At 51.0% G+C, this 144,179-nt stretch overlaps 1 protein-coding gene across 1 annotated transcript; it reads left to right on the top strand.

Moving 5' to 3' along the window:
• Positions 1-67,129: 67,129 nt before the first annotated feature.
• LOC148442632 (leucine-rich glioma-inactivated protein 1-like) lies at positions 67,130-131,250 on the top strand. The gene is made up of 9 exons (XM_088463693.1): positions 67,130-67,374; positions 75,942-76,463; positions 79,494-79,565; positions 82,627-82,698; positions 114,696-114,767; positions 114,977-115,048; positions 118,915-119,093; positions 125,938-126,102; positions 129,074-131,250. Exons 2-9 carry the CDS (start codon positions 76,276-76,278, stop codon positions 129,934-129,936), a joined length of 1,683 nt encoding a protein of 560 aa, XP_088319819.1. The 5' UTR covers positions 67,130-67,374; positions 75,942-76,275; the 3' UTR covers positions 129,937-131,250.
• Positions 131,251-144,179: the final 12,929 nt, after the last annotated feature.

The following is a 144,179-nucleotide window of genomic DNA, read 5'->3' as shown; positions in this document are numbered from 1 at the left end:
CCAAGAGTGACTGGCCCACGCACAACCAGAAGGACTGGCCCACGCACAACCATAGGGACTGGCCCACGCACACCTAGAGGGACTGTCCCACGCACAACTAGAGGGACTGTCCCACGCACACGTAGAGGGACTGTCCCACCCACACCTAGAGGGACTGGCCCACGCACACCTAGAGGGACTGGCTCACGCACAACTAGAGGGACTGGCCCACGCACAACTAGAGGGACTCTGGCCCACGCACACCTAGAGGGACTGTCCCTCGCACACCTAGAGGGACTGGGCCACGCACACATAGAGGGAATGTCCCATGCACACCAAGAGGGACTGTCCCACGTACAACTAGAAGGACTGGCCCATGTAAACCTAGAGGGACTGTCCCACCCACACCTAGAGGGAATGTCCCACCCACACCTAGAGGGACTGTCCCACGCATACCTAGAGGGAATGGCCCACGCACACCTAGAGGGACTGTCCCACGTACAAATAGAAAGACTGGCCCACGCACACCTAGAGGGACTGTCCCACGCACACCTAGAGGGACCGTCCCACGTACAACTAGAGGGACTGGCCCACTCACATCTAGAGGGACTGGCCCACGCATACCTAGAGGGACTGGCCCACGCACACCTAGAAGGACTGGCCCATGCACACCTAGAGGGAATGTCCCACGCACACCTAGAGGGACTGTCCCACGCACAACTAGAGGGACTTGCCCACGCACAACTAGAGGGACTGGCCCACGTAAACCAAGAGGGACTGTCCCACCCACACCTAGAGGGACTGTCCCACCCACACCTAGAGGGACCATCCCACGAACAACTAGAGGGACCGTCCCACCCACACCTAGAGGGACCGTCCCACCCACACCTAGACAGACCTGCCCACCTACACCTAGAGGGACTGTCCCACGTACAACTAGAAATACTGGCCCACGCACACCTAGAGGGACTGGCCCATGCACACCTAGAGGGACTTGCCCACGCACAACTAGAGGGACCGGCCCACGCACAACTAGAGGGACCGGCTCACGAACACCTATAGGGACCGACCCACGCACACATAGATGGACCGGCCCACGCACACCTAGAGGGACCGGCCCACCCACACCTAGAGGGACCTGCCCACGCACAACTAGAGGGACCGGCCAATGCAAACCTAGAGGGACTGGCCCATGCACACCTAGAGGGACTGGCCCACACACACCTAGAGGGACTGACCCACGTACAAATAGAAAGACTGGCCAACGCACAACTAGAGGGACTGGCCCACGCACACTTAGAGGGACTGGCCCACGTACAACTAGAGGGATTGGCCCACGCACATCTAGAGGGACTGTCCCACGCATACCTAGAGGGACCAGGCCTCGCACACCTAGAGGGACCATCCCACGCACACCTAGAGGGACCGTCACACCCACACCTAGAGGGACTGTCCCACCCACACCTAGAGGGACCGAACCACTCACAACTAGAGGGACCGGCCCATGCACAACTAGAGGGACTGGCCCACGCACACCTAGAGCGACTGTCCCACGTACAACCAGAGGGCCTGGCCCACGCACACCTAGAGGGACTGGCCCACGCACACCTAGAGGGACTGTCCCACGCACACCTAGAGGGACCGGCCCACCCACACCTAGAGGGACCGTCCCACCCACACCTAGAGGGAGCATCCCACGCACAACTAGAGGGACCGTCCCACCCACACCTAGAGTGACCGGCCCACCCACACTTAGAGGGACCGAACCACTCACAACTAGAGGGACCGGCCCACGCACAACTAGAGGGACTGGCCCACGCACACCTAGAGCGACTGTCCCACGTACAACCAGAGGGCCTGGCCCACGCACACCTAGAGGGACTGGCCCATGCACACCTAGAGGGACAGTCCCACGCACACCTAGAGGGACCGGCCCACCCACACCTAGAAGGACCGGACCATGCACAACTAGAGGGACCGGCCCACACACACCTAGAGGGACTGGCCCACGCACACCTAGAGGGACTAGCCCACGCACACCTAGAGGGACTGACCCACATACAAATAGAAAGACTGGCCCACGCATACCTAGAGGGACTGGCCCACGCACACCTAGAGGGACTGTCCCACGTACAACTAGAGGGACTGGCCCACACACATCTAGAGGGACTGGCCCACGCAAACCTAGAGGGACTGGCCAACGCACACCTAGTGGGACCGTCCCACGCACACCTAGAGGGACCGTCCCACCCACACCTAGAGGGACCGTCCCACGCACAACTAGAGGGGCCGTCCCACCCACACCTAGAGTGACCGGCCCACCCACACCTAGAGGGACCGAAACACTCACAACTAGAGGGACCGGCCCACGCACAACTAGAAGGACTGGCCCACGCACACCTAGAGTGACTGTCCCACGTACAACTAGTGGGCCTGGACCACGCACTCCTAGAGGGACTGGCACACGCACAACTAGAGGGACTGGCCCACGCACACCTAGAGGGACTGGCCCACGCACATCTAGAGGGACTGTCCCAAGCACACCTAGAGGGACTGGCCCACCCACAGCTAGAGGAACTGTTCCACGCACACCTAGATGGACTGTCCCACTCACAACTAGAAGTACTATCCCTTGTACAACTAGAGGGACTGTCCCACGCACAACTAGAGGGACTGGCCCATGCACAAGTAGAGGGACTTACCCACGCACAACTAGAGAGACTGGCCCACGTACAACTAGAGGGACTGGCCTACGTAAACCTAGAGGGACTGTCCCACCCACTTCTAGAGGGACTGTCCCACCCACACCTAGAGGGACTGTCCCACGCATACCTAGAGGGAATGGCCCACGCACACCTAGAGGGACTGTCCCACGTACAAATAGAAAGACTGGCCCAAGCACACCTAGAGGGACTGTCCCACGTACAACTAGATGGACTGGCCCACTCACATCTAGAGGGACTGGCCCACGCATATCTAGAGAGACTGGCCCACGCACACCTATTAGGACTGGCCCACGCACACCTAGAGGGAATGTCCCACGCACACCTAGAGGGACTGTCCCACGTACAACTAGAGGGACCGGCCCACCCACACCTAGACGGACCGGCCCATGCACAACTAGAGGGACCAGCCCACGCACACCTAGAGGGACTGGCCCACGCAAACCTAGAGGGACTGGCCCACGCACACCTAGAGGGACTGTCCCACGTACAACTAGAAAGACTGGCCCTCGCATACCTAGAGGGACTGGCCCACGCACACCTAGAGGGACTGTCCCACGTACAACTAGAGGGACTGGCCCACACACATCTAGAGGGACTGTCCCACGCATACCTAGAGGGACTGGCCAACGCACACCTAGAGGGACCGTCCCACGCACACCTAGAGGGACCGTCCCTCCCACACCTAGAGTGAACGTCCCACGCACAACTAGAGGGACCGTCCCACCCACACCTAGAGTGACCGGCCCACCCACACCTAGAGGGACCGACCCACTCACAACTAGAGGGACTGGCCCACGCACACCTAGAGCGACTGTCCCACGTACAACTAGAGGGCCTGGCCCACGCACACCTAGAGGTACTGGCCCACGCACAACTAGAGGGACTGGCCCACGCACACCTAGAGGGACTGGCCCACCCACACCTAGAGAGACTTACCCACCCACACCTAGAGGGACTGGCCCACGCACAACTAGAGGTACTGGCCCACGCACACCTAGAGGGACTGGCCCACGCACACCTAGAGGGACTGTCCCACACACACCTAGAGGGACTGTCCCACGCACAACTAGAGGTACTGTCCCACGCACAACTAGAGGGACTGTCCCACGCACAACTAGAGGGACTTGCCCACGCACAAGTAGAGGGACTTTCCCACGCACAACTAGAGAGACTGGCCCACATACACCTAGAGGGACTGCTCCGCGCACACCAAGAGGGACTGTCCCACGCTCACCTAGAGGGACTGTCCCACGCACAACTAGAGGGACTGGCCCATACAAACCTAGAGGGACTGGCCCACGCACACCTAGAGGGACTGTCCCACGTACAACTAGAGGGACTGGTCCACCAATACCTAGAAGGACTGGCCCACGCACACCTAGAGGGACTGGCCCACCAATACCTAGAGGGACTGGCCCATGCACACCTAGAGGGACTGGCCCACGCACATCTAGAGGGACTGGCCCACGTACACCTAGAGGGACTGGCCCACGCACAACTAGATGGACTGGCCCACGCACAACTAGAGGGACTGGCCCACGCACAACTAGAGGGACTGGCACTCGCACACCAAGAGGGACTGTCCCACGCACACCTAGAGGGACTGTCCCACGTACAACTAGAGGGACTGGCCCATGCACACCTAGAGGGACTGGCCCACCCACACCTAGAGGGACTGGCCCACGCACAACGAGGGACTGGCCCACACACAACTTGAGGGACTGGCCCACCCACACCTAGAGGGACAGGCCCACCCACACATAGAGGGATCGGCCCACGCACACCTAGAGGGACTGACCCACGTTCAACTAGAGGGACTGGCCCACGCACACCTAGAGGGACTGTCCCACGTTCAACTAGAGGGACTGGCCCATGTACACCTAGAGGGACTGTCCCACGTTCAACTAGAGGGACTGGCCCACGCACACCTAGAGGGACTGGCCCACCCACACATAGAGGGACTGGCCCACGCACACCAAGAGGGACTGTCCCACGTTCAACTAGAGGGACTGGCCCACGCACACCTAGAGGGACTGTCCCACGTTCAACTAGAGGGACTGGCCCACGCACACCTAGAGGGACTGTCCCACGTTCAACTAGAGGGACTGGCCCACGCACACCTAGAGGGACAGGCCAACGCACACTTAGAGGGACTGGCCCACGTACAACTAGAGGGACTGGCCCACGCACAACTAGAGGGACTGGCCCACCCATACCTAGAGGGACTGGCCCACCCACACCTAGAGGGACTGGTCCAAGCACACCAAGAGTGACTGGCCCACGCACAACCAGAAGGACTGGCCCACGCACAACCATAGGGACTGGCCCACGCACACCTAGAGGGACTGTCCCACGCACAACTAGAGGGACTGTCCCACGCACACGTAGAGGGACTGTCCCACCCACACCTAGAGGGACTGGCCCACGCACACCTAGAGGGACTGGCTCACGCACAACTAGAGGGACTGGCCCACGCACAACTAGAGGGACTCTGGCCCACGCACACCTAGAGGGACTGTCCCTCGCACACCTAGAGGGACTGGGCCACGCACACATAGAGGGAATGTCCCATGCACACCAAGAGGGACTGTCCCACGTACAACTAGAAGGACTGGCCCATGTAAACCTAGAGGGACTGTCCCACCCACACCTAGAGGGAATGTCCCACCCACACCTAGAGGGACTGTCCCACGCATACCTAGAGGGAATGGCCCACGCACACCTAGAGGGACTGTCCCACGTACAAATAGAAAGACTGGCCCACGCACACCTAGAGGGACTGTCCCACGCACACCTAGAGGGACCGTCCCACGTACAACTAGAGGGACTGGCCCACTCACATCTAGAGGGACTGGCCCACGCATACCTAGAGGGACTGGCCCACGCACACCTAGAAGGACTGGCCCATGCACACCTAGAGGGAATGTCCCACGCACACCTAGAGGGACTGTCCCACGTACAACTAGAGGGACTTGCCCACGCACAACTAGAGGGACTGGCCCACGTAAACCAAGAGGGACTGTCCCACCCACACCTAGAGGGACTGTCCCACCCACACCTAGAGGGACCATCCCACGAACAACTAGAGGGACCGTCCCACCCACACCTAGAGGGACCGTCCCACCCACACCTAGACGGACCTGCCCACCTACACCTAGAGGGACTGTCCCACGTACAACTAGAAATACTGGCCCACGCACACCTAGAGGGACTGGCCCATGCACACCTAGAGGGACTTGCCCACGCACAACTAGAGGGACCGGCCCACGCACAACTAGAGGGACCGGCTCACGAACACCTATAGGGACCGACCCACGCACACATAGATGGACCGGCCCACGCACACCTAGAGGGACCGGCCCACCCACACCTAGAGGGACCTGCCCACGCACAACTAGAGGGACCGGCCAATGCAAACCTAGAGGGACTGGCCCATGCACACCTAGAGGGACTGGCCCACACACACCTAGAGGGACTGACCCACGTACAAATAGAAAGACTGGCCAACGCACAACTAGAGGGACTGGCCCACGCACACTTAGAGGGACTGGCCCACGTACAACTAGAGGGATTGGCCCACGCACATCTAGAGGGACTGTCCCACGCATACCTAGAGGGACCAGGCCTCGCACACCTAGAGGGACCATCCCACGCACACCTAGAGGGACCGTCACACCCACACCTAGAGGGACTGTCCCACCCACACCTAGAGGGACCGAACCACTCACAACTAGAGGGACCGGCCCATGCACAACTAGAGGGACTGGCCCACGCACACCTAGAGCGACTGTCCCACGTACAACCAGAGGGCCTGGCCCACGCACACCTAGAGGGACTGGCCCACGCACACCTAGAGGGACTGTCCCACGCACACCTAGAGGGACCGGCCCACCCACACCTAGAGGGACCGTCCCACCCACACCTAGAGGGAGCATCCCACGCACAACTAGAGGGACCGTCCCACCCACACCTAGAGTGACCGGCCCACCCACACTTAGAGGGACCGAACCACTCACAACTAGAGGGACCGGCCCACGCACAACTAGAGGGACTGGCCCACGCACACCTAGAGCGACTGTCCCACGTACAACCAGAGGGCCTGGCCCACGCACACCTAGAGGGACTGGCCCATGCACACCTAGAGGGACAGTCCCACGCACACCTAGAGGGACCGGCCCACCCACACCTAGAAGGACCGGACCATGCACAACTAGAGGGACCGGCCCACGCACACCTAGAGGGACTGGCCCACGCACACCTAGAGGGACTAGCCCACGCACACCTAGAGGGACTGACCCACATACAAATAGAAAGACTGGCCCACGCATACCTAGAGGGACTGGCCCACGCACACCTAGAGGGACTGTCCCACGTACAACTAGAGGGACTGGCCCACACACATCTAGAGGGACTGGCCCACGCATACCTAGAGGGACTGGCCAACGCACACCTAGTGGGACCGTCCCACGCACACCTAGAGGGACCGTCCCACCCACACCTAGAGGGACCGTCCCACGCACAACTAGAGGGGCCGTCCCACCCACACCTAGAGTGACCGGCCCACCCACACCTAGAGGGACCGAAACACTCACAACTAGAGGGACCGGCCCACGCACAACTAGAAGGACTGGCCCACGCACACCTAGAGTGACTGTCCCACGTACAACTAGTGGGCCTGGACCACGCACTCCTAGAGGGACTGGCACACGCACAACTAGAGGGACTGGCCCACGCACACCTAGAGGGACTGGCCCACGCACATCTAGAGGGACTGTCCCAAGCACACCTAGAGGGACTGGCCCACCCACAGCTAGAGGAACTGTTCCACGCACACCTAGATGGACTGTCCCACTCACAACTAGAAGTACTATCCCTTGTACAACTAGAGGGACTGTCCCACGCACAACTAGAGGGACTGGCCCATGCACAAGTAGAGGGACTTACCCACGCACAACTAGAGAGACTGGCCCACGTACAACTAGAGGGACTGGCCTACGTAAACCTAGAGGGACTGTCCCACCCACTTCTAGAGGGACTGTCCCACCCACACCTAGAGGGACTGTCCCACGCATACCTAGAGGGAATGGCCCACGCACACCTAGAGGGACTGTCCCACGTACAAATAGAAAGACTGGCCCAAGCACACCTAGAGGGACTGTCCCACGTACAACTAGATGGACTGGCCCACTCACATCTAGAGGGACTGGCCCACGCATATCTAGAGAGACTGGCCCACGCACACCTATTAGGACTGGCCCACGCACACCTAGAGGGAATGTCCCACGCACACCTAGAGGGACTGTCCCACGTACAACTAGAGGGACTGGCCCACGTAAACCTAGAGGGACTGTCCCACCCACACGTAGAGGGACTGTCCCACCCACACCTAGAGGGACCGTCCCACGCACAACTAGAGGGACCGTCCCACCCACACCTAGAGGAACCGTCCCACCCACACCTAGAGGGACCGGCCCACCCACACCTAGAGGGACTGTCCCACGTACAACTAGAAAGACTGGCCCACGCACACCTAAAGGGACTGGCCCACGCACACCTAGATGGACTTGCCCACGTACAACTAGAGGGACCGGCCCACGCACAACTAGACGGACCAGCTCACGAACACCTATAGGGACCGGCCCACGCACACCTAGAGGGACCGGCCCACGCACACCTAGAGGGACCGGCCCACCCACACCTAGAGGGACCGGCCCACGCACAACTAGAGGGACCGGCCCACGCAAACTTAGAGAGACTGGCCCACGCACACCTAGAGGGACTGGCCCACGCACACCTAGAGGGACTGTCCCACGTACAGCTAGAAAGACTAGCCCACGCACACCTAGAGGGACTGGCCAACGCACACCTAGAGGGACTGTCCCACGTACAACTAGAGGGACTGGCCCACGTACATCTAGAGGGACTGGCCCACGCATACCTAGAGGGACTGGCCAACGCACACCTAGAGGGACCGTCCCACGCACACCTAGAGGGGCCGTCCCACCCACACCTAGAGGGACCGTCCCACGCACAACTAGAGGGACCATCCCACCCACACCTAGAGTGACCGGCCCACCCACACCTAGAGGGACCGACCCACTCACAACTACAGGGACTGGCCCATGCACACCTAGAGCGACTGTCCCAAGTACAACTAGAGGGCCTGGCCCACGCACACCTAGAGGGACTGGCCCACGCACAACTAGAGGGACTGTCCCACGCACACCTAGAGGGACCGGCCCACCCACACCTAGAGGGACCGGACCATGCACAACTAGAGGGACCGGCCCACGCACACCTAGAGGGACTGGCCCACGCACACCTAGAGGGACTGGCCCACGCACACCTAGAGGGACTGACCCACATACAAATAGAAAGACTGGCCCACGCACACCTAGAGGGACTGGCCCACGCACACCTAGAGGGACTGTCCCACGTACAACTAGAGGGACTGGCCCACGCACATCTAGAGGGACTGGCCCACGCATACCTAGAGGGACTGGCCAACGCACACCTAGTGGGACCGTCCCACGCACACCTAGAGGGACCGTCCCACCCACACCTAGAGGGACCGTCCCACGCACACCTAGAGGGACCGTCCCACCCACACCTAGAGGGACCGTCCCACGCACAACTAGAGGGACCGTCCCACCCACACCTAGAGTGACCGGCCCACCCACACCTAGAGGGACCGAACCACTCACAACTAGAGGGACCGGCCCACGCACAACTAGAAGGACTGGCCCACGCACACCTAGAGTGACTGTCCCACGTACAACTAGAGGGCCTGGACCACGCACACCTAGAGGGACTGGCCCACGCACAACTAGAGGGACTGGCCCACGCACACCTAGAGGGACTGGCCCACGCACATCTAGAGGGACTGTCCCACGCACACCTAGAGGGACTGGCCCACCCACAGCTAGAGGGACTGTTCCACGCACACCTAGATGGACTGTCCCACTCACAACTAGAGGTACTGTCCCTTGTACAACTAGAGGGACTGTCCCACGCACAACTAGAGAGACTGGCCCACGTACAACTAGAGGGACTGGCCTACGTAAACCTAGAGGGACTGTCCCACCCACTTCTAGAGGGACTGTCCCACCCACACCTAGAGGGACTGTCCCACGCATACCTAGAGGGAATGGCCCACGCACACCTAGAGGGACTGTCCCAAGTACAAATAGAAAGACTGGCCCACGCACACCTAGAGGGACTGTCCCACGTACAACTAGATGGACTGGCCCACTCACATCTAGAGGGACTGGCCCACGCATATCTAGAGGGACTGGCCCACGCACACCTATTAGGACTGGCCCACGCACACCTAGAGGGAATGTCCCACGCACACCTAGAGGGACTGTCCCACGTACAACTAGAGGGACTGGCCCACGTAAACCTAGAGGTACTGTCCCACCCACACCTAGAGGGACTGTCCCACCCACGCCTAGAGGGACTGTCCCACGCACAACTAGAGGGACCGTCCCACCCACACCTAGAGGAACCGTCCCACCCACACCTAGAGGGACCGGCCCACCCACACCTAGAGGGACTGTCCCACGTACAACTAGAAAGACTGGCCCACGCACACCTAAAGGGACTGGCCCACGCACACCTAGAGGGACTTGCCCACGCACAACTAGAGGGACCGGCCCATGCACAACTAGACGGACCGGCTCACGAACACCTATAGGGACCGGCCCACGCACACCTAGAGGGACCGGCCCACGCACACCTAGAGGGACCGGGCCACGCACAACTAGAGGGACCGGCCCACGCACACCTAGAGAGACTGGCCCACGCACACCCAGAGGGACTAGCCCACGCACACCTAGAGGGACTGTCCCACGTACAACTAGAAAGACTGGCCCACGCACACCTAGAGGGACTGGCCAATGCACACCTAGAGGGACTGTCCCACGTACAACTAGAGGGACTGGACCACGTACATCTAGAGGGACTGTCCCACGCATACCTAGAGGGACTGGCCAACGCACACCTAGAGGGACCGTCCCACGCACACCTAGAGGGACCGTCCCACCCACACCTAGAGGGACCTTCCCACGCACAACTAGAGGGACCGTCCCACCCACACCTAGAGGAACCGTCCCACCCACACCTAGAGGGACCGGCCCACCCACACCTAGAGGGACTGTCCCACGTACAACTAGAAAGACTGGCCCACGCACACCTAAAGGGACTGGCCCACGCACACCTAGAGGGACTTGCCCACGCACAACTAGAGGGACCGGCCCATGCACAACTAGACGGACCGGCTCACGAACACCTATAGGGACCGGCCCACGCACACCTAGAGGGACCGGCCCACGCACACCTAGAGGGACCGGCCCACGCACAACTAGAGGGACCGGCCCACGCACACCTAGAGAGACTGGCCCACGCACACCCAGAGGGACTGGCCCACGCACACCTAGAGGGACTGTCCCACGTACAACTAGAAAGACTGGCCCACGCACACCTAGAGGGACTGGCCAACGCACACCTAGAGGGACTGTCCCACGTACAACTAGAGGGACTGGCCCACGTACATCTAGAGGGACTGTCCCACGCACACCTAGAGGGACAGGCCAACGCACACCTAGAGGGACTGTCCCATGCACACCTAGAGGGACCATCCCACCCACACCTAGAGGGACCTTCCCACGCACAACTAGAGGGACCATCCCACCCACACCTAGAGTGACCGGCCCACCCACACCTAGAGGGACCGACCCTCTCACAACTAGAGGGACCGGCCCACGCACAACTACAGGGACTGGCCCACGCACACCTAGAGCGACTGACCCACGTACAACTAGAGGGCCTGGCCCATGCACACCTAGAGGGACTGGCCCACGCACAACTAGAGGGACTGTCCCACGCACACCTAGAGGGACTGGACCACCCACACCTAGAGGGACTGGCCCATGCACACCTAGAGGGACTGTTCCACGCACACCTAGAGGGACTGTCCCATGCACAACTAGAGGTACTGTCCCATGTACAACTAGAGGGACTGTCCTACGCACAACTAGAGGGACTGGCCCATGCACAAGTAGAGGGACTGGCCCACGCACAACTAGAGGGACTGGCCCACGTACAACTAGAGGGACTGGCTCAAGCACACCTAGAGGGACTGGCCCACGCACACCTAGAGGGACTGTTCCACGCACACCTAGAGGGACTGTCCCATGCACAACTAGATGTACTGTCCCATGTACAACTAGAGGTACTGTCCTACGCACAACTAGAGGGACTGGCCCATGCACAAGTAGAGGGACTGGCCCACGCACAACTAAAGGGACCGGCCCACGCACAACTAGACGGACCGGCTCACGAACACCTATAGGGACTGGCCCACGCACACCTAGAGGGACCGGCCCACGCACACCTAGAGGGACCGGCCCACGCACAACTAGAGGGACCGGCCCATGCACACCTAGAGAGACTGGCCCACGCACACCTAGAGGGACAGGCCCACGCACACCTAGAGGGACTGTCCCACGTACAACTAGAAAGACTGGCCCACGCACACCTAGAGGGACTGGCCAACGCACACCTAGAGGGACTGTCCCACGTACAACTAGAGGGACTGGCCCACGTACATCTAGAGGGACTGTCCCACGCATACCTAGAGGGACTGGCCAACGCACACCTAGATGGACTGTCCCACGCACACCTAGAGGGACCGTCCCACCCACACCTAGAGGGACCTTCCCACGCACAACTAGAGGGACCATCCCACCCACACCTAGAGTGACCGGCCCACCCACACCTAGAGGGACCGACCCACTCACAACTAGAGGGACCGGCCCACGCACAACTACAGGGACTGGCCCACGCACACCTAGAGCGACTGACCCACGTACAACTAGAGGGCCTGGCCCACGCACACCTAGAGGGACTGGCCCACGCACAACTAGAGGGACTGGCCCACCCACACCTAGAGGGACTGGCCCACGCACAACTAGAGGTACTGGCCCATGCACACCTATAGGGACTGGCCCATGCACACCTAGAGGGACTGTTCCACGCACACCTAGAGGGACTGTCCCATGCACAACTAGAGGTACTGTCCCATGTACAACTAGAGGGACTGTCCTACGCACAACTAGAGAGACTGGCCTACGTACAACTAGAGGGACTGGCCCAAGCACACCTAGAGGGACTGGCCCACGCACACCTAGAGGGACTGTTCCACGCACACCTGGAGGGACTGTCCCTCGCACAACTAGAGGTACTGTCCCATGTACAACTAGAGGGACTGTCCCACCCACACCTAGAGGGACTGTCCCACGCATACCTAGAGGGAATGGCCCACGCACACCTAGAGGGACTGTCCCACGTACAAATAGAAAGACTGGCCCAAGCACACCTAGAGGGACTGTCCCACGTACAACTAGATGGACTGGCCCACTCACATCTAGAGGGACTGGCCCACGCATATCTAGAGAGACTGGCCCACGCACACCTATTAGGACTGGCCCACGCACACCTAGAGGGAATGTCCCACGCAAACCTAGAGGGACTGTCCCACGTACAACTAGAGGGACTGGCCCACGTAAACCTAGAGGGACTGTCCCACCCACACGTAGAGGGACTGTCCCACCCACACCTAGAGGGACCGTCCCACGCACAACTAGAGGGACCGTCCCACCCACACCTAGAGGAACCGTCCCACCCACACCTAGAGGGACCGGCCCACCCACACCTAGAGGGACTGTCCCACGTACAACTAGAAAGACTGGCCCACGCACACCTAAAGGGACTGGCCCACGCACACCTAGATGGACTTGCCCACGTACAACTAGAGGGACCGGCCCACGCACAACTAGACGGACCGGCTCACGAACACCTATAGGGACCGGCCCACGCACACCTAGAGGGACCGGCCCACGCACACCTAGAGGGACCGGCCCACCCACACCTAGAGGGACCGGCCCACGCACAACTAGAGGGACCGGCCCACGCAAACTTAGAGAGACTGGCCCACGCACACCTAGAGGGACTGGCCCACGCACACCTAGAGGGACTGTCCCACGTACAGCTAGAAAGACTGGCCCACGCACACCTAGAGGGACTGGCCAACGCACACCTAGAGGGACTGTCCCACGTACAACTAGAGGGACTGGCCCACGTACATCTAGAGGGACTGGCCCACGCATACCTAGAGGGACTGGCCAACGCACACCTAGAGGGACCGTCCCACGCACACCTAGAGGGGCCGTCCCACCCACACCTAGAGGGACCGTCCCACGCACAACTAGAGGGACCATCCCACCCACACCTAGAGTGACCGGCCCACCCACACCTAGAGGGACCGACCCACTCACAACTAGAGGGACCGGCCCACGCACAACTACAGGGACTGGCCCATGCACACCTAGAGCGACTGTCCCAAGTACAACTAGAGGGCCTGGCCCACGCACACCTAGAGGGACTGGCCCACGCACAACTAGAGGGACTGGCCCACGCACACCTAGAGGGACCGGCCCACCCACACCTAGAGGGACCAGACCATGCACAACTAGAGGGACCGGCCCACGCACACCTAGAGGGACTGGCCCACACACACCTAGAGGGACTGGCCCACGCACACCTAGAGGGACTGACCCACATACAAATAGAAAGACTGGCCCACGCACACCTAGAGGGACTGGCCCACGCACACCTAGAGGGACTGTCCCACGTACAACTAGAGGGACTGGCCCACGCACATCTAGAGGGACTGGCCCACGCATACCTAGAGGGACTGGCCAACGCACACCTAGTGGGACCGTCCCACGCACACCTAGAGGGACCGTCCCACCCACACCTAGAGGGACCGTCCCACGCACACCTAGAGGGACCGTCCCACCCACACCTAGAGGGACCGTCCCACGCACAACTAGAGGGACCGTCCCACCCACACCTAGAGTGACCGGCCCACCCACACCTAGAGGGACCGAACCACTCACAACTAGAGGGACTGGCCCACGCACAACTAGAAGGACTGGCCCACGCACACCTAGAGTGACTGTCCCACGTACAACTAGAGGGCCTGGACCACGCACACCTAGAGGGACTGGCCCACGCACAACTAGAGGGACTGGCCCACGCACACCTAGAGGGACTGGCCCACGCACATCTAGAGGGACTGTCCCACGCACACCTAGAGGGACTGGCCCACCCACAGCTAGAGGGACTGTTCCACGCACACCTAGATGGACTGTCCCACTCACAACTAGAGGTACTGTCCCTTGTACAACTAGAGGGACTGTCCCACGCACAACTAGAGAGACTGGCCCACGTACAACTAGAGGGACTGGCCTACGTAAACCTAGAGGGACTGTCCCACCCACTTCTAGAGGGACTGTCCCACCCACACCTAGAGGGACTGTCCCACGCATACCTAGAGGGAATGGCCCACGCACACCTAGAGGGACTGTCCCAAGTACAAATAGAAAGACTGGCCCACGCACACCTAGAGGGACTGTCCCACGTACAACTAGATGGACTGGCCCACTCACATCTAGAGGGACTGGCCCACGCATATCTAGAGGGACTGGCCCACGCACACCTATTACGACTGGCCCACGCACACCTAGAGGGAATGTCCCACGCACACCTAGATGGACTGTCCCACGTACAACTAGAGGGACTGGCCCACGTAAACCTAGAGGTACTGTCCCACCCACACCTAGAGGGACTGTCCCACCCACGCCTAGAGGGACTGTCCCACGCACAACTAGAGGGACCGTCCCACCCACACCTAGAGGAACCGTCCCACCCACACCTAGAGGGACCGGCCCACCCACACCTAGAGGGACTGTCCCACGTACAACTAGAAAGACTGGCCCACGCACACCTAAAGGGACTGGCCCACGCACACCTAGAGGGACTTGCCCACGCACAACTAGAGGGACCGGCCCATGCACAACTAGACGGACCGGCTCACGAACACCTATAGGGACCGGCCCACGCACACCTAGAGGGACCGGCCCACGCACACCTAGAGGGACCAGCCCACGCACAACTAGAGGGACCGGCCCACGCACACCTAGAGAGACTGGCCCACGCACACCCAGAGGGACTAGCCCACGCACACCTAGAGGGACTGTCCCACGTACAACTAGAAAGACTGGCCCACGCACACCTAGAGGGACTGGCCAATGCACACCTAGAGGGACTGTCCCACGTACAACTAGAGGGACTGGACCACGTACATCTAGAGGGACTGTCCCACGCATACCTAGAGGGACTGGCCAACGCACACCTAGAGGGACCGTCCCACGCACACCTAGAGGGACCGTCCCACCCACACCTAGAGGGACCTTCCCACGCACAACTAGAGGGACCATCCCACCCATACCTAGAGTGACCGGCCCACCCACACCTAGAGGGACCGACCCTCTCACAACTAGAGGGACCGGCCCACGCACAACTAGAGGGACTGACCCACGTACAACTAGAGCGACTGACCCACGTACACCTAGAGGGACTGGCCCACGCACAACTAGAGGGACTGTCCCACGCACACCTAGAGGGACTGTCCCACATACAACTAGAGGGACTGGCCCACGTAAACCTAGAGGGACTGTCCCACCCACACCTAGAGGGACTGTCCCACCCACACCTAGAGGGACTGTCCCGCGCACAACTAGAGGGACCGTCCCACCCACACCTAGAGGAACCGTCCCACCCACACCTAGAGGGACCGGCCCACCCACACCTAGAGGGACTGTCCCACGTACAACTAGAAAGACTGGCCCACGCACACCTAAAGGGACTGGCCCACGCACACCTAGAGGGACTTGCCCACGCACAACTAGAGGGACCGGCCCATGCACAACTAGACGGACCGGCTCACGAACACCTATAGGGACCGGCCCACGCACACCTAGAGGGACCGGCCCACGCACACCTAGAGGGACCGGCCCACGCACAACTAGAGGGACCGGCCCACGCACACCTAGAGAGACTGGCCCACGCACACCCAGAGGGACTGGCCCATGCACACCTAGAGGGACTGTCCCACGTACAACTAGAAAGACTGGCCCACGCACACCTAGAGGGACTGGCCAACGCACACCTAGAGGGACTGTCCCACGTACAACTAGAGGGACTGGCCCACGTACATCTAGAGGGACTGTCCCACGCACACCTAGAGGGACAGGCCAACGCACACCTAGAGGGACCGTCCCACGCACACCTAGAGGGACCATCCCACCCACACCTAGAGGGACCTTCCCACGCACAACTAGAGGGACCATCCCACCCACACCTAGAGTGACCGGCCCACCCACACCTAGAGGGACCGACCCTCTCACAACTAGAGGGACCGGCCCACGCACAACTACAGGGACTGGCCCACGCACACCTAGAGCGACTGACCCACGTACAACTAGAGGGCCTGGCCCATGCACACCTAGAGGGACTGGCCCACGCACAACTAGAGGGACTGTCCCATGCACACCTAGAGGGACTGGACCACCCACACCTAGAGGGACTGGCCCATGCACACCTAGAGGGACTGTTCCACGCACACCTAGAGGGACTGTCCCATGCACAACTAGAGGTACTGTCCCATGTACAACTAGAGGGACTGTCCTACGCACAACTAGAGGGACTGGCCCATGCACAAGTAGAGGGACTGGCTCACGCACAACTAGAGGGACTGGCCCACGTACAACTAGAGGGACTGGCTCAAGCACACCTAGAGGGACTGGCCCACGCACACCTAGAGGGACTGTTCCACGCACACCTAGAGGGACTGTCCCATGCACAACTAGATGTACTGTCCCATGTACAACTAGAGGTACTGTCCTACGCACAACTAGAGGGACTGGCCCATGCACAAGTAGAGGGACTGGCCCACGCACAACTAAAGGGACCGGCCCACGCACAACTAGACGGACTGGCTCACGAACACCTATAGGGACTGGCCCACGCACACCTAGAGGGACCGGCCCACGCACACCTAGAGGGACCGGCCCACGCACAACTAGAGGGACCGGCCCATGCACACCTAGAGAGACTGGCCCACGCACACCTAGAGGGACAGGCCCACGCACACCTAGAGGGACTGTCCCACGTACAACTAGAAAGACTGGCCCACGCACACCTAGAGGGACTGGCCAACGCACACCTAGAGGGACTGTCCCACGTACAACTAGAGGGACTGGCCCACGTACATCTAGAGGGACTGTCCCACGCATACCTAGAGGGACTGGCCAACGCACACCTAGATGGACTGTCCCACGCACACCTAGAGGGACCGTCCCACCCACACCTAGAGGGACCTTCCCACGCACAACTAGAGGGACCATCCCACCCACACCTAGAGTGACCGGCCCACCCACACCTAGAGGGACCGACCCACTCACAACTAGAGGGACCGGCCCACGCACAACTACAGGGACTGGCCCACGCACACCTAGAGCGACTGACCCACGTACAACTAGAGGGCCTGGCCCACGCACACCTAGAGGGACTGGCCCACGCACAACTAGAGGGACTGGCCCACCCACACCTAGAGGGACTGGCCCATGCACAACTAGAGGTACTGGCCCATGCACACCTATAGGGACTGGCCCATGCACACCTAGAGGGACTGTTCCACGCACACCTAGAGGGACTGTCCCATGCACAACTAGAGGTACTGTCCCATGTACAACTAGAGGGACTGTCCTACGCACAACTAGAGAGACTGGCCCACGTACAACTAGAGGGACTGGCCCAAGCACACCTAGAGGGACTGGCCCACGCACACCTAGAGGGACTGTTCCACGCACACCTGGAGGGACTGTCCCTCGCACAACTAGAGGTACTGTCCCATGTACAACTAGAGGGACTGTCCCACGCACAACTAGAGGGACTGGCCCACGCACAAGTAGAGGGACTGGCCCACGCACAACTAGAGGGACTGGCCCACGCACAACTAGAGGGACTGTCCCTCGCACAACTAGAGGTACTGTCCCATGTACAACTAGAGGGACTGTCCCATGCACAAATAGAGGGACTGGCCCACGCACAAGTAGAGGGACTGGCCCACGCACAACTAGAGGGACTGGCCCACGCACAACTAGGGGGACTGGCCCACGCACACCTAGAGGGACTGCCCCACGCACACCTAAAGGGACTGGCCCTCGCACACCTAGAGGGACCGGCCCACGCACAACTAGAGGGACCGGCCCATGCACACCTAGAGAGACTGGCCCACGCACACCTAGAGGGACAGGCCCACGCACACCTAGAGGGACTGTCCCACGTACAACTAGAAAGACTGGCCCACGCACACCTAGAGGGACTGGCCAACGCACACCTAGAGGGACTGTCCCACGTACAACTAGAGGGACTGGCCCACGTACATCTAGAGGGACTGTCCCACGCATACCTAGAGGGACTGGCCAACGCACACCTAGATGGACTGTCCCACGCACACCTAGAGGGACCGTCCCACCCACACCTAGAGGGACCTTCCCACGCACAACTAGAGGGACCATCCCACCCACACCTAGAGTGACCGGCCCACCCACACCTAGAGGGACCGACCCACTCACAACTAGAGGGACCGGCCCACGCACAACTACAGGGACTGGCCCACGCACACCTAGAGCGACTGACCCACGTACAACTAGAGGGCCTGGCCCACGCACACCTAGAGGGACTGGCCCACGCACAACTAGAGGGACTGGCCCACCCACACCTAGAGGGACTGGCCCACGCACAACTAGAGGTACTGGCCCATGCACACCTATAGGGACTGGCCCATGCACACCTAGAGGGACTGTTCCACGCACACCTAGAGGGACTGTCCCATGCACAACTAGAGGTACTGTCCCATGTACAACTAGAGGGACTGTCCTACGCACAACTAGAGAGACTGGCCCACGTACAACTAGAGGGACTGGCCCAAGCACACCTAGAGGGACTGGCCCACGCACACCTAGAGGGACTGTTCCACGCACACCTGGAGGGACTGTCCCTCGCACAACTAGAGGTACTGTCCCATGTACAACTAGAGGGACTGTCCCACGCACAACTAGAGGGACTGGCCCACGCACAAGTAGAGGGACTGGCCCACGCACAACTAGAGGGACTGGCCCACGCACAACTAGAGGGACTGTCCCTCGCACAACTAGAGGTACTGTCCCATGTACAACTAGAGGGACTGTCCCATGCACAACTAGAGGGACTGGCCCATGCACAAGTAGAGGGACTGGCCCACGCACAACTAGAGGGACTGGCCCACGCACAACTAGGGGGACTGGCCCACGCACACCTAGAGGGACTGCCCCACGCACACCTAAAGGGACTGGCCCTCGCACACCTAGAGGGACTGGCCCACGCACACCTAGAGGGACTGGCCCACCCGCAACTAGAGGGACTGGCCCACACATGCCTACAGGGACTGGCCCACCCACACCTAGAGAGACTGTCCCTCGTACAACTACAGGGGACTGGCCCACGCACACCTAGAGGGACTGGCCCATGCACTCCTAGAGGAACTGGCCCACGCACAGCTAGAGGGACTGTCCCACCCACACCTAGAGGGACTGTCCCACCCACACCTAGAGGGACTGTCCCACCCACACCTATAGGGACTGGTACACGCACACCTAGAGGGACTGGCCCACACACAAGTAGAGGGACTGGCCCACACACAAATAGAGGGTCTGGCCCATATAGTGGAATAGTGTAAGGAAGAGAGGACAGAGGAGGAGGGACCTGCACGTAAGGGCTTAAAGTTCAAAGGAAGGGGCATAACCAAGAGGATAAATTGGGAATGGTAGGTGGGAGGTCAGAGATGTAGAGTAATGAGTTATGAGAGGGGGCTGATCGTTTTTTATGAAGAGATATGTTTTAAGGGCCGTTAGAAGGTGTGGATGTTGGAAGAGAGTCTGATAGACAGAAGAAGTGAGTTCCAGAGCATCCGGGCAGCACGGGAGAAGTCTTAGATACGGGAGTGAGAGGAGGGATTAGAGCTGAGGAGAGGCAGTGGTCAGTGGAAGAGAGGTTTGAATTGTGAGGAGTTTGAATTGTACTCTCAGGTGGATAGGGAGCCAGTGAAGTACTGTAGTTGGCAAAGGACCCAGATCCCGGCATCAAAATAGAAACCTCCATCAACAGCAAAGCAAGCAGGCTGGCATCCCATTTCAGAGAGCGCACATATATACTCTTACAGGGATAGGCAATACAATAGAATAGTTTGGCATGATTCCATTGGTTCTTCTTCCTGGTTCTTCTGTTACAGTATAGTTCATAGGTCAGTTCGTATGGACACAAACCAGCCTCCAACAGCCCTTTGTGTCCTTTTTCCCCCTGCATAATAAATCTAAGCTGATAACATTACAGAGTACATTTTAATGTTTAACTTTCTATAGTCCATAGTTTTCAGGCACATGTTGCGATCTTCTCACCGATGATACCGGAAATCTGCAAAGATGCAGAGGATCAGTACAACACCAAACACGGTCTTCTTACCATGTACTAAACCTTAGATATCAAATAACATTTATTTCACAACATTACTAATACTGAATAAACCTTGAATATTACACTTTAATGCTAGGGAACCTTTTATGTAAGTGTGCAGTGTGTAAGTATTGGGGTATAGAGAAAAGACGCTAGGTAGCGTTGTGCGACTACGTGTTTGTGGAGTACACCATGGTACGTGTTTTGCAGGGTTGATCATTTTATATGTTTTAGTGACGGCCTGTATTTGTTTATTGAGGACATTTACCATCTTTCTAGTGCATGGGAATCGCACAACGCTAAATAATAGCATCACCATATGTACTTATTGGCGCTGGGCGGCCAGTCGCAAAATGGCGTCTTGATGCCATTTGCAAAATGGCGTCGTGCAGATCTAATTTTAAAACGATTCTGTCTCAGCCAATTATCCGGCTTCGAAAGGGGTCAAATACATCCAGTGCAAGCACAGTAATACTGTTATGTTGCTGGGCCTTACCACAGGGCAATGAGATTTTTACCATCATATTACTTTCACTAAAGGTAATTTTACATTTTAAGCTAATATCATGGTAAAATTGTAAGATGATCTGTGTTTTAGGTTATAGTTGAAGGGATGCTCTTGGGGACACTTAGCATACTGATGATGAGGCTGTTTACTAAGCTGATGCATCCGGATAACATTCTAATATGCGATTAGGCAAAAGTCATTTTGCCTTTTTAATATTTTTGGAGCATATTTTGTAAGGGTACAGAGAGAGGGGACGGGTGTAAAGCAGTGGTGGGGTGACTTATGGGGCCTATCCACGGTCCCATCTTATCCTGATTACAGGCGTGAGACAGTGACAGCGTCGACTTATTGTGCGATCGCACCCCTCAGCCCAGGAGATGTCTGTCCAGTCTCACCAAGAAGCAGCCACAGTAGGGTCTGTGATTTGTCTCTGAGGCCATGATTTTACCCAAAAACTTTTGGGGGTCATCAATGTCCCCATGAAACATAAACTCTTTTTTATTAATGAAGGTGTCTCATCTGTTCCTACGCCACAAAAGGGCACTGGGAGAAGCTTTTATAGACCTTGATTGACAGGACTAAGAATTGTAATGGTTGCTCCCCTCTGTACCTTTAAGGGTACACCTTGCCCCCTTTTTCTCAAGTTTGATTATCCACCAACTCAGTTTTACAGCTCCTTATAATTCCCTAAGTAAATGTATTTCTTAGTATCTATTCTCATTAAACCATACTTGGGGCGTTCCTGCATAAAGCAAACACTCACTTATATACTCAAATCTCCCAAAATTCATTAAAGCAACGTTATCTCTCTCCCATGTTATAATTGCAGCATTATGTGGTAAGGGGGAAAATCAGGGACACCCAAAGCTCAAGACTCCTATCATAAGACACCACTTCAATAACTCTTTGTTACTGTTTGAAACTATTTGTGATATGTTCAATTTGTAGCAAAAGTCAATATATTGTATTGCTGAGAGCAGTCTACCCAGTTCCATGATGCATAACTCATTAACACATTTCTAAAAAGCTTAAATACTAATCCTTTTATTCTGGTCGGATTAAGGTTACAAAAGTAATAAACTCCCTTTTGTGTCCAAGTAAATCTGCTGCTGTGCGGGGACCTTCTGTTACCAGTGTGAGCTCAAGCAGCTGCTGTATGGGGACCTCCTGTTACCAGAGCGACCGCAGGCAGCTGCTGTGTTAGGACCTTCTGTTACCAGTGCGAGCTCAGGCCGCTGCTGTGTGGGGACCTCCTGTTACCAGTGTGAGCTCAGGCAGCTGCTGTATGGGGACCTCCTGTTACCAGAACGACCTCAGGCAGCTGCTGTGTTAGGACCTTCTGTTACCAGTGCGAGCTCAGGCCGCTGCTGTGTGGGGACCTCCTGTTACCAGTGTGAGCTCAGGCAGCTGCTGTATGGGGACCTCCTATTACCAGAGCGACCGCAGGCAGCTGCTGTGTTAGGACCTTCTGTTACCAGTGCGAGCTCAGGCCGCTGCTGTGTGGGGACCTCCTGTTACCAGTGTGAGCTCAGGCAGCTGCTGTATGGGGACCTCCTATTACCAGAACGACCTCAGGCAGCTGCTGTCTTAGGACCTTCTGTTACCAGTGCGAGCTCAGGCCGCTGCTGTGTGGGGACCTCCTGTTACCAGTGTGAGCTCAGGCTGCTGTGTGGGGACCTCCTGTTACCAGTGTGAGCTCAGGCAGCTGCTATGCGGGGACCTCCTGTTACCAGTGTGAGCTCAGGCAGCTGCTATGCGGGGACCTCCTGTTACCAGTGCGAGCTCAGGCAGCTGCTGTGTGGGGACGTCCTGTTGCCAGTGTGAGCTCAGGCCGATGCAGTGTGGGGACCTTCTGTTACCAGTGTGAGCTCAAGCAGCTGCTGTATGGGGACCTCCTGTTACCAGAGCGACCGCAGGCAGCTGCTGTGTTAGGACCTTCTGTTACCAGTGCGAGCTCAGGCCGCTGCTGTGTGGGGACCTCCTGTTACCAGTGTGAGCTCAGGCAGCTGCTGTATGGGGACCTCCTTTTACCAGAACGACCTCAGGCAGCTGCTGTGTTAGGACCTTCTGTTACCAGTGCGAGCTCAGGCCGCTGCTGTGTGGGGACCTCCTGTTACCAGTGTGAGCTCAGGCAGCTGCTGTATGGGGACCTCCTATTACCAGAACGACCTCAGGCAGCTGCTGTCTTAGGACCTTCTGTTACCAGTGCGAGCTCAGGCCGCTGCTGTGTGGGGACCTCCTGTTACCAGTGTGAGCTCAGGCAGCTGCTGTATGGGGACCTCCTGTTACCAGAACGACCTCAGGCAGCTGCTGTGTTAGGATCTTCTGTTACCAGTGCGAGCTCAGGCCGCTGCTGTGTGGGGACCTCCTGTTACCAGTGTGAGCTCAGGCAGCTGCTGTATGGGGACCTCCTATTACCAGAACGACCTCAGGCAGCTGCTGTCTTAGGACCTTCTGTTACCAGTGCGAGCTCAGGCCGCTGCTGTGTGGGGACCTCCTGTTACCAGTGTGAGCTCAGGCTGCTGTGTGGGGACCTCCTGTTACCAGTGTGAGCTCAGGCAGCTGCTATGCGGGGACCTCCTGTTACCAGTGTGAGCTCAGGCAGCTGCTATGCGGGGACCTCCTGTTACCAGTGCGAGCTCAGGCAGCTGCTGTGTGGGGACCTCCTGTTACCAGTGTGAGCTCAGGCCGATGCAGTGTGGGGACCTTCTGTTACCAGTGTGAGCTCAAGCAGCTGCTGTATGGGGACCTCCTGTTACCAGAGCGACCGCAGGCAGCTGCTGTGTTAGGACCTTCTGTTACCAGTGCGAGCTCAGGCCGCTGCTGTGTGGGGACCTCCTGTTACCAGTGTGAGCTCAGGCAGCTGCTGTATGGGGACCTCCTGTTACCAGAACGACCTCAGGCAGCTGCTGTGTTAGGACCTTCTGTTACCAGTGCGAGCTCAGGCCGCTGCTGTGTGGGGACCTCCTGTTACCAGTGTGAGCTCAGGCAGCTGCTGTATGGGGACCTCCTATTACCAGAACGACCTCAGGCAGCTGCTGTCTTAGGACCTTCTGTTACCAGTGCGAGCTCAGGCCGCTGCTGTGTGGGGACCTCCTGTTACCAGTGTGAGCTCAGGCTGCTGTGTGGGGACCTCCTGTTACCAGTGTGAGCTCAGGCAGCTGCTATGCGGGGACCTCCTGTTACCAGTGTGAGCTCAGGCAGCTGCTATGCGGGGACCTCCTGTTACCAGTGCGAGCTCAGGCAGCTGCTGTGTGGGGACCTCCTGTTACCAGTGTGAGCTCAGGCCGATGCAGTGTGGGGACCTTCTGTTACCAGTGTGAGCTCAAGCAGCTGCTGTATGGGGACCTCCTGTTACCAGAGCGACCGCAGGCAGCTGCTGTGTTAGGACCTTCTGTTACCAGTGCGAGCTCAGGCCGCTGCTGTGTGGGGACCTCCTGTTACCAGTGTGAGCTCAGGCAGCTGCTGTATGGGGACCTCCTGTTACCAGAACGACCTCAGGCAGCTGCTGTGTTAGGACCTTCTGTTACCAGTGCGAGCTCAGGCCGCTGCTGTGTGGGGACCTCCTGTTACCAGTGTGAGCTCAGGCAGCTGCTGTATGGGGACCTCCTATTACCAGAACGACCTCAGGCAGCTGCTGTCTTAGGACCTTCTGTTACCAGTGCGAGCTCAGGCCGCTGCTGTGTGGGGACCTCCTGTTACCAGTGTGAGCTCAGGCTGCTGTGTGGGGACCTACTGTTACCAGTGTGAGCTCAGGCAGCTGCTATGCGGGGACCTCCTGTTACCAGTGCGAGCTCAGGCAGCTGCTGTGTGGGGACCTCCTGTTACCAGTGTGAGCTCAGGCAGCTGCTGTGTGGGGACCTCCTGTTACCAGTGTTAACTCAGGCAGCTGCTGTATGGGGACCTCCTGTTACCAGTGTGAGCTCAGGCAGTTGCTGTGCGGGGACCTCCTGTTACCAGTGTGAGCTCAGGCTGCTGTGTGGGGACCTCCTGTTACCAGTGTGAGCTCAGGCAGCTGCTATGCGGGGACCTCCTGTTACCAGTGCGAGCTCAGGCAGCTGCTGTGTGGGGACCTCCTGTTACCAATGCGAGCTCAGGCCGCTGCTGTGTGGGGACCTCCTGTTACCAGTGTGAGCTCAGGATGCTGCTGTTCAGGGACCTCCTGTTACCAGAGTGAGCTCAGGCTGCTGCTGTGCGGGGACCTCCTGTTACCAGTGTGAGCTCAGGCAGCTGCTGTGTGGGGACCTCCTATTACCAGTGTGAGCTCAGGCAGCTGCTGTGTGGGGACCTCCTGTTACAGTGGAACTCAGACAGTTGCTGTGCAGGGACCTCCTGTTACCAGTGTGAGCTCAGGCCGCTGCTGTGTGGGGACCTCCTATTACCAGTGTGAGCTCAGGCAGCTGCTGTGCGGGGACCTCCTGTTACCAGTGTGAGCTCAGGCTGCTGCTGTGTGGGGACCTCCTGTTACCAGAGCAACCTCAGGCAGCTGCTGTCTTAGGACCTTCTGTTACCAGTGTTAGCTCAGGCTGCACTGTGCAGGGACCTCCTGTTACCAGTGTGAGCTCAGGCTGCTGCTGTGCAGGGACCTCCTGTTACCAGTGTGAGCTCAGGCTGCTGCTGTGCGGGGACCTCTTGTTACCAGTGTGAGCTCAGGCAGTTGCTGTGTGGGGATCTCCTGTTACCAGTGTTAGCTCAGGCCGCTGCTGTATGGGGACCTCCTGTTACCAGAGCGACCGCAGGCAGCTGCTGTGTTAGGACCTTCTGTTACCAGTGCGAGCTCAGGCCGCTGCTGTGTGGGGACCTCTTGTTACCAGTATGAGCTCAGGCAGCTGCTGTATGGGGACCTCCTGTTACCAGAACGACCTCAGGCAGCTGCTGTGCTAGGACCTTCTGTTACCAGTGCGAGCTCAGGCCGCTGCAGTGTGGGGACCTCCTGTTACCAGTGTGAGCTCAGGCAGCTGCTGTATGGGGACCTCCTGTTACCAGAATGACCTCAGGCAGCTGCTGTCTTAGGACCTTCTGTTACCAGTGTGAGCTCAGGCCGCTGCTGTGTGGGGACTTCCTGTTACCAGTGTGAGCTCAGGCAGTTGCTGTGCGGGGACCTCCTGTTACCAGTCTGAGCTCAGGCTGCTGTGTGGGGACCTCCTGTTACCAGTGTGAGCTCTGGCAGCTGCTATACGGGGACCTCCTGTTACCAGTGCGAGATCAGGCAGCTGCTGTGTGGGGACCTCCTGTTACCAGTGTGAGCTCAGGCAACTGCTGTGTGGGGACCTCCTGTTACCAGTGTTAGCTCAGGCAGCTGCTGTTTGGGGACCTCCTGTTACCAGAGCGACCTCAGGCAGCTGCTGTGTGGGGACCTCCTGTTACCAGTGCGAGCTCAGGCCGCTGCTGTGTGGGGACCTCCTGTTACCAGTGTGAGCTCAGGCTGCTGCTGTGCAGGGACCTCCTGTTACCAGTGTGAGCTCAGGCTGCTGCTGTGCGGGGACCTCCTGTTACCAGTGTGAGCTCAGGCAGCTGCTGTGTGGGGACCACCTATTACCAGTGTGAGCTCAGGCAGCTGCTGTGTGGGGACCTCCTGTTACCAGTGTGAGCTCAGGCAGTTGCTGTGCAGGGACCTCCTGTTACCAGTGTGAGCTCAGGCAGTTGCTGTGCGGGGACCTCCTGTTACCAGTGCAAGCTCAGGCTGCTGCTGTGTGGGGACCTCCTGTTACCAGTGCGAGCTCAGGCAGCTGCTGTATGGGGACCTCCAGTTACCAGAGCGACCTCAGGCAGCTGCTGTCTTAGGACCTTCTCTTACCAGTGCGAGCTCAGGCTGCTGCTCTGCAGGGACCTCCTGTTACCAGTGTGAGCTCAGGCTGCTGCTGTGCAGGGACCTCCTGTTACCAGTGTGAGCTCAGGCTGCTGCTGTGTGGGGACGTCCTGTTACCAGTGTGAGCTCAGGCAGTTGCTGTGCGGGGATCTCCTGTTACCAGTGTTAGCTCAGGCCGCTGCTATGCTGGGACCTCCTGTTACCAGTGTGAGCTCAGGCAGTTGCTGTGCGGGGATCTCCTGTTACCAGTGTGAGCTCAGGCCGCTGCTGTGCGGGGACCTCCTGTTACCAGTGTTAGCTCAGGCAGTTGCTGTGCAGGGACCTCCTGTTACCAGTGTGAGCTCAGGCTGCTGCTGTGCGGGGACCTCCTGTTACCAGTGTTAGCTCAGGCAGTTGCTGTGCGGGGATCTCCTGTTACCAGTGTGAGCTCAGGCAGTTGCTGTGCAGGGACCTCCTGTTACCAGTGTGAGCTCAGGCAGTTGCTGTGCGGGGACCTCCTGTTACCAGTGTTAGCTCAGGCAGCTGCTGTATGGGGACCTCCTGTTACCAGAGCGACCTCAGGCAGCTGCTGTCTTAGGACCTCCTGTTACCAGTGTGAGCTCAGGCAGCTGTTGTGCGGGGACCTCCAGTTACCAGTGTGATCTCAGGCAGCTGCTATGTAGGGACCTACTGTTACCAGTGTGAGCTCAGGCCACTGCTGTGTGGGAACCTCCTGTTACCAGTGTGAACTCAGGCAGTTGCTGTGCGGGAACCTCCTGTTACCAGTGTGAGCTCAGACAGTTGTTGTGCGGGGACCTTCTGTTACCAGTGTGAGCTCAGGCCGCTACTGTGTGGGGACCTTCTGTTACCAGTGTGAGCTCAGGCAGTTGCTATGCAGGGACCTCCTGTTACCAGTGTGAGCTCAGGCTGCTGTGTGGGGACCTCCTGTTACCAGTGAGAGCTCAGGCCGCTGCTGTCTTAGGACCTCCTGTTACCAGTGTGAGCTCAGGCTGCTGTGTGGGGACCTCCTGTTACCAGTGTGAGCTCAGGCCGCTGCTATGCGGGGACCTCCTATTACCAGTGTGAGCTCAGGCTGCTGCTGTGCGAGGACCTCCTGTTACCAGTGCGAGCTCAGGCTGCTGCTGTGCGGGGACCTCCTGTTACCAGTGCGAGGTCAGGCAGTTGCTGTGTGGGGACCTCCTATTACCAGTGCGACCTCAGGACGCTTCTGTGTGGGGACCTCCTGTTACCAGTGCGAGCTCGGGCCGCTTCTGTGTGGGGACCTTCTGTTACCAGTGCGAGCTCAGGCAGCTGCTATCTAGGGACCTCCTATTACCAGTGTGAGCTCAGGCAACTGCAATACGGGGAAATCCTGTTACCAGTGCGAGCTCAGGCAACTGCTGTGTGGGGACCTCATGTAACCAGTGGAGCTCAGGCAGCTCCTGTTCGGGGACCTCCTGTTACCAGTGCGAGCTCAGGCCACTGCTGTGTGGGGACCTCCTATTACCAGTGCGAGCTCAGGCCGCTTCTGTGTGGGGACCTCCTGTTACCAGTGCAAGCTCAGGCAGCTGCTATGTAGGGACCTCCTGTTACCAGTGTGAGCTCAGGCAACTGCTATGCGGGGACCTCCTGTTACCAGTGCGAGCTCAGGCAGCTGCTGTGCAGGGACCTCCTATTACCAGTGCGAGCTCAGGCAGCTGCTATGTAGGGACCTCCTGTTATCAGTGCGACTTCAGGCCGCTGCTGTGCGGGGACCTCCTGTTACCAGTGCGAGCTCAGTCAGCTGCTATGTAGGGACCTCCTGTTACCAGTGCGAGCTCAGTCAGCTGCTATGTAGGGACCTCCTGTTACCAGTGTGAGCTCAGGCAGCTGCTGTGCGGGGACCTACTGTTACCAGTGCGAGCTCAGGCCGCAGCTGTGTGGGGACCTCCTGTTACCAGTGCGAGCTCAGGCCGCTGCTGTGTGGGGACTTCCTATTACCAGTGCGAGCTCAGGCAGCTGCTGTGTGGGAACCTCCTGTTACCAGTGCGAGCTCAGGCAGCTGCTATGTGGGGACCTCCTGGTACCAGTGTGAGCTCAGGCAGCTGCTGTGCGGGGACCTCCTGTTACCAGTACAAGCTCAGGCTGCTGTGCGGAGACCTCCTGTTACCAGTGTGAGCTCAGGCAGTTGCTATGCAGGGACCTCCTGTTACCAGTGTGAGCTCAGGCAGCTGCTGTGTTAGGACCTCCTGTTACCAGTGTGAGCTCAGGCCGCTGCTGTGTTAGGACCTCCTGTTACCAGTGTGAGCTCAGGCTTCTGCTGTGTGGGGACCTCCTGTTACCAGAGTGACCTCAGGCAGCTGCTGTGTTAGGACCTCCTGTTACCAGTGTGAGCTCAGGCCGCTGCTGTGTGGGGACCTCCTGTTACCAGTAGAGCTCAGGCAGCTGCTGTGTGGGGACCTCCTGTTACCAGTGTGAGCTCAGGCAGCTGCTGTGTGGGGAACTCCTGTTATCAGTGTGAGCTCAGGCTGCTGCTGTGTGGGGACCTCCTATTACCAGTGTGAGCTCAGGCTGCTGCTGTGCGGGGACCTCCTGTTACCAGTGTGAGCTCAGGCAGTTGCTGTGCGGGGACCTCCTGTTACCAGTGCGAGCTCAGGCCGCTGCTGTCTTAGGACCTCCTGTTACCAGTGCAAGCTCAGGCCGCTGCTGTGTGGGGACCTCCTGTTACCAGTGTGAGCTCGGTCAGCTGCTGTGCGGGGACCTCCTGTTACCAGTGCGAGCTCAGGCCGCTGCTATGCGGGGACCTCCTGTTACCAGTGTGAGCTCAGGCTGCTGCTGTGTGGGGACCTCCTGTTACCAGTACAAGCTCAGGCAGCTGCTGTGTGGGGACCTCCTGTTACCAGTGTGAGCTTAGGCTGCTTCTGTGTGGGGACCTCCTGTTACCAGTGTGAGCTCAGGCTGCTGCTGTGCGGGGATCTCCTGTTACCAGTGTGAGCTCAGGCTGCTGTGTGGGGACCTCCTTTTACCAGTGTGAGCTCAGGCCACTCCTATGCGGGGACCTCCTGTTACCAGTGTGAGCTCAGGCTGCTGCTGTGCGAGGACCTCCTTTCACCAGTGCGAGCTCAGGCTGCTGCTGTGCGGGGACCTCCTGTTACCAGTGCGAGGTCAGGCAGTTGCTGTGTGGGGACCTCCTATTACCAGTGCGACCTCAGGACGCTTCTGTGTAGGGACCTCCTGTTACCAGTGCGAGCTCGGGCCGCTTCTGTGTGGGGACCTTCTGTTACCAGTGTGAGCTCAGGCAGCTGCTATGTAGGGACCTCCTATTACCAGTGTGAGCTCAGGCAACTGCAATGCGGGGACCTCCTGTTACCAGTGCGAGCTCAGGCAACTGCTGTGCGGGGACCTCCTGTAACCAGTGGAGCTCAGGCAGCTGCTGTGCGGGGACCTCCTGTTACCAGTGCGAGCTCAGGCAGCTGCTGTGTGGGGACCTCCTATTACCAGTGCGAGCTCAGGCTGCTTCTGTGTGGGGACCTCCTGTTATCAGTGCAAGCTCAGGCAGCTGCTATGTAGGGACCTCCTGTTACCAGTTTGAGCTCAGGCAACTGCTATGCGGGGATCTCCTGTTACCAGTGCGAGCTCAGGCAGCTGCTGTGCAGGGACCTCCTGTTACCAGTGTGAGCTCAGGCAGCTGCTGTGTGGGGACCTCCTGTTACCAGTGTGAGCTCAGGCAGCTGCTGTGTGGGGAACTCCTGTTATCAGTGTGAGCTCAGGCTGCTGCTGTGTGGGGACCTCCTATTACCAGTGTGAGCTCAGGCTGCTGCTGTGCGGGGACCTCCTGTTACCAGTGTGAGCTCAGGCAGTTGCTGTGCGGGGACCTCCTGTTACCAGTGCGAGCTCAGGCCGCTGCTGTCTTAGGACCTCCTGTTACCAGTGCAAGCTCAGGCCGCTGCTGTGTGGGGACCTCCTGTTACCAGTGTGAGCTCGGTCAGCTGCTGTGCGGGGACCTCCTGTTACCAGTGCGAGCTCAGGCCGCTGCTATGCGGGGACCTCCTGTTACCAGTGTGAGCTCAGGCTGCTGCTGTGTGGGGACCTCCTGTTACCAGTACAAGCTCAGGCAGCTGCTGTGTGGGGACCTCCTGTTACCAGTGCGAGCTTAGGCTGCTTCTGTGTGGGGACCTCCTGTTACCAGTGTGAGCTCAGGCTGCTGCTGTGCGGGGATCTCCTGTTACCAGTGTGAGCTCAGGCTGCTGTGTGGGGACCTCCTTTTACCAGTGTGAGCTCAGGCCACTCCTATGCGGGGACCTCCTGTTACCAGTGTGAGCTCAGGCTGCTGCTGTGCGAGGACCTCCTTTCACCAGTGCAAGCTCAGGCTGCTGCTGTGCGGGGACCTCCTGTTACCAGTGCGAGGTCAGGCAGTTGCTGTGTGGGGACCTCCTATTACCAGTGCGACCTCAGGACGCTTCTGTGTAGGGACCTCCTGTTACCAGTGCGAGCTCGGGCCGCTTCTGTGTGGGGACCTTCTGTTACCAGTGTGAGCTCAGGCAGCTGCTATGTAGGGACCTCCTATTACCAGTGTGAGCTCAGGCAACTGCAATGCGGGGACTTCCTGTTACCAGTGCGAGCTCAGGCAACTGCTGTGCGGGGACCTCCTGTAACCAGAGGAGCTCAGGCAGCTGCTGTGCGGGGACCTCCTGTTACCAGTGCGAGCTCAGGCAGCTGCTGTGTGGGGACCTCCTATTACCAGTGCGAGCTCAGGCTGCTTCTGTGTGGGGACCTCCTGTTATCAGTGCAAGCTCAGGCAGCTGCTATGTAGGGACCTCCTGTTACCAGTTTGAGCTCAGGCAACTGCTATGCGGGGATCTCCTGTTACCAGTGCGAGCTCAGGCAGCTGCTGTGCAGGGACCTCCTGTTACCAGTGCGACCTCAGGCCGCTGCTGTGCAGGGACCTCCTATTACCAGTGCAAGCTCAGGCAGCTGCTATGTAGGGACCTCCTGTTACCAGTGTGAGCTCAGGCTGCTGTGTGGGGACCTCCTGTTACCAGTGCGAGTTCAGGCCGCTGCTGTGCGGGGACTTCCTGTTACCAGTGCGAGCTCAGGCTGCTGCTGTGCAGGGACCTCCTGTTACTAGTGCGTGCTCAGTCAGCTGCTATGTAGGGACCTCCTGTTACCAGTGTGAGCTCAGGCAGCTGCTGTGCGGGGACCTACTGTTACCAGTGCGAGCTCAGGCCGCAGCTGTGTGGGGACCTCCTGTTACCAGTGCGAGCTCAGGCCGCTGCTGTGTGGGGACTTCCTATTACCAGTGCGAGCTCAGGCAGCTGCTATGTGGGGACCTCCTGGTACCAGTGTGAGCTCAGGCAGCTGCTGTGCTGGGACCTCCTGTTACCTGTGCGAGCTCAGGCAGCTGCTGTGTGGGGACCTCCTGTTACCAGTACAAGCTCAGGCTGCTGCTGTGCGGGGACCTCCTGTTACCAGTGTAAACTCAGGCAGCTTCTATGTAGGGACCTCCTGTTACCAGTGTGAGCTCAGGCTGCTGTGTGGGGACCTCCTGTTACCAGTGCGAGCTCAGGCAGCTGCTGTGTGGGGACCTCCTGTTACCAGTGTGAGCTCAGGCAGCTGCTGTGTGGGGACCTCCTGTTACCAGTGCGAGCTCAGTCAGCTGCTATGTAGGGACCTCCTGTTACCAGTGTGAGCTCAGGCAGCTGCTGTGCGTGGACCTCCTGTTACCAGTGTGAGCTCAGGCAGCTGTTGTGCGGGGACCTCCAGTTACCAGTGTGATCTCAGGCAGCTGCTATGTAGGGACCTACTGTTACCAGTGTGAGCTCAGGCCACTGCTGTGCGGGGATCTCCTGTTACCAGTGTGAGCTCAGGCAGTTGCTGTGCAGGGACCTCCTGTTACCAGTGTGAGCTCAGGCAGTTGCTGTGCGGGGACCTCCTGTTACCAGTGTTAGCTCAGGCAGCTGCTGTATGGGGACCTCCTGTTACCAGAGCGACCTCAGGCAGCTGCTGTCTTAGGACCTCCTGTTACCAGTGTGAGCTCAGGCTGCTGCTGTGCGTGGACCTCCTGTTACCAGTGTGAGCTCAGGCAGCTGTTGTGCGGGGACCTCTAGTTACCAGTGTGATCTCAGGCAGCTGCTATGTAGGGACCTACTGTTACCAGTGTGAGCTCAGGCCACTGCTGTGTGGGAACCTCCTGTTACCAGTGTTAGTTCAGGCAGTTGCTGTGCGGGAACCTCCTGTTACCAGTGTGAGCTCAGACAGTTGTTGTGCGGGGACCTTCTGTTACCAGTGTGAGCTCAGGCCGCTACTGTGTGGGGACCTTCTGTTACCAGTGTGAGCTCAGGCAGTTGCTATGCAGGGACCTCCTGTTACCAGTGTGAGCTCAGGCTGCTGTGTGGGGACCTCCTGTTACCAGTGAGAGCTCAGGCCGCTGCTGTCTTAGGACCTCCTGTTACCAGTGTGAGCTCAGGCTGCTGTGTGGGGACCTCCTGTTACCAGTGTGAGCTCAGGCCGCTGCTATGCGGGGACCTCCTATTACCAGTGTGAGCTCAGGCTGCTGCTGTGCGAGGACCTCCTGTTACCAGTGCGAGCTCAGGCTGCTGCTGTGCGGGGACCTCCTGTTACCAGTGCGAGGTCAGGCAGTTGCTGTGTGGGGACCTCCTATTACCAGTGCGACCTCAGGACGCTTCTGTGTGGGGACCTCCTGTTACCAGTGCGAGCTCGGGCCGCTTCTGTGTGGGGACCTTCTGTTACCAGTGCGAGCTCAGGCAGCTGCTATCTAGGGACCTCCTATTACCAGTGTGAGCTCAGGCAACTGCAATACGGGGAAATCCTGTTACCAGTGCGAGCTCAGGCAACTGCTGTGTGGGGACCTCATGTAACCAGTGGAGCTCAGGCAGCTCCTGTTCGGGGACCTCCTGTTACCAGTGCGAGCTCAGGCCACTGCTGTGTGGGGACCTCCTATTACCAGTGCGAGCTCAGGCCGCTTCTGTGTGGGGACCTCCTGTTACCAGTGCAAGCTCAGGCAGCTGCTATGTAGGGACCTCCTGTTACCAGTGTGAGCTCAGGCAACTGCTGTGCGGGGACCTCCTGTTACCAGTGCGAGCTCAGGCAGCTGCTGTGCAGGGACCTCCTATTACCAGTGCGAGCTCAGGCAGCTGCTATGTAGGGACCTCCTGTTATCAGTGCGACTTCAGGCCGCTGCTGTGCGGGGACCTCCTGTTACCAGTGCGAGCTCAGTCAGCTGCTATGTAGGGACCTCCTGTTACCAGTGCGAGCTCAGTCAGCTGCTATGTAGGGACCTCCTGTTACCAGTGTGAGCTCAGGCAGCTGCTGTGCGGGGACCTACTGTTACCAGTGCGAGCTCAGGCCGCAGCTGTGTGGGGACCTCCTGTTACCAGTGCGAGCTCAGGCCGCTGCTGTGTGGGGACTTCCTATTACCAGTGCGAGCTCAGGCAGCTGCTGTGTGGGAACCTCCTGTTACCAGTGCGAGCTCAGGCAGCTGCTATGTGGGGACCTCCTGGTACCAGTGTGAGCTCAGGCAGCTGCTGTGCGGGGACCTCCTGTTACCAGTACAAGCTCAGGCTGCTGTGCGGAGACCTCCTGTTACCAGTGTGAGCTCAGGCAGCTTCTATGTAGGGACCTCCTGTTACCAGTGTGAGCTCAGGCTGCAGTGTGGGGACCTCCTGTTACCAGTGTGAGCTCAGGCAGCTGCTGTGTGGGGACCTCCTGTTACCAGAGTGAGCTCAGGCAGTTGCTGTGCGGGGACCTCCTGTTACCAGTGTGAGCTCAGGCAGTTGCTGTGCGGGGTCCTCCTGTTACCAGTGTGAGCTCAGGCTGCTGCTGTGCGGGGACCTCCTTTTACCAGTGTGAGCTCAGGCAGCTGTTGTGCGGGGACCTCCTGTTACCAGTGTGATCTCAGGCAGCTGCTATGTAGGGACCTCCTGATACCAGTGTGAGCTCAGGCAGCTGCTGTGTGGCGACATCCTGTTACCAGTGTGAGCTCAGGCCACTGCTGTGCGGGAACCTCCTGTTACCAGTGTGAGCTCAGGCAGTTGCTGTGCGGGGACCTTCTGTTACCAGTGCGAGCTCAGGCCGCTGCTGTGTGGGGACCTCCTGTTACCAGTGTGAGCTCAGGCAGTTGCTATGCAGGGACCTCCTGTTACCAGTGTGAGCTCAGGCAGCTGCTGTGTTAGGACCTCCTGTTACCAGTGTGAGCTCAGGCCGCTGCTGTGTTAGGACCTCCTGTTACCAGTGTGAGCTCAGGCTTCTGCTGTGTGGGGACCTCCTGTTACCAGAGTGACCTCAGGCAGCTGCTGTGTTAGGACCTCCTGTTACCAGTGTGAGCTCAGGCCGCTGCTGTGTGGGGACCTCCTGTTACCAGTAGAGCTCAGGCAGCTGCTGTGTGGGGACCTCCTGTTACCAGTGTGAGCTCAGGCAGCTGCTGTGTGGGGAACTCCTGTTATCAGTGTGAGCTCAGGCTGCTGCTGTGTGGGGACCTCCTATTACCAGTGTGAGCTCAGGCTGCTGCTGTGCGGGGACCTCCTGTTACCAGTGTGAGCTCAGGCAGTTGCTGTGCGGGGACCTCCTGTTACCAGTGCGAGCTCAGGCCGCTGCTGTCTTAGGACCTCCTGTTACCAGTGCAAGCTCAGGCCGCTGCTGTGTGGGGACCTCCTGTTACCAGTGTGAGCTCGGTCAGCTGCTGTGCGGGGACCTCCTGTTACCAGTGCGAGCTCAGGCCGCTGCTATGCGGGGACCTCCTGTTACCAGTGTGAGCTCAGGCTGCTGCTGTGTGGGGACCTCCTGTTACCAGTACAAGCTCAGGCAGCTGCTGTGTGGGGACCTCCTGTTACCAGTGCGAGCTTAGGCTGCTTCTGTGTGGGGACCTCCTGTTACCAGTGTGAGCTCAGGCTGCTGCTGTGCGGGGATCTCCTGTTACCAGTGTGAGCTCAGGCTGCTGTGTGGGGACCTCCTTTTACCAGTGTGAGCTCAGGCCACTCCTATGCGGGGACCTCCTGTTACCAGTGTGAGCTCAGGCTGCTGCTGTGCGAGGACCTCCTTTCACCAGTGCGAGCTCAGGCTGCTGCTGTGCGGGGACCTCCTGTTACCAGTGCGAGGTCAGGCAGTTGCTGTGTGGGGACCTCCTATTACCAGTGCGACCTCAGGACGCTTCTGTGTAGGGACCTCCTGTTACCAGTGCGAGCTCGGGCCGCTTCTGTGTGGGGACCTTCTGTTACCAGTGTGAGCTCAGGCAGCTGCTATGTAGGGACCTCCTATTACCAGTGTGAGCTCAGGCAACTGCAATGCGGGGACCTCCTGTTACCAGTGCGAGCTCAGGCAACTGCTGTGCGGGGACCTCCTGTAACCAGTGGAGCTCAGGCAGCTGCTGTGCGGGGACCTCCTGTTACCAGTGCGAGCTCAGGCAGCTGCTGTGTGGGGACCTCCTATTACCAGTGCGAGCTCAGGCTGCTTCTGTGTGGGGACCTCCTGTTATCAGTGCAAGCTCAGGCAGCTGCTATGTAGGGACCTCCTGTTACCAGTTTGAGCTCAGGCAACTGCTATGCGGGGATCTCCTGTTACCAGTGCGAGCTCAGGCAGCTGCTGTGCAGGGACCTCCTGTTACCAGTGTGAGCTCAGGCAGCTGCTGTGTGGGGACCTCCTGTTACCAGTGTGAGCTCAGGCAGCTGCTGTGTGGGGAACTCCTGTTATCAGTGTGAGCTCAGGCTGCTGCTGTGTGGGGACCTCCTATTACCAGTGTGAGCTCAGGCTGCTGCTGTGCGGGGACCTCCTGTTACCAGTGTGAGCTCAGGCAGTTGCTGTGCGGGGACCTCCTGTTACCAGTGCGAGCTCAGGCCGCTGCTGTCTTAGGACCTCCTGTTACCAGTGCAAGCTCAGGCCGCTGCTGTGTGGGGACCTCCTGTTACCAGTGTGAGCTCGGTCAGCTGCTGTGCGGGGACCTCCTGTTACCAGTGCGAGCTCAGGCCGCTGCTATGCGGGGACCTCCTGTTACCAGTGTGAGCTCAGGCTGCTGCTGTGTGGGGACCTCCTGTTACCAGTACAAGCTCAGGCAGCTGCTGTGTGGGGACCTCCTGTTACCAGTGCGAGCTTAGGCTGCTTCTGTGTGGGGACCTCCTGTTACCAGTGTGAGCTCAGGCTGCTGCTGTGCGGGGATCTCCTGTTACCAGTGTGAGCTCAGGCTGCTGTGTGGGGACCTCCTTTTACCAGTGTGAGCTCAGGTCACTCCTATGCGGGGACCTCCTGTTACCAGTGTGAGCTCAGGCTGCTGCTGTGCGAGGACCTCCTTTCACCAGTGCAAGCTCAGGCTGCTGCTGTGCGGGGACCTCCTGTTACCAGTGCGAGGTCAGGCAGTTGCTGTGTGGGGACCTCCTATTACCAGTGCGACCTCAGGACGCTTCTGTGTAGGGACCTCCTGTTACCAGTGCGAGCTCGGGCCGCTTCTGTGTGGGGACCTTCTGTTACCAGTGTGAGCTCAGGCAGCTGCTATGTAGGGACCTCCTATTACCAGTGTGAGCTCAGGCAACTGCAATGCGGGGACTTCCTGTTACCAGTGCTAGCTCAGGCAACTGCTGTGCGGGGACCTCCTGTAACCAGAGGAGCTCAGGCAGCTGCTGTGCGGGGACCTCCTGTTACCAGTGCGAGCTCAGGCAGCTGCTGTGTGGGGACCTCCTATTACCAGTGCGAGCTCAGGCTGCTTCTGTGTGGGGACCTCCTGTTATCAGTGCAAGCTCAGGCAGCTGCTATGTAGGGACCTCCTGTTACCAGTTTGAGCTCAGGCAACTGCTATGCGGGGATCTCCTGTTACCAGTGCGAGCTCAGGCAGCTACTGTGCAGGGACCTCCTGTTACCAGTGCGACCTCAGGCCGCTGCTGTGCAGGGACCTCCTATTACCAGTGCGAGCTCAGGCAGCTGCTATGTAGGGACCTCCTGTTACCAGTGTGAGCTCAGGCTGCTGTGTGGGGACCTCCTGTTACCAGTGCGAGTTCAGGCCGCTGCTGTGCGGGGACTTCCTGTTACCAGTGCGAGCTCAGGCTGCTGCTGTGCAGGGACCTCCTGTTACTAGTGCGTGCTCAGTCAGCTGCTATGTAGGGACCTCCTGTTACCAGTGTGAGCTCAGGCAGCTGCTGTGCGGGGACCTACTGTTACCAGTGCGAGCTCAGGCCGCAGCTGTGTGGGGACCTCCTGTTACCAGTGCGAGCTCAGGCCGCTGCTGTGTGGGGACTTCCTATTACCAGTGCGAGCTCAGGCAGCTGCTATGTGGGGACCTCCTGGTACCAGTGTGAGCTCAGGCAGCTGCTGTGCTGGGACCTCCTGTTACCTGTGCGAGCTCAGGCAGCTGCTGTGTGGGGACCTCCTGTTACCAGTACAAGCTCAGGCTGCTGCTGTGCGGGGACCTCCTGTTACCAGTGTAAACTCAGGCAGCTTCTATGTAGGGACCTCCTGTTACCAGTGTGAGCTCAGGCTGCTGTGTGGGGACCTCCTGTTACCAGTGCGAGCTCAGGCAGCTGCTGTGTGGGGACCTCCTGTTACCAGTGTGAGCTCAGGCAGCTGCTGTGTGGGGACCTCCTGTTACCAGTGCGAGCTCAGTCAGCTGCTATGTAGGGACCTCCTGTTACCAGTGTGAGCTCAGGCAGCTGCTGTGCGTGGACCTCCTGTTACCAGTGTGAGCTCAGGCAGCTGTTGTGCGGGGACCTCCAGTTACCAGTGTGATCTCAGGCAGCTGCTATGTAGGGACCTACTGTTACCAGTGTGAGCTCAGGCCACTGCTGTGTGGGAACCTCCTGTTACCAGTGTGAGCTCAGGCCGCTACTGTGTGGGGACCTTCTGTTACCAGTGTGAGCTCAGGCAGTTGCTATGCAGGGACCTCCTGTTACTAGTGTGAGCTCAGGCTGCTGTGTGGGGACCTCCTGTTACCAGTGAGAGCTCAGGCCGCTGCTGTCTTAGGACCTCCTGTTACCAGTGTGAGCTCAGGCTGCTGTGTGGGGACCTCCTGTTACCAGTGTGAGCTCAGGCCGCTGCTATGCGGGGACCTCCTATTACCAGTGTGAGCTCAGGCTGCTGCTGTGCGAGGACCTCCTGTTACCAGTGCGAGCTCAGGCTGCTGCTGTGCGGGGACCTCCTGTTACCAGTGCGAGGTCAGGCAGTTGCTGTGTGGGGACCTCCTATTACCAGTGCGACCTCAGGACGCTTCTGTGTGGGGACCTCCTGTTACCAGTGCGAGCTCGGGCCGCTTCTGTGTGGGGACCTTCTGTTACCAGTGCGAGCTCAGGCAGCTGCTATGTAGGGACCTCCTATTACCAGTGTGAGCTCAGGCAACTGCAATACGGGGAAATCCTGTTACCAGTGCGAGCTCAGGCAACTGCTGTGTGGGGACCTCATGTAACCAGTGGAGCTCAGGCAGCTCCTGTTCGGGGACCTCCTGTTACCAGTGCGAGCTCAGGCCACTGCTGTGTGGGGACCTCCTATTACCAGTGCGAGCTCAGGCCGCTTCTGTGTGGGGACCTCCTGTTACCGGTGCAAGCTCAGGCAGCTGCTATGTAGGGACCTCCTGTTACCAGTGTGAGCTCAGGCAACTGCTATGCGGGGACCTCCTGTTACCAGTGCGAGCTCAGGCAGCTGCTGTGCAGGGACCTCCTATTACCAGTGCGAGCTCAGGCAGCTGCTATGTAGGGACCTCCTGTTATCAGTGCGACTTCAGGCCGCTGCTGTGCGGGGACCTCCTGTTACCAGTGCGAGCTCAGTCAGCTGCTATGTAGGGACCTCCTGTTACCAGTGCGAGCTCAGTCAGCTGCTATGTAGGGACCTCCTGTTACCAGTGTGAGCTCAGGCAGCTGCTGTGCGGGGACCTACTGTTACCAGTGCAAGCTCAGGCCGCAGCTGTGTGGGGACCTCCTGTTACCAGTGCGAGCTCAGGCCGCTGCTGTGTGGGGACTTCCTATTACCAGTGCGAGCTCAGGCAGCTGCTGTGTGGGAACCTCCTGTTACCAGTGCGAGCTTAGGCAGCTGCTATGTGGGGACCTCCTGGTACCAGTGTGAGCTCAGCCAGCTGCTGTGCGGGGACCTCCTGTTACCAGTACAAGCTCAGGCTGCTGTGCGGAGACCTCCTGTTACCAGTGTGAGCTCAGGCAGCTTCTATGTAGGGACCTCCTGTTACCAGTGTGAGCTCAGGCTGCAGTGTGGGGACCTCCTGTTACCAGTGTGAGCTCAGGCAGCTGCTGTGTGGGGACCTCCTGTTACCAGAGTGAGCTCAGGCAGTTGCTGTGCGGGGACCTCCTGTTACCAGTGTGAGCTCAGGCAGTTGCTGTGCGGGGTCCTCCTGTTACCAGTGTGAGCTCAGGCTGCTGCTGTGCGGGGACCTCCTTTTACCAGTGTGAGCTCAGGCAGCTGTTGTGCGGGGACCTCCTGTTACCAGTGTGATCTCAGGCAGCTGCTATGTAGGGACCTCCTGATACCAGTGTGAGCTTAGGCAGCTGCTGTGTGGCGACATCCTGTTACCAGTGTGAGCTCAGGCCACTGCTGTGCGGGAACCTCCTGTTACCAGTGTGAGCTCAGGCAGTTGCTGTGCGGGGACCTTCTGTTACCAGTGCGAGCTCAGGCCGCTGCTGTGTGGGGACCTCCTGTTACCAGTGCGAGCTCAGGCTGCTGCTGTGCAGGGACCTCCTGTTACCAGTGTGAGCTCAGGCAGTTGCTATGCAGGGACCTCCTGTTACCAGTGTGAGCTCAGGCAGCTGCTGTGTTAGGACCTCCTGTTACCAGTGTGAGCTCAGGCCGCTGCTGTGTTAGGACCTCCTGTTACCAGTGTGAGCTCAGGCTTCTGCTGTGTGGGGACCTCCTGTTACCAGAGTGACCTCAGGTAGCTGCTGTGTTAGGACCTCCTGTTACCAGTGTGAGCTCAGGCCGCTGCTGTGTGGGGACCTCCTGTTACCAGTAGAGCTCAGGCAGCTGCTGTGTGGGGACCTCCTGTTACCAGTGTGAGCTCAGGCAGCTGCTGTGTGGGGAACTCCTGTTATCAGTGTGAGCTCAGGCTGCTGCTGTGTGGGGACCTCCTATTACCAGTGTGAGCTCAGGCTGCTGCTGTGCGGGGACCTCCTGTTACCAGTGTGAGCTCAGGCAGTTGCTGTGCGGGGACCTCCTGTTACCAGTGCGAGCTCAGGCCGCTGCTGTCTTAGGACCTCCTGTTACCAGTGCAAGCTCAGGCCGCTGCTGTGTGGGGACCTCCTGTTACCAGTGTGAGCTCGGTCAGCTGCTGTGCGGGGACCTCCTGTTACCAGTGCGAGCTCAGGCCGCTGCTATGCGGGGACCTCCTGTTACCAGTGTGAGCTCAGGCTGCTGCTGTGTGGGGACCTCCTGTTACCAGTACAAGCTCAGGCAGCTGCTGTGTGGGGACCTCCTGTTACCAGTGCGAGCTTAGGCTGCTTCTGTGTGGGGACCTCCTGTTACCAGTGTGAGCTCAGGCTGCTGCTGTGCGGGGATCTCCTGTTACCAGTGTGAGCTCAGGCTGCTGTGTGGGGACCTCCTTTTACCAGTGTGAGCTCAGGCCACTCCTATGCGGGGACCTCCTGTTACCAGTGTGAGCTCAGGCTGCTGCTGTGCGAGGACCTCCTTTCACCAGTGCGAGCTCAGGCTGCTGCTGTGCGGGGACCTCCTGTTACCAGTGCGAGGTCAGGCAGTTGCTGTGTGGGGACCTCCTATTACCAGTGCGACCTCAGGACGCTTCTGTGTAGGGACCTCCTGTTACCAGTGCGAGCTCGGGCCGCTTCTGTGTGGGGACCTTCTGTTACCAGTGTGAGCTCAGGCAGCTGCTATGTAGGGACCTCCTATTACCAGTGTGAGCTCAGGCAACTGCAATGCGGGGACCTCCTGTTACCAGTGCGAGCTCAGGCAACTGCTGTGCGGGGACCTCCTGTAACCAGTGGAGCTCAGGCAGCTGCTGTGCGGGGACCTCCTGTTACCAGTGCGAGCTCAGGCAGCTGCTGTGTGGGGACCTCCTATTACCAGTGCGAGCTCAGGCTGCTTCTGTGTGGGGACCTCCTGTTATCAGTGCAAGCTCAGGCAGCTGCTATGTAGGGACCTCCTGTTACCAGTTTGAGCTCAGGCAACTGCTATGCGGGGATCTCCTGTTACCAGTGCGAGCTCAGGCAGCTGCTGTGCAGGGACCTCCTGTTACCAGTGTGAGCTCAGGCAGCTGCTGTGTGGGGACCTCCTGTTACCAGTGTGAGCTCAGGCAGCTGCTGTGTGGGGAACTCCTGTTATCAGTGTGAGCTCAGGCTGCTGCTGTGTGGGGACCTCCTATTACCAGTGTGAGCTCAGGCTGCTGCTGTGCGGGGACCTCCTGTTACCAGTGTGAGCTCAGGCAGTTGCTGTGCGGGGACCTCCTGTTACCAGTGCGAGCTCAGGCCGCTGCTGTCTTAGGACCTCCTGTTACCAGTGCAAGCTCAGGCCGCTGCTGTGTGGGGACCTCCTGTTACCAGTGTGAGCTCGGTCAGCTGCTGTGCGGGGACCTCCTGTTACCAGTGCGAGCTCAGGCCGCTGCTATGCGGGGACCTCCTGTTACCAGTGTGAGCTCAGGCTGCTGCTGTGTGGGGACCTCCTGTTACCAGTACAAGCTCAGGCAGCTGCTGTGTGGGGACCTCCTGTTACCAGTGCGAGCTTAGGCTGCTTCTGTGTGGGGACCTCCTGTTACCAGTGTGAGCTCAGGCTGCTGCTGTGCGGGGATCTCCTGTTACCAGTGTGAGCTCAGGCTGCTGTGTGGGGACCTCCTTTTACCAGTGTGAGCTCAGGTCACTCCTATGCGGGGACCTCCTGTTACCAGTGTGAGCTCAGGCTGCTGCTGTGCGAGGACCTCCTTTCACCAGTGCAAGCTCAGGCTGCTGCTGTGCGGGGACCTCCTGTTACCAGTGCGAGGTCAGGCAGTTGCTGTGTGGGGACCTCCTATTACCAGTGCGACCTCAGGACGCTTCTGTGTAGGGACCTCCTGTTACCAGTGCGAGCTCGGGCCGCTTCTGTGTGGGGACCTTCTGTTACCAGTGTGAGCTCAGGCAGCTGCTATGTAGGGACCTCCTATTACCAGTGTGAGCTCAGGCAACTGCAATGCGGGGACTTCCTGTTACCAGTGCTAGCTCAGGCAACTGCTGTGCGGGGACCTCCTGTAACCAGAGGAGCTCAGGCAGCTGCTGTGCGGGGACCTCCTGTTACCAGTGCGAGCTCAGGCAGCTGCTGTGTGGGGACCTCCTATTACCAGTGCGAGCTCAGGCTGCTTCTGTGTGGGGACCTCCTGTTATCAGTGCAAGCTCAGGCAGCTGCTATGTAGGGACCTCCTGTTACCAGTTTGAGCTCAGGCAACTGCTATGCGGGGATCTCCTGTTACCAGTGCGAGCTCAGGCAGCTACTGTGCAGGGACCTCCTGTTACCAGTGCGACCTCAGGCCGCTGCTGTGCAGGGACCTCCTATTACCAGTGCGAGCTCAGGCAGCTGCTATGTAGGGACCTCCTGTTACCAGTGTGAGCTCAGGCTGCTGTGTGGGGACCTCCTGTTACCAGTGCGAGTTCAGGCCGCTGCTGTGCGGGGACTTCCTGTTACCAGTGCGAGCTCAGGCTGCTGCTGTGCAGGGACCTCCTGTTACTAGTGCGTGCTCAGTCAGCTGCTATGTAGGGACCTCCTGTTACCAGTGTGAGCTCAGGCAGCTGCTGTGCGGGGACCTACTGTTACCAGTGCGAGCTCAGGCCGCAGCTGTGTGGGGACCTCCTGTTACCAGTGCGAGCTCAGGCCGCTGCTGTGTGGGGACTTCCTATTACCAGTGCGAGCTCAGGCAGCTGCTATGTGGGGACCTCCTGGTACCAGTGTGAGCTCAGGCAGCTGCTGTGCTGGGACCTCCTGTTACCTGTGCGAGCTCAGGCAGCTGCTGTGTGGGGACCTCCTGTTACCAGTACAAGCTCAGGCTGCTGCTGTGCGGGGACCTCCTGTTACCAGTGTAAACTCAGGCAGCTTCTATGTAGGGACCTCCTGTTACCAGTGTGAGCTCAGGCTGCTGTGTGGGGACCTCCTGTTACCAGTGCGAGCTCAGGCAGCTGCTGTGTGGGGACCTCCTGTTACCAGTGTGAGCTCAGGCAGCTGCTGTGTGGGGACCTCCTGTTACCAGTGCGAGCTCAGTCAGCTGCTATGTAGGGACCTCCTGTTACCAGTGTGAGCTCAGGCAGCTGCTGTGCGTGGACCTCCTGTTACCAGTGTGAGCTCAGGCAGCTGTTGTGCGGGGACCTCCAGTTACCAGTGTGATCTCAGGCAGCTGCTATGTAGGGACCTACTGTTACCAGTGTGAGCTCAGGCCACTGCTGTGTGGGAACCTCCTGTTACCAGTGTGAGCTCAGGCCGCTACTGTGTGGGGACCTTCTGTTACCAGTGTGAGCTCAGGCAGTTGCTATGCAGGGACCTCCTGTTACTAGTGTGAGCTCAGGCTGCTGTGTGGGGACCTCCTGTTACCAGTGAGAGCTCAGGCCGCTGCTGTCTTAGGACCTCCTGTTACCAGTGTGAGCTCAGGCTGCTGTGTGGGGACCTCCTGTTACCAGTGTGAGCTCAGGCCGCTGCTATGCGGGGACCTCCTATTACCAGTGTGAGCTCAGGCTGCTGCTGTGCGAGGACCTCCTGTTACCAGTGCGAGCTCAGGCTGCTGCTGTGCGGGGACCTCCTGTTACCAGTGCGAGGTCAGGCAGTTGCTGTGTGGGGACCTCCTATTACCAGTGCGACCTCAGGACGCTTCTGTGTGGGGACCTCCTGTTACCAGTGCGAGCTCGGGCCGCTTCTGTGTGGGGACCTTCTGTTACCAGTGCGAGCTCAGGCAGCTGCTATGTAGGGACCTCCTATTACCAGTGTGAGCTCAGGCAACTGCAATACGGGGAAATCCTGTTACCAGTGCGAGCTCAGGCAACTGCTGTGTGGGGACCTCATGTAACCAGTGGAGCTCAGGCAGCTCCTGTTCGGGGACCTCCTGTTACCAGTGCGAGCTCAGGCCACTGCTGTGTGGGGACCTCCTATTACCAGTGCGAGCTCAGGCCGCTTCTGTGTGGGGACCTCCTGTTACCGGTGCAAGCTCAGGCAGCTGCTATGTAGGGACCTCCTGTTACCAGTGTGAGCTCAGGCAACTGCTATGCGGGGACCTCCTGTTACCAGTGCGAGCTCAGGCAGCTGCTGTGCAGGGACCTCCTATTACCAGTGCGAGCTCAGGCAGCTGCTATGTAGGGACCTCCTGTTATCAGTGCGACTTCAGGCCGCTGCTGTGCGGGGACCTCCTGTTACCAGTGCGAGCTCAGTCAGCTGCTATGTAGGGACCTCCTGTTACCAGTGCGAGCTCAGTCAGCTGCTATGTAGGGACCTCCTGTTACCAGTGTGAGCTCAGGCAGCTGCTGTGCGGGGACCTACTGTTACCAGTGCAAGCTCAGGCCGCAGCTGTGTGGGGACCTCCTGTTACCAGTGCGAGCTCAGGCCGCTGCTGTGTGGGGACTTCCTATTACCAGTGCGAGCTCAGGCAGCTGCTGTGTGGGAACCTCCTGTTACCAGTGCGAGCTTAGGCAGCTGCTATGTGGGGACCTCCTGGTACCAGTGTGAGCTCAGCCAGCTGCTGTGCGGGGACCTCCTGTTACCAGTACAAGCTCAGGCTGCTGTGCGGAGACCTCCTGTTACCAGTGTGAGCTCAGGCAGCTTCTATGTAGGGACCTCCTGTTACCAGTGTGAGCTCAGGCTGCAGTGTGGGGACCTCCTGTTACCAGTGTGAGCTCAGGCAGCTGCTGTGTGGGGACCTCCTGTTACCAGAGTGAGCTCAGGCAGTTGCTGTGCGGGGACCTCCTGTTACCAGTGTGAGCTCAGGCAGTTGCTGTGCGGGGTCCTCCTGTTACCAGTGTGAGCTCAGGCTGCTGCTGTGCGGGGACCTCCTTTTACCAGTGTGAGCTCAGGCAGCTGTTGTGCGGGGACCTCCTGTTACCAGTGTGATCTCAGGCAGCTGCTATGTAGGGACCTCCTGATACCAGTGTGAGCTCAGGCAGCTGCTGTGTGGCGACATCCTGTTACCAGTGTGAGCTCAGGCCACTGCTGTGCGGGAACCTCCTGTTACCAGTGTGAGCTCAGGCAGTTGCTGTGCGGGGACCTTCTGTTACCAGTGCGAGCTCAGGCCGCTGCTGTGTGGGGACCTCCTGTTACCAGTGCGAGCTCAGGCTGCTGCTGTGCAGGGACCTCCTGTTACCAGTGTGAGCTCAGGCAGTTGCTATGCAGGGACCTCCTGTTACCAGTGTGAGCTCAGGCAGCTGCTGTGTTAGGACCTCCTGTTACCAGTGTGAGCTCAGGCCGCTGCTGTGTTAGGACCTCCTGTTACCAGTGTGAGCTCAGGCTTCTGCTGTGTGGGGACCTCCTGTTACCAGAGTGACCTCAGGTAGCTGCTGTGTTAGGACCTCCTGTTACCAGTGTGAGCTCAGGCCGCTGCTGTGTGGGGACCTCCTGTTACCAGTAGAGCTCAGGCAGCTGCTGTGTGGGGACCTCCTGTTACCAGTGTGAGCTCAGGCAGCTGCTGTGTGGGGAACTCCTGTTATCAGTGTGAGCTCAGGCTGCTGCTGTGTGGGGACCTCCTATTACCAGTGTGAGCTCAGGCTGCTGCTGTGCGGGGACCTCCTGTTACCAGTGTGAGCTCAGGCAGTTGCTGTGCAGGGACCTCCTGTTACCAGTGCGAGCTCAGGCCGCTGCTGTCTTAGGACCTCCTGTTACCAGTGCAAGCTCAGGCCGCTGCTGTGTGGGGACCTCCTGTTACCAGTGTGAGCTCGGTCAGCTGCTGTGATGTGACCTCCTGTTACCAGTGCGAGCTCAGGCCGCTGCTATGCGGGGACCTCCTGTTACCAGTGTGAGCTCAGGCTGCTGCTGTGTGGGGACCTCCTGTTACCAGTACAAGCTCAGACAGCTGCTGTGTGGGGACCTCCTGTTACCAGTGCGAGCTTAGGCTGCTTCTGTGTGGGGACCTCCTGTTACCAGTGTGAGCTCAGGCTGCTGCTGTGCGGGGATCTCCTGTTACCAGTGTGAGCTCAGGCTGCTGTGTGGGGACCTCCTTTTACCAGTGTGAGCTCAGGCCACTCCTATGCGGGGACCTCCTGTTACCAGTGTGAGCTCAGGCTGCTGCTGTGCGAGGACCTCCTTTCACCAGTGCGAGCTCAGGCTGCTGCTGTGCGGGGACCTCCTGTTACCAGTGCGAGGTCAGGCAGTTGCTGTGTGGGGACCTCCTATTACCAGTGCGACCTCAGGACGCTTCTATGTAGGGACCTCCTGTTACCAGTGCGAGCTCGGGCCGCTTCTGTGTGGGGACCTTCTGTTACCAGTGTGAGCTCAGGCAGCTGCTATGTAGGGACCTCCTATTACCAGTGTGAGCTCAGGCAACTGCAATGCGGGGACCTCCTGTTACCAGTGCGAGCTCAGGCAACTGCTGTGCGGGGACCTCCTGTAACCAGTGGAGCTCAGGCAGCTGCTGTGCGGGGACCTCCTGTTACCAGTGCGAGCTCAGGCAGCTGCTGTGTGGGGACCTCCTATTACCAGTGCGAGCTCAGGCTGCTTCTGTGTGGGGACCTCCTGTTATCAGTGCAAGCTCAGGCAGCTGCTATGTAGGGACCTCCTGTTACCAGTTTGAGCTCAGGCAACTGCTATGCGGGGATCTCCTGTTACCAGTGCGAGCTCAGGCAGCTGCTGTGCAGGGACCTCCTGTTACCAGTGCGAGCTCAGGCCGCTGCTGTGCAGGGACCTCCTATTACCAGTGCGAGCTCAGGCAGCTGCTATGTAGGGACCTCCTGTTACCAGTGTGAGCTCAGGCTGCTGTGTGGGGACCTCCTGTTACCAGTGCGAGTTCAGGCCGCTGCTGTGCGGGGACTTCCTGTTACCAGTGCGAGCTCAGGCTGCTGCTGTGCAGGGACCTCCTGTTACTAGTGCGTGCTCAGTCAGCTGCTATGTAGGGACCTCCTGTTACCAGTGTGAGCTCAGGCAGCTGCTGTGCGGGGACCTACTGTTACCAGTGCGAGCTCAGGCCGCAGCTGTGTGGGGACCTCCTGTTACCAGTGCGAGCTCAGGCCGCTGCTGTGTGGGGACTTCCTATTACCAGTGCGAGCTCAGGCAGCTGCTATGTGGGGACCTCCTGGTACCAGTGTGAGCTCAGGCAGCTGCTGTGCTGGGACCTCCTGTTACCTGTGCGAGCTCAGGCAGCTGCTGTGTGGGGACCTCCTGTTACCAGTACAAGCTCAGGCTGCTGCTGTGCGGGGACCTCCTGTTACCAGTGTGAGCTCAGGCAGCTTCTATGTAGGGACCTCCTGTTACCAGTGTGAGCTCAGGCTGCTGTGTGGGGACCTCCTGTTACCAGTGCGAGCTCAGGCAGCTGCTGTGTGGGGACCTCCTGTTACCAGTGTGAGCTCAGGCAGCTGCTGTGTGGGGACCTCCTGTTACCAGTGCGAGCTCAGTCAGCTGCTATGTAGGGACCTCCTGTTACCAGTGTGAGCTCAGGCAGCTGCTGTGCTGGGACCTACTGTTACCAGTGCGAGCTCAGGCCGCAGCTGTGTGGGGACTTCCTATTACCAGTGCGAGCTCAGGCAGCTGCTGTGTGGGAACCTCCTGTTACCAGTGCGAGCTCAGGCAGCTGCTATGTGGGGACCTCCTGGTACCAGTGTGAGCTCAGGCAGCTGCTGTGCGGGTAACTCCTTTTACCAGTACAAGCTCAGGCTGCTGTGCGGAGACCTCCTGTTACCAGTGTGAGCTCAGGCAGCTTCTATGTAGGGACCTCCTGTTACCAGTGTGAGCTCAGACTGCTGTGTGGGGACCTCCTGTTACCAGTGTGAGCTCAGGCAGCTGCTGTGTGGGGACCTCCTGTTACCAGAGTGAGCTCAGGCAGTTGCTGTGCGGGGACCTCCTGTTACCAATGTGAGCTCAGGCTGCTGCTGTGCGGGGACCTCCTGTTACCAGTGTGATCTCAGGCAGCTGCTATGTAGGGACCTCCTGATACCAGTGTGAGCTCAGGCAGCTGCTGTGTGGCGACATCCTGTTACCAGTGTGAGCTCAGGCCACTGCTGTGCGGGAACCTCCTGTTACCAGTGTGAGCTCAGGCAGTTGCTGTGCGGGGACCTTCTGTTACCAGTGCAAGCTCAGGCCGCTGCTGTGTGGGGACCTCCTGTTACCAGAGTGAGCTCAGGCAGTTGCTGTGCGGGGACCTCCTTTTACCAGTGTGAGCTCAGGCAGCTGTTGTGCGGGGACCTCCTGTTACCAGTGTGATCTCAGGCAGCTGCTATGTAGGGACCTCCTGATACCAGTGTGAGCTCAGGCAGCTGCTGTGTGGCGACATCCTGTTACCAGTGTGAGCTCAGGCCACTGCTGTGCGGGAACCTCCTGTTACCAGTGTGAGCTCAGGCAGTTGCTGTGCGGGGACCTTCTGTTACCAGTGCGAGCTCAGGCCGCTGCTGTGTGGGGACCTCCTGTTACCAGTGCGAGCTCAGGCTGCTGCTGTGCAGGGACCTCCTGTTACCAGTGTGAGCTCAGGCAGTTGCTATGCAGGGACCTCCTGTTACCAGTGTGAGCTCAGGCAGCTGCTGTGTTAGGACCTCCTGTTACCAGTGTGAGCTCAGGCCGCTGCTGTGTTAGGACCTCCTGTTACCAGTGTGAGCTCAGGCTTCTGCTGTGTGGGGACCTCCTGTTACCAGTGTGAGCTCAGGCTGCTGTGTGGGGACCTCCTGTTACCAGTGCGAGCTCAGGCAGCTGCTGTGTGGGGACCTCCTGTTACCAGTGTGAGCTCAGGCAGCTGCTGTGTGGGGACCTCCTGTTACCAGTGCGAGCTCAGTCAGCTGCTATGTAGGGACCTCCTGTTACCAGTGTGAGCTCAGGCAGCTGCTGTGCTGGGACCTACTGTTACCAGTGCGAGCTCAGGCCGCAGCTGTGTGGGGACTTCCTATTACCAGTGCGAGCTCAGGCAGCTGCTATGTGGGGACCTCCTGGTACCAGTGTGAGCTCAGGCAGCTGCTGTACGGGTAACTCCTTTTACCAGTACAAGCTCAGGCTGCTGTGCGGAGACCTCCTGTTACCAGTGTGAGCTCAGGCAGCTTCTATGTAGGGACCTCCTGTTACCAATGTGAGCTCAGGCTGCTGTGTGGGGACCTCCTGTTACCAGTGTGAGCTCAGGCAGCTGCTGTGTGGGGACCTCCTGTTACCAGAGTGAGCTCAGGCAGTTGCTGTGCGGGGACCTCCTGTTACCAGTGTGAGCTCAGGCAGTTGCTGTGCGGGGACCTCCTGTTACCAGTGTGAGCTCAGGCTGCTGCTGTGCGGGGACCTCCTTTTACCAGTGTGAGCTCAGGCAGCTGTTGTGCAGGGACCTCCTGTTACCAGTGTGATCTCAGGCAGCTGCTGTGTGGCGACATCCTGTTACCAGTGTGAGCTCAGGCCACTGCTGTGCGGGAACCTCCTGTTACCAGTGTGAGCTCAGGCAGTTGCTATGCGGGGACCTTCTGTTACCAGTGCGAGCTCAGGCTGCTGCTGTGCAGGGACCTCCTGTTACCAGTGTGAGCTCAGGCAGTTGCTATGCAGGGACCTCCTGTTACCAGTGTGAGCTCAGGCAGCTGCTGTGTTAGGACCTCCTGTTACCAGTGTGAGCTCAGGCCGCTGCTGTGTTAGGACCTCCTGTTACCAGTGTGAGCTCAGGCTTCTGCTGTGTGGGGACCTCCTGTTACCAGAGTGACCTCAGGCAGCTGCTGTGTTAGGACCTCCTGTTACCAGTGTGAGCTCAGGCCGCTGCTGTGTGGGGACCTCCTGTTACCAGTAGAGCTCAGGCAGCTGCTGTGTGGGGACCTCCTGTTACCAGTGTGAGCTCAGGCAGCTGCTGTGTGGGGAACTCCTGTTATCAGTGTGAGCTCAGGCTGCTGCTGTGTGGGGACCTCCTATTACCAGTGTGAGCTCAGGCTGCTGCTGTGCGGGGACCTCCTGTTACCAGTGTGAGCTCAGTCAGTTGCTGTGCGGGGACCTCCTGTTACCAGTGCGAGCTCAGGCCGCTGCTGTCTTAGGACCTCCTGTTACCAGTGCAAGCTCAGGCCGCTGCTGTGTGGGGACCTCCTGTTACCAGTGTGAGCTCGGTCAGCTGCTGTGCGGGGACCTCCTGTTACCAGTGCGAGCTCAGGCCGCTGCTATGCGGGGACCTCCTGTTACCAGTGTGAGCTCAGGCTGCTGCTGTGTGGGGACCTCCTGTTACCAGTACAAGCTCAGGCAGCTGCTGTGTGGGGACCTCCTGTTACCAGTGCGAGCTCAGGCTGCTTCTGTGTGGGGACCTCCTGTTACCAGTGTGAGCTCAGGCAGCTGCTGTGCGGGGATCTCCTGTTACCAGTGTGAGCTCAGGCTGCTGTGTGGGGACCTCCTTTTACCAGTGTGAGCTCAGGCCGCTCCTATGTGGGGACCTCCTGTTACCAGTGTGAGCTCAGGCTGCTGCTGTGCGAGGACCTCCTTTCACCAGTGCGAGCTCAGGCTGCTGCTGTGCAGGGACCTCCTGTTACCAGTGCGAGGTCAGGCAGTTGCTGTGTGGGGACCTCCTATTACCAGTGCGACCTCAGGACGCTTCTGTGTAGGGACCTCCTGTTACCAGTGCGAGCTCGGGCCGATTCTGTGTGGGGACCTTCTGTTACCAGTGTGAGCTCAGGCAGCTGCTATGTAGGGACCTCCTATTACCAGTGTGAGCTCAGGCAACTGCAAGGCGGGGACCTCCTGTTACCAGTGCGAGCTCAGGCAACTGCTGTGCGGGGACCTCCTGTAACCAGTGGAGCTCAGGCAGCTGCTGTGCGGGGACCTCCTGTTACCAGTGCGAGCTCAGGCAGCTGCTGTGTGGGGACCTCCTATTACCAGTGCGAGCTCAGGCTGCTTCTGTGTGGGGACCTCCTGTTATCAGTGCAAGCTCAGGCAGCTGCTATGTAGGGACCTCCTGTTACCAGTTTGAGCTCAGGCAACTGCTATGCGGGGATCTCCTGTTACCAGTGCGAGCTCAGGCAGCTGCTGTGCAGGGACCTCCTGTTACCAGTGCGAGCTCAGGCCGCTGCTGTGCAGGGACCTCCTATTACCAGTGCGAGCTCAGGCAGCTGCTATGTAGGGACCTCCTGTTACCAGTGTGAGCTCAGGCTGCTGTGTGGGGACCTCCTGTTACCAGTGCGAGTTCAGGCCGCTGCTGTGCGGGGACTTCCTGTTACCAGTGCGAGCTCAGGCCGCTGCTGTGCGGGGACTTCCTGTTACCAGTGTGAGCTCAGGCTGCTGCTGTGCAGGGACCTCCTGTTACTAGTGCGTGCTCAGTCAGCTGCTATGTAGGGACCTCCTGTTACCAGTGTGAGCTCAGGCAGCTGCTGTGCGGGGACCTACTGTTACCAGTGCGAGCTCAGGCCGCAGCTGTGTGGGGACCTCCTGTTACCAGTGCGAGCTCAGGCCGCTGCTGTGTGGGGACTTCCTATAACCAGTGCGAGCTCAGGCAGCTGCTATGTGGGGACCTCCTGGTACCAGTGTGAGCTCAGGCAGCTGCTGTGCTGGGACCTCCTGTTACCTGTGCGAGCTCAGGCAGCTGCTGTGTGGGGACCTCCTGTTACCAGTACAAGCTCAGGCTGCTGCTGTGCGGGGACCTCCTGTTACCAGTGTAAGCTCAGGCAGCTTCTATGTAGGGACCTCCTGTTACCAGTGTGAGCTCAGGCTGCTGTGTGGGGACCTCCTGTTACCAGTGCGAGCTCAGGCAGCTGCTGTGTGGGGACCTCCTGTTACCAGTGTGAGCTCAGGCAGCTGCTGTGTGGGGACCTCCTGTTACCAGTGCGAGCTCAGTCAGCTGCTATGTAGGGACCTCCTGTTACCAGTGTGAGCTCAGGCAGCTGCTGTGCGGGGACCTACTGTTACCAGTGCGAGCTCAGGCCGCAGCTGTGTGGGGACCTCCTGTTACCAGTGCGAGCTCAGGCCGCTGCTGTGTTGGGACTTCCTATTACCAGTGCGAGCTCAGGCAGCTGCTGTGTGGGAACCTCCTGTTACCAGTGCGAGCTCAGGCAGCTGCTATGTGGGGACCTCCTGGTACCAGTGTGAGCTCAGGCAGCTGCTGTGCGGGGACCTCCTGTTACCAGTACAAGCTCAGGCTGCTGTGCGGAGACCTCCTGTTACCAGTGTGAGCTCAGGCAGCTTCTATGTAGGGACCTCCTGTTACCAGTGTGAGCTCAGGCTGCTGTGTGGGGACCTCCTGTTTCCAGTGTGAGCTCAGGCAGCTGCTGTGTGGGGACCTCCTGTTACCAGAGTGAGCTCAGGCAGTTGCTGTGCGGGGACCTCCTGTTACCAGTGTGAGCTCAGGCAGTTGCTGTGCGGGGACCTCCTGTTACCAGTGTGAGCTCAGGCTGCTGCTGTGCGGGGACCTCCTGTTACCAGTGTGATCTCAGGCAGCTGCTATGTAGGGACCTCCTGATACCAGTGTGAGCTCAGGCAGCTGCTGTGTGGCGACATCCTGTTACCAGTGTGAGCTCAGGCCACTGCTGTGCGGGAACCTCCTGTTACCAGTGTGAGCTCAGGCCGCTGCTGTGTGGGGACCTCCTGTTACCAGTAGAGCTCAGGCAGCTGCTGTGTGGGGACCTCCTGTTACCAGTGTGAGCTCAGGCAGCTGCTGTGTGGGGAACTCCTGTTATCAGTGTGAGCTCAGTCAGTTGCTGTGTGGGGAACTCCTGTTATCAGTGTGAGCTCAGGCTGCTGCTGTGTGGGGACCTCCTATTACCAGTGTGAGCTCAGGCTGCTGCTGTGCGGGGACCTCCTGTTACCAGTGTGAGCTCAGTCAGTTGCTGTGCGGGGACCTCCTGTTACCAGTGCGAGCTCAGGCTGCTGCTGTCTTAGGACCTCCTGTTACCAGTGCAAGCTCAGGCCGCTGCTGTGTGGGGACCTCCTGTTACCAGTGTGAGCTCGGTCAGCTGCTGTGCGGGGACCTCCTGTTACCAGTGCGAGCTCAGGCCGCTGCTATGCGGGGACCTCCTGTTACCAGTGTGAGCTCAGGCTGCTGCTGTGTGGGGACCTCCTGTTACCAGTACAAGCTCAGGCAGCTGCTGTGTGGGGACCTCCTGTTACCAGTGCGAGCTCAGGCTGCTTCTGTGTGGGGACCTCCTGTTACCAGTGTGAGCTCAGGCTGCTGCTGTGCGGGGATCTCCTGTTACCAGTGTGAGCTCAGGCTGCTGTGTGGGGACCTCCTGTTACCAGTGTGAGCTCAGGCCGCTGCTGTGTGGGGACCTCCTGTTACCAGTAGAGCTCAGGCAGCTGCTGTGTGGGGACCTCCTGTTACCAGTGTGAGCTCAGGCAGCTGCTGTGTGGGGAACTCCTGTTATCAGTGTGAGCTCAGGCTGCTGCTGTGTGGGGACCTCCTATTACCAGTGTGAGCTCAGGCTGCTGCTGTGCGGGGACCTCCTGTTACCAGTGTGAGCTCAGTCAGTTGCTGTGCGGGGACCTCCTGTTACCAGTGCGAGCTCAGGCCGCTGCTGTCTTAGGACCTCCTGTTACCAGTGCAAGCTCAGGCCGCTGCTGTGTGGGGACCTCCTGTTACCAGTGTGAGCTCGGTCAGCTGCTGTGCGGGGACCTCCTGTTACCAGTGCGAGCTCAGGCCGCTGCTATGCGGGGACCTCCTGTTACCAGTGTGAGCTCAGGCTGCTGCTGTGTGGGGACCTCCTGTTACCAGTACAAGCTCAGGCAGCTGCTGTGTGGGGACCTCCTGTTACCAGTGCGAGCTCAGGCTGCTTCTGTGTGGGGACCTCCTGTTACCAGTGTGAGCTCAGGCTGCTGCTGTGCGGGGATCTCCTGTTACCAGTGTGAGCTCAGGCTGCTGTGTGGGGACCTCCTTTTACCAGTGTGAGCTCAGGCCGCTCCTATGTGGGGACCTCCTGTTACCAGTGTGAGCTCAGGCTGCTGCTGTGCGAGGACCTCCTTTCACCAGTGCGAGCTCAGGCTGCTGCTGTGCGGGGACCTCCTGTTACCAGTGCGAGGTCAGGCAGTTGCTGTGTGGGAACCTCCTATTACCAGTGCGACCTCAGGACGCTTCTGTGTAGGGACCTCCTGTTACCAGTGCGAGCTCGGGCCGCTTCTGTGTGGGGACCTTCTGTTACCAGTGTGAGCTCAGGCAGCTGCTATGTAGGGACCTCCTATTACCAGTGTGAGCTCAGGCAACTGCAATGCGGGGACCTCCTGTTACCAGTGCGAGCTCAGGCAACTGCTGTGCGGGGACCTCCTGTAACCAGTGGAGCTCAGGCAGCTGCTGTGCGGGGACCTCCTGTTACCAGTGCGAGCTCAGGCAGCTGCTGTGTGGGGACCTCCTATTACCAGAGTGACCTCAGGCAGCTGCTGTGTTAGGACCTCCTGTTACCAGTGTGAGCTCAGGCCGCTGCTGTGTGGGGACCTCCTGTTACCAGTAGAGCTCAGGCAGCTGCTGTGTGGGGACCTCCTGTTACCAGTGTGAGCTCAGGCAGCTGCTGTGTGGGGAACTCCTGTTATCAGTGTGAGCTCAGGCTGCTGCTGTGTGGGGACCTCCTATTACCAGTGTGAGCTCAGGCTGCAGCTGTGTGGGGACCTCCTGTTACCAGTACAAGCTCAGGCAGCTGCTGTGTGGGGACCTCCTGTTACCAGTGCGAGCTCAGGCTGCTTCTGTGTGGGGACCTCCTGTTACCAGTGTGAGCTCAGGCTGCTGCTGTGCGGGGATCTCCTGTTACCAGTGTGAGCTCAGGCTGCTGTGTGGGGACCTCCTTTTACCAGTGTGAGCTCAGGCCGCTCCTATGCGGGGACCTCCTGTTACCAGTGTGAGCTCAGGCTGCTGCTGTGCGAGGACCTCCTTTCACCAGTGCGAGCTCAGGCTGCTGCTGTGCGGGGACCTCCTGTTACCAGTGTGAGCTCAGGCTGCTGCTGTGCGGGGACCTCCTGTTACCAGTGTGAGCTCAGTCAGTTGCTGTGCGGGGACCTCCTGTTACCAGTGCGAGCTCAGGCCGCTGCTGTCTTAGGACCTCCTGTTACCAGTTCAAGCTCAGGCCGCTGCTGTGTGGGGACCTCCTCTTACCAGTGTGAGCTCGGTCAGCTGCTGTGCGGGGACCTCCTGTTACCAGTGCGAGCTCAGGCCGCTGCTATGCGGGGACCTCCTGTTACCAGTGTGAGCTCAGGCTGCAGCTGTGTGGGGACCTCCTGTTACCAGTACAAGCTCAGGCAGCTGCTGTGTGGGGACCTCCTGTTACCAGTGCGAGCTCAGGCTGCTTCTGTGTGGGGACCTCCTGTTACCAGTGTGAGCTCAGGCTGCTGCTGTGCGGGGATCTCCTGTTACCAGTGTGAGCTCAGGCTGCTGTGTGGGGACCTCCTTTTACCAGTGTGAGCTCAGGCCGCTCCTATGCGGGGACCTCCTGTTACCAGTGTGAGCTCAGGCTGCTGCTGTGCGAGGACCTCCTTTCACCAGTGCGAGCTCAGGCTGCTGCTGTGCGGGGACCTCCTGTTACCAGTGCGAGGTCAGGCAGTTGCTGTGTGGGGACCTCCTATTACCAGTGCGACCTCAGGACGCTTCTGTGTAGGGACCTCCTGTTACCAGTGCGAGCTCGGGCCGATTCTGTGTGGGGACCTTCTGTTACCAGTGTGAGCTCAGGCAGCTGCTATGTAGGGACCTCCTATTACCAGTGTGAGCTCAGGCAACTGCAATGCGGGGACCTCCTGTTACCAGTGCGAGCTCAGGCAACTGCTGTGCGGGGACCTCCTGTAACCAGTGGAGCTCAGGCAGCTGCTGTGCGGGGACCTCCTGTTACCAGTGCGAGCTCAGGCAGCTGCTGTGTGGGGACCTCCTATTACCAGTGCGAGCTCAGGCTGCTTCTGTGTGGGGACCTCCTGTTATCAGTGCAAGCTCAGGCAGCTGCTATGTAGGGACCTCCTGTTACCAGTTTGAGCTCAGGCAACTGCTATGCGGGGATCTCCTGTTACCAGTGCGAGCTCAGGCAGCTGCTGTGCAGGGACCTCCTGTTACCAGTGCGAGCTCAGGCCGCTGCTGTGCAGGGACCTCCTATTACCAGTGCGAGCTCAGGCAGCTGCTATGTAGGGACCTCCTGTTACCAGTGTGAGCTCAGGCTGCTGTGTGGGGACCTCCTGTTACCAGTGCGAGTTCAGGCCGCTGCTGTGCGGGGACTTCCTGTTACCAGTGCGAGCTCAGGCCGCTGCTGTGCGGGGACTTCCTGTTACCAGTGTGAGCTCAGGCTGCTGCTGTGCAGGGACCTCCTGTTACTAGTGCGTGCTCAGTCAGCTGCTATGTAGGGACCTCCTGTTACCAGTGTGAGCTCAGGCAGCTGCTGTGCGGGGACCTACTGTTACCAGTGCGACCTCAGGCCGCAGCTGTGTGGGGACCTCCTGTTACCAGTGCGAGCTCAGGCCGCTGCTGTGTGGGGACTTCCTATAACCAGTGCAAGCTCAGGCAGCTGCTATGTGGGGACCTCCTGGTACCAGTGTGAGCTCAGGCAGCTGCTGTGCTGGGACCTCCTGTTACCTGTGCGAGCTCAGGCAGCTGCTGTGTGGGGACCTCCTGTTACCAGTACAAGCTCAGGCTGCTGCTGTGCGGGGACCTCCTGTTACCAGTGTAAGCTCAGGCAGCTTCTATGTAGGGACCTCCTGTTACCAGTGTGAGCTCAGGCTGCTGTGTGGGGACCTCCTGTTACCAGTGCGAGCTCAGGCAGCTGCTGTGTGGGGACCTCCTGTTACCAGTGTGAGCTCAGGCAGCTGCTGTGTGGGGACCTCCTGTTACCAGTGCGAGCTCAGTCAGCTGCTATGTAGGGACCTCCTGTTTCCAGTGTGAGCTCAGGCAGCTGCTGTGCGGGGACCTACTGTTACCAGTGCGAGCTCAGGCCGCAGCTGTGTGGGGACCTCCTGTTACCAGTGCGAGCTCAGGCCGCTGCTGTGTGGGGACTTCCTATTACCAGTGCGAGCTCAGGCAGCTGCTGTGTGGGAACCTCCTGTTACCAGTGCGAGCTCAGGCAGCTGCTATGTGGGGACCTCCTGGTACCAGTGTGAGCTCAGGCAGCTGCTGTGCGGGGACCTCCTGTTACCAGTACAAGCTCAGGCTGCTGTGCGGAGACCTCCTGTTACCAGTGTGAGCTCAGGCAGCTTCTATGTAGGGACCTCCTGTTACCAGTGTGAGCTCAGGCTGCTGTGTGGGGACCTCCTGTTTCCAGTGTGAGCTCAGGCAGCTGCTGTGTGGGGACCTCCTGTTACCAGAGTGAGCTCAGGCAGTTGCTGTGCGGGGACCTCCTGTTACCAGTGTGAGCTCAGGCAGTTGCTGTGCGGGGACCTCCTGTTACCAGTGTGAGCTCAGGCTGCTGCTGTGCGGGGACCTCCTGTTACCAGTGTGATCTCAGGCAGCTGCTATGTAGGGACCTCCTGATACCAGTGTGAGCTCAGGCAGCTGCTGTGTGGCGACATCCTGTTACCAGTGTGAGCTCAGGCCACTGCTGTGCGGGAACCTCCTGTTACCAGTGTGAGCTCAGGCAGTTGCTGTGCGGGGACCTTCTGTTACCAGTGCGAGCTCAGGCCGCTGCTGTGTGGGGACCTCCTGTTACCAGTGCGAGCTCAGGCTGCTGCTGTGCAGGGACCTCCTGTTACCAGTGTGAGCTCAGGCAGTTGCTATGCAGGGACCTCCTGTTACCAGTGTGAGCTCAGGCAGCTGCTGTGTTAGGACCTCCTGTTACCAGTGTGAGCTCAGGCCGCTGCTGTGTTAGGACCTCCTGTTACCAGTGTGAGCTCAGGCTTCTGCTGTGTGGGGACCTCCTGTTACCAGAGTGACCTCAGGCAGCTGCTGTGTTAGGACCTCCTGTTACCAGTGTGAGCTCAGGCCGCTGCTGTGTGGGGACCTCCTGTTACCAGTAGAGCTCAGGCAGCTGCTGTGTGGGGACCTCCTGTTACCAGTGTGAGCTCAGGCAGCTGCTGTGTGGGGAACTCCTGTTATCAGTGTGAGCTCAGGCTGCTGCTGTGTGGGGACCTCCTATTACCAGTGTGAGCTCAGGCTGCTGCTGTGCGGGGACCTCCTGTTACCAGTGTGAGCTCAGTCAGTTGCTGTGCGGGGACCTCCTGTTACCAGTGCGAGCTCAGGCCGCTGCTGTCTTAGGACCTCCTGTTACCAGTGCAAGCTCAGGCCGCTGCTGTGTGGGGACCTCCTGTTACCAGTGTGAGCTCGGTCAGCTGCTGTGCGGGGACCTCCTGTTACCAGTGCGAGCTCAGGCCGCTGCTATGCGGGGACCTCCTGTTACCAGTGTGAGCTCAGGCTGCTGCTGTGTGGGGACCTCCTGTTACCAGTACAAGCTCAGGCAGCTGCTGTGTGGGGACCTCCTGTTACCAGTGCGAGCTCAGGCTGCTTCTGTGTGGGGACCTCCTGTTACCAGTGTGAGCTCAGGCTGCTGCTGTGCGGGGATCTCCTGTTACCAGTGTGAGCTCAGGCTGCTGTGTGGGGACCTCCTTTTACCAGTGTGAGCTCAGGCCGCTCCTATGTGGGGACCTCCTGTTACCAGTGTGAGCTCAGGCTGCTGCTGTGCGAGGACCTCCTTTCACCAGTGCGAGCTCAGGCTGCTGCTGTGCGGGGACCTCCTGTTACCAGTGCGAGGTCAGGCAGTTGCTGTGTGGGAACCTCCTATTACCAGTGCGACCTCAGGACGCTTCTGTGTAGGGACCTCCTGTTACCAGTGCGAGCTCGGGCCGCTTCTGTGTGGGGACCTTCTGTTACCAGTGTGAGCTCAGGCAGCTGCTATGTAGGGACCTCCTATTACCAGTGTGAGCTCAGGCAACTGCAATGCGGGGACCTCCTGTTACCAGTGCGAGCTCAGGCAACTGCTGTGCGGGGACCTCCTGTAACCAGTGGAGCTCAGGCAGCTGCTGTGCGGGGACCTCCTGTTACCAGTGCGAGCTCAGGCAGCTGCTGTGTGGGGACCTCCTATTACCAGTGCGAGCTCAGGCTGCTTCTGTGTGGGGACCTCCTATTACCAGTGTGAGCTCAGGCAGCTGCTATGTAGGGACCTCCTGTTACCAGTTTGAGCTCAGGCAACTGCTATGCGTGGATCTCCTGTTACCAGTGCGAGCTCAGGCAGCTGCTGTGCAGGGACCTCCTGTTACCAGTGCGAGCTCAGGCCGCTGCTGTGCAGGGACCTCCTATTACCAGTGCGAGCTCAGGCAGCTGCTATGTAGGGACCTCCTGTTACCAGTGTGAGCTCAGGCTGCTGTGTGGGGACCTCCTGTTACCAGTGAGAGTTCAGGCCGCTGCTGTGCGGGGACTTCCTGTTACCAGTGCGAGCTCAGGCCACTGCTGTGCGGGGACTTCCTGTTACCAGTGCGAGCTCAGGCTGCTGCTGTGCAGGGACCTCCTGTTACTAGTGCGTGCTCAGTCAGCTGCTATGTAGGGACCTCCTGTTACCAGTGTGAGCTCAGGCAGCTGCTGTGCGGGGACCTACTGTTACCAGTGCGAGCTCAGGCCGCAGCTGTGTGGGGACCTCCTGTTACCAGTGCGAGCTCAGGCCGCTGCTGTGTGGGGACTTCCTATTACCAGTGCGAGCTCAGGCAGCTGCTAGTGGGGACCTCCTGGTACCAGTGTGAGCTCAGGCAGCTGCTGTGCTGGGACCTCCTGTTACCTGTGCGAGCTCAGGCAGCTGCTGTGTGGGGACCTCCTGTTACTAGTACAAGCTCAGGCTGCTGCTGTGCGGGGACCTCCTGTTACCAGTGTAAGCTCAGGCAGCTTCTATGTAGGGACCTCCTGTTACCAGTGTGAGCTCAGGCTGCTGTGTGGGGACCTCCTGTTACCAGTGTGAGCTCAGGCAGCTGCTGTGTGGGGACCTCCTGTTACCAGTGCAAGCTCAGGCAGCTGCTATGTGGGGACCTCCTGGTACCAGTGTGAGCTCAGGCAGCTGCTATGTAGGGACCTCCTGTTACCAGTGCGAGCTCAGGCTGCTGCTGTGCGGGGACCTCCTGTTACCAGTGTGAGCTCAGGCAGCTGCTATGTAGGGACCTCCTGTTACCAGTGCGAGCTCAGGCAGCTGCTGTGTGGGGACCTCCTGTTACCAGTGTGAGCTCAGGCAGCTGCTGTGCGGGGACCTCCTGTTACCAGTGTGAGCTCAGGCAGCTGCTGTGCGGGGACCTCCTGTTACCAGTGTGAGCTCAGGCAGCTGCTGTTCACTGTTCTGGTGGTCCCTAATGCTACGTGAAAATAGCACCCACCAGAACAGAGAGGACTTTGTGCAGCCTGGTGGCTTAAAAATATCTTTGCAAATATATGCTAACTGTGGGCCTGATTCAGCAAGGAACGCAACTACAAATCCAATAGCGATTGTGAAGGCAGTTCTGCTTTGATAGTATGCTAATACATTGCTATCGCTATGCCACTGCTGCACTACATAAAGATGCTCACTTTACCTTACACACATCCGTAATGTTTAGCAAGACTGCAAATCCATCTGTAACATCGGTACCATCGCAGCCTTACGCACACTTGCACAAGTCCTGACCTTACTCAGAAATTGCTAACATCCAAACACGCTATGAGGCCTCAGGCAGCGTCTGGCATCGCAGTGGCTAATTTATGCACGCACATGCAACAGCGTTCAAATGCACTGGCCCGTCCGCGTTCAGCCGACCACCCCCCGGTACCACCCACAAAGGGTACTTCCTGTCAATCACACTGCAATGTGTCTGCATAGCCGCTGTGATCGTGGTCCCTATCATAATGTCTAGTTTGCACACGTGCACTGCGATGCATACGGCCGATTGCGTGCATATTAGCAACTGCGTTCCGTGCTGAATCAGGCCCTGAGATCTCTGTATTACTATTATCATGTAGTATTCATGTCTCATTGCTGATCCTTTGCAGAGTGCTGGGGGAATATTCTTCCTTTTTATTGTCTAGATTAAACCCTCCCTGTTCCTGCACCTGTAAATGACCATTAAGTGATTTGACCACCCACCATTATATTACTGGGTTTCTCAGTATTATTGAAACTCTGGGTCTCATTCAGAGCCAGACGCTATTTGCGGACGGTCGTTCTGGAAAAGGAGGTGGCTATTCAAATGAACCGTTCGCTCTTTGCGGTCTGTTGACGCCTCCATGTCTGAACGAGCGAACAGAACTTGCGGTCGTTTTTTGGAAAAATTCGCCCCTTGGCCGCTCACTCCATACGTCATGTCCGCTATTTATTAGATTAATCGAGTACATCGAACAGCGTATGAACTGCAGTTCTGGCTATAAAAAGAACTATAAGAACAGTTCTGGCTATAAAATAACCCAGTGACGTGGTCAATGACGCTGCTGTATTAATTATGCACACCCTAAAAACGCCCGTTTTGACCTTTAAGCACGCCTGCGTTCAGATTTCCACTCCCCGTTTTCAAGCACCTTCTCCTATTACCACCCACATACGCCTCATTCTGTCACTCAAAATAGCAGGCATTCGCTATTTAGCGACCACACGATTTTCTGCCGCACTGACTGGTTCGCACATGCGTATTACAATCCATATGCATGCGCAGATGTGCTAACATCGCTCCGAACGAGCGAACGGCCGCTTACGAGCGGCTCTGTATGAGACCCTCTATCAGATAAACTTCCACAGAACTCCTGCTTCCTCCTTCACTGATAAACTCAATTCTGCCCCATGTTCCAGCTGACCAGTCATGGGGAGATGCCACCCTTTGCCAGGGTACTGTGCCACCTCCCTCTGCCTCAGACATGGCCTCTTGGCATCGTTAACGCCTTCGCTGTAGGAGCACACAGCACACAAAGACCAGTGTATGTTTTCTTTCTGCTGACGAGTTGTTTCGGACACAAAGAAAGGCCGTGAGATTGGGAGAGAGATCTGGCTCCGGGCCACGATTGACCCTATCAGAGCAAAGAGCAGGGGGACACAAAGGGCACTTTATGCAACAAAAGAATAGGAAACCGTGGAAGTGGAGCAGTTACAGCACTTTTCATTAACCCGATAGAATCTTTCCCTTCTCAATGTAATAACACGTTAATATCATATCTAATTTTGATCCCAACTTCATTGAGTTGAGCGTAGACGCTCTAATTTCCCGGCACTCGATTTCATTATCTACTTAGATTCCATTACTAAGTACCACAGTGTTTTCTCATGCTTATATTGTGTCTTTTATTGGCTTTGCAATGGACCCTCTGTCTTCTGGTGAAGTTGTGTTGTGTTTCTTGGGTTACTTCCTTTCCAAGTGACCTCCTCATGTATGATCTAATGGAAGCTTCTCCACCAGTTCATCATCTTCTCTGTGGTCTTCTCTGTTGCCAACTCCTAGAACAGCCAAATGGTTCTTTACCATCAACCAGTCCTTTCATGTTGGCCTACAATGGCCTCTCACCTCACGGTGTGTCTTACTTTGTTCCATGACTTGGTGGCCGTGTCCACCCACTGTCTAATGCAGATTGTACGCCTGTCAGCAAATAAGCTTCAGCTAAATACCGTTACAGACTAGAAAATAACGTGCAGTGCATACTAGTATTTCTTCATGTTACACCTGGCTTTCTGTGCGTTTATATGGCGGGTCGTTCTTTGTTCACATAGACCTATCATCAAATCGCACCAAGAAGCCTTTTTTGGCGCACCATGAAAATGACATAGAAACCTAGAATTTGACGGCAGATAAGAATTTACTTGGCCCCATCTAGTCTGCATCTAGTCTGTCCAAAATTGCACCTAAGTTTCTTTTGCACAATAATTTACTCAATCTGCGTCTTTATTGTACAGCTAATGAAATAAAAGCACAAGGTCCTGGTGTATTTGCTGCTACCGCAGTGCGATAAGGACGCTAATCTGAGAAAAATACTGAGCCGCGCCATGTGTCCTGCCACGCAGCATTGTGCAAATTTACACTACCACAATTACAACTAAAGTGCAAATCCTAACTTCCCTGTACACTCTGGGGCTGATTCAGGGTCGGGTGCAGAGGCACCCGCGGCTGCACCTTTTGCTGCATCCATGTCTGCGTCTTTATGCAAATGCTGCTACAAAGTCCTTCCCTAGTTGTCATCCATGTGTCTGAGACAGAGACACCCGCTGTCAGCGTCCATAGACGCCACCATCAGTCGCACCATCGAAACGCGCTAGTCCTATGGCATTTGCAGATTCTCTCTCTGAGTATATCCTCTCACATCAGCGGTTCAGCATCTTTGTACGCAACCGGTCTCAGTGACGCACCCGCTGTACTCCCATAGCCACCTCCCTGTTACCTCCCAGTCACCGCCCTGGAACGCCCCTCACAGTCCTGCAACTGTGCATCTAAATTTTACCTGCGACTCTGTACGAACAAAATCGGTCTGCATGCTCCGTACGGCTCAGATACATGCGCAGAGGGAAAATATCAGTCATTTGCGCCCGACTCAGAATCACGTCCTGCCTGTCTATTCGTGTACGGCTGCGGTGCGAAAAAGAAGCGATGTACTGCGAACTCAACGTCTGTAGCAATATAACATTTAATTCACCTTATTTCACCCAAAAGGTGTCTCTGTACTAGGGATGTGCAGGCTCGGTTCTACTCGGTTCCGTTCGGATTTTTTTACCGAATCTTATTGGGTATCAGCTGTCATGAGTTTTGGATAGCCAATAAGATTCGGTAAAAAAAAACGAACGGAACCGAGTAGAACCGAGCCTGCAGTCTGTACAGTCTTACACCGTTGCCCCACGGCGGTGAGATTAACCACGTACTGATGTTTAGTCAGCTGATCAGTCAGGCGCATCTCAGGAGGCGTACAGTTGTAGAACTCTAGAACTCGCACCAGCCAAACATCAGGGGCAACAACTATACACCCCCATCTTAGCAGGTCCAAATTCACGTTGGGGAGGATGGGACTACAGCCCCAGGCCTCCACATAAAAGTAGGCCCATCATCATGACTGCCATTTCTATTTACCTCACAAATTAATGTACTTTATTTGTATTTACGGCATACTTGCCTGCCCTCCTGGAATGGCTGGGAGGCTCCCGAAAGTCAGGTGGCACTCCCGGCCACACAGAAAGGTGGACAAGTCTCCCGGGTTGAAACACGTCATCATGGCTTCACAATGCCAGTAATATCGCCATTGCATAATGAGGGGCGGGGCTAAAATGACACCATTGCGTCGGCATGTCCCAGACCTGCCAAGCCCCACCCACCGCCCCCAGACCCACCCACCACCGCCGAGACCCGCTCCCGCAGCTACGACCGGTCTGCCTCCTCCAGGAGGAGGCCCTCAAAAGGATGGCAACTATGCATTTACATATTTCGAGAGACAATGGGGCCGATTGTGTAGAGGGTGTACCCACCCACACGGCACAGGCCACACCCACACTGCATTGATCACATCAAATCAAACACAGCGCTGATCACACCCACAAAGCTCTGTTCACACCCACATAGTAATGGCTACACCCACACAGCATTGGCCACACCCACATGACATTGGCCACACCCACACAGCACTGGTAAGAAGCGGAGTAGATGTGACAATAGGCCTTTGATGATTTTCAGCCCCAGGTCCATGTGGCCATTATTCCGGCCCTGCATGTTAGCCTAGAGATAGTATAGAGGTAACATAGAGGTGCCACAGTTGCGTTACTAATTGTACACAATATAATGAACAAGAAAGATCACCCTGGAGAGTGCTGTTAATAAATGAAAGTCCCATGTTCCATAGTACAGAATGCTATCTTACACACAACAAATAGACATTATAGATATCTATTACTAGCCCTGTAATCTCAGAAAAGTCTTATGGAATTTTGGAGACATTTTGTACCTTCAGGTGACATAAATGCATTCGGCTCCTTTGTTCCGCTGCAACTTTGACAAAAACGCAAAACTTTTCCCCATTCCATTTATGCTAAAGTGCTTTTTTCCCAAAGTGGCTACCCAGATACAATTGTGTGTGATGCAATAAAGCACAGTACACAAAGGGCCTCATTCAGAGGCAGTCGTAATATGCAAGTGGTCGTTCTGAAACAGGGCGGCTGCTTGCATCCTGAATGGCCGCCTCCATGTCGGTCATCAGGCTGTGGGTTAACACCCACAGCTCTAACGACCGCTAAGGGTGATGGTCGCGATGGTCAAGACCATCGCGACCATCGGGGCTTACGACGAGATCCTAAGGTAGGGTCTCGTCAACCTTAAGCCCCAAGGAGCTTCCTGCTCTGTTTGAGCAGGAAGCTCCCCACTGACATCACTGATGATGTCAGTGGGGCCTCCCCCAAACGGCAAGCGTTCTGACAGGAACGCCACTGTTTGGCCGGACACGCCCCCGGCCCGCCCAGCAAACGGAGTGAGCTGTCACTCAACATCAATAGCTCGCCCCATCTGCTACGAGACCCCTAATGACGGATCACCCGTCGTTAGCCGGGTCTCGCGCATGCGCACGACGGAGACGGCTCCGTCGTGCGCATGTGCACTGGAGCAACATCGACCCGGTTGCGAGCTCGTAGAGCTCGCGACCGGGTCTGAATAAGCTCTCAAGTGCCCAAATTATTACAAGAGGTCCGACAAAGACTTATTAAAAAAAATAAAAAGAAAACACAGACTAGCACAATAACCACAAGCTCTGACAAATGGGGAAACTAATTGGCACACGCATGTTCCAAGCAAAAACACACATCATCCATCCGGCCCTTCCCTCCGAGCCATCCCAAGGAATCAGTCAAACAACACATTGTGTCAGAGACTGAGAACCACCGACACACTATAGAGAGGGAGTGAGGAGCTCACTAATAGTACAGATAGAGAGGGACAAGTCAGGAGGGTGCGCGGGGCATTTAGGGAGAAGAGAAGAAGACGGGGACAAGGAAGGCTGCTCCACAAAGTTATTAGGATCTAGGAACAAAAAGAAACTTTGTGATGAGAGATGTAGAACCGCGGAGCGTACGACAAGGCAGAAATCCTTTCTTGTGGTAAGTAATATTCACATCATGACTCAATGTTTTATTTTTATGTATCCACACAACCTCATGTCACGTTCCCTCCTGACACGTGTGGGGTATCAGAAGCTGCTCCTAAGAGGCTTATATAACAGTTATACATTGTTAGACACTGAATGGTAATGTGGGGGGTCTGACTAAACCTCCGGGTCACGTGGATGTTCTGATTTTTTTTTTTTTTAATAACCTGAACTTCAAGCAGGAAACTCTAATACGCACGTGTCTGTGGAAAAGTAAAATGTTCCAAACTTTTGTCCTTTTTGAAAATTATTTTGGACATTAAATAGATCACTAAATGATTCTACCTTCACATTTCAAGCAATGTTACTGAGCCATGAGATTTGTATAATATTGTGCTATGTAAACTGCGATGGTGCAAGAGGAAATTATGTGTTGGTTTCATGGGATGATGGTGACGTACATGGTAACTGAGAGGCGGATGTACAGTCACACATACGACTGTTTGCGGAGAGTATCTTACGTGTTCCAGAACCGGGCGGACGCAACCCCGGGATTTGCAGAGTCGCACGGGTTTCAGTCATATCTCCACTTATGACTGGGGAGGCGGATTTTTGGCGGTAAAATAGCGTTCTCACATAGGCAAAGTTCTGTGAGGGCGTGTCGATGGAACTGTGTGCTCTACAGAATTGGACGCAAGCGTAAATACGTCCTCTTCATTCCTATCTCAGGACTACTGTGCATGTGCGGTCTACTGAACACGCCTGTGCGTCAGCCATTGCCGGGGAGGGTCCCAGAAGAACCCTCCCCCTTGTAATTTTTGCAAAGTGTAGCCCATAAGCTACTGCGGCACAACACCGCCATCTTCAGATTCTTCGCATTCCGGAGCTTGGTAAATCTGGCAGCAGCGTGTCTCCCATAGAGACCTAATGGCGGTGCGGCAGCTGTGGGAAATGTAAAGACCATGGCAGACATCATAGATACAGTATCTGCTGCTATCCCTCCATTATACATTCAGGGGGTGATGTCCCTCTAGGTTAGGGTGGGAACAATAAGCGGCCCCCCCAGCTGTTGCAGAACTACACATTCCAGCACGCCCTGTCACATTTTTGCTATTTGGCCATTCTAACACTGTTGCAAGGTATGTTGGGATTTGTAGTTCAACAGCTGGAGGGTCTATAATTGCCCACCCCTGCCCTAGGTGCCCAGTTACTGTTCTTAGCTTTACTCCAACCTCAGAATCAGGCCAAGTACCCACCTAAATCTGCCCCCGGCCCTCATTGCTCCATAATGCTCATTTTATTTCATATTACATCTATTTTATTATTTATTTTATTACCAGTTATTTATATAGCGCACACATATTCCGCAGCGCTGTATAGAGAATATTTGTCCATTCACATCAGTCCCTGCCCCAGTGAAGCTTACACTCTATGGCCCTCATTCAGACCCACTCGCAAGCGGGTTGATGGTGGGGCACTGCGCACGTGCCGCGCAAGCCCGTAGCAAGTGAGAATTTCACTCGCTCCGGGGCTCGCTACAAACGGGGACCACACGGGGGTCTTGTCGCAAGCCCGATGGTCGCGATGATCGCAACCATCACCTGGCCGCTCACAAAAGCTGTGGGTGGTTACCCACAGCTTAGCGAGCGGCCAGGAGGCCGGTTTAAAAAAAAAAAAACAGCCGCCCTCATTCAGAGCGAGTGCTCGCCTTTTGCGAGCGCCCCGTGAGTGAGGTCCTATATTCCCTACCACATGCTCACACACACACTTGGGTTAACTTTTTGTTGGGGGCCAATTAACCTACCAGTATATTTTTGGAGTGTGGGAGGAAACCAGAGCACCCAGAGGAAACCCACACAAGCACAGGGAGAATATACAAACTCCACATAGTTAGGGCTGTAGTGGGAATCGAACCCACAACCTCAGTGCTGTGCGGCAGTAATGCTGACCACTACACCGTCTGTGCTGCCTCTAAACCAGTTACTTAGACTATAATGGGAATCAGTCATTGTGATGGGACGTCCTTCATCTGTGGTATTTCCACTACACTATTATCTCAGAGCTGAATTCATGTGACTCAGATCTTCTTCTGATCCGATTCCCCACCAGATAAGGTGACAGAGACGGCACAGAGCAGGCAGGAAGAGAGAGGATACTGGCTGGTTTGTCTCCGGCGTGTGATCTGCCGTGTGCCACGCTCGGCCACAATGCCATAAATCCTGTTTAAGCCGAGCTTCGGTTTACTCTGCCCCAGGCGTGTGCATTATATAGGAATTGTCCTACGTAATTATAGACATATTTAACATCTAAAACCTTCCCGCCTCCAGGGGTCTGACTAAAGAAATGGTTCCTGGCACAAACTGTGGAGAAAAGAAATGACTTACAGGGAATTTGCACAACTTATCTCACGTGTTTCTGTAGAACCACACGATAAATATAGACCTAATAACAGAGCGAGGGGTTAATGTGTGCAACCGCGTTACATGGGACAGTCCGCCCGATCGCCAATAACAAGGGAAATAGTAATTTATTCTAATCTGTGGCAAAATCATTGTTTTTTCCAATAGAGGGGGCGGATGTTTACTTCCCTCCGCCGCCATTGAGTTCTTTGACGGCGATATTGTTTTAGATTTTTCTAAGCGACAAAAAATGGTGGATTTCGTCACATAAGCAAATCCGATATGTGACGTATTGGAGCCGTTACCTGTCTCCCAGCGCAGCCTGATGTAGGAGGAGGAGGCTGTTAGTTCCGCCATGTATTTGGAGGATCTCCCTCGGGAAGTTGCGCATCTTCATCACAGTCCTGAACTGATAACCACATATCGCGTCAGTGCATCGCTGATACACTAAAGGTCATTGGAGAACATTGGGGGAGATGTATCAAACCTTGTATAGATTGCAGAAGAGGACAAGCCAACCAATCAGATTCTAGCTAGCATTTATCTTGTACATTTTATAAAATGATAGGTAGTAGCTGATTGGTTGCTATGGGAAATTTCTCCACTTGTTCTCTTCTCCACTCTTTAGAAGGTTGATACACATCCCCCCATGGTGAGATCATCAGAGGGGTGATTTTTCGCTACCCTACTACGGGTCTGGCAGCGCTGGTCGGCAGCAGGGCAGCGGATGGGGAGTCGCCTTCAATGTACTTTCTACCACACTCCTGTGTACACCAGCTCTTGTACTAGGGAACCTCGTCAGAAAGCCTCGACCTGCGTGTCGGGGCGTAGCTGAGTCCAGACCTCCTTGCGAGGGTCCCTGGTGAATACCACCGACACCTTAGATTCTGCGCCTTGGTACTGGGTCTTAGCCAATCCTAAAGCACAGACCACGCATCAACTATCATCTATCAGTGAGTTTGCACTGAAATACTCTGGCCACAAATGGATGTTGCTGGTAATCCCTCGCCGCGAGAATTTCTGGAAAATCTTCTCACCAGAGTTAAGAAGCAAGAGCACGAACGCACTCCGGCCATGCAGTGTCTATAGATGCTTAAGCAGCAAATCAGTCACCACCAGTCGCCTCCGGTACAGTCATTGCCATCTCCTGTGGTTCCATTCCAGCTGCTGGAGCTTCTGCGCTATTACAGATTCCAAGTCTCACAAAGTTTAATCCCAAGAGCTGTTGGTGTGTGTGTAAGCCTGGCACATCAGGGGGGGGGCATTGTATAGGGATGGCTGCTACTGGGGGCACTTTATGGGGGGGTGCCCGCTACTGGGGGCACTGAATAAGGGGGGTCTACTACTGGGTACTACTACTAGGGGCACTGTATAGGGGGGACTACTACTGGGCACTACTACTGGGGGCACTGTATAGGGGGGACTACTACTGGGTACTACTACTGGGGGCACTGTATAGGGGGGGTCTACTACTGGGTACTACTACTAGGGGCACTGTATAGGGGGGGTCTACTACTGGGTACTACTACTGGGGGCACTGTATAGGGGGGTCTACTACTGGGTACTACTACTGGGGGCACTGAATAAGGGGGGTCTACTACTGGGTACTACTACTAGGGGCACTGTATAGGGGGGACTACTACTGGGGGCCCTGTATAGGGGGACTACTACTGGGTACTACTACTGGGTCCCTGTATAGGGGGGACTACTACTGGGGGCACTGTATAGGGGGGACTACTACTGGGGGCCCTGTATAGGGGGACTACTACTGGGTACTACTACTGGGGGCACTGTATAGGGGGGACTACTACTGGGGGCCCTGTATAGGGGGGACTATTACTGGGGGCCCTGTATAGGGGGGACTACTACTGGGTACCACTACTGGGGACACTGTATAGGGGGGACTGCTACTGGGGTCCCTGTATAGGGGGGACTACTACTGGGGGCCCTGTAGAGGGGGACTACTACTAGGTACTACTACTGGGGGCCCTGTATAGGGGGAACTACTACTGGGGGCCCTTTATAGGGGGGACTACTACTGGGGGCCTTGTAGAGGGGGGACTACTACTGGGGGCCCTGTATAGGGGGGACTACTACTGGGGGCCCTGTATAGGGGGACAACTACTGGATACCACTACTGGGGGCACTGTATAGGGGGAACTACTACTGGGGGCACTGTATAGGGGGGACTGCTACTGTAGGCCCTGTATAGGGGGACTACCACTGGGGGCCCTGTATAAGGGGGACTATTACTGGGGGCCCTGTATAGGGGGGGACTACTACTGGGTACTACTACTGGGGGCACTGTATAGGGGGAACTACTACTGGGGGCACTGTATAGGGGGGACTACTACTGGGTGCCCTGTATAGGAGGACTACTACTGGGTACTACTACTGGGGGCACTGTATAGGGGGAACTACTACTGGGGGCACTGTATAGGGGGGACTACTACTGGGGGGCCCTGTATAGGGGGGACTGCTACTGGGGTCCCTGTATAGGGGGGACTGCTACTGGGGGCCCTGTAGAGGGGGACTACTACTGGGGGCCCTTTATAGGGGGGACTACTACTGGGGTCCCTGTATAGGGAGGACTACTACTGGGTCCCTGTATAGGGGGGACTACTACTGGGGGCACTGTATAGGGGGGACTACTACTGAGGGCCCTGTATAGGGGGGGACTACTACTGGGTACTACTACTGGGGGCACTGTATAGGGGGAGCTACTACTGGGGGCACTGTATAGGGGGGACTACTACTGGGTGCCCTGTATAGGAGGACTCCTACTGGGTACTACTACTTGGGGCACTGTATAGGGGGGACTACTACTTGGGGGCCCTGTATAGGAGGGCACTACTACTGGGGGCCCTGTATAGGGGGGGACTACTTCTGGGTACTACTACTGGGGGCACTGTATAGGGGGAACTACTACTGGGGGAACTGTATAGGGGGGACTACTACTGGGTGCCCTGTATAGGAGGACTACTACTGGGTACTACTACTGGGGGCACTGTATAGGGGTAACTACTACTGGGGGCACTGTATAGGGGGGACTACTACTGGGGGGCCCTGTATAGGAGGGCACTACTACTGGGGGCCCTGTATAGGGGGGGACTACTACTGGGTACTACTACTGGGGGCACTGTATAGGGGGGACTACTACTGGGGGCCCTGTATAGGGGAGGACTACTACTGGGGGCCCTGTATAGGGGGACTACTACTGGGGCACTGTATAGAGGGAACTACTACTTGGGGCAATGCAGCATAGGGAAGACTAATACTGGGGGCAATGTAGCATAGGGGGAACTAATACTGGGGGCACTGTATAGGGGGGACTACTACTGGGGTCAATGCAGCAATGGGGGGATTACTACTGGGGGCACTGTATAGGTGGGACTACTACTGGGGGCACTGTATAGGAGAACTACTACTGGGGGCAATGCAGCATAGGGGGGATTACTACTGGGGCACTGCATACGGGGGGAGGGGGGAGCCAGTCCATTACATTGCCAGGGGTGCTTGGATCCCTAGTTACACCCCTGCTCTGGATATCCCCCCTGCACCGGAGGCTCGCCTGGGCAAAAGGGGGCAACGTCTCGCTGGGGATCCCGATAACATCACCCCGGGGGCAGCCCATCTTCACAGGAGATGCTGGGCCGCCCCCGGAGACTGGGCTGTCGTCCCCTCTTCTATGACAAGAGCCGGGTGCTGCAGGAGAATGTGACACTACAGAGGAGCCGGCATTTTGTTGTCACCCCCTCCGAGGCCCTCATGCGGGGGGCATGATGCCACTGACTGAGGGGTCTATGGACTTAACTAAGGAGAGAGATAAAGTGGATGGAGATAAACTTCCAACAAATCAGCTCCTGTCACTTTACAGGCTGTGTTTGAAAAATGATAGTTAGGAGCTGATTGGTTGGTACTTTATCACCGTCCACTTTATCTCTCCCCAAGGCTTAGTACATAGACCCCTGAGTGTGAATCAGTGGCTGCTGCTTTTCTGCCATGTTCCGCTTCATCTGTATCTGTACAAATGCCTAAAGCCAATTCCTGTTAGAGCTTTTATGTCTCCTGTACACTGAGAGACGCAGTTTGGAGAAAGATAATGGTGCCCTGCTCCTCTCAGGGCACCTCAGTCACAACGTGGGCCTCGCACCCAGAGGGCACATCTGTATGTAACTTATTTTTAAACTAATTTAGGGCTTGCTCTGACATGATTAAAGATTTGTTCTTAGAATTTGGTAATTGCAGCTTAGTGAAGGAGATTTTATTTTCAAGTGCTGTGATGACATGTAGGAAAAGTGACTGGCACCTTAGGAGTTAAGCAATTTAACCCTAATCGGCCATCGGAATCTGTGAGTGTATTACAACAACTGTGACTGGTGCAGTAATTGTCCGGCCCTGATCGTATCCTATCTATCTTGTCACTAGCTTAGGATCTATGCACACAGAACCCTATCACAACCTGCTCATTAGCGCTGATTCCAGGCTCAGCGCATTTATCACACCAGAGCAACCAATCAGCTTCCAGAACGTAACTAAACCTCACAGCATTTTGGAGGAGATTCACAGGAGATTTATTATAAAAATATATTATGTGATCCAATAATGTACAAACCCCAAAAGATACAAAAATATAACAAGAAGCAGATTACTGTACACAGATATAAATACCACGGGACACTGACATACAGTACATGGTATATGTGGTGGGTGCTTTTATATTTTTAGGAGCCAGAGAGACATTTTGAGAAGTTATTGGAACAGTAAAAAGACAGAAATGAAAAACAAAAGTGACACCCATGTGATCCGAATTATGCTCCTTCCATGTTTCCTATTGGGTAATACATGTAGCAAAACAGTTTCTTTGCCAGGAAAAGGGACCATCATAGTAAATTTGCAATTCATATTAGTCATGATTATACTGTAGAGACTAAGAGATGTATACAACATTAAGAAAGCAGATAAGCGGAAGTAAAAATACACAATATGAATGTGTCTGGCTGAGTTTCGTTGAGTTTCATTCCCTCTATTTAAAGATGAGCAAATTTTTCGGAACTGCTCCAGGTGATATGTTCCCCTCATTGGAATATTTTACATGTGTTTCATGTGGATTTTGATACAGAGGTCACACAGCCCCGGCCGCGCCTCCATCTTTATGCTAATGATGTAATGTTGAGCATACTGACTCGAGACACCCAATTGCAGCAAACATTAATCCATCTTGGTGCACCATCGTCCACTTCATTGATGCTTGCACCAGCCCCACTCAGTGATGTGCGGTGAGGTAAATGGCTGGGGAGGCACTGTCAGTGACGTGCGGTGAGGTAAATGGCTGTGGAGGCACTGTCAGTGACGTGCGGTGAGGTAAATGGCTGGGGAGGCACTCTCAGTGACGTGCGGTGAGGTAAATGGCTGGGGAGGCACTGGCAGTGATGTGCGGTAAAGTAAATGGCTGGGGAGGCACTGGTAGTGACGTGCGGTGAGGTAAATGGCTGGGGAGGCACTGGCAGTGATGTGCGGTAAAGTAAATGGCTGGGGAGGCACTGGTAGTGACGTGCGGTGAGGTAAATGGCTGGGGAGGCACAGGCAGTGACGTACGGTGAGGTAAAGGGCTGGGGACGCACTGGCAGTGACGTACGGTGAGGTAAATGGCTGGGGAGGCACTGGCAGTGACGTGCGGTGAGGTACATGGCTGGGGAGGCACTGGCTATTATCAGAGCTAGAATTACAGATACATATATATGAACCTGAGGGTACATGTGGGCATTATACAGAGGTGCAGCAGTATATAGTGCTGGGAATATGGTGAGTTTTGATCAGGGATGTGTGGAAAAGATAGACAGGGAGGCAGCGCCTCACCTACCATACAATTATTACTCCAGAGTTTTGACTATAAAAATGACTAGAATAATACAAAGAGAATATTTATAATATTTTATTTAGATTTTTCTTATCATTTTTATAGTCAAAACTCTGGAGTATATCTAAGTATGACAGGAGAGGCTCTGCCTCACCTCACCGCACATCACTGGCCCCACTATATTGCCGCAGATTCGCCGGAATCATGGTGATAGGCATCTCGCCGACTATTACAGTCCCCACCCCCACCTTAGTGTAAGCGGAAATGATTTATATTTCATTTATTATGATATTTAATGTTTCTGTTTGTTTCTATTTACAGAACGAGAACTTCTGCATAAAACAGACTAGAAAAGGGTCGTGGTGACGAAATTAAAGAACATTACCGGATAGAAATACCCTCTGCAAAGGGGCAAAGAAAGATGATTGGACAGAGGGCACCTGAAAGAGACTATGGAGTTGGGGTGTAGATAGATCGGAGAGGTGACTGAGAAGGGCAGCGAGATAGCAGGAGGGGCGGAAGGTCCCATGCTCTAGAAAGACGGAGAAGGGGACACTAATTTAGATAGTAAATAAAGGATGAGACTGGTAAGAACATAAAATGTTCAAAGTAAATTGAGGAATTAAAGAAAATCTTCACCGAAGACACAGGGACAATGGGGCTCTCATTCTATCTGTCGGTTGGAGTGATTTTCGTCCTGGGTCTCGTTCCCTCGTGTCTGATGCGAGCAGCGAGACCCCCAAAGTGGAAGTGTCCTGCAACCTGTAACTGCACCATGGATAATGTCCTGTGCGATGGATCAAGCTACATACCTAAAACGTATTCCCTGGATATCATCTCCATGTAAGAACCCACTGGCGCCTTTCTTATCCCTCAGGGGGGCTCATTTACTAACAGCTTACTAAGGTTTTAAATTGGCTATGAACCAGGGCAACCAATCAGCAATAAGCTTCTGCCTGTCTAGTGCGCATTTCACAAGGTAGGCGAGCATCTCATTTATAGGCGGATTGGCCATCTGGCATTTCTGGCAAATGCCAGAAGGGCAGATGGCCTGATGGGCCGGTCCGACCGGATGAGGGCCTGCTTGAGCAGCTACACCTCCTGACGCTTTGCTCATCCGGCAAAACAGGGTGTGTCGCAAGGCCTGAGACTCACAGCACCCCGTGATAAGTGGCCACCCCATGACATGTGCCCAGGCCCCTATTTCCATGCGCGAACATTAAAAGTGCCAAGGCCAAAATTTAGCCCCAGTCTGACCCTGGTCTCATTGGTGGCTATTGCTTAGCGCACGTTTTGCCCCACATGTAATATTAATAAATTTGCCCACACTGAGGACCTGATTCAGACCCGCTCGCGAGCGCTGAGCGCTCGCAAGCGGGTCGCTGTTGCCCAAATGCGCATGCGCACGATGGAGGCGCCTCCATCGTGCGCATGCGTGAGACCCGAATAACGACGGGGAAGCCGTCGTTATGGGTCTCGCACCAAAGGGGGCGTGCTGTCGATGGTGAGTGACAGCAGGCCCCCTATGGTGGGCGTGCTGGGGGCGTGGCTGCCCAGACGGAGGCGTTCCCATGGGACCGTCTGGGTCCGTCTGGGTCCGGCCCCACTGACATCACTAATGATGTCAGTGGGAGTGCTTTTGGCTCTGATAGAGCCAAAATCACTCCAGGGCTTGCGGTCAACAAGACCCTACCGCAAGGGTCTCGTCACAAGCCCGATGGTCGCGATGGTCTTGACCATCGCGACCATCATCATGGACGCTCGCATAAGCTGTGGGTGGTAACCCACAGGTATGCGAGCGTCCAAGAGGCCGCTTCCCCCCCCCCCAAAAAAAAAACGCTCTGAATCAGGCCCTGAGTTTATAAAAGTGCTTCCAAGTGGTCATAAACCATAAAACGCGTCGGGTGGACAAATAGACGAGCATTGTAGGTCTGCAGATGGATCCTCAGGGTCTATAACAACTGAACATCCACCCGACTCACGTGAATACCAGACAACTAATACAGCAGTTGTGCAGCTCTGAATCCTGTATCTAAGCATCTGATTTGGCAGCACCTGAATACCTGCAGCTCGGGCGATCTGTGCCTGATTTATAGTGATGTAATGAACACGTTGCAATGATTTCTCAACCTGATACACTTGCAGAAGTCAGTGTAAGGTGTCATGAAACGGTTACTGACATGGCACTCTGCCGACACTATTAGCTGACACATAGTTCTTCACATTCTCCAAACTTTTAAACACCCACCACCATATTATAAGAGATAAGTGGGTGAGAAATGTGTTATCATATACACAATGGCATGAGATAAAAAGGTATCACTTCAAAGAAATACAGTAAAATCCCAAACCTTCCATCGCCATGGTAACTACAATATGTGCAAAATAAAAATCGTAGCTCGAGACGATCTGCAGTGAAAAGTCACCTTCATATTACAAACTGTACATGACAGCGTCACTATCTCAGGATATTATAATTTATACGTCCCTTTATCGTGCTTGTCAGCTGTTGTGGCTGTATACATTGTGGCTGTATACATTGTGGCTGTATACATTGTGGCTGTATACATTTTCCACCAGTGTCCTACTATAAAGTAAATGACTGAGGGTTTTTTTTGTAGAGTTGGTCATAAAATCACTATAAATTCCTCTAGAAAAAGCAAAAACCCTGTATTTCTGCCCTATGCAGAGTGGGGAGAGGCGTTTCTTATAGCGACCATGTTGTAAGTCATTTATCTTATGTGCAGCAAACACATTCCCTATTGGGCATCCATTAAACTGCACAAACCTCTCTAATACAGCAAGAAGGAACCAATCAGAGACGGCAGAGTGTGTGCAAACAGCCAATCACAAGTGGTTTGCTAGTGCCAGCTATTAGCCTCGGCTATTTGCATATCCCCCCGGATCACCCGCAAATAATACGTCTTTCTCAGGTGCACGCACATCTTTTTCCCGGACTACAGGCTGATTCAGAGGTGGACGCTATTGCAGCCATTATTGCGATTTTTTTGGTGGAGTCGCAGCAGTTGTAATATGCAAATAGTAGTTTCAGCTTTCCCCATCTGTACCAGCAAGCGTGCTAGCCCTGGAACGCCACGTTCAATGCCCGTGGATGGTGTAATTACTCCGGTGGTTCTAAACAATTCATCATCATTGCATCATCCTGTTCACAATCAACCATTGCACCAGCCTATGGCTGCACAGCGTCTACTTCTCAACTCTGGCTAAACATGGCGTCTGTAGCTGTGGCTCTGCGTCTGAGAATGTAGTCGCTTGCATAGACACGCCCATAACACGCCCATAACACGGCCTTTATTTACAATCACTTCTGGCCACCTCCCTGTCACCGCCCAGAAACGTCCATGGTTTTGCCTCGCCTAATGCCAGCGTTCCCATACACAATAGCGTACACTCAGCGGAACTCTTGCGCAGTAGCAAATAGTTGCTCAATTCTGCCAACATCTCCTTTACGTCCACCTCCGGATTAGGCCCTATATGCGCTCACATTTACAAGAACCAAGTACACATTCTTTCTGTGCTTGCCCTACGTTTGAATGCCCACATCTTGCCCCGTTCCACCCATCTAAAAGTGCCGTGTGAAATCACGCAAGGTTTGCTGCGCCAACTGAGCCCCTGATAGTCTATTGTGCACAGGAACAACATCGCTTCGCTCTACTTAAACGTTCAGTCAATGTCCTCCGCTCTAGTGATTTGCAACTCTTTATTTTATTGACTATTTGTTCCGCTCACAAAATGGCTGCTCCTAGCGCGGGAAGGCGACATGTTTAATAGGACATCGTACGAGCCGTAGCATTTGCAGGTTCCTGTCCCTGTTACACGGTTCATTAAATCTCCTAATTATGTTTCTTACAGCTCGTTCCTAAGATGTGGATTCACCAGCATCCCACCTGACAGCTTTTCTCCCTCACAGACAATGCAGATTCTGTACGTATTATCATTGTGTGCTAATTAGTAATTAGGTAATTACCGACTTTCATTTTCTTCTGATGCACTCGTTTGCTGCCAGAAATAAATGGATCTCTAAAAATCCTAATTAGCTGCAGTAATTTCTAATTTGACAGTGTTTTTTTTTTTCTTTGAGGCAATGAAATGTTTGTGTTTCTAATTATTTTAAACGGATATCGGTAGTCATTCAAAAAGAGGTGGGTGGCTGCGTCTAATGGCGGTCACTCGTCAGCGACAAATGTGCGAGTGCCTCTCAATGAGGCCCTGTGTGTCCTCCTGGCACGTGCAAACATGGGGATGCAATCGGGAAACCGACTGTCTTAATCCCGACAGCCGGCTTCCCGATTGCTTTATCCCGGCGTGGGATAAATGACCGGCGTCTATATCTAGACGCCTGTCATTTACCCGACGCCAGGAGACCGGGGGGGAGGTTAGGGTTAGGCACCCCTAAGGAGGGTTAGGGTTAGGGGGTTAGGTTAGGTTAGTAGATACTTACCTTAGGCACGATCGGGATTTTCAGCGCTGTCTGGCTTCCGCTGCCGGGAACTCTGCTTCTGTCGGCCTGCCGCTGCTGGGATTCGAACTGTCGGCCACAGGGCCGGCGGTATTTCATACTGATTCCGCAAACATGAAGGTCTACTTTATGGTCTGGGTGTGCTCCTGCCTAATAAGACTCTTGCTATGATGTAGAGCAGTGGTTCTCAAACTCGGTCCTCAGGACCCCACACAGTTCACTTTTTCCAAGCCACCCAGCAGGAGCACAGGTGTATTCATTACTCACTGACACATTTTAAAAGCTAATTATCTCAATTGCAGTTTTGTGATGAGACCTGGAAAACATGCACTGTTTGGGGTCCTGAGGACCGAGTTTGAGAACCTGTGATACAGACCAAAGGTTCTCAACCTCAGCCCTCAAGTTTCCCCAGCAGGTCATGTTTTGATGATTTCTGTCTGTGGAAGCAGGTGGGATAATTACTGAACCAGCAACATAGATGAAAAGGGAGTGCATGATTATAGAAATCCACAAAACATGACCTGTTGGTCAAAGTACTTGAGGACTGGAGCTGAGAACCTCTGATATAGACTGCTGAGTGTGTTCTATGCCACAGGTTCTTAAACTTGGTCCTCAGGACTCCAAACAGTGCATGTTTTCCAAGTCTCCTAACAGAATCACAAGTGAAATAATTAGCTCCACCTGTGGATCTTTTAAAATGTGTCAGTGAGTAATGACTACACCTGTGCACCTGCTGGGTGACCTGGGAAATGTGTTACTGAGTAATGAATACACCTGTGCATCTGCTGGGTGACCTGGGAAATGAGTCAGTGAGTAATGAATACACCTGTGCTCCTGCTGGGTGACCTGAGAAATATATCAGTGAGTAATGATTACACCTGTGCACCAGCTGGGTAACCTGGAAAATGTGTCAGTGAATAATGAATACACCTGTGTACCTGCTGGGTAACCTGGAAAATGTGTCAGTGAATAATGAATACACCTGTGCACCTGATGGATGACTTCAGAAATGTGTCAGTGAGTAATGAATACACCTGTGCACCTGCTGGGTGACCTGGGAAATGTGTCAGTGAGTAATGACTACACCTGTGCACCTGCTGACTGACCTGGGAAATGAGTCAGTGAGTAATGAATACACCTGTGCACCTGCTGGGTAACCTGGAAAATGTGTCAGTGAATAATGAATACACCTGTGCACCTGATGGATGACTTCAGAAATGTGTCAGTGAGTAATGAATACACCTGTGCACCTGCTGGGTGACCTGAGAAATATGTCAGTGAGTATTGATTACACCTGTGCACCAGCTAAGTGACCTGGGAAATGTGTCAATGAGTAATGACTACACCTGTGCACCTGTCAGGTGACCTGAAAAATATGACCTGTGTGAGGTCCTGAGGACCGAGTTTGATAACCTCTGCTCTATGCTCCTGCTTTTGTTGATAGGAGAACATATCAGTCTGGGGCAGATCACGAGGAAGCAGAACCTGACTGATTGCTCACAGGCCCGGACTGCTCAAACTCACTTTTAAGTAGAGATGAGCAGTTCGCTTTGGCTCAGATCTTCCCACCAAGGTCAGGTGTCCGTGAAAGTTGACGTTGTGCCTCGTTTTTTGATCCAAATTTAGCAGGAAGATCTCAGCCAAAACCGAGCTGCTCATCTCTACTGTTAAAACTGTTTGTTTTTTTGTTTTTTTAAATGACGGGGAGAAAGGGGGCCCAAATTAGTGTCTAGCTTAGGGCCCCATGGCATCTACATCTCTGGCAACGTAAGGCAGTTATCTTAGGCAATTAGCTTTAGCAAAATGTGATGGTATAAACTGAGTGGCATTACTTCCATAGTGTTTCAAAATTACAACATAGCCCACAGGGGCGTTTCTAGAGAGGAGGGGGCCCGTGTGCAGTCTCCGACACGGGACCCCTCCTCTCCGCCCGGCAGCGCACTGAGCTGTGCGCGGCCAGCGCCGGAGTTATAGACTCTGGGCACTAGAGTGTGCTCAGAGTCTATAGTGTATGCACAGGTCACCGGGAAAATGGGCACGGCGGACATTTTCAAGTTGTTTTACAGCACCGGACCCCCGTGCCGATGTGGGATCCCGGAGAGGTAAGTAATATTATGGGTCCAAGGTGTGCAGTGCAGGGCCCCCCTGGACCCAGGGGCCCATGTTCCCCGCACACTCTGCACCCATTATAGATACGCCCCTGATAGCCTATATAGAAATATTTGGGTTCGGTATATAATGGATGAGATTTGGGCATTTCAGAGGCCGCCCTGGGTAGCGTAATATCCTGAGTAGCGTGATATCCTGGGGAGCGCAATATCCTGGGTAGCGCCATATCCTGGGTAGCGCATTACTTGTGCATGGTAAACTGTGAAGAATCATTTCCATGAAACTTTTTACCTTTGCCCCCTGGTGTCATGAGATGGGGTGTACTGTATATAAGGTGGGGGGATTGTCCTTTACCTCTGCCTGTAGCCCCCTTCTCCCCCTCCTCAGCATCCTGACCCCTCTCTCCTCTCATTATAGGTTATTTACGTCTTGTTCCTTTGATGTGGTTTCTGATGACGCTTTTCTGAAGCTGAAACATTTAGAGTACCTGTAAGTTCTGCCTACAAGGAGCAATTTATTAAAGATGAGCTCAGTGCACTGGATACACCAGAGAGTTTATTATATCTGTGCAATTCCGCTGATTCATTTACATATCGTTATTTACCAATTAATAACCTATAATTTAGAGTCACCATGACCTGCAGCCATTGGCTCCCTTACTCATGGGCGGTGGGCAAACTTTATCCTCATTTTTGTTTTTAACCATATTCAACACTTTACTGTTTTATAGTGGTCTAATCCCTCTATAGTGCTCCTGTCTAATCCCTCTATAGTGCTCCTGTCTAATTCCTCTATAGTACTCCTGTCTAATCCCTCTATAGTACTCCTGTCTAATCCCTCTATAGTGCTTCTGTCTAATCCCTCTATAGTGCTCCTGTCTAATCCCTCTATAGTGCTCCTGTCTAATCCCTCTGTAGTGCTTCTGTGTAATCCCTCTGTACTGCTCCTGTCTAATCCCTCTATAGTGCTCCTGTCTAATCCCTCTATAGTGCTCCTGTCTAATCCCTCTATAGTGCTTCTGTCTAATCCCTCTATAGTGCTCCTGTCTAATCCCTCTGTAGTGCTCCTGTCTAATCCCTCTATAGTGCTCCTGTCTAATCCCTCTGTAGTGCTGCTGTCTAAACCCTCTGTAGTGCTCCTGTCTAATCCCTCTGTAGTGCTCCTGTCTAATCCCTCTATAGTGCTCCTGTCTAATCCCTCTATAGTGCTCCTGTCTAATCCCTCTGTAGTGCTGCTGTGTTATCCCTCTGTAGTGCTTCTGTCTAATCCCTCTATAGTGCTTCTGTCTAATCCCTCTATAGTGCTTCTGTCTAATCTCTCTATAATGCTTCTGTCTAATCCCTCTATAGTGCTTCTGTCTAATCCCTCTATAGTGCTCCTGTCTAATCCCTCTATAGTGCTCCTGTCTAATCCCTCTATAGTCCTTGTGTCTAATCTCTCTATAGTGCTTCTGTCTAATCCCTCTATAGTGCTTCTGTCTAATCCCTCTATAGTGCTTCTGTCTAATCCCTCTATAGTGCTTCTGTCTAATCCCTCTGTAGTGCTGCTGTCTAATCCCTCTGTAGTGCTGCTGTCTAATCCCTCTGTAGTGCTCCTGTCTAATCCCTCTGTAGTCCTTATGTCTAATCCCTCTATAGTGCTCCTGTCTAATCTCTCTGTAGTGCTGCTGTCTAATCCCTCTATAGTCCTTCTGTCTGATCCCTCTATAATACTTCTGTCTGATCCCTCTATAATACTTCTGTCTAATCTCTCTATAATACTTCCTTCTAATCCCTCTATAGTCCTTGTGTCTAATCTCTCTATAGTGCTTCTGTCTAATCCCTCTATAGTGCTCCTGTCTATTCCCTCTATAATACTTCTGTCTAATCCCTCTATAGTCCTTGTGTCTAATCTCTCTATAGAGCTTCTGTCTAATCCCTCTATAGTGCTCCTGTCTAATCTCTCTATAGTGCTTCTGTCTAATCCCTCTGTAGTGCTGCTGTCTAATCCCTCTATAGTGCTTCTGTCTAATCCCTCTATAGTGCTTCTGTCTAATCCCTCTGTAGTGCTTCTGTATAATCCCTCTGTAGTGCTGCTGTCTAATCCCTCTGTAGTGCTCCTGTCTAATCCCTCTGTAGTGCTTCTGTCTAATCCCTCTATAGAGCTCCTGTCTAATCCCTCTATAGTCCTTGTGTCTAATCTCTCTATAGTGCTTCTGTCTAATCTCTCTATAGTGCTTGTGTCTAAACCCTCTATAGTGCTCTTGTCTAATCCCTCTATAATACTTCTGTCTAATCCCTCTATAGTCCTTGTGTCTAATCTCTCTATAGTGCTTCTGTCTAATCTCTCTATAGTGCTCTCTATAGTGCTTCTGTCTAATCCCTCTATAGTGCTCCTGTCTAATCCCTCTATAATACTTCTGTCTAATCCCTCTATAGTCCTTGTGTCTAATCTCTCTATAGTGCTTCTGTCTAATCTCTCTATAGTGCTCTCTATAGTGCTTCTGTCTAATCCCTCTATAGTGCTTCTGTCTAATCTCTCTATAGTGCTCTCTATAGTGCTTCTGTCTAATCTCTCTATAGTGCTTGTGTCTAATCCATCTAAAGTGCTTCTGTCTAATCCCTCTATAGTGCTTCTGTCTTATCCCTGTCTAATCCCGCTGTAGTCCTTCTGTCCAATCCCTCTATAGTGCTTCTGTGTAATCCCTCTATAGTGCTTCTGTCTAATCTCTCTATAGTGCTCCTGTCTAATCCCTCTATAATACTTCTGTCTAATCCCTCTATAGTCCTTGTGTCTAATCCCTCTATAGTGCTTCTGTCTAATCCCTCTATAGTGCTTCTGTCTAATCTCTCTATAGTGCTTCTGTCTAACCTCTCTATAGTGCTCCTGTCTAATCCCTCTATAATACTTCTGTCTAATCCCTCTATAGTGCTTCTGTGTAATCGCTCTATAAAATTTCTGTCTAATCCCTCTATACTGCTATTGTCTAATCCCAGTCTAATCCCTCTTTAGTGCTTCTGTCTAATCTCTCTATAGTGCTTCTGTCTAATCCATCTATAAAACTTCTGTCTAACCTCTCTATAGTGTGCTTCTGTCTAATCCATCTATAATACTTCTGTCTAACCTCTCTATAGTGTGCTTCTGTCTAATCCATCTATAATACCTCTGTCTAACCCCTCTATAACACTTCTGTCTAATCCCTCTATAGTGCTTCTGTCTAATCCCTCTATAATGCTTCTGTCTAATCTCTCTATAATGCTTCTGTCTAATCCCTCTATAGTGCTTCTGTCTAATCCCTCTATAGTGCTCCTGTCTAATCCCTCTATAGTGCTCCTGTCTAATCCCTCTATAGTCCTTGTGTCTAATCTCTCTATAGTGCTTCTGTCTAATCCCTCTATAGTGCTTCTGTCTAATCCCTCTATAGTGCTTCTGTCTAATCCCTCTATAGTGCTTCTGTCTAATCCCTCTGTAGTGCTGCTGTCTAATCCCTCTGTAGTGCTGCTGTCTAATCCCTCTGTAGTGCTCCTGTCTAATCCCTCTGTAGTCCTTATGTCTAATCCCTCTATAGTGCTCCTGTCTAATCTCTCTGTAGTGCTGCTGTCTAATCCCTCTATAGTCCTTCTGTCTGATCCCTCTATAATACTTCTGTCTGATCCCTCTATAATACTTCTGTCTAATCTCTCTATAATACTTCCTTCTAATCCCTCTATAGTCCTTGTGTCTAATCTCTCTATAGTGCTTCTGTCTAATCCCTCTATAGTGCTCCTGTCTATTCCCTCTATAATACTTCTGTCTAATCCCTCTATAGTCCTTGTGTCTAATCTCTCTATAGAGCTTCTGTCTAATCCCTCTATAGTGCTCCTGTCTAATCTCTCTATAGTGCTTCTGTCTAATCCCTCTGTAGTGCTGCTGTCTAATCCCTCTATAGTGCTTCTGTCTAATCCCTCTATAGTGCTTCTGTCTAATCCCTCTGTAGTGCTTCTGTATAATCCCTCTGTAGTGCTGCTGTCTAATCCCTCTGTAGTGCTCCTGTCTAATCCCTCTGTAGTGCTTCTGTCTAATCCCTCTATAGAGCTCCTGTCTAATCCCTCTATAGTCCTTGTGTCTAATCTCTCTATAGTGCTTCTGTCTAATCTCTCTATAGTGCTTGTGTCTAAACCCTCTATAGTGCTCTTGTCTAATCCCTCTATAATACTTCTGTCTAATCCCTCTATAGTCCTTGTGTCTAATCTCTCTATAGTGCTTCTGTCTAATCTCTCTATAGTGCTCTCTATAGTGCTTCTGTCTAATCCCTCTATAGTGCTCCTGTCTAATCCCTCTATAATACTTCTGTCTAATCCCTCTATAGTCCTTGTGTCTAATCTCTCTATAGTGCTTCTGTCTAATCTCTCTATAGTGCTCTCTATAGTGCTTCTGTCTAATCCCTCTATAGTGCTTCTGTCTAATCTCTCTATAGTGCTCTCTATAGTGCTTCTGTCTAATCTCTCTATAGTGCTTGTGTCTAATCCATCTAAAGTGCTTCTGTCTAATCCCTCTATAGTGCTTCTGTCTTATCCCTGTCTAATCCCGCTGTAGTCCTTCTGTCCAATCCCTCTATAGTGCTTCTGTGTAATCCCTCTATAGTGCTTCTGTCTAATCTCTCTATAGTGCTCCTGTCTAATCCCTCTATAATACTTCTGTCTAATCCCTCTATAGTCCTTGTGTCTAATCCCTCTATAGTGCTTCTGTCTAATCCCTCTATAGTGCTTCTGTCTAATCTCTCTATAGTGCTTCTGTCTAACCTCTCTATAGTGCTCCTGTCTAATCCCTCTATAATACTTCTGTCTAATCCCTCTATAGTGCTTCTGTGTAATCGCTCTATAAAATTTCTGTCTAATCCCTCTATACTGCTATTGTCTAATCCCAGTCTAATCCCTCTTTAGTGCTTCTGTCTAATCTCTCTATAGTGCTTCTGTCTAATCCATCTATAAAACTTCTGTCTAACCTCTCTATAGTGTGCTTCTGTCTAATCCATCTATAATACTTCTGTCTAACCTCTCTATAGTGTGCTTCTGTCTAATCCATCTATAATACCTCTGTCTAACCCCTCTATAACACTTCTGTCTAATCCCTCTATAGTGCTTCTGTCTAATCCCTCTATAATGCTTCTGTCTAATCTCTCTATAGTCCTTCTGTCTAATCCCTCTATAGTGTTTCTGTCTAATCCCTCTATAGTGTTTGTGTCTAATCCCTCTATAGTGCTTCTGTCTAATCCCTCTATAGTGCTTCTGTCTAATCCCTCTGTAGTGCTGCTGTCTAATCCCTCTGTAGTGCTGCTGTCTAATCCCTCTGTAGTGCTCCTGTCTAATCCCTCTGTAGTCCTTATGTCTAATCCCTCTATAGTGCTCCTGTCTAATCTCTCTGTACTGCTGTCTAATCCCTCTATAGTCCTTCTGTCTGATCCCTCTATAATACTTCTGTCTGATCCCTCTATAATACTTCTGTCTAATCTCTCTATAATACTTCCTTCTAATCCCTCTATAGTCCTTGTGTCTAATCTCTCTATAGTGCTTCTGTCTAATCCCTCTATAGTGCTCCTGTCTATTCCCTCTATAATACTTCTGTCTAATCCCTCTATAGTCCTTGTGTCTAATCTCTCTATAGAGCTTCTGTCTAATCCCTCTATAGTGCTCCTGTCTAATCTCTCTATAGTGCTTCTGTCTAATCCCTCTGTAGTGCTGCTGTCTAATCCCTCTATAGTGCTTCTGTCTAATCCCTCTATAGTGCTTCTGTCTAATCCCTCTGTAGTGCTTCTGTATAATCCCTCTGTAGTGCTGCTGTCTAATCCCTCTGTAGTGCTCCTGTCTAATCCCTCTGTAGTGCTTCTGTCTAATCCCTCTATAGAGCTCCTGTCTAATCCCTCTATAGTCCTTGTGTCTAATCTCTCTATAGTGCTTCTGTCTAATCTCTCTATAGTGCTTGTGTCTAAACCCTCTATAGTGCTCTTGTCTAATCCCTCTATAATACTTCTGTCTAATCCCTCTATAGTCCTTGTGTCTAATCTCTCTATAGTGCTTCTGTCTAATCTCTCTATAGTGCTCTCTATAGTGCTTCTGTCTAATCCCTCTATAGTGCTCCTGTCTAATCCCTCTATAATACTTCTGTCTAATCCCTCTATAGTCCTTGTGTCTAATCTCTCTATAGTGCTTCTGTCTAATCTCTCTATAGTGCTCTCTATAGTGCTTCTGTCAAATCCCTCTATAGTGCTTCTGTCTAATCTCTCTATAGTGCTCTCTATAGTGCTTCTGTCTAATCTCTCTATAGTGCTTGTGTCTAATCCATCTAAAGTGCTTCTGTCTAATCCCTCTATAGTGCTTCTGTCTTATCCCTGTCTAATCCCGCTGTAGTCCTTCTGTCTAATCCCTCTATAGTGCTTCTGTGTAATCCCTCTATAGTGCTTCTGTCTAATCTCTCTATAGTGCTCCTGTCTAATCCCTCTATAATACTTCTGTCTAATCCCTCTATAGTCCTTGTGTCTAATCCCTCTATAGTGCTTCTGTCTAATCCCTCTATAGTGCTTCTGTCTAATCTCTCTATAGTGCTTCTGTCTAACCTCTCTATAGTGCTCCTGTCTAATCCCTCTATAATACTTCTGTCTAATCCCTCTATAGTGCTTCTGTGTAATCGCTCTATAAAATTTCTGTCTAATCCCTCTATACTGCTATTGTCTAATCCCAGTCTAATCCCTCTTTAGTGCTTCTGTCTAATCTCTCTATAGTGCTTCTGTCTAATCCATCTATAAAACTTCTGTCTAACCTCTCTATAGTGTGCTTCTGTCTAATCCATCTATAATACTTCTGTCTAACCTCTCTATAGTGTGCTTCTGTCTAATCCATCTATAATACCTCTGTCTAACCCCTCTATAACACTTCTGTCTAATCCCTCTATAGTGCTTCTGTCTGATCTCTCTATAATACTTCTGTCTAATCCCTCTGTAGTGCTTCTTTCTAACCTCTCTATAGTGCTCCTGTCTAATCCCTCTATAATACTTCTGTCTAATCCCTCTATAGTGCTTCTGTGTAATCGCTCTATAAAATTTCTGTCTAATCCCTCTATACTGCTTCTGTCTAATCCCAGTCTAATCCCTCTATAGTGCTTCTGTCTAATCTCTCTAAAGTGCTCCTGTCTAATCCCTCTATAGTCCTTGTGTCTAATCTCTCTATAGTGCTTCTGTCTAATCCCTCTATAGTGCTTCTGTCTAATCCCTCTATATGGCTTCTGTCTAATCCCTCTATAGTGCTTCTGTCTAATCCCTCTATAGTGCTCCTGTCTAATCTCTCTGTAGTGCTGCTGTCTAATCCCTCTATAGTCCTTCTGTCTGATCCCTCTATAATACTTCTGTCTGATCCCTCTATAATACTTCTGTCTGATCCCTCTATAATACTTCTGTCTAATCTCTCTATAATACTTCCTTCTAATCCCTCTATAGTCCTTGTGTCTAATCTCTCTATAGTGCTTCTGTCTAATCCCTCTATAGTGCTCCTGTCTATTCCCTCTATAATACTTCTGTCTAATCCCTCTATAGTCCTTGTGTCTAATCTCTCTATAGTGCTTCTGTCTAATCCCTCTATAGTGCTCCTGTCTAATCTCTCTATAGTGCTTCTGTCTAATCCCTCTGTAGTGCTTCTGTCTAATCCCTCTGTAGTGCTTCTGTCTAATCCCTCTGTAGTGCTTCTGTCTAATCCCTCTGTAGTGCTCCTGTCTAATCCCTCTATAGTGCTTGTGTCTAATCCCTCTATATAGTGCTCCTGTCTAATCCCTCTATAGTGCTCCTGTCTAATCCCTCTATAGTGCTCCTGTCTAATCCCTCTATAGTGCTCCTGTCTAATCCCTCTGTAGTGCTTCTGTCTAATCCCTCTATAGTGCTCCTGTCTAATCCCTCTATAGTCCTTGTGTCTAATCTCTCTATAGTGCTTCTGTCTAATCTCTCTATAGTGCTTGTGTCTAAACCCTCTATAGTGCTCTTGTCTAATCCCTCTATAATACTTCTGTCTAATCCCTCTATAGTCCTTGTGTCTAATCTCTCTATAGTGCTTCTGTCTAATCTCTCTATAGTGCTCTCTATAGTGCTTCTGTCTAATCCCTCTATAGTGCTCCTGTCTAATCCCTCTATAATACTTCTGTTTAATCCCTCTATAGTCCTTGTGTCTAATCTCTCTATAGTGCTTCTGTCTAATCTCTCTATAGTGCTCTCTATAGTGCTTCTGTCTAATCCCTCTATAGTGCTTCTGTCTAATCTCTCTATAGTGCTCTCTATAGTGCTTCTGTCTAATCTCTCTATAGTGCTTGTGTCTAATCCATCTAAAGTGCTTCTGTCTAATCCCTCTATAGTGCTTCTGTTTTATCCCTGTCTAATCCCGCTGTAGTCCTTCTGTCTAATCCCTCTATAGTGCTTCTGTCTAATCCCTCTATAGTGCTTCTGTCTAATCTCTCTATAGTGCTTCTGTCTAACCTCTCTATAGTGCTCCTGTCTAATCCCTCTATAATACTTCTGTCTAATCCCTCTATAGTGCTTCTGTGTAATCGCTCTATAAAATTTCTGTCTAATCCCTCTATACTGCTATTGTCTAATCCCAGTCTAATCCCTCTTTAGTGCTTCTGTCTAATCTCTCTATAGTGCTTCTGTCTAATCCATCTATAAAACTTCTGTCTAACCTCTCTATAGTGTGCTTCTGTCTAATCCATCTATAATACTTCTGTCTAACCTCTCTATAGTGTGCTTCTGTCTAATCCATCTATAATACCTCTGTCTAACCCCTCTATAACACTTCTGTCTAATCCCTCTATAGTGCTTCTGTCTAATCCCTCTATAATGCTTCTGTCTAATCTCTCTATAGTCCTTCTGTCTAATCCCTCTATAGTGTTTCTGTCTAATCCCTCTATAGTGTTTGTGTCTAATCCCTCTATAGTGCTTCTGTCTAATCCCTCTATAGTGCTTCTGTCTAATCCCTCTGTAGTGCTGCTGTCTAATCCCTCTGTAGTGCTGCTGTCTAATCCCTCTGTAGTGCTCCTGTCTAATCCCTCTGTAGTCCTTATGTCTAATCCCTCTATAGTGCTCCTGTCTAATCTCTCTGTACTGCTGTCTAATCCCTCTATAGTCCTTCTGTCTGATCCCTCTATAATACTTCTGTCTGATCCCTCTATAATACTTCTGTCTAATCTCTCTATAATACTTCCTTCTAATCCCTCTATAGTCCTTGTGTCTAATCTCTCTATAGTGCTTCTGTCTAATCCCTCTATAGTGCTCCTGTCTATTCCCTCTATAATACTTCTGTCTAATCCCTCTATAGTCCTTGTGTCTAATCTCTCTATAGAGCTTCTGTCTAATCCCTCTATAGTGCTCCTGTCTAATCTCTCTATAGTGCTTCTGTCTAATCCCTCTGTAGTGCTGCTGTCTAATCCCTCTATAGTGCTTCTGTCTAATCCCTCTATAGTGCTTCTGTCTAATCCCTCTGTAGTGCTTCTGTATAATCCCTCTGTAGTGCTGCTGTCTAATCCCTCTGTAGTGCTCCTGTCTAATCCCTCTGTAGTGCTTCTGTCTAATCCCTCTATAGAGCTCCTGTCTAATCCCTCTATAGTCCTTGTGTCTAATCTCTCTATAGTGCTTCTGTCTAATCTCTCTATAGTGCTTGTGTCTAAACCCTCTATAGTGCTCTTGTCTAATCCCTCTATAATACTTCTGTCTAATCCCTCTATAGTCCTTGTGTCTAATCTCTCTATAGTGCTTCTGTCTAATCTCTCTATAGTGCTCTCTATAGTGCTTCTGTCTAATCCCTCTATAGTGCTCCTGTCTAATCCCTCTATAATACTTCTGTCTAATCCCTCTATAGTCCTTGTGTCTAATCTCTCTATAGTGCTTCTGTCTAATCTCTCTATAGTGCTCTCTATAGTGCTTCTGTCAAATCCCTCTATAGTGCTTCTGTCTAATCTCTCTATAGTGCTCTCTATAGTGCTTCTGTCTAATCTCTCTATAGTGCTTGTGTCTAATCCATCTAAAGTGCTTCTGTCTAATCCCTCTATAGTGCTTCTGTCTTATCCCTGTCTAATCCCGCTGTAGTCCTTCTGTCTAATCCCTCTATAGTGCTTCTGTGTAATCCCTCTATAGTGCTTCTGTCTAATCTCTCTATAGTGCTCCTGTCTAATCCCTCTATAATACTTCTGTCTAATCCCTCTATAGTCCTTGTGTCTAATCCCTCTATAGTGCTTCTGTCTAATCCCTCTATAGTGCTTCTGTCTAATCTCTCTATAGTGCTTCTGTCTAACCTCTCTATAGTGCTCCTGTCTAATCCCTCTATAATACTTCTGTCTAATCCCTCTATAGTGCTTCTGTGTAATCGCTCTATAAAATTTCTGTCTAATCCCTCTATACTGCTATTGTCTAATCCCAGTCTAATCCCTCTTTAGTGCTTCTGTCTAATCTCTCTATAGTGCTTCTGTCTAATCCATCTATAAAACTTCTGTCTAACCTCTCTATAGTGTGCTTCTGTCTAATCCATCTATAATACTTCTGTCTAACCTCTCTATAGTGTGCTTCTGTCTAATCCATCTATAATACCTCTGTCTAACCCCTCTATAACACTTCTGTCTAATCCCTCTATAGTGCTTCTGTCTGATCTCTCTATAATACTTCTGTCTAATCCCTCTGTAGTGCTTCTTTCTAACCTCTCTATAGTGCTCCTGTCTAATCCCTCTATAATACTTCTGTCTAATCCCTCTATAGTGCTTCTGTGTAATCGCTCTATAAAATTTCTGTCTAATCCCTCTATACTGCTTCTGTCTAATCCCAGTCTAATCCCTCTATAGTGCTTCTGTCTAATCTCTCTAAAGTGCTCCTGTCTAATCCCTCTATAGTCCTTGTGTCTAATCTCTCTATAGTGCTTCTGTCTAATCCCTCTATAGTGCTTCTGTCTAATCCCTCTATATGGCTTCTGTCTAATCCCTCTATAGTGCTTCTGTCTAATCCCTCTATAGTGCTCCTGTCTAATCTCTCTGTAGTGCTGCTGTCTAATCCCTCTATAGTCCTTCTGTCTGATCCCTCTATAATACTTCTGTCTGATCCCTCTATAATACTTCTGTCTGATCCCTCTATAATACTTCTGTCTAATCTCTCTATAATACTTCCTTCTAATCCCTCTATAGTCCTTGTGTCTAATCTCTCTATAGTGCTTCTGTCTAATCCCTCTATAGTGCTCCTGTCTATTCCCTCTATAATACTTCTGTCTAATCCCTCTATAGTCCTTGTGTCTAATCTCTCTATAGTGCTTCTGTCTAATCCCTCTATAGTGCTCCTGTCTAATCTCTCTATAGTGCTTCTGTCTAATCCCTCTGTAGTGCTTCTGTCTAATCCCTCTGTAGTGCTTCTGTCTAATCCCTCTGTAGTGCTTCTGTCTAATCCCTCTGTAGTGCTCCTGTCTAATCCCTCTATAGTGCTTGTGTCTAATCCCTCTATATAGTGCTCCTGTCTAATCCCTCTATAGTGCTCCTGTCTAATCCCTCTATAGTGCTCCTGTCTAATCCCTCTATAGTGCTCCTGTCTAATCCCTCTGTAGTGCTTCTGTCTAATCCCTCTATAGTGCTCCTGTCTAATCCCTCTATAGTCCTTGTGTCTAATCTCTCTATAGTGCTTCTGTCTAATCTCTCTATAGTGCTTGTGTCTAAACCCTCTATAGTGCTCTTGTCTAATCCCTCTATAATACTTCTGTCTAATCCCTCTATAGTCCTTGTGTCTAATCTCTCTATAGTGCTTCTGTCTAATCTCTCTATAGTGCTCTCTATAGTGCTTCTGTCTAATCCCTCTATAGTGCTCCTGTCTAATCCCTCTATAATACTTCTGTTTAATCCCTCTATAGTCCTTGTGTCTAATCTCTCTATAGTGCTTCTGTCTAATCTCTCTATAGTGCTCTCTATAGTGCTTCTGTCTAATCCCTCTATAGTGCTTCTGTCTAATCTCTCTATAGTGCTCTCTATAGTGCTTCTGTCTAATCTCTCTATAGTGCTTGTGTCTAATCCATCTAAAGTGCTTCTGTCTAATCCCTCTATAGTGCTTCTGTTTTATCCCTGTCTAATCCCGCTGTAGTCCTTCTGTCTAATCCCTCTATAGTGCTTCTGTGTAATCCCTCTATAGTGCTTCTGTCTAATCTCTCTATAGTGCTCCTGTCTAATCCCTCTATAATACTTCTGTCTAATCCCTCTATAGTCATTGTGTCTAATCCCTCTATAGTGCTTCTGTCTAATCCCTCTATAGTGCTTCTGTCTAATCTCTCTATAGTGCTTCTGTCTAACCTCTCTATAGTGCTCCTGTCTAATCCCTCTATAATACTTCTGTCTAATCCCTCTATAGTGCTTCTGTGTAATCGCTCTATAAAATATCTGTCTAATCCCTCTATAGTGCTTCTGTTTTATCCCTGTCTAATCCCGCTGTAGTCCTTCTGTCTAATCCCTCTATAGTGCTTCTGTGTAATCCCTCTATAGTGCTTCTGTCTAATCTCTCTATAGTGCTCCTGTCTAATCCCTCTATAATACTTCTGTCTAATCCCTCTATAGTCCTTGTGTCTAATCCCTCTATAGTGCTTCTGTCTAATCCCTCTATAGTGCTTCTGTCTAATCTCTCTATAGTGCTTCTGTCTAACCTCTCTATAGTGCTCCTGTCTAATCCCTCTATAATACTTCTGTCTAATCCCTCTATAGTGCTTCTGTGTAATCGCTCTATAAAATATCTGTCTAATCCCTCTATACTGCTTCTGTCTAATCCCAGTCTAATCCCTCTATAGTGCTTCTGTCTAATCTCTCTATAGTACTTCTGTCTAATCCATCTATAAACCTTCTGTCTAACATCTCTATAGTGTGTTTATGTCTAATCCATCTATAATACTTCTGTCTAACCCCTCTATAATACTTCTGTCTAATCCCTCTATAGTGCTTCTGTCTTATCTCTCTATAATACTTCTGTCTAATCCCTCTGTAGTGCTTCTGTCTAACCTCTCTATAGTGCTCCTGTCTAATCCCTCTATAATACTTCTGTCTAATCCCTCTATAGTGCTTCTGTGTAATCGCTCTATAAAATTTCTGTCTAATCCCTCTATACTGCTTCTGTCTAATCCCAGTTTAATCCCTCTATAGTGCTTCTGTCTAATCTCTCTATAGTGCTCCTGTCTAATCCCTCTATAATACTTCTGTCTAATCCCTCTATAGTCCTTGTGTCTAATCTCTCTATAGTGCTTCTGTCTAATCTCTCTATAGTGCTCTCTATAGTGCTTCTGTCTAATCCCTCTATAGTGCTTCTGTCTAATCTCTCTATAGTGCTCTCTATAGTGCTTCTGTCTAATCTCTCTATAGTGCTTGTGTCTAATCCATCTAAAGTGCTTCTGTCTAATCCCTCTATAGTGCTTCTGTCTTATCCCTGTCTAATCCCGCTGTAGTCCTTCTGTCTAATCCCTCTATAGTGCTTCTGTGTAATCCCTCTATAGTGCTTCTGTCTAATCTCTCTATAGTGCTCCTGTCTAATCCCTCTATAATACTTCTGTCTAATCCCTCTATAGTCCTTGTGTCTAATCCCTCTATAGTGCTTCTGTCTAATCCCTCTATAGTGCTTCTGTCTAATCTCTCTATAGTGCTTCTGTCTAACCTCTCTATAGTGCTCCTGTCTAATCCCTCTATAATACTTCTGTCTAATCCCTCTATAGTGCTTCTGTGTAATCGCTCTATAAAATTTCTTTCTAATCCCTCTATACTGCTTCTGTCTAATCCCAGTCTAATCCCTCTATAGTGCTTCTGTCTAATCTCTCTATAGTGCTTCTGTCTAATCCATCTATAAAACTTCTGTCTAACCTCTCTATAGTGTGCTTCTGTCTAATCCATCTATAATACTTCTGTCTAACCTCTCTATAGTGTGCTTCTGTCTAATCCATCTATAATACTTCTGTCTAACCCCTCTATAATACTTCTGTCTAATCCCTCTATAGTGCTTCTGTCTGATCTCTCTATAATACTTCTGTCTAATCCCTCTGTAGTGCTTCTGTCTAACCTCTCTATAGTGCTCCTGTCTAATCCCTCTATAATACTTCTGTCTAATCCCTCTATAGTGCTTCTGTGTAATCGCTCTATAAAATTTCTGTCTAATCCCTCTATACTGCTTCTGTCTAATCCCAGTCTAATCCCTCTATAGTGCTTCTGTCTAATCTCTCTATAGTGCTTCTGTCTAATCCATCTATAAAACTTCTGTCTAACCTCTCTATAGTGTGCTTCTGTCTAATCCATCTATAATACTTCTGTCTAACCTCTCTATAGTGTGCTTCTGTCTAATCCATCTATAATACTTCTGTCTAATCCCTCTATAATACTTCTGTCTAATCCCTCTATAGTGCTTCTGTCTGATCTCTCTATAATGCTTCTGTGTAATCCCTCTATAGTGCTTCTGTCTAATCTCTCTATAGTGCTTCTGTCTAATCCTTCTATAGTGCTTCTGTCTAATCACTCTATAGTCCTTCTGTCTAATCTCTCTATAGTGCTTCTGTCTAATCCCTCTATAGTGCTTCTGTCTAATCTCTCTATAGTCCTTGTGTCTAATCTCTCTATAGTGCTTCTGTCTAATCCCTCTATAGTGCTCCTGTCTAATCTCTCTATAGTGCTTCTGTCTAATCCCTCTGTAGTGCTGCTGTCTAATCCCTCTATAGTGCTTCTGTCTAATCCCTCTATAGTGCTTCTGTCTAATCCCTCTGTAGTGCATCTGTCTAATCCCTCTGTAGTGCTGCTGTCTAATCCCTCTGTAGTGCTTCTGTCTAATCCCTCTATAGTGCTTCTGTCTAATCCCTCTATAGTGCTTGAGTCTAATCCCTCTATATAGTGCTCCTGTCTAATCCCTCTATAGTGCTCCTGTCTAATCCCTCTATAGTGCTCCTGTCTAATCCCTCTATAGTGCTCCTGTCTAATCCCTCTGTAGTGCTTGTGTCTAATCCCTCTATAGTGCTCCTGTCTAATCCCTCTATAGTCCTTGTGTCTAATCTCTCTATAGTGCTCCTGTCTAATCTCTCTATAGTGCTTGTGTCTAAACCCTCTATAGTGCTTGTGTCTAATCCCTCTATAGTGCTCCTGTCTAATCCCTCTATAGTGCTCTTGTCTAATCCCTATATAATACTTCTGTCTAATCCCTCTATAGTCCTTGTGTCTAATCTCTCTATAGTGCTTCTGTCTAATCCCTCTATAGTGCTCCTGTCTAATCCCTCTATAATGCTTCTGTCTAATCCCTCTATAGTCCTTGTGTCTAATCTCTCTATAGTGCTCTCTATAGTGCTTCTGTCTAATCCCTCTATAGTGCTTCTGTCTAATCTCTCTATAGTGCTCTCTATAGTGCTTCTGTCTAATCTCTCTATAGTGCTTGTGTCTAATCCATCTAAAGTGCTTCTGTCTAATCCCTCTATAGTGCTTCTGTCTTATCCCTGTCTAATCCCGCTGTAGTCCTTCTGTCTAATCCCTCTATAGTGCTTCTGTGTAATCCCTCTATAGTGCTTCTGTCTAATCTCTCTATAGTGCTCCTGTCTAATCCCTCTATAATACTTCTGTCTAATCCCTCTATAGTCCTTGTGTCTAATCCCTCTATAGTGCTTCTGTCTAATCTCTCTATAGTGCTTCTGTCTAACCTCTCTATAGTGCTCCTGTCTAATCCCTCTATAATACTTCTGTCTAATCCCTCTATAGTGCTTCTGTGTAATCGCTCTATAAAATTTCTGTCTAATCCCTCTATACTGCTTCTGTCTAATCCCAGTCTAATCCCTCTATAGTGCTTCTGTCTAATCTCTCTATAGTGCTTCTGTCTAATCCCTCTATAATACTTCTGTCTAATCCCTCTATAGTTCTTGTGTCTAATCCCTCTATAGTGCTTCTGTCTAATCCCTCTATAGTGCTTCTGTCTAATCTCTCTATAGTGCTTCTGTCTAACCTCTCTACAGTGCTCCTGTCTAATCCCTCTATAATGCTTCTGTCTAATCCCTCTATAGTGCTTCTGTGTAATCGCTCTATAAAATTTCTGTCTAATCCCTCTATACTGCTATTATCTCATCCCAGTCTAATCCCTCTTTAGTGCTTCTGTCTAATCTCTCTATAGTGCTTCTGTCTAATCCATCTATAAAACTTCTGTCTAACCTCTCTATAGTGTGCTTCTGTCTAATCCATCTATAATACTTCTGTCTAACCTCTCTATAGTGTGCTTCTGTCTAATCCATCTATAATACCTCTGTCTAACCCCTCTATAACACTTCTGTCTAATCCCTCTATAGTGCTTCTGTCTGATCTCTCTATAATACTTCTGTCTAATCCCTCTGTAGTGCTTCTGTCTAACCTCTCTATAGTGCTCCTGTCTAATCCCTCTATAATACTTCTGTCTAATCCCTCTATAGTGCTTCTGTGTAATCGCTCTATAAAATTTCTGTCTAATCCCTCTATACTGCTTCTGTCTAATCCCAGTCTAATCCCTCTATAGTGCTTCTGTCTAATCTCTCTATAGTGCTCCTGTCTAATCCCTCTATAATACTTCTGTCTAATCCCTCTATAGTCCTTGTGTCTAATCTCTCTATAGTGCTTCTGTCTAATCCCTCTATAGTGCTTCTGTCTAATCCCTCTATAGTGCTTCTGTCTAATCCCTCTATAGTGCTTCTGTCTAATCCCTCTATAGTGCTCCTGTCTAATCTCTCTGTAGTGCTGTTGTCTAATCCCTCTATAGTCCTTCTGTCTGATCCCTCTATAATACTTCTGTCTGATCCCTCTATAATACTTCTGTCTGATCCCTCTATAATACTTCTGTCTGATCCCTCTATAATACTTCTGTCTAATCTCTCTATAATACTTCCTTCTAATCCCTCTATAGTCCTTGTGTCTAATCTCTCTATAGTGCTTCTGTCTAATCCCTCTATAATACTTCTGTCTAATCCCTCTATAGTCCTTGTGTCTAATCTCTCTATAGTGCTTCTGTCTAATCCCTCTATAGTGCTCCTGTCTAATCTCTCTATAGTGCTTCTGTCTAATCCCTCTGTAGTGCTGCTGTCTAATCCCTCTATAGTGCTTCTGTCTAATCCCTCTATAGTGCTTCTGTCTATTCCCTCTGTAGTGCTTCTGTCTAATCCCTCTGTAGTGCTGCTGTCTAATCCCTCTGTAGTGCTCCTGTCTAATCCCTCTATAGTGCTTGTGTCTAATCCCTCTATATAGTGCTCCTGTCTAATCCCTCTATAGTGCTCCTGTCTAATCCCTCTATAGTGCTCCTGTCTAATCGCTCTATAGTACTCCTGTCTAATCCCTCTGTAGTGCTTCTGTCTAATCCCTCTATAGTGCTCCTGTCTAATCCCTCTATAGTCCTTGTGTCTAATCTCTCTATAGTGCTTCTGTCTAATCTCTCTATAGTGCTTGTGTCTAAACCCTCTATAGTGCTCTTGTCTAATCCCTCTATAATACTTCTGTCTAATCCCTCTATAGTCCTTGTGTCTAATCTCTCTATAGTGCTTCTGTCTAATCTCTCTATAGTGCTCTCTATAGTGCTTCTGTCTAATCCCTCTATAGTGCTCCTGTCTAATCCCTCTATAATACTTCTGTCTAATCCCTCTATAGTCCTTGTGTCTAATCTCTCTATAGTGCTTCTGTCTAATCTCTCTATAGTGCTCTCTATAGTGCTTCTGTCTAATCCCTCTATAGTGCTTCTGTCTAATCTCTCTATAGTGCTCTCTATAGTGCTTCTGTCTAATCTCTCTATAGTGCTTGTGTCTAATCCATCTAAAGTGCTTCTGTCTAATCCCTCTATAGTGCTTCTGTTTTATCCCTGTCTAATCCCGCTGTAGTCCTTCTGTCTAATCCCTCTATAGTCCTTGTGTCTAATCCCTCTATAGTGCTTCTGTCTAATCCCTCTATAGTGCTTCTGTCTAATCTCTCTATAGTGCTTCTGTCTAACCTCTCTATAGTGCTCCTGTCTAATCCCTCTATAATACTTCTGTCTAATCCCTCTATAGTGCTTCTGTGTAATCGCTCTATAAAATTTCTGTCTAATCCCTCTATACTGCTTCTGTCTAATCCCAGTCTAATCCCTCTATAGTGCTTCTGTCTAATCTCTCTATAGTGCTTCTGTCTAATCCATCTATAAAACTTCTGTCTAACATCTCTATAGTGTGCTTATGTCTAATCCATCTATAATACTTCTGTCTAACCCCTCTATAATACTTCTGTCTAATCCCTCTATAGTGCTTCTGTCTGATCTCTCTATAATACTTCTGTCTAATCCCTCTGTAGTGCTTCTGTCTAACCTCTCTATAGTGCTCCTGTCTAATCCCTCTATAATACTTCTGTCTAATCCCTTTATAGTGCTTCTGTGTAATCGCTCTATAAAATTTCTGTCTAATCCCTCTATACTGCTTCTGTCTAATCCCAGTCTAATCCCTCTATAGTGCTTCTGTCTAATCTCTCTATAGTGCTCCTGTCTAATCCCTCTATAATACTTCTGTCTAATCCCTCTATAGTCCTTGTGTCTAATCTCTCTATAGTGCTTCTGTCTAATCTCTCTATAGTGCTCTCTATAGTGCTTCTGTCTAATCCCTCTATAGTGTTTCTGTCTAATCTCTCTATAGTGCTCTCTATAGTGCTTCTGTCTAATCTCTCTATAGTGCTTGTGTCTAATCCATCTAAAGTGCTTCTGTCTAATCCCTCTATAGTGCTTCTGTATTATCCCTGTCTAATCCCGCTGTAGTCCTTCTGTCTAATCCCTCTATAGTGCTTCTGTGTAATCCCTCTATAGTGCTTCTGTCTAATCTCTCTATAGTGCTCCTGTCTAATCCCTCTATAATACTTCTGTCTAATCCCTCTATAGTCCTTGTGTCTAATCCCTCTATAGTGCTTCTGTCTAATCCCTCTATAGTGCTTCTGTCTAATCTCTCTATAGTGCTTCTGTCTAACCTCTCTATAGTGCTCCTGTCTAATCCCTCTATAATACTTCTGTCTAATCCCTCTATAGTGCTTCTGTGTAATCGCTCTATAAAATTTCTTTCTAATCCCTCTATACTGCTACTGTCTAATCCCAGTCTAATCCCTCAATAGTGCTTCTGTCTAATCTCTCTATAGTGCTTCTGTCTAATCCATCTATAAAACTTCTGTCTAACCTCTCTATAGTGTGCTTCTGTCTAATCCATCTATAATACTTCTGTCTAACCTCTCTATAGTGTGCTTCTGTCTAATCCATCTATAATACTTCTGTCTAACCCCTCTATAATACTTCTGTCTAATCCCTCTATAGTGCTTCTGTCTGATCTCTCTATAATACTTCTGTCTAATCCCTCTGTAGTGCTTCTGTCTAACCTCTCTATAGTGCTCCTGTCTAATCCCTCTATAATACTTCTGTCTAATCCCTCTATAGTGCTTCTGTGTAATCGCTCTATAAAATTTCTGTCTAATCCCTCTATACTGCTTCTGTCTAATCCCAGTCTAATCCCTCTATAGTGCTTCTGTCTAATCTCTCTATAGTGCTTCTGTCTAATCCATCTATAAAACTTCTGTCTAACCTCTCTATAGTGTGCTTCTGTCTAATCCATCTATAATACTTCTGTCTAACCTCTCTATAGTGTGCTTCTGTCTAATCCATCTATAATACTTCTGTCTAATCCCTCTATAATACTTCTGTCTAATCCCTCTATAGTGCTTCTGTCTGATCTCTCTATAGTCCTTGTGTCTAATCTCTCTATAGTGCTTCTGTCTAATCCCTCTATAGTGCTCCTGTCTAATCTCTCTATAGTGCTTCTGTCTAATCCCTCTGTAGTGCTGCTGTCTAATCCCTCTATAGTGCTTCTGTCTAATCCCTCTATAGTGCTTCTGTCTAATCCCTCTGTAGTGCTGCTGTCTAATCCCTCAGTAGTGCTTCTGTCTAATCCCTCTATAGTGCTTGAGTCTAATCCCTCTATATAGTGCTCCTGTCTAATCCCTCTATAGTGCTCCTGTCTAATCCCTCTATAGTGCTCCTGTCTAATCCCTCTATAGTGCTCCTGTCTAATCCCTCTGTAGTGCTTGTGTCTAATCCCTCTATAGTGCTCCTGTCTAATCCCTCTATAGTCCTTGTGTCTAATCTCTCTATAGTGCTCCTGTCTAATCTCTCTATAGTGCTTGTGTCTAAACCCTCTATAGTGCTTGTGTCTAATCCCTCTATAGTGCTCCTGTCTAATCCCTCTATAGTGCTCTTGTCTAATCCCTATATAAAACTTCTGTCTAATCCCTCTATAGTCCTTGTGTCTAATCTCTCTATAGTGCTTCTGTCTAATCCCTCTATAGTGCTCCTGTCTAATCCCTCTATAATGCTTCTGTCTAATCCCTCTATAGTCCTTGTGTCTAATCTCTCTATAGTGCTCTCTATAGTGCTTCTGTCTAATCCCTCTATAGTGCTTCTGTCTAATCTCTCTATAGTGCTCTCTATAGTGCTTCTGTCTAATCTCTCTATAGTGCTTGTGTCTAATCCATCTAAAGTGCTTCTGTCTAATCCCTCTATAGTGCTTCTGTTTTATCCCTGTCTAATCCCGCTGTAGTCCTTCTGTCTAATCCCTCTATAGTGCTTCTGTGTAATCCCTCTATAGTGCTTCTGTCTAATCTCTCTATAGTGCTCCTGTCTAATCCCTCTATAATACTTATGTCTAATCCCTCTATAGTCCTTGTGTCTAATCCCTCTATAGTGCTTCTGTCTAATCCCTCTATAGTGCTTCTGTCTAATCTCTCTATAGTGCTTCTGTCTAACCTCTCTATAGTGCTCCTGTCTAATCCCTCTATAATACTTCTGTCTAATCCCTCTATAGTGCTTCTGTGTAATCGCTCTATAAAATTTCTGTCTAATCCCTCTATACTGCTTCTGTCTAATCCCAGTCTAATCCCTCTATAGTGCTTCTGTCTAATCTCTCTATAGTGCTTCTGTCTAATCCATCTATAAAACTTCTGTCTAACATCTCTATAGTGTGCTTATGTCTAATCCATCTATAATACTTCTGTCTAATCCCTCTATAATACTTCTGTCTAATCCCTCTATAGTGCTTCTGTCTGATCTCTCTATAATACTTCTGTCTAATCCCTCTGTAGTGCTTCTGTCTAACCTCTCTATAGTGCTCCTGTCTAATCCCTCTATAATACTTCTGTCTAATCCCTCTATAGTGCTTCTGTGTAATCGCTCTATAAAATTTCTGTCTAATCCCTCTATACTGCTTCTGTCTAATCCCAGTCTAATCCCTCTATAGTGCTTCTGTCTAATCTCTCTATAGTGCTCCTGTCTAATCCCTCTATAATACTTCTGTCTAATCCCTCTATAGTCCTTGTGTCTAATCTCTCTATAGTGCTTCTGTCTAAGCTCTCTATAGTGCTCTCTATAGTGCTTCTGTCTAATCCCTCTATAGTGCTTCTGTCTAATCTCTCTATAGTGCTCTCTATAGTGCTTCTGTCTAATCCCTCTATAGTGCTTCTGTTTTATCCCTGTCTAATCCCGCTGTAGTCCTTCTGTCTAATCCCTCTATAGTGCTTCTGTGTAATCCCTCTATAGTGCTTCTGTCTAATCTCTCTATAGTGCTCCTGTCTAATCCCTCTATAATACTTCTGTCTAATCCCTCTATAGTCCTTGTGTCTAATCCCTCTATAGTGCCTCTGTCTAATCCCTCTATAGTGCTTCTGTCTAATCTCTCTATAGTGCTTCTGTCTAACCTCTCTATAGTGCTCCTGTCTAATCCCTCTATAATACTTCAGTCTAATCCCTCTATAGTGCTTCTGTGTAATCGCTCTATAAAATTTCTTTCTAATCCCTCTATACTGCTTCTGTCTAATACCAGTCTAATCCCTCTATAGTGCTTCTGTCTAATCTCTCTATAGTGCTTCTGTCTAATCCATCTATAAAACTTCTGTCTAACCTCTCTATAGTGTGCTTCTGTCTAATCCATCTATAATACTTCTGTCTAACCTCTCTATAGTGTGCTTCTGTCTAATCCATCTATAATACTTCTGTCTAACCCCTCTATAATACTTCTGTCTAATCCCTCTATAGTGCTTCTGTCTGATCTCTCTATAATACTTCTGTCTAATCCCTCTGTAGTGCTTCTGTCTAACCTCTCTATAGTGCTCCTGTCTAATCCCTCTATAATACTTCTGTCTAATCCCTCTATAGTGCTTCTGTGTAATCGCTCTATAAAATTTCTGTCTAATCCCTCTATACTGCTTCTGTCTAATCCCAGTCTAATCCCTCTATAGTGCTTCTGTCTAATCTCTCTATAGTGCTTCTGTCTAATCCATCTATAAAACTTCTGTCTAACCTCTCTATAGTGTGCTTCTGTCTAATCCATCTATAATACTTCTGTCTAACCTCTCTATAGTGTGCTTCTGTCTAATCCATCTATAATACTTCTGTCTAATCCCTCTATAATACTTCTGTCTAATCCCTCTATAGTGCTTCTGTCTGATCTCTCTATAATGCTTCTGTGTAATCCCTCTATAGTGCTTCTGTCTAATCTCTCTATAGTGCTTCTGTCTAATCCTTCTATAGAGCTTCTGTCTAATCACTCTATAGTCCTTCTGTCTAATCTCTCTATAGTGCTTCTGTCTAATCCCTCTATAGTGCTTCTGTCTAATCTCTCTATAGTCCTTGTGTCTAATCTCTCTATAGTGCTTCTGTCTAATCCCTCTGTAGTGCTCCTGTCTAATCTCTCTATAGTGCTTCTGTCTAATCCCTCTGTAGTGCTTCTGTCTAATCCCTCTATAGTGCTTCTGTCTAATCCCTCTGTAGTGCATCTGTCTAATCCCTCTGTAGTGCTGCTGTCTAATCCCTCTGTAGTGCTTCTGTCTAATCCCTCTATAGTGCTTCTGTCTAATCCCTCTATAGTGCTTGTGTCTAATCCCTCTATATAGTGCTCCTGTCTAATCCCTCTATAGTGCTCCTGTCTAATCCCTCTATAGTGCTCCTGTCTAATCCCTCTATAGTGCTCCTGTCTAATCCCTCTGTAGTGCTTGTGTCTAATCCCTCTATAGTGCTCCTGTCTAATCCCTCTATAGTCCTTGTGTCTAATCTCTCTATAGTGCTCCTGTCTAATCTCTCTATAGTGCTTGTGTCTAAACCCTCTATAGTGCTTGTGTCTAATCCCTCTATAGTGCTCCTGTCTAATCCCTCTATAGTGCTCTTGTCTAATCCCTATATAATACTTCTGTCTAATCCCTCTATAGTCCTTGTGTCTAATCTCTCTATAGTGCTTCTGTCTAATCCCTCTATAGTGCTCCTGTCTAATCCCTCTATAATGCTTCTGTCTAATCCCTCTATAGTCCTTGTGTCTAATCTCTCTATAGTGCTTCTGTCTAATCTCTCTATAGTGCTCTCTATAGTGCTTCTGTCTAATCCCTCTATAGTGCTTCTGTCTAATCTCTCTATAGTGCTCTCTATATTGCTTCTGTCTAATCTCTCTATAGTGCTTGTGTCTAATCCATCTAAAGTGCTTCTGTCTAATCTCTCTATAGTGCTTGTGTCTAATCCTTCTAAAGTGCTTCTGTGTAATCCCTCTATAGTGCTTCTGTCTTATCCCTGTCTAATCCCTCTATAGTGCTTCTGTGTAATCCCTCTATAGTGCTTCTGTCTAATCTCTCTATAGTGCTCCTGTCTAATCCCTCTATAATACTTCTGTCTAATCCCTCTATAGTCCTTGTGTCTAATCCCTCTATAATGCTTCTGTCTAATCCCTCTATAGTGCTTCTGTCTAATCTCTCTATAGTTCTTCTGTCTAACCTCTCTATAGTGCTCCTGTCTAATCCCTCTATAATACTTCTGTCTAATCCCTTTATAGTGCTTCTGTGTAATCGCTCTATAAAATTTCTGTCTAATCCCTCTATACTGCTTCTGTCTAATCCCAGTCTAATCCCTCTATAGTGCTTCTGTCTAATCTCTCTATAGTGCTTCTGTCTAATCCATCTATAAAACTTCTGTCTAACCTCTCTATAGTGTGCTTCTGTCTAATCCATCTATAATACTTCTGTCTAATCCCTCTATAATACTTCTGTTTGATCTCTCTACAATACTTCTGTCTAATCCCTCTATAATTCTTCTGTCTAATCCCTCTATAGTGCTCTTTATAGTGCTTCTGTGTAATCTCTCTATAGTGCTTCTGTCTAATCCATCTATAAAACTTCTTTCTAACCTCTCTATAGTCCTTGTGTCTAATCTCTCTATAGTGCTTCTGTCTAATCTCTATATAGTGCTCTCTATAGTGCTTCTGACTAATCCCTCTATAGTGCTCCTGTCTAATCCCTCTATAATACTTCTGTCTAATCCCTCTATAGTCCTTGTGTCTAATCTCTCTATAGTGCTTCTGTCTAATCTCTCTATAGTGCTCTCTATAGTGCTTCTGTCTAATCCCTCTATAGTGCTTCTGTCTAATCTCTCTATAGTGCTCTCTATAGTGCTTCTGTCTAATCTCTCTATAGTGCTTGTGTCTAATCCATCTAAAGTGCTTCTGTCTAATCCCTCTGTAGTGCTTCTGCCTAATCTCTCTATAGTGCTTGTGTCTAATCCATCTAAAGTCCTTCTGTCTAATCCCTCTATAGTGCTTCTGTGTAATCCCTCTATAGTGCTTCTGTCTAATCTCTCTATAGTGCTCCTGTCTAATCCCTCTATAATACTTCTGTCTAATCCCTCTATAGTCCTTGTGTCTAATCCCTCTATAGTGCTTCTGTCTAATCCCTCTATAGTGCTTCTATCTAATCTCTCTATAGTGCTTCTGTCTAATCTCTCTATAGTGCTTCTGTCTAATCCATCTATAAAACTTCTGTCTAACCTCTCTATAGTGTGCTTCTGTCTAATCCATCTATAATACTTCTGTCTAATCCCTCTATAATACTTCTGTCTAATCCCTCTATAGTGCTTCTGTCTGATCTCTCTATAATACTTCTGTCTAATCCCTCTATAATTCTTCTGTCTAATCCCTCTATAGTGCTCTTTATAGTGCTTCTGTGTAATCTCTCTATAGTGCTTCTGTCTAATCCATCTATAATACTTCTGTCTAATCCCTCTATAATTCTTCTGTCTAATCCCTCTATAGTGCTCTTTATAGTGCTTCTGTCTAATCTCTCTATAGTGCTTCTGTCTAGTCCCTCTATAGTGCTTCTGTCTAATCTCTCTATAGTCCTTCTGTCTAATCTCTCTATAGTGCTTCTGTCTAATCCCTCTATAGTGCTTCTGTCTAATCTCTCTATAGTCCTTCTGTCTAATCCCTCTATAGTGCTCCTGTCTAATCCCTCTATAGTGCTTCTGTCTAATCTCTCTATAGTCCTTCTGTCTAATCTCTCTATAGTGCTTCTGTCTAATCCCTCTATAGTGCTTCTGTCTAATCTCTCTATAGTGCTTCTGTCTAATCCATCTATAATACTTCTGTCTAACCTCTCTATAGTGCTTCTGTCTAATCCATGTATAATACTTCTGTCTAATCCCTCTATAGTGCTTCTATCTAATCCCTCTATAGTGATTCTGTCTAATCCCTCTACAGTGCTCCTGTCTAATTCCTCTATAGTGCTTCTGTCTAATCCCTCTATAGTGCTTCTGTCTAATCCCCCTATAGTGCTTCTGTCTGATCTCTCTATAATACTTCTGTCTAATCCCTCTATAATTCTTCTGTCTAATCCCTCTATAGTGCTTCTGTCTAATCCCTCTATAGTGCTTCTGTCTAATCCCTCTATAGTGCTTCTGTCTAATCCCTCTATAGTCCTTCTGTCTAATCCCTCTATAGTGCTTCTGTCTAATCCCCCTATAGTGCTTCTGTCTAATCCCTCTATAGTGCTTCTGTCTAATCCATCTATAATACTTCTGTCTAACCTCTCTATAGTGCTTCTGTCTAATCCATGTATAATGCTTCTGTCTAATCCCTCTATAGTGCTTCTGTCTAATCCCTCTATAGTGCTTCTGTCTAATTCCCCTATAGTGCTTCTGTCTAATCCCCCTATAGTGCTTCTGTCTAATCCCTCTGTAGTGCTTCTGTCTAATCTCTCTATAGTGCTTCTGTCTAATCCCTCTATAGTGCTCTCTAAAATACATCTGTCTAATCCCTCTGTAGTGCTTCTGTCTAATCTCTCTATAGTGCTTCTGTCTAATCTCTCTATAGTGTTTCTGTCTAATCTCTCTATAGTGCTTCTGTCTAATCCCTCTATAGTGCTTCTGTCTAATCTCTCTATAGTGTTTCTGTCTAATCCCTGTCTAATCCCGCTGTTGTGCTTCTATCTATTCCCCCTATAGTGCTGTCTAATCTCTCTATAGTGCTTCTGTCTAATCCCTCTATAGTGCTTCTGTCTAATCCCTCTGTAGTGCTTCTGTCTAATCCCTGTCTAATCCCACTGTAGTGCTTCTGTTTTATCCCCTATAGTGCTTCTGTCTAATCCCTGTCTAATCCCGCTGTAGTACTTCTGTCTAATTCCTCTATTGTGCTTCTGTCTAATCCCTCTGAAGTGCTTCTGTCTAATCCCTCTGAAGTGCTTCTGTCTAATCCACCTATAGTGCTTCTGTCTAATTCCTCTATAGAGCTTCTATCTAATCCCTCTGTAGTACTTCTGTCTAATCCCCCTATAGTGTTTCTGTCTAATTCCTCTATAGTGCTTCTGTCTAATCCCTCTATAGTGCTTCTGTCTAATCCCCCTATAGTGCTTCTGTCTAATTCCTCTATAGTGCTTCTGTCTAATCCCGCTGTAGTGCTTCTGTCTAATTACTCTATAGTGCTCCTGTCTAATCCCTGTCTAATCCCGCTGTAGTGCTTCTGTCTGATCTCTCTATAGTGCTTCTGTCTAATCTCTCTATAGTGCTTCTCTCTAATCCCTGTCTAATCCCTCTGTAGTGCTTCTGTCTAATCCCTGTCTAATCCCTCTATAGTGCTTCTGTCTAATCCCTCTGTAGTGCTTCTGTCTAATCCCTCTGTAGTGCTTCTGTCTAATCCCTCTATAGTGCTCATGTCTAATCCCTCTATAGTGCTCCTGTCTAATCCCTCTATAGTGCTTCTGTCTAATCTCTCTATAGTGCTGCTGTCTAATCCCTCTACAGTGCTTCTGTCTAATCCCTCTATAATGCTTCTGTCTAATCCCTATGTAGTGCTTCTGTCTAAACCCTGTCTAATCCCACTGTAGTGCTTCTGTCTAATCCCCCTATAGTGCTTCTGTCTAATCCCAGTCTAATCCCGCTGTAGTGCTTCTGTCTAATTCCTCTATAGTGCTTCTGTCTAATCTCCCTAGAGTGCTTCTGTCTAATACCTCTATAATACTTCTGTCTAATCCCTCTATAGTGCTCCTGTCTAATCCCTCTATAGTGCTTCTGTCTAATCCCTCTATAGTGCTTCTGTCTAATCTCTCTATAGTGCTGCTGTCTAATCCCTCTACAGTGCTTCTGTCTAATCCCTCTATAATGCTTCTGTCTAATCCCTCTGTAGTGCTTCTGTCTAAACCCTGTCTAATCCCACTGTAGTGCTTCTGTCTAATCCCCCTATAGTGCTTCTGTCTAATCCCAGTCTAATCCCGCTGTAGTGCTTCTGTCTAATTCCTCTATAGTGCTTCTGTCTAATCTCCCTAGAGTGCTTCTGTCTAATACCTCTCTAATACTTCTGTCTAATCCCTCTATAGTGCTCCTGTCTAATCCCTGCCTAATCCCGCTAGTGCTTCTGTCTAATCCCTGTCTAATCCCGCTGTAGTACTTCTGTCTAATTCCTCTATTGTGCTTCTGTCTAACTACTCTATAGTGCTCCTGTCTAATCCCTGTCTAATCCCGCTGTAGTGCGGGAATAGAATTCTGTCTAATTCCTCTATTGTGCTTCTGTCTAATCTCTCTATACTGCTTCTGTCTAATCCCTGTCTAATCCCACTGTAGTGCTTCTGTCTAATTCCTCTATAGAGCTTCTATCTAATCCCTCTGTAGTACTTCTGTCTAATCCCCCTATAGTGCTTCTGTCTAATTCCTCTATAGTGCTTCTGTCTAATCCCGCTGTAGTGCTTCTGTCTAATTACTCTATAGTGCTCCTGTCTAATCCCTGTCTAATCCCGCTGTAGTGCTTCTGTCTGATCTCTCTATAGTGCTTCTGTCTAATCTCTCTATAGTGCTTCTCTCTAATCCCTGTCTAATCCCTCTATAGTGCTTCTGTTTAATCCCTCTATAGTGCTTCTGTCTAATCCCTCTATAGTGCTTCTGTCTAATCCCTCTATAGTGCTTCTGTCTAATCCCTCTATAGTGCTTCTCTCTAATCCCTCTATAATGCTTCTGTCTAATATAGTGCTCCTGTCTAATCCCTCTATAGTGCTTCTGTCTAATCTCTCTATAGTGCTCCTGTCTAATCCCTCTATAGTGCTCCTGTCTAATCCCTCTATAGTGCTGCTGTCTAATCCCTCTATAGTGCTGCTGTCTAATCCCTCTATAGTGCTTCTGTCTAATCCCTCCATAATGCTTCTGTCTAATCTCTCTATAGTGCTTCTGTCTAGTCTCTCTATAGTGCTTCTGTCTAATCTCTCTATATTGCTTCTGTCTAATCCCTCTATAATGCTTCTGTCTAATATAGTGCTCCTGTCTAATCCCTCTATAGTGCTTCTGTCTAATCTCTCTATAGTGCTTCTGTCTAATCCCTCTATAGTGCTTCTGTCTAATCCCTCTATAGTGCTTCTGTCTAATCCCTCTATAGTGCTTCTGTCTAATCTCTCTATAGAGCTTCTGTCTAATCTCTCTATAGTACTTCTGTCTAATCCCTCTATAATGCTTCTGTCTAATCCCTCTTTAGTGCTTCTGTCTAATCTCTCTATAGTGCTTCTGTCTAATCTCTCTATAATGCTTCTGTCTAATCCCTCTTTAGTGCTTCTGTCTAATCCCTCTAAAGTGCTTCTGTCTAATCTCTCTATAATGCTTCTGTCTAATCCCTCTATAGTGCTTCTGTCTAATCTCTCTATAGTGCTGCTGTCTAATCCCTCTATAGTGCTCCTGTCTAATCCCTCTATAGTGCTCCTGTCTAATCCCTCTAAAGTGCTCCTGTCTAATCTCTCTATAGTGCTTCTGTCTAATCCCTCTATAGTGCTTCTGTCTAATCTCTCTATAATGCTTCTGTCTAATCCCTCTATAGTGCTTCTGTCTAATCTCTCTATAATGCTTCTGTCTAATCCCTCTTTAGTGCTTCTGTCTAATCTCTCTATAGTGCTTCTGTCTAATCTCTCTATAGTGCTTCTGTCTAATCCCTCTATAATGCTTCTGTCTAATATAGTGCTTCTGTCTAATCCCTCTTTAGTGCTTCTGTCTAATCTCTCTATAGTGCTTCTGTCTAATCTCTCTATAGTGCTTCTGTCTAATCCCTCTATAATGCTTCTGTCTAATATAGTGCTCCTGTCTAATCCCTCTATAGTGCTTCTGTCTAATCCCTCTATAGTACTTCTGTCTAATCCCTCTATAGTACTTCTGTCTAATCCCTCTATAGTACTTCTGTCTAATCCCTCTATAGTGCTTCTGTCTAATCCCTCTATAGTGCTTCTGTCTAATCCCTCTATAGTGCTTCTGTCTAATCCCTCTATAGTGCTCTCTATAGTGCTTCTGTCTAATCCCTCTGTAGTGCTTCTGTCTAATCCCTCTATAGTACTTCTGTCTAATCCCTCTATAGTGCTTCTGTCTAATCCCTCTATAGTGCTTCTGTCTAATCCCTCTATAGTGCTCTCTATAGTGCTTCTGTCTAATCCCTCTATAGTACTTCTGTCTAATCCCTCTATAGTACTTCTGTCTAATCCCTCTATAGTGCTTCTGTCTAATCCCTCTATAGTGCTTCTGTCTAATCCCTCTATAGTGCTCTCTATAGTGCTTCTGTCTAATCCCTCTGTAGTGCTTCTGTCTAATCCCTCTATAGTACTTCTGTCTAATCCCTCTATAGTGCTTCTGTCTAATCCCTCTATAGTGCTCTCTATAGTGCTTCTGTCTAATCCCTCTATAGTGCTTCTGTCTAATCCCTCTATAATACTTCTGTCTAATCTCTCTATAGTGCTCCTGTCTAATCTCTCTATAATACTTCTGTCTAATCCCTCTATAGTGCTCCTGTCTAATCCCTCTATAGTGCTTCTGTCTAATCCCTCTATAGTGCTTCTGTCTAATCCCTCTATAGTGCTCCTGTCTAATCCCTCTGTAGTGCTTCTGTCTAATCTCTCTATAGTGCTCCTGTCTAATCCCTCTGTAGTGCTTCTGTCTAATCTCTCTATAGTGCTCCTGTCTAATCTCTCTGTAGTGCTTCTGTCTAATCTCTCTATAGTGCTTCTGTCTAATCTCTCTATAGTGCTTCTGTCTAATCCCTCTATAGTGCTTCTGTCTAATCTCTCTATAGTGCTTCTGTCTAATCCCTCTATAGTGCTTCTGTCTAATCCCTCTATAGTGCTCCTGTCTAATCCCTCTATAGTGCTTCTGTCTAATCCCTCTATAGTGCTCCTGTCTAATCCCTCTATAGTGCTCCTGTCTAATCCCTCTATAGTGCTCCTGTCTAATCTCTCTATAGTGCTCCTGTCTAATCCCTCTATAGTGCTTCTGTCTAATCCCTCTATAGTGCTCCTGTCTAATCCCTCTATAGTGCTTCTGTCTGATCCCTCTATAGTGCTCCTGTCTAATTCCTCTGTAGTGCTGCTGCTGTCTAATCCCTCTATAGTGCTCCTGTCTAATTCCTCTATAGTGCTTCTGTCTAACCTCTCTATAGTGCTCCTGTCTAATCCCTCTATAGTGCTCCTGTCTAATCCCTCTATAATACTTCTGTCTAATCCCTCTATAATTCTTCTGTCTAATCCCTCTGTAGTGCTTCTGTGTAATCTCACTATAGTGCTCCTGTCTAATCTCTCTATAGTGCTGCTGTCTAATCCCTCTGTAGTGCTGCTGTCTAATCCCTCTGTAGTGCTTCTGTCTAATCCCTCTGTAGTGCTGCTGTCTAATCCCTCTGTAGTGCTTCTGTCTAATCCCTCTATAGTGCTTCTGTCTAATCCCTCTATAGTGCTCCTGTCTAATCCCTCTATAGTGCTCCTGTCTAATCTCTCTATAGTGCTCCTGTCTAATCTCTCTATAGTGCTCCTGTCTAATCCCTCTATAGTGCTTCTGTCTAATCCCTCTATAGTGCTCCTGTCTAATCCCTCTATAGTGCTTCTGTCTGATCCCTCTATAGTGCTTCTGTCTAATCCCTCTGTAGTGCTGCTGCTGTCTAATCCCTCTATAGTGCTCCTGTCTAATTCCTCTATAGTGCTTCTGTCTAACCTCTCTATAGTGCTCCTGTCTAATCCCTCTATAGTGCTCCTGTCTAATCCCTCTATAATACTTCTGTCTAATCCCTCTATAATTCTTCTGTCTAATCCCTCTGTAGTGCTTCTGTGTAATCTCACTATAGTGCTCCTGTCTAATCTCTCTATAGTGCTGCTGTCTAATCCCTCTGTAGTGCTGCTGTCTAATCCCTCTGTAGTGCTTCTGTCTAATCCCTCTGTAGTGCTGCTGTCTAATCCCTCTGTAGTGCTTCTGTCTAATCCCTCTATAGTGCTTCTGTCTAATCCCTCTATAGTGCTCCTGTCTAATCCCTCTATAGTGCTCCTGTCTAATCTCTCTATAGTGCTTCTGTCTAATCCCTCTATAGTGCTGCTGTCTAATCTCTCTATAGTGCTGCTGTCTAATCTCTCTATAGTGCTGCTGTCTAATCCCTCTGTAGTGCTTCTGTCTAATCCCTCTATAGTGCTTCTGTCTAATCTCTCTATAGTGCTTCTGTCTAATCCCTCTATAGTGCTTCTGTCTAATCCCTCTATAGTGCTTCTGTCTAATCCCTATATAGTGCTCCTGTCTAATCTCTCTATAATACTTCTGTCTAATCCCTCTATAGTGCTCCTGTCTAATCTCTCTATAATACTTCTGTCTAATCCCTCTATAATACTTCTGTCTAATCTCTCTATAATACTTCTGTCTAATCCCTCTGTAGTGCTTCTGTCTAATCCCTCTGTAGTGCTTCTGTCTAAACCATCTGTAGTGCTGCTGTCTAATCCCTGTCTAATCCCTCTGTAGTGCTGCTGTCTAATCCCTCTGTAGTGCTGCTGTCTAATCCCTGTCTAATCCCTCTGTAGTGTTTCTGTATAGAGGCATCGGGTGACCGGTTATAGAGTTGGATAAAACGCCTGCCAGAAAGTTAGACTTTGGGGGAGATGTATGAACCCTTCTCTAGTGGAACGTTGGAGAAGACACAACCAATCAGCTACTAGCTATTATATAGCTTTGACTTGATAAATGATAGCTAAAAGCTGATTGGTTACTATGGGTAATTCCTCCACTCGTCGCCTTTATAAGGTTTGATACATCCCCCTTATGGATTTTATTTTATGTTACCTAATTTTTTTTTGTTGGAGCTTCAAAGCCAATTTTAACCACTGCCAGAGATTGGGCCAAGCTTGTGGTCACCTCGTCAGCACTAAGTATATGAGAACATGTAAGATAATCTTTTTAACTTCATCAGGTTCATTGAAAACAACAACATCAAATCGATCTCAGGAAACGCACTGCGCGGACTGCGGTCGCTGATTCACCTGTGAGTATAAGACTAGGGGCGAGGTGCAGATGTAGCTCTATAGGGCTAACCGGAGGGATAGTTGGTGATGAAAGATGGACGATTAGTACAATATCACAGGGCTATATACATTTCCATGTAAACTAATTGTCGGAGTGAGGGGACAGCTGGGTGAGGGGACAGATCCTGGTTTGACGTATAATCATTTAATCTGTTTCCCTCCCATACAGGAGTTTGGCTAATAATCATCTGGAATCGCTTCCCAGCGGGTTATTCCGGTCTCTGGCGGCCATCAAGCACATGTAAGGCAATAGGGGGAATAAGGACTTGGTTTAGTCTTACAGCCACCATGGGAGACAATGGCAATAATCTGACCCCTAGTATAATATATAGAGATATTATCACACCAAGACCTGTAAACGTATAAAACCAAACGTCTACAGGGTAAGTGCTTTTATCCAGCTACGAGAAATAGGAAACCTGTAATGGGATAGGGATCCGGTCTAAAGATCTACAGTAATTAGATAGACAATGTTAAATAGATGTTAGACCGTCAATAGGTCGACAGGGACAAAAGGTTGACACACTAAAGGTCGACATGTAGGAAGGTCGACAGATGCTAATGGTCGAAATGGTCAAAAGATCGACATGAAAATGGTCAAAACAAAAATGGTCGACACATGTTTTTGGGTTTTTTTAGATTTAGGGTTAGGCACTTACCAGAGGGTTAGGGTTAGGCACTTACCGGAGGGTTAGGGTTAGGAACAAGGAGGGAGAGTTAGGGTTAGACACTAGAAGAGATGGTTAGGGTCAGGCACTTACAGTCCACTATTTTTGTGTCGAACATTTACATGTTGACCTTTTGATCATGTTGACCATTTGTACATGTCGACATTCTTACATGTCGACCTTTAGTGTGTCGCTCCTTTGTCCCTGTTGACCTTTTGTCCCTGTCGACCTATTGACTGTCTAACATGATACATCTGGTGTATATCTAAACATTGTCTACCTTTTTACTGTAGATCTTTCAATCCACATAAATGAGATAATGCCGGCGTTCACCATGGGGGTCTCATCACAACAAGCAGCAACACCTCCACATGATTCCATAGGGGCTCACATGTCAGCCATCAGTTATTTGTCACTTTAAATAAACGTGGACTCATAATGCAGCCAAAGTAACATCATAAATAGGAAATGACACCAAGGGCAGGACTGGCCGTCCAGTACTGCTGGCAAATGTCAGAAGGACGATGGCCTGATGGGCCGGTCCAGATTGAAACCTGGCCGAGCAGCTCTGCCTCCTGGCCCACTGCTTGACTGGGATAATGAGAGACATGGACATGTGGCGATGCCACGCCTCCTTTGTGCGAGCGCTCACGTCTACTTAGATGCATGTGCAGAGAGCTTGATGCCAGGGCTGGTCTGGAGCCCCTGTCCGTCCCTGATGCTTTCATTTAGTTGGTTCCAAAAGGGGTAATTATAGCCAGCAAAATGATTCTCCCACATGCACACCTGCCAGTAGTTCCGGTCTATATGTGAGGGGGTTAAAGTGCAACTTGTAGTTTTTTTAATTTTTTATACAATGCTTTTGCCAGGCAGCCAGGATCACTGTTAGTTCCCTAACGCTGTCACAGATATGTCTTGCCTCAAAGAGGTCTTCTACATTAACTAAAATTACCCCCCCCCCAATACTGGTATTTACTGTTGGTGGGGGTCCATATTACCGAATGCTCATCCAACCATGAGCTGGCTATCATTTCCATCCCAGGCTTTCTATACCTCCTCTCCTCTGGAGGACCCCAGTGATGTAAGTATTCGTACCGGCCCCAGCTAAAGAACTAGGGCCTGATTCTGGGTTGCATGCAGTGTAGATGCTGCGCACATTTGGATGACATTTTAAGTCTGTGCATTTGTCTGATTCGCACTGCGAATGTGTCCCGATAGTTAGCGCTCAGAGACACGTAGGATTAGACTGAGTAGGATTGGACGCAAAGGTCTGTGGAAATCAGTGGATGTTGCTGGGGGGTAACAGGGTGGCTAGGCCAATGTGGGCAAGTGACAGGCTGCGTCCAAAGACGCACAACGGTCACACAGGACGCCATGTTCAGACGGAGAAACTCCACCAGCTATAGGGCTAGTGCAAGTTTTCATGGTGCGTTCGATTGTGCTTCTAATGGCGCACCGAGATGGATTTGTACCATCGCAAGACTGAGAATCTGCCCCCTAGTGTGGGTGATAGGGTTGGATAATAATATTATAACGGATTTACAGTTAGGGGTATATTTATCTTGGTTGATTTTGTGTTTTGGGGGGATTTTGCATTCAGTTTTGAGCCCCAGAGATTTACTAAAGTCAAAAGCGAATATAAAACCGAATCCACTTCAAAACTGAAAATCATCTAAACATCGGTACTTTAGCATAGACCAACATAGGATCCCCTCATTTACTAATATTTAATTTGTAGCCGAACACAAATTCCCCAAAATAATAGACCTGCTCCATGCTGGCAATTTTACACAGAAACATGCACAGATCAATGAGATCCATGAAGGCTTCTGTGCGAAAAAAAAACTATTAAAAGAGTAAAATAAAAATGAATTGTGGGGTCCACCTCTAAATGCACAACCAGCACTGAGCTTTTCTGAGCTGTTCCTGATTGTGAAAATATGGGGGAAAAAGACGTAGGGTTCCCATGTATTTTTATAAACCAGCACCATGCTCAGTCAGCCAGTCCTGGTTTTGAAATATGGGGGACAAAATGAGTAGGGGTTCCCCTATTTACCAAAATTAGCACCTGACTCTTTCTAGTTGGGGTGTAATGCCACAGACATGGGATTCTTTCACCAGGTCCCCCAGCCAAAGAATTATCACCTGACTACTAGTCAGCTCAGGCTGGGGATCTCTAAAGAAATGGGGACCCCCCAATAAAGAGGTTCCCGCTCCTCAGGGCACCCCAGACCTGGGCTGAGGGTGGCAGGTTGATTTTGTCAAAAATAAGATGAATTAATATTGTCTTGACAGTAGAACTAGAGGCCCCAGCAAGACTCCTCTGCATGCTGATATTTGAAGAACCACAAGTACTAGCATGTGGGGCATTAAGGGACCGCTGGTACCTCTAGTTCACCTGCAAAAGAAATATTAAATTAAGTACAAGACTCACACACCGCGAAAGTACAACTTTATTACACTCACACATACTCACTTGTAATCCCTGTAGCCATTCATGTCCTCTAATTCATGTAGGTATCAATGTCTTCAGAAAACAAAAAACAACAATACCAGAGCCACGGACATAAGTATCATCCTCTAAGGATGGTACTTCTCGATTGATGGCTCAGCCAGGGAAATTCACATAGAAATGCATTGGCTGAGCGTTTATTGGTTGAGACAGATGAGCCTCTGCCTCTCTCAGCCAATGAGCGGTACCCACCATTGACTTCAATGGTGGGAACCACTAGGTAACCACTAGAAAGAGTCCGGTGCTAATTTTGGTAAATATGGGGGACCCCTACTTATTTTGTCCCCTGTATTTCCAAAATCAGGACTGGTTCACTGAGCCTGGTGCTGGTTGATGTATTGCCCCCCTGTATTTCTACAACCAGCACCGGCTCAGAAAAGCCCAGAGCTGGTTGTGTATTTAGGGGGGTGCCCCACTTTGTTTTGTTTTTTTATTTTATACTCTTAATAGTTTTATTTTCACACAGAACCATGCTTGGATCTCACTGATCTGTACATATTTCTGTGTAACTGGCACCTTCTCATGCTAAATCACCAGCATGAAGCAGGGCTATTATTATTATAGGTATTTAGTGTTCAATTCACTGTTCGATTTTATGCTTGATTTTGGCATGGGCATCCAAAGCCGAACAATAAATCACTAATCAAAATTGAACCACCACGAATTTGATTTAGAAAAGTCTTACAGGTGAACTAAATCGAACATAAAATCGAATGCAAAATCAAACTTTGCTAAATATACCCCATAGAATAAAAAATGCCCAAGGTGGTAAATGCTGGAGGTATGTAATTGATATCAGACACCCCTTTCAGGGAATTAGAGATATTTGGGTGTGTACACCTTACACATGAGGGAAACAGAGCATCTATGCTTAGAATGTTCCATATTAGAAGCCCACAGAAGTGTAACAGTGACTTTTGCCTGCAGAGATCTGCGTGGAAACCCGTTATACTGTGACTGCCAGATCAAGTGGCTCGTGCAATGGATCAGCGGGGAGGGGAAGAACGTGGCTGTGTGGCCCCCTTTACCGTGTGAGGAACCAGCTAAATTTAAAGGGATGACCTTAAATAACCTATCGGAGAAAGACTTCTACTGCATGAGCAGCAGTGAGTACCGTGCACCTGTGTCTTACTTGTACAGTCTATGCAGGTCTTACATTTTTCCAGCTGGATAACAGAGGGGTCCCCGTGGCTGTGTAAAGGGAATACAAGCTCTATATGTTTATGTATTTGTCTAATGTAAAGATAAAGACATGAGTGTATGGGATGTTCGTATTTGTCATATTATTGGGGGGTGTGGGGCGTATGACATCATTGGAGTGTTACCAAGTTTTGGTTAGAATAAGGCAAAGAAGGGGCGGATGCAACCCCCCGAGTGTGATCATCGCCCAAGCAGGGGGCTTATTTTACATTTTATTTCACCTTTACCGGGACGGTCCTGTGAGGACAGAACTTGCATTATGGTCCATTGGGGGAGGGGCCGGGCGCTACCATTATCATTCAGGACCAGCCTCTGTACAGAATGATGCTTTGTCATGCTGGATACACACTGGCAGATATATTGTGTGTGCATCGGCCAGTGTGTACCAGCGATATGTCTGTGAACGACGTTGTTCACAGACATATCACGCCAGCCATACTGCACAGCCGCTGCCCAATATATCTGCACATACACTTGCTGCGCGGGCCGGCGTTGATTGACAGCTCAACTGGGCGGGCGCATGTAAGTGCCCGCCCAGCTGTGATGTCATTCACGATGAATCGGGCAGTCTGCAGATTTTACAGCACATTTGTTCCACATACAGACACATCGGTCAGGTTTGTACCCACCGTGAGAGTTAGCAGGAACTGACGATCTACTTATGGGTGTTGTCTGCCATAGTTGAGGGGTAACATCATACTTACCGACACTCCTGGGCAGCTGTCCGGGAGCAGCAGGAGGGGACCTGCTAATCTCCTCTTCGGGGGGCAGGGCCAGACTATAGATCAGTGTTGGCTAACCTTGACACTCCAGCTGTTGTGGAACTATATATCCCAGCATGCCCTTCCACAGTTTTAGCATGCCCTAATAGCAAAACTCTAGCAGTGCATGCTGGGTTATGTAGTTCCATAACAGCTGGAGTGTCAAGGTTAGCCAACACTGCTATAGACACAATTAGGCCCCGATTCGCGGGTCCGTGAGGGGGCGGGCTAAATGATGCGATTTGCGCCATTCAGCCCTGTCCCTTCCCTACGGACCCAAAAATTCCAGGTAAATCTCCCCATCTTGCCCACTTCACTAGGAAGGGGTGGGATGCGGGAGATATGCCTACTCTTCCAGGGGTGCGGGGGGTTACCCAAAAAATCGGGAGCCTCTCGCGATTCCCGGGAGAGTAGGCATGTATGGGTAACATGAACTTCCAAACGCTTGTACTATGTAAAATGTTGGAACTTTATACAGGCTAATAATAATAATAATAATAATAATAATAATGTAATAATAATAATAATATAATAATATAATAATAATAATGTAATAATGTAATAATAATAATAATATAATAATGATAATAATTGTAATAATAATAATAATAATAATAATAATAATAATAATAATGTAATAATAATAATAATAATAATAATAATAATAATAATAATGTAATAATAGAAACAAATGAGGCAATAGCTTATTGTGCTGCTTGTAGTCACTATTGTGCTTTGTGTTATGCACTTTGTGTATTGTGTTCTGTTGCTGCCCCCTACTGGTGTCTGTGGGAGAAGGCAGCTGTTGTTGCAGTGATGCTGAATCCTTTAGTAGCTGAGACCCCCAATGCCAGTCTGTCAGCGTAGTATTGTATTGGGTCTCTGTAACGGTTAGTAATATAATGCACTGTATATCTGATTCTGATTCTTTCTTCTGCATTTATAGGGAGCCACATGTGCTACGCAGTGCTATACCGAAGGCAAATAATACAAAACAGTAAATAGTACATTACAGTAATAACAACTACCAAATAGCACTACAGTCACAACACAACAATGGGAGCAGGGGGTACAGAGGAAGTACATCTGTACCCATTAGTGTAGGCACAACTAACAGGTTTAGAGCCACTAAAGGGGGGAAGGGAGAGAGGCATTGGTGCCTGGGGGCACTGATCCCAAGGAGGCGGGTGTGCTGCTGGTGTGTGAGAGCAGTAGGTAGTGAGAACAGGAGGGGGGAGGACTCTGCCCATTGGAGCTTACAATCTAAAAGGAGGGGGGGAGGGGGGACTGCGAATTGTCTCATTTTGCCAGTGTGTTTTGTTCTATTCCAGCAGCAGGAAACATTAGTGCCAGAGAGTGAGATGGGCAGTTGGCACCTTACAGCTGCCCCAGTATAGCCTGGCTGCACAGTTGGGGGACTTGTATGATTTAGGGGCGCTGTAACGGCGGAGTACAGGAGAGGAGATAGTAGAGATAACTGCAATGCTGACAGGTTCCAAATACATCTATAAAAATGCTCAGGCATTTCCCGAGCACTATAATGTGATATTAGATGGGATTCCTGCAGTTTCATAGTAACTCCATGACCCGAGCTATAAAATACACCACAGGGGCCTGATGTAGAGAGGTTTTGCTACTGCGCTTACGCGAAAAGTCCAGGAATTCCTCACTGCACCCACTAACCCACGTGTCCTATGCCGCTCGTGATTGCATATGGCATCGCTAGCACTTGTGATTGGGAGCATCAGGGTGGAGACTGGGAGGTGACCTAAAGTGATAGCAATAAGGGCTCTTTCATAGGCGTGTTATGGGGGTGTCATGGGCGTGTTATGGGGGTGTCATAGGCGTGTTGTGGGGGTGTCATAGGAGTGTTATGGGGGTGTCATGGGCGTGTTATGGGGGTGTCATAGGAGTGTTATGGGGTGTCATAGGCATGTTATGGGGGTGTCACGGGCGTGTTATGGGGGTGTTATGGGGGTGTCATAGGCGTGTTATGGGGGTGTCATGGGCGTGTTATGGGGGTGTCATAGGAGTGTTATGGGGGTGTCATGGGCGTGTTATGGGGGTGTCATGGGCGTGTTATGGGGGTGTTATGGGGGTGTCATGGGCGTGTTATGGGGGTGTCATGGGGGTGTAATGGGCGTGTTATGGGGGTGTCATGGGCGTGTTATGGGGTGTCATGGGCATGTTATGGGGGTGTCATAGGCGTGTTATGGGGGTGTCATGGGCGTGTTATGGGGTGTCATGGGCGTGTTATGGGGGTGTCATAGGCGTGTTATGGGGGTGTCATAGGCGTGTTATGGGGGTGTCATGGGCGTGTTATGGGGGTGTCATGGGCGTGTTATGGGGGTGTCATGGGAGTGTTATGGGGGTGTTATGGGGGAGTCATAAGAGTGTTATGGGGGGTGTCATGGGCGTGTTATGGGGGTGTCATAGGCGTGTTATGGGGGTGTCATGGGCATGTTATGGGGGTGTCATGGGCGTGTTATGGGGGTGTCATAGGAGTGTTATGGGGGTGTCATGGGCGTGTTATGGGGGTGTCATGGGAGTGTTATGGGGGTGTTATGGGGGTGTCATGGGCGTGTTATGGGGGTGTCATGGGGGTGTCATGGGCGTGTTATGGGGGTGTCATGGACGTGTTATGGGGGTGTCACGGGCGTGTTATGGGGGTGTCATAGGAGTGTTATGGGGGTGTCATGGGCATGTTGCAAATACCCCTCTTCAGAGGCCATTTTTGGTTGGATGTGAGGAGAGTCGCTAGAGTAGACCCTAGGCCAGGGTTAGGCAATAAGCAGCCACTCCTGCCCCAGGCTAATGCAAATGTTGATAGTGCAACCGATGTTGCATCAATGTTGTAGTGTTTACAACCTTCATCACAAATACAGGGACCACTTATCCTGAACGTGGTCATCTCACCGCTCATACACTCCATCGCACCATGGAGCACAAAGGCTGAGATTATCATTTCATATTCCCGAAACCGATATGGAAAGCGCGGCTGCATTACCAACCATCTCTAAATTGGGCCTAATGTGCGACTCCATCCTTAAGGCGGGTATCCACTACCCGATTAAACAGAGCGATTGAACGATAACGTTAATCGGGCACAAATTGGGCATGCAAATGTCGGAAACAACCAGCGATGCGCGCTCCCGCTGGTCATTTCTGACATCACTCATCGCCCGAACATGTCGGCCAATCTGCCGATAGCGACATATTGACCATGTTCGGGGATGATGGAGAGTGCCTGCACTCCGCTACATATCGTTCAGTGTGAGCACTGCAGGGGATGGGGAACGACGGTACGATTACGATGTTGTAATCATACTGTCTTCCCTGGGTCGGGTAGTGGATGCGCGGTATTAGCGATATGTTTATCCTCTTACAGCAGGAGATGCCAACATCAGACTGAGATTATTGGTGTTTACTGTAACGATCATCGCTATAACACAACAAGCTATAAATATTTATACAACACTGTGATAATTCCTCTGAAAAATAATTGTATTTACAAATAGACAATGACAGAGTCTGATGTTCAAATAAACAGTGAAACAATAAACAATTGATGACTTTGTTCCTATCTGCTGAGACTTTAAAGAATGTGAGACATCAGAGCAACAAACCTATCGCTGGAACAAAACCGTATTTGTCTTCTTTAATTGTTATACAAAATGATTATACTGTACACACTACTGCGTGTTACAGGCAGGGGCGTGTAGAGGTGGGCGGGCCCAGGTGAAAGGAGGGGGCGTGGCCACATCTCCTTTTGGATTTGCTCACAAAAAAAAAGACTTCTGCAGCGCTGCGTGCTCGGGAGGGGGACGCTGTGAGCCCCCCAGCCCGGCGCAAAGCCCTCCCACTGCTGGGCTGCTGTGATTTAAGAGGGAAGGGGAGCAGCGGGCCCGGGTAATTAGTACCCGCTCCCCCCCACCCCCCTCACGGTGCCTCTGGTTACAGGCGGAGTCGGTACTAGACATTTGCCGCCTGTGCCAGAGAGGGCACCGGCATGTATAAATAATTGTGTGTATTAGGGGCCTATTTACCACGATCCGCATTTAAAATGCCGTTGTGGGGCGAGGTGCATGACGCCGCTTTTAGCATGCATGCCTGCACTCGTAATGCCGGTATGCATAAAGGAGTGTGCAAAGGACCGCTTTCTTGGTAAGAGCAGCCCTTTGCAAATGAGGGACATTCGGGCCTATTGTATCCCTCCCAGGGAAGTCTCCAGTAAGAAGCCCGTAGGTTTCTATTAGGCAATGTCATCTATGCGTAGTATAAGAAAGTATTGTCGTATCCCAGCGCTCTACCTATATTTTGTGGCTACCTATAAAGTATTTTCTTTTAGTCAGTGTTGCGTCATGCATGTATTTCTTTTATTTAAAATAAAATGAATCATACAGTTTCAAATTATGCCTCTTGTAGTAGTTGCAGGTTTGTATATATGGGGCAGCACAGATGGTGTAATGGTTAGCATTACTGCCTCACAGCATTAAGGTCATGGGTTCGATTGCCACTACGGCCCTAACTGTGTGGAGTTTGTGGGGTGCGGTTCGGTTAAGTTGATTTAGCTGCTTTGCATTAGGGTGATTAGTGAGGGTGACACATTATGTGGATAAAGTGATATGTGGTGGTAAATTTCATTATAGTATGATTGATATAATTATTTGTAACAGTGTCTGTAGCATTCTGGAGATTAGTAACATTTAATGTAGACATTTGTTGCAGTATTTGTAACATTCAGCCACAGTGTATAAATACTAAGTTATTCACTGTAGGTATTTTTTTGTGTATAGGTCAATATTTTCATAATTATGAATATTATTTCTTATTGTATATATTTACTCCTTATTTGTTGAGTGTTGTGTATAGAAATACATTATATAACATGCAATGTTTATTCACTTCGTGTTTATATGTCTCTTTTTACTAAACTGTGTTTACCTATGATTCAATTGGAACAGGGTTATTAATTCGACAGATTTATAGAATGAGTTCTGGTTACTTTAGAGTAAATAGGATTTTAGAGAATATTTTGTATTTCTAGGTCTATGTTTAGACCACTTGGTCTAAGTGGACCTAATGTCATTATCCATTTTATTTCTGCTTTATTTATTTTTTTGTTCTGATCTCCTCCTCTCCAATTGGATTCTATTTTTTTCTATTGCTGTGAATGTGAGTTTACTAGGATCTTGGTTGTTGTGTTGTTTGAAATGTTGCGAGACGCTGTGCATCTCAAAACCATTAATGATATTTCTCCTATGTTCTCCGATCCTCTGATTCAATTGTCTGATTGTCTTGCCCACATACTGTTTTCCGCAATGACATTCTAGCAAATATAATGATGCCCTTTGTGTCACATGTCATAAATTGTTGTATCTGATACGTCTTTCGTGTTGCGTTAGAGAAAAATGTTGTCGTGGGTTTCGTTGTTTTGTTTCCCATGGTGAGACAGTTTTTACATTTCCCACAATGGAAGAAACCATTGTTTTTGCGAGAGGTGATAATTGATGATTGTTGGTCATTTTTTGGTTTTATGTGGTTATGTACGAGTTGCTTTTTGATGCCCGAGGCTTTTCTGAAAACTATTGTTGGTCTTGATGGGAGAATGTTTTTTGAGTGTTTCCTCTTTCAATAGCGTGTTCCAATGTTTATTCAATATTTTTTTTATATTGTTTGAAGCTGTATTGTAATCTGTTATGAAGTAAACTGAGCGATAGGCCCTTTTTGAGCGCTAAAACACACACCGAAATATTCAATCTAATGTCATCTATGGACGCCATTGTCTATGGGGAGCAAGATGTGGAACGTTTTGCTTCCCGCACTTGATGCATATGGATATGGGGAATATGGTCAAACTTGTCATTTTCTAGAGGTTTGACCGCATTTTTGGGGACAGTGCATCCCGCCCCATATCTCATGGTATTCTGCATATGGATGTGGATCTCCAGATTTAACTGTTGCCCTACTTTGCATTTTTTTTCTACAGACATCGTCCAACGTTGGACCTTCAAACTGTCGTCCTTGTCCGTCAAGTCTTTTGAATATCTCTCCGACCAGCATGTGGTGATCACTCACCCGTTTGAGGGTCGCTGCACCTTCCTGGAGTGGGATCACGTGGCTTACCAATTCAGGCACTACGACAGCATCAAAGGTGAGTTATTGGTGCTTCTGTTAAACCTTCCGTCACGAAACGCATAAAACTTTTTGTTACTATTGTTATTACTACAGTACATTTTCATATATTGTTTATCAAAATAGCACATTCATATATTGTTTATTAAAATAGCACATCACATATATTGTTTATTAAAATAGCACATCACATATATTGTTTATTAAAATAGCACGTTACTTACCTGTTCTCCAAAAGAGAAGCATCTGTTAATTGCGCTTTTGCTCGATCAGAGGTCTTCTGACTGGCGTCCTGTGTATGCTTCTGCGCATGTTTTTGGTTACTCTGCGCATGCGCAGTAGTAAAAGTATTCTTGTGGAATGCCGTTACTGACCGTCAGGCCTGTCCATGATTGCACCGGCAGTCCGTAAGAGTTTATATCCATACATACTGGCGGAAGATGTGCCATTTATTTTAGCATCGACTCAATAACGCGCTCTATTCTACGCATTGTGCAGAGCCAGAGACACGGGACACAGCTGGATGAACGGGTCATATAACACAAAAGGGGGTTTTAGCTTCCACAAACCATGGCAGAACTTTTAAGATAGTATAACCAATGGCAACCAACCACATTAACTATCATTTTTCTAGTGCAAATTATAAAATGCATGCAAGTATCTGATTGGTTGCTATCAGTGGTGGCTGCAGGGGTAGGTCTGCATCACAGCCCAAAATTCAAATAGGGAACCACACCAACTGCCAGTGAGTCCCGGACGGTGATGTTTGACAGCGTTTGGGGTGGCATTTGGTGTGACTCCCCTATTTGAATTTTGGACTACACTGCAGCCCCACCTCTGAAACCGCCACTGGTTGCTATGGACAACACCAATAAGGACAGTCAGAACTATCTGATGCCTGAGATCTGCTCTTGTGGAAAAGTTTTATCTCTCATGTGAACTTTGATTGTGAACAACATTTATGTGTATAGTGGTACTGAGGGGTGTGTAACGCTCTCAGGAGTCCCAGGACACAACCTAACATCAAGTTCAACAGCCCAAGATGGCACTGATCAGTCTCTATGTATTCTACGTCTATTCCACATCTAAGCTGGTAGAGATCAGGTGCCTGTAGGTGTAAGAATGACTATGCCCAGCAGAAGTAATATACAGCTCATTAATAACATACCCAATAATATGCCTAATGGGTAGGAATTAGGGTTAGGGATATTATTACTATTAAATGTACAAGTGTTCCACAGCATCGTACAGAGGGCAAAACCATAAGACGGTACAGGGTAAAACAGTACAGTACAGTACAAACAGCACTGACATCTCGACACAGCCACTGATGCAATGTGTGTAATTGAAATGTACAGCATCAGATGAGACCTGTAGCTATTAGTCTGGGTGCAGAGAATGGGTCTTGGTCGTTGGGAAAAAACCCCAGAGGAGTGGAGTCCTGGGGCAGAGAGCAGAAGGAGGATGTGTAGAGTGTAGCTAGTGTGCAAGGGAAGTAGATAATGAGAACAGGAGGGAGGAAGGCCCTGCTCATTGAGCTTACAGTCTAAATGGAAAGGGGAGGCAAACAGAAGACATAAGGGCTAGGTGAGTGTAAGGGGAGTTAAGGGCAGGAAACAGGAGTGAGAGAATTTCAGAGTACAAAAGGATGAGATACATTATGTGGTGACATATGGTTAAGTGGTGGACGGATATTCTTTTATGAACAGGTGGGTTTTCAGCGCCCGCTTAAAGCAATGCAGGCATGGGGGATAGTCTGATAAAACGAGGGAGATCATTCCAATGGTGGGGGCAGCTCTGGAGAAATGTTAAATTCTGGAGTAAGGGAAGAGGGCCTTGTATGTAGTAGATTAGTGTTTGAAAAAGACTCTGTAGGACAAGGGAAGCTAGTGAAGGGCTTCACAGAGAGGGGAGGCAGATGTGGTGAGGTGTGAGAGGACGATAAGTCTGGCTGCAGCATTGAGTGCAAATTGGAGAGGAACAAGATGGGAGCAGGGGAGTGCAGTGAGGAGAAGGTTGCAGTAGTCGGGAGAAGATCAGTGAGTGGACAGTGGTTTTGGTGGCATCCTGGGAGAGGAAGGGTCTGATACGAGGGATGTTGCGGAGCTGGAAATGACAGGATAGGGCAAGAGATTGAATGTGGGGGGTGAAGGAGAGGGAAGAGTCAAGAATGACTCCCAGGCAGCAGAGTTGGGCAACAGAGGAGATAGTGGTGTCATTGACAGTGATTGAGAGGTTGGGAGGGGAGGGGACTAGATGGAGGGAAGACATTCAGTTCAGTTTTGGCCATGTTGAGTTGTGGAGAACACTCGGGAATCCAGGAAGAGATGGCAGATAGGCAACTAGACACCCGAGAGAGCAGGGAAGGGGAGAGCTCAGGAGAGGAGATGTAGATGTGAGGGTCAGCAGCATAGAGGTGGCGAGGAGGTGTACAGAGCAAAGAGCACAGGGCCAAGGACAGAATCCCGACAGGAAAGAAATACTCACTGGATTGATGTAGCATCAGAGGTCCTACCCAGAAGTGACGGTCACCTGACCGCCAGCACCCGGAAGATGCCGCTGCAGCCATCGGAAGCAGGTAAGTCACCACTGGTCCACTAAGGACGATATGTCAACATTCTAACATGTCTTCTCATGATGAATGATGACATTATAACTGTCATCATATCATACCCAGCCCCTCATGGCCATATCCCCAGAAATATGAGTATTATTAGGCGTTCTATTGGGTATGTTATTACTGATATGTATATCATCATAACTGTTGATTTTGTGGTGTCAACATAATGAATTTTGACATTGTCAACCGTTTGTCTACATTCCGCCCATGGTGATTTTTTGCTCATTAATATACACAATAGTAATAATATGCCACAATGATGCCCTGTATTTGCGCATGTATAAATGGTGCTACAGTGTTGGTAATCCGCCTCACATAACATTTATGACTCTGGTGGTATTCATTATGTCTTTTTGTTTCAAACCTGTAGGTATCTCCATTGTCTCCTGCCTGCCATTGGTGATCAAACAGCAGCTGTTCGTCGTGGTGGCCAAACTTTTTGGCGGCTCCTCTGTTTATCGTCGGGACCCATCGGCTGGAAGCGCTTCCTCCTTTCAACTTTTCCAACACTTTCCCGACATTCGCAAGCCCAACGACATTGAGAGCTTCACTACAGCGGAAGGTGAGCACTACTTCATCATTGCAGACAGCGCAAAGTCTGGGGCTAGCACCTTGTACCGGTGGGATGGTCGTGGATTCTATCCTCAACAACAGCTGCCTCGCTGGCACCGCGATACTGACGCTGAAACTCTCCTCCTCTCCGGTTCCCCTCACCTCATCATGAGCAGCGGTTCTCAAAGGCCACTTGTCTACCGGTTTGAGAACAAGCGTTTAGTAAGGCTGACGGATATCCCTGAGGCTTGGGATGTGTATGCTGTGAAGCACTTCACGGATGCAGAGGATGGGGTGTTCGCCTGCTTGGTCCGGTATATGGGGGACTCCTCACTCGTACGTTGGGATGGTTCCATGTTTCGCCAACTCCAGCAGCTTCCATCCCGTGGTTCCCACGTCTTTCAACCTCTCTTGCTCGGCCAACGGTGGCACGCACTCCTTGGTAATGATTTTGGCTACACTTGGGTTTACCAGCTGGAAAAATGGAAACATTGGGAGGTTGAAGAATCAAATGATAAGGATGGACCTCCAGGACCATTGGTGCCATTGCAGGAACTGAAGGTCCTGGAAGCCCGCGCTTTCACCACTGTCAAGGTGCGGGGCCGGCAGTTTGTGTTCGTGGCAAGTTTTGGAGGGGATACCGTGGTGTATGAATATGTGGAAAAGGAAAACACAGTATGAAGCAATAAAACTATTAACAAGTGCAGGGGGAAACTGGACACCTCACGGTATAGACCAAAGCCTTGTGAAAAGGCCTAAAAACAGATACTGTAAGCCTACTAAAAATGCAAAAAGACACCCACCTATGGTCAGCATAAGTCACCAATGTTTACAGGGACAACCAAAGACATTGCCAGCAAGTGTTGCTAAACGTTTCAAGTGTTTAAAGTTGTGCATAATAATTTAAAGGTTCTAGTCTAGTTTCAGCTGGGCCTATACCAGAGATATGGGGGCATATTCAATTGGGCGCGAGGTTTAGCGAGGTAAAAGACCTTGTGTCCCTCGTGCCCAATTTTGGAATACCGCAGGTATGCATACTCCCAATACCTGCGGTAGCCAATAAAAAAAATGGTCGCAGGGTTTTCAGCTCTGAAAACCCCGCAGTGCGAGACAAAAAAAAAAAAAAAAAAATCTTCACTTACCTGGCCGGAGGGCTCCGTGGTCTCCGCGGCTGCCGGGGGCCTCCTCTCCATCTTCTGAGTGGAGAGGGGGCTGCTGGGAGGCTCCAGGGGCTGGTGGAAGGGGCAAGGGCTGCATGGAGATGTAGTTCTTCCTGCACCCATTCCGGGGGGGGGGTACACAGACACTGGGGGGGTCACACACACACACTGACATACTCACCCTGCAGCAGAGGACCTGGGTTTCGACGCTGGATGAAGAAGATGCAGAAGATAGCGCTGCAGAAGGTGAGTAATTAAAGACTAATTAAGCAAATTGGAAACTTCCCATTGCATAATTAGTCCTTAGGTGGGGGTGGGGGGTCCCAGAGCAAGTCCCACTGATTTTACCCCAAAATAACGATTTTGGGAAAAATCACACTTGCGCTGGAGGTGCGTGAAAAAAAACCTCCTGGGGCACAAAAAATAAAAAAAAACGCAACTAATTGTATAGCAGAAATCCCGCACCTGCAGGTAAAACCTCATAAGTGCTGGATTTTTGATATTCACGCACCCAATTGAATATGCCCCATGGACTGGAGCCTGGTTCCACCTCATCTGGGATAATCCAGCAGGGATATAGCAGGATAGGAGCACTTGAGGCCAGAGGCACACAGGGAGCGAGTGTACAGAAAACTGACCAGGCTACAAAATTAATTTTTTTATTAAGCCAACAAAAATATTACTGACTGACAGGTTTTCAGTGACTTCAAATACAAAGAATCGATCTGTTATCAAACACCATCAGCAACTTCCTTATAATGATAATGAAAAATAAATATGCTGCGTGTAACCTGTATACGACTGGATTTGAGTTCTACACTATTTTAAAGAGGTTCTATCAGGGCCCAGAGTATAACACAGAATCACATTGCAATGTATTGTGGGGTGACTGCTGGCTGGTAATACTTATTCATTCCTACAGAGGGCCCCACTTTGCTCTTCTGCCTATTATCTAGTCAACCAGTCAGCTGCAAGTGACACAGGGGTGTCAGTAGCTCTGGAATATCCGGGTCTCCTGACTGCTGCACCTGCCCAGAGTACCTTCAGTTGTCTGCAGTAGGCATACTGTACCCACCAAGTACTGACCGTTCTATGAAAAGTAGATGCCAATATAAAAACCTTACAAATATTTGGTAATACTAGAAGGTGTGTTTGGTGAGGCTCAGGGGACCTATTGTGGTCACTGAGAGCAACCTTTAGCTACTCAGATAATAAGAGTTTTCACAGTAGCACAGAATGTTTCAGTCAGGGCCAGCACGATGCGGTGAGGCGCCCCTGTGCAGCAGGGAGGCACCGGGCTGGAGAGGACCCGCCACCTTCTCCATTTGCAGGATTTTGTTACCAGCAGGTGACCGGCAGCTCCTCCCCTGCAGCCATAGGCTGGAGCTCTTTCCTGAGGTCCGCCTTCCAGCTCCTGCAGTGTGTGTAGGGAGAGACGTCATGGCATCTCTCCCATAGTACTGAGTGCGAGGAGCTGTCTGAGGGCAGCAGGCACAGGAGCGGGGCTTCAGGTAACTACAGTGCTGTGTGTCTGTGTGGCATTATGTATAGGGGGCAGTACTGCAGTGGGCATTATGTGTATAAGGGGCACTACCACTGTGGCATTGTGTATAAGGGGCACTACCACTGTGGCATTGTGTATAGGGGGCACTACCACTGTGGCATTGTGTATAGGGGGCACTACCACTGTGGCATTGTGTGTATAGGGGGCACTACCACTGTGGCATTATATTTCTAGGGAGCACTACTACTGTGGCATTTGTAAGGGACACTATTACTGTGAGCATTATATGTATAAGGGGCACTACCACTGTGGCATTATGTTTCTAGGGGGCACTACTACTGTGGCATTATGTGTATAAGGCACACTTCTACTGTGGCATTATATGTATAAGGGGCACTACTACTGTGGCATTATATGTATAAGGGTCACTACTATGTGGCATTTGTATAAGGGACAATTCTACTTGGGCATGTGTATAAGGGGCACTACTGTGTGATTTAATGTGAATAAGGTACACTACTATGTGGTGTAATGTGAATCAGTGGCACTAAGTGTGGTGTAATGTGAATAAGATTGCGCTACTGTGTGGTGTAATTTGAATTGGGGGTACTATCTTGTGTCCATGCCCCTTCCTTGTGAGGCCATGACCCTTTTTTGCGGCGCATGCCTTAAACGTGTGCTGTACCTACTATAACAAATGAGAGGGAGGGTGCACATTTATACCACTCTAGAACTGACGCTGGTTTCAGTCGACAATTCAACTAGTTTTGTGACAGGCAATAATTATGTTAGTGAGGACAGGGCTGCATGTGACAGGGGCAGTGACAGGATGTGAGGAGGGGAATGGAGGCTGCAGGAAGCCACAGGCTGAGAGTTATATAGTGGGAGGAGCAGGGTTCCCAGCAGCACAGAGTATATCAGGAGATGAGTGATGTGTCAGTGAGGACAGGGCTGCATGTGACAGGGGCAGTGACATGATGTGAGGAGGGGAATGGAGGCAGCAGGAAGTCACAGACTGAGAGGTATATAGTGGGAGGAGCAGGGTTCCCAGCAGCACAGAGTATATCAGGAGATGAGTGATGTGTCAGTGAGGACAGAGCTGCATGTGACAGGGGCAGTGACATGATGTGAGGAGGGGAATGGAGGCAGCTGGAAGCCACAAACTGAGAGTTATAAAGTGGGAGGAGCAGGGTCCCCAGCAGCACAGAGTATATCAGGAGATGAGTGATGTGTCAGTGAGGACAGAGCTGCATGTGACAGGGGCAGTGACATGACGTGAGGAGGGGAATGTAGGCTGCAGGAAGCCACAGGCTGAGAGTTATATAGTGGGAGGAGCAGGGTTACCAGCAGCACAGAGTATATCAGGAGATGAGTGATGTGTCAGTGAGGACAGGGCTGCATGTGACAGGGGCAGTGACATGATGTGAGGAGGGGAATGGAGGCAGCAGGAAGTCACAGACTGAGAGGTATATAGTGGGAGGAGCAGGGTTCCCAGCAGCACAGAGTATATCAGGAGATGAGTGATGTGTCAGTGAGGACAGAGCTGCATGTGACAGGGGCAGTGACATGATGTGAGGAGGGGAATGTAGGCTGCAGGAAGCCACAGGCTGAGAGTTATATAGTGGGAGGAGCAGGGTTACCAGCAGCACAGAGTATATCAGGAGATGAGTGATGTGTTAGTGAGGACAGGGCTGCATGTTACAGGGGCAGTGACATGATGTGATGAGGGGAATGGAGGCAGCAGGAAGCCACAGGCTGAGAGTTATACAGTGGGAGGAGCAGGGTTACCAGCAGCACAGAGTATATCAGGAGATGAGTGATGTGTCAGTGAGGACAGAGCTGCATGTGACAGGGGCAGTGACATGATGTGAGGAGGGGAATGTAGGCTACAGGAAGCCACAGGCTGAGAGTTATACAGTGGGAGGAGTAGGGTCTTGCAGCAGCACAGAGTATATCAGGAGATGAGTGATGTGTTAGTGAGGACAGAGCTGCATGTGACAGGGGCAGTGACAGGATGTGAGGAGGGGAATGGAGGCTGCAGGAAGCCACAGGCTGAGAGTTATATAGTGGGAGGAGTAGGGTCTTGCAGCAGCACAGAGTATATCAGGAGATGAGTGATGTGTCAGTGAGGACAGGGCTGCATGTGACAGGGGCAGTGACATGACGTGAGGAGGGGAATGGGGGCAGCAGGAAGCTACAGACTGAGAGTTATATAGTGGGAGGAGTAGGGTCTTGCAGCAGCACAGAGTATATCAGGAGATGAGTGATGTGTTAGTGAGGACAGGGTTGCATGTGACAGGGGCAGTGACATGATGTGAGGAGGGGAATGGGGGCAGCAGGAAGCTACAGACAGAGTTATATAGTGGGAGGAGTAGGGTCTCGCAGCAGCACAGAGTATATCAGGAGATGAGTGATGTGTCAGTGAGGACAGGGCTGCATGTGACAGGGGCAGTGACATGACGTGAGGAGGGGAATGGGGGCAGCAGGAAGCTACAGACAGAGTTACATAGTGGAAGGAGCAGGGTCCCCAGCAGCACAGAGTATATCAGGAGATGAGTGATGTGTTAGTGAGGACCGGGCTGCATGTGACAGGGGCAGTGACATGATGTGAGGCGGGGAATGGGGGCAGCAGGAAGCTACAGACTGAGAGTTATATAGTGGGAGGAGTAGGGTCTCGCAGCAGCACAGAGTATATCAGGAGATGTGATGTGTCAGTGAGGACAGGGCTGCATGTGACAGGGGCAGTGACATGACGTGAGGAGGGGAATGGGGGCAGCAGGAAGCTACAGACAGAGTTACATAGTGGAAGGAGCAGGGTCCCCAGCAGCACAGAGTATATCAGGAGATGAGTGATGTGTCAGTGAGGACAGGGCTGCATGTGACAGGGGCAGTGACATGATGTGAGGAGGGGAATGGAGGCAGCAGGAAGTCACAGACTGAGAGGTATATAGTGGGAGGAGCAGGGTTCCCAGCAGCACAGAGTATATCAGGAGATGAGTGATGTGTCAGTGAGGACAGAGCTGCATGTGACAGGGGCAGTGACATGATGTGAGGGGAATGGAGGCAGCAGGAAGCCACAAACTGAGAGTTATATAGTGGGAGGAGCAGGGTCCCCAGCAGCACAGAGTATATCAGGAGATGAGTGATGTGTCAGTGAGGACAGAGCTGCATGTGACAGGGGCAGTGACATGATGTGAGGAGGTGAATGGAGGCAGCAGGAAGTCACAGACTGAGATTTATATAGTGGGAGGAACATTGTCCCCAAGCAGCACAGAGTATATCAGGAGATGTGTGATGTGTTAGTGAGGACAGGGCTGCATGTGACAGGGGCAGTGACATGATGTGAGGAGGGGAATGGAGGCAGCAGGATGTCACAGACTGAGAGGTATATAGTGGGAGGAGCAGGGTTCCCAGCAGCACAGAGTATATCAGGAGATGAGTGATGTGTTAGTGAGGACAGAGCTGCATGTGACAGGGGCAGTGACAGGATGTGAGGAGGGGAATGGAGGCTGCAGGAAGCCACAGGCTGAGAGTTATATAGTGGGAGGAGTAGGGTCTTGCAGCAGCACAGAGTATATCAGGAGATGAGTGATGTGTCAGTGAGGACAGGGCTGCATGTGACAGGGGCAGTGACATGACGTGAGGAGGGGAATGGGGGCAGCAGGAAGCTACAGACTGAGAGTTATATAGTGGGAGGAGTAGGGTCTTGCAGCAGCACAGAGTATATCAGGAGATGAGTGATGTGTTAGTGAGGACAGGGTTGCATGTGACAGGGGCAGTGACATGATGTGAGGAGGGGAATGGGGGCAGCAGGAAGCTACAGACAGAGTTATATAGTGGGAGGAGTAGGGTCTCGCAGCAGCACAGAGTATATCAGGAGATGAGTGATGTGTCAGTGAGGACAGGGCTGCATGTGACAGGGGCAGTGACATTATGTGAGGAGGGGAATGGGGGCAGCAGGAAGCTACAGACAGAGTTACATAGTGGAAGGAGCAGGGTCCCCAGCAGCACAGAGTATATCAGGAGATGAGTGATGTGTTAGTGAGGACCGGGCTGCATGTGACAGGGGCAGTGACATGATGTGAGGCGGGGAATGGGGGCAGCAGGAAGCTACAGACTGAGAGTTATATAGTGGGAGGAGTAGGGTCTCGCAGCAGCACAGAGTATATCAGGAGATGTGATGTGTCAGTGAGGACAGGGCTGCATGTGACAGGGGCAGTGACATGACGTGAGGAGGGGAATGGGGGCAGCAGGAAGCTACAGACAGAGTTACATAGTGGAAGGAGCAGGGTCCCCAGCAGCACAGAGTATATCAGGAGATGAGTGATGTGTCAGTGAGGACAGGGCTGCATGTGACAGGGGCAGTGACATGATGTGAGGAGGGGAATGGAGGCAGCAGGAAGTCACAGACTGAGAGGTATATAGTGGGAGGAGCAGGGTTCCCAGCAGCACAGAGTATATCAGGAGATGAGTGATGTGTCAGTGAGGACAGAGCTGCATGTGACAGGGGCAGTGACATGATGTGAGGGGAATGGAGGCAGCAGGAAGCCACAAACTGAGAGTTATATAGTGGGAGGAGCAGGGTCCCCAGCAGCACAGAGTATATCAGGAGATGAGTGATGTGTCAGTGAGGACAGAGCTGCATGTGACAGGGGCAGTGACATGATGTGAGGAGGTGAATGGAGGCAGCAGGAAGTCACAGACTGAGATTTATATAGTGGGAGGAACATTGTCCCCAAGCAGCACAGAGTATATCAGGAGATGTGTGATGTGTTAGTGAGGACAGGGCTGCATGTGACAGGGGCAGTGACATGATGTGAGGAGGGGAATGGAGGCAGCAGGAAGTCACAGACTGAGGGTTATATAGAGGGAGGAACAGGGTCCCCAGCAGCACAGAGTATATCAGGAGATGATTGATGTGTTAGTGAGGACAGGGCTGCATGTGACAGGGGCAGTGACATGATGTGAGGAGGGGAATGTAGGCTGCAGGAAGCCACAGGCTGAGAGTTATATAGTGGGAGGAGCAGGGTTCCCAGCAGCACACAGTATATCAGGAGATGAGTGATGTGTTAGTGAGGACAGGGCTGCATGTGACAGGGGCAGTGACATGACGTGAGGAGGGGAATGGGGGCAGCAGGAAGCTACAGACTGAGAGTTATATAGTGGGAGGAGTAGGGTCTCGCAGCAGCACAGAGTATATCAGGAGATGAGTGATGTGTCAGTGAGGACAGGGCTGCATGTGACAGGGGCAGTGACATGACGTGAGGAGGGGAATGGGGGCAGCAGGAAGCTACAGACAGAGTTACATAGTGGAAGGAGCAGGGTCCCCAGCAGCACAGAGTATATCAGGAGATGATTGATGTGTTAGTGAGGACAGGGCTGCATGTGACAGTGGCAGTGACATGATGTGAGGAGGGGAATGTAGGCTGCAGGAAGCCACAGGCTGAGAGTTATATATAGTGGGAGGAGCAGGGTTACCAGCAGCACAGAGTATATCAGGAGATGAGTGATGTGTTAGTGAGGACAGGGCTGCATGTGACAGGGGCAGTGACATGATGTGAGGGGAATGGAGGCAGCAGGAAGCAAAAGACAGAGTTATATAGTGGGAGGAGTAGGGTCTTGCAGCAGCACAGAGTATATCAGAAGATGAGTGATGTGTCAGTGAGGACAGGGCTGCATGTGACAGGGGCAGTGACATGATGTGAGGAGGTGAATGGAGGCAGCAGGAAGTCACAGACTGAGATTTATATAGTGGGAGGAACATTGTCCCCAAGCAGCACAGAGTATATCAGGAGATGTGTGATGTGTCAGTGAGGACAGAGCTGCATGTGACAGGGGCAGTGACATGATGTGAGGAGGGGAATGTAGGCTGCAGGAAGCCACAGGCTGAGAGTTATACAGTGGGAGGAGCAGGGTTACCAGCAGCACAGAGTATATCAGGAGATGACTGATGTGTTAGTGAGGACAGGGCTGCATGTGACAGGGGCAGTGACATGATGTGAGGAGGGGAATGGAAGCAGCTGGAAGCAAAAGACAGAGTTATATAGTGGGAGGAGTAGGGTCTTGCAGCAGCACAGAGTATATCAGGAGATGAGTGATGTGTTAGTGAGGACAGGGCTGCATGTGACAGGGGCAGTGACATGATGTGAGGAGGGGAATGGGGGCAGCAGGAAGCTACAGACTGAGAGTTATATAGTGGGAGGAGTAGGGTCTCGCAGCAGCACAGAGTATATCAGGAGATGAGTGATGTGTCAGTGAGGACAGGGCTGCATGTGACAGGGGCAGTGACAGGATGTGAGGAGGGGAATGGAGGCTGCAGGAAGCCACAGGCTGAGAGTTAGATAGTGGGAGGAGCAGGGTTCCCAGCAGCACAGAGTATATCAGGAGATGAGTGATGTGTCAGTGAGGACAGGGCTGCATGTGACAGGGGCAGTGACATGATGTGAGGAGGGGAATGGAGGCAGCAGGATGTCACAGACTGAGAGGTATATAGTGGGAGGAGCAGGGTTCCCAGCAGCACAGAGTATATCAGGAGATGAGTGATGTGTCAGTGAGGACAGAGTTGCATGTGACAGGGGCAGTGGCATGATGTGAGGAGGGGAATGGAGGCAGCAGGAAGCCACAAACTGAGAGTTATATAGTGGGAGGAGCAGGGTCCCCAGCAGCACAGAGTATATCAGGAGATGAGTGATGTGTCAGTGAGGACAGAGCTGCATGTGACAGGGGCAGTGACATGATGTGAGGAGGGGAATGTAGGCTGCAGGAAGCCACAGGCTGAGAGTTATATAGTGGGAGGAGCAGGGTTACCAGCAGCACAGAGTATATCAGGAGATGAGTGATGTGTTAGTGAGGACAGGGCTGCATGTGACAGGGGCAGTGACATGATGTGAGGAGGGGAATGTAGGCTGCAGGAAGCCACAGGCTGAGAGTTATATAGTGGGAGGAGCAGGGTTACCAGCAGCACAGAGTATATCAGGAGATGAGTGATGTGTTAGTGAGGACAGGGCTGCATGTGACAGGGGCAGTGACATGATGTGAGGAGGGGAATGGAGGCAGCAGGAAGCCAAAGACAGAGTTATATAGTGGGAGGAGTAGGGTCTTGCAGCAGCACAGAGTATATCAGGAGATGAGTGATGTGTTAGTGAGGACAGGGCTGCATGTGACAGGGGCAGTGACATCACGTGAGGAGGGGAATGGGGGCAGCAGGAAGCTACAGACTGAGAGTTATATAGTGGGAGGAGTAGGGTCTCGCAGCAGCACAGAGTATATCAGGAGATGAGTGATGTGTCAGTGAGGACAGAGCTGCATGTGACAGGGGCAGTGACATGATGTGAGGAGGGGAATGGGGGCAGCAGGAAGCTACAGACAGAGTTGCATAGTGGAAGGAGCAGGCTCCCCAGCAGCACAGAGTATATCAGGAGATGAGTGATGTGTTAGTGAGGACAGGGCTGCATGTGACAGGGCCAGTGACATGACGTGAGGAGGGGAATGGGGGCAGCAGGAAGCTACAGACAGAGTTACATAGTGGAAGGAGCAGGGTCCCCAGCAGCACAGAGTATATCAGGAGATGAGTGATCTGCAGCAGTACAGTGTAGTGATGTGAGGCTATTGTCACTCTGATGTGTGAAGATTATGGTGGCAAACACACTTTCTTATAAAACAATTAATTTCAACTTATTTATGTATTTATGAGCTGTGTTAAATAGACAAAAAACTATTTTATCTAAAGTATGTGCAGAGTTCTATCTCTGCTAAATCAGATAATCTGTTATATCTCTTTTTAAAACCGTGTTTAGAGATGTCATTTATATTCAATGTCCATTATTATGTAGCTTTATCCCATTAGTGCATCGAACCATCTGTCTGCTTTGCACATTGAACAATTCATAAAAGTGGGAATTAGTTATTCTTGACAGATAACACACTTGCAGTTATAGCTTTATACATTGTACAACTATCTATCTAGCAATGTATGCATTGTCGTGCAGTCAAAAGGTCGGGAAGTAGGATTTACCCCGCCTGCAATAAAAAAATTAATGTATTTGCAATGCAGCATGGTGCCTCCAGGTGGCGATCTATGAAGACACATATTAGTTCGCTGGGAAAAAGATGGGAATGTGGAAATGTTTTTTTTTTTTTTTTAACCACGGTCTGCCCTCTGCACTTTGGCCTCTGCCCTTCTCACTCTCCAATTCCTTCTTACATACTTTTTTTTTTTTTAAATAATTGATGTGCTTGCAAAAGGGCCTGATTCACTATTGCAATCACAGCTGCGATTACGCACGCAGGCATGCTGCGTTCATATGCTAATGACAGCAATTGCAAAGCTATTATAGAGACACCCAAAGTCAGCATACAGACCCCCACTGCCGCTTTCGCACATGGAGTAACATCGGTTCCTCGCGCACAATTACAGCAGGCCTGACCTTACTCAGACATTGCTAACCTCATCGCACGCAGCGAGTACACAAGCTGCGTATGCCGTCACAGTGGCTAATTTATGCACAGTACGCAACAATTGGCCGTCTCCGTACGCTATCGCAATAGCGATCCATGCTGAATCAGGCCCCAAGTTCCTTTCCATTTTCTGTATTATACTGTTATTTGTCACTTTATGGACACTCCCAGCGACCACTCCAGGAAGTCGCCTTTGCCGTACTATCTGCTCCGAGCTAATGGGATGGTGATAGCAGAGCGCAAACCATCCGCAGCATCTGACTTAGGCCCCCATCTAGTAATGAGCGCATTGCAATACGTGTCATCCGGCACATGCAGGGACCCGGGCTCTGAAGGATCTCATCCATGCGATGTGCCAGGAGGGCTACCGGTGTTAACCGCACATGCATGGCCGCAATTGCTGGGAGGGCTCCGGAGGATCCCTCCGCTAGCTAAGTATGTCTGGTGTAATCCATAGGCTACAGTGGCTAACGCCATCTTCAGATGGCGCTCGCTGCGGGGGCCAATATCTGGAACGCATCGCATTCCGGATGTTGGTAAATTTGACAGCATCGCATCCCCCATAGAAACCTATAGGGGCAGCGGCTGCCTGCGGGAATGGAGGGATCACAGGAGGTATCGGAGATATCTGCTGCTGTCCCTCCTTCATACATCTGGAGGAAACTATATGGTTAACCCACAAAAACGGGTGTTTTCGGGGATTATACCTCAGATATAGAATGAATTATAATGTAATCACTGGAAACATTTGTGTCACTTAGGGTTTGGAAACCGCTTTAGTTGTTCCGAGGAAACTTACGGCAAAGCAAGAGCGACACCTGCAGGTGGAATCGCTAACTGCACTTTAATTCACTGAAATAATGACAAGCAGAATCCAGAAAGCTGAGAATATTTAAACGTTTCTACACTATGAAAGTCTATTGAAAAACACACAAGGGGTAACGACGTGTACACTATGCATGTGCCCTACACCTCTGCCTACTGGCATCTTGTTATTATCCCTAAGTATTCTGCCTCTTTGCTACAGAATAAGAAACAAACATTAATAAGTAATACTCAGATCCATCTTTCCATCACTGATGCGGACGGGGCAGGGGTTAGACTGACACCGCAGCATCCGATACAGGATCACTGTAGGTAATTCATTGGTATAAAGAGTTTTTTCAGCTTGTAGAAGACACATTTCACTTTCATTTACTGCTGCAATAGAACAGTCTGTCATCACCCAGTCTGATATTGTATATTCATATTCCAGACATATATTTGTATCAAATTAAGACTGTACATTTGTAAAAGGAAAAACGGCTCCTTTGAAAACCCTGAAATGTGGGATCCTCAATCGGGGCCCATTTATCAAAGAAATGTTGTTGGTGTGTTCGGGCGGTACCTGCAAATATTAATTATCCCCTGTATACTGTATATCTATGGGGGACTGCAGCAAATATAAAAGATAACGGCTGTGATCCCCCATTTTCAGTTGGTAATAGTTGATATGAGGCTGCTTTAGTGCCAAATTTACCAGGCTTAGCCCCAGTAGCTAAGGGTGCGTTAGCTCATTTTCGCCTATGTGCTACCTTCCAGCTACTGTACCATGAGAGGGATTCCTATGACCCCTCCCCTGCTCTCTCAGTGATCTTTGTTTGCATATCGCAGAGAAGACCCCTACTCCTATACCTAATTGCAGGAGGCTCCCGTATTTTCAGGAGTGTCTGGATCTCGCACATACGCATTCCTAGTGAGGTGGGGGCAGGATGGGGAGACAATTGCCGGGTATCATGGCTCCTTGCGGTCCTGCAATTTGTGGCAGTTTAGCATGACAGGGGCGGGGCCTAATGACATTGGGACCCAACCACGCCCCCTGAAGTGGCCAGCTGCGTCTTTAATCCGGGCTTCTCCTGGAGAGCAACCATAAATTGGCTAGTATAATTACAATACATGTCAGTGGTCGTTCACCTCTTATTGCCGCAATAATTATAATGATGGGGTCTAAAACCTGACGACCAATAAATGGGGCCCTCTATGTGACTCCGCCCATTCTCCAGCGTACAAACCCCACAGAGAATTCAGAAATTGTAGTTTTAAACTGTCCAGGTGGTAAGGAGAGAAAACAGAGCATCATGGGACAGTTTCAGGTTCAGAACAAGGACCCAAGGCGGTATTTACGTAGGGGTGGATTTTGTGTATTTGTCCTCAAAATTTAAAGCAACACCTCTATTAAGTGCAAAACCAGCCGGGCTTTATATTTACCAAGAAGCAGCTGCTGTTTCATAAAAATTGGGTCCGGACTATAGATAGACAGTAAAAAGGTCAACAATGTCTAGATATACCAAAAATATGGTAGTTGCTCAATCAGTTTAAGGATATACTACAGGTGCTTGTAAAGGGCGGGGTTTACACTGAATACAGAAAAAAGGAAATTTGCCCCCCAGCACACTGCAGATAAATCAAAAATACTTGAATCCTACATGATAATAGAAATTCAGAGGTATTGGTTACATACATTTGCAAATATAAGAATAAGCGCTGGGCCGATGTCAAGGCTCCTCTATACTGGCGTCCCTAACATTAAGGGGTTCACGTCCGAGAAGCAAGGCACCCCAAAAAATTCCAGCCAAGGACCATCCCCAGGGCATCACACGAAAAGGGGAAAAAAGGTGATAGTGAAGTGTAATAGGATAGATGTGTAAGGATAAATCAATAAGTGTTAATGAAATGTAAAAGAATTAAAATGACATAAATAACATACAAATGAATAGAGAAGTGAAAAAATATTCTATGTGAATTAAGTGGTGATGCCATGAGAAAGGTCCAGCCAGAACAAACCCGGGGGCCCCACTCCCAAACGCTCACCCCAAAATAATTATTGCTACATAATAGTAGCACCCACTCTGGGTCATATAATTACAATTGGTGTACTGCATGGTAACAGCACATGTATAAGCTGAGAGCTGACTTACCTTGGAGGTACCCCAAAAAACCTCCACATGGCACTACAAGGACCAGCACCTCCTCCTAATGCTGACTCCCTTAATGCCTCCAAACTGCAAACCAAAAGTATGGTAGTTGCTCAAATCAAATGTCTAGATATACACCAGATGTTAGACAGGCAATAGGTCGAATGGAACAAAAGGTCGACAGAGACAATAGGTTGACACACTAAAGGTAGACATGTAAGAAGGTCTACAGGGTCAAAATTTCGACATGAAAATGGTCAACACATGATATTTTTTGTTTTTTAGGGTTAGAGTTAGGCATTGCTGGAGGGTTAGGGTCAGTCACCAGGAAGGCAGAGTTAGGATGAAGATTAGGGTTAAAAAAAAACATGTCGACCATTTTTACGTCGACCTTTTGACCCGCCGATCTTTTTAAATGTCGACCTTTAGTGTGTCCACATTTTGTCCCTGTCGACCTATTGACTGTCTCACATCTGGTGTCTCTCTAGACACTGTCAACGTTTTTACCATAAAAACAGTCCTAGCTAAACAATACGGCAGCTGCTATACTGTGGTGTAGTTACCAATATATCCACCAGGTGGCAGTGACATCCTGTATATTAAAAAAATTAGAAAACTTCTAGACAGATCTCAAGCTCTTATTATATATTAGTATTTCACCCTCCAACATGGGCGCAGAGAGGCTTCTTCCCTCCTTCTAGAGCGTTTACAGCAAGAAATACCCCAGCACGTTTCATCACTGCAGCCAGCACAGTCTCACACCACCTAATAGTCACAAATGTCAGTCCCTGGATGGGACGCCGCCATGCTGGGGCGCAGTTTGGATAATTTGGGGGCAGGATTTATTTT

This window comes from Taudactylus pleione, unplaced genomic scaffold (genome assembly GCF_031769625.1).
Source record: "Taudactylus pleione unplaced genomic scaffold, aTauple2 ptg001428l, whole genome shotgun sequence".
Taxonomy (NCBI): domain Eukaryota; kingdom Metazoa; phylum Chordata; class Amphibia; order Anura; family Myobatrachidae; genus Taudactylus; species Taudactylus pleione.
The sequence above is the reverse complement of the archived record's forward strand: the minus strand, read 5'-3'. Positions and strand labels throughout refer to the sequence as shown.

What these genes read in the sequence shown, in the direction of transcription:
- LOC148442632 (XM_088463693.1), top strand. Translation starts at nt 76,276, where the DNA reads ATGGGGCTCTCATTCTATCTGTCGGTTGGAGTGATTTTCGTCCTGGGT. An exon ending in CTGAAACATTTAGAGTACCT is followed by an intron (nt 82,699 to 114,695) that starts GTAAGTTCTGCC and finishes TAACTTCATCAG; the next exon opens with GTTCATTGAAAACAACAACA. An exon ending in GCACTACGACAGCATCAAAG is followed by an intron (nt 126,103 to 129,073) that starts GTGAGTTATTGG and finishes TCAAACCTGTAG; the next exon opens with GTATCTCCATTGTCTCCTGC.